Consider the following 121,896-nt stretch of genomic DNA (forward strand, 5'->3'; position numbering starts at 1 on the left):
CAGGTTATCCTATAGATCAAAGCACAGATTAGCGTGGAAGAGGTCAACTCTAACACAACACACTGCACCTCAAATGATGAGTAAATCCCAACAGAAACTGTCCGAATGTTCAGTGACTGTTTAAAAACCATAGCAACCCCACCACCCTTGCTAGAAGGCCTTGGAGTACTAATAAAATAACAGTTCGGCGGACAGAGTTCCTCGAAAACTGTTGAGTAACCAGGACTAACCCAGGTCTCCGTCAGGAATAAAATATCCAAGTCATGTCTGATAGAAAAGTAATTTAAAAATTAAAGTTTTGTTGCACACGGACCTAGCATTAACGAGGGCCATATTCAGAGGAGACTGAGGTAACGAGGTCAGATCCGGTGAAAGGAATTCCAGTTGGCGGAGATTTAAACAGTTCACTCTTCTCTGACGAATCCGTAATCGTAGAGGAGCAGAGCAATTTGATGAGTGTAGGAAGTCCGGGAAAATAGGCAGATGAAAAACATATCTGTAATCCCATGACCGTCACGTCAAGTGGAGTCCCTCCAAGCTTATAGTACCCAAGGGAAACTCAATCGATTGTATGGAGGAAGCGTTTGTCCGTCTGATTCTCACCCGAACACCAGCACGATTCCCTCTCTTCCTGCGGCGCTTCCTTAGAGGAGGAAAGCAACAAGGTAGCCGGCGAGAGCACTCCAATCCGAGGATTGAAAACGAGAATACAGAGTAGGACAAAATCGCAGATGCGCTCCCATACAGCTTCTGATGTTAAGCAAAGCTTGACGATTGTAGGTCAACACTGAATCTACATGATACCAGTGTGGCACGAGACACAGTAAAAACAGCACAGTTGCCAGACGAACAGACATAACAGATAGAACAAACTGTAATAGACGGGAAAGACAAGAGAGACGGCATGCCGACAGGTACACTGGCGCCATCTTGGGTCAAAGGTCAATAAGTACTTTCAGTGAAAGTCTCTACGATGCCTGCGTTTGCAGAAAACATCACGGATTAAAAAGATGTGATATTTTCAACCCACACTTCAAGAATACAAGGACATCTACACGGAGGCAGAAAATAAAAGCTCACGTACCTCCATCCATATGTCCCACTTCTGACACCATTAAACTGTTAAGATTTTGCTGATACCAGCCTCAGAATTAAATTCTTGGACCCACGCTACTGTTACCTTCTCAGTACCGAGCTTTAGGAAGAAATCACACAGACACAGAATTCAGTGAAAGATTCAGAGTATATATGCAGAAAAGAAGAAGAGTTAAGATCATTGCTTGACTTAACTAGGAACAGAGAGCTTATTGTGTCGGGACAGGGACTTGTGTACTCAGATAAGATGTACACATTATCAGAGAGAGAGAGAGAGAGGAAAAGAGGAAACAGGACAGGTGTAAGTGATGGAGATAATGACGAATGAATTAAGGATAATTAAAGAAAAACAAACTCAAAACTATGTGTCCAATTTCAGATTTATTTCACCTTATTATAAAATTTATGTGTTCATGTAACATTTTATGCTTTCCCATAATGACGTGGGCTTCATCTATCATACCTACATATTTTATTCAGACAGTAGACAGGGGAGCCGGGAGTCGAAGGGGGGGCTGTTACGGGGGAAGGGACACAGTTTTTTGACCACGCTCAGCAATTGTAGTGTAGTCCCTACTTTATTCAATACAATTATTTTCAGTAAAGAAACTAAGTCTTTGTAATATGCATCTACTGCGATTCCTCCACGGAAGTAAAGGGTCACAACAATATCTCAGGTAACATGAAGACATAACAACATAAATCTGTCAGAAGGGCCCCACATAACCTAGGTTCGCCTCTAGGCACATCTGATCCCAATTACACTTACACACCTGTATGTAGAGACTTTCTATCGCCTGCTCTTTGCGAAGTATATGCTCAATTCCATTGTGTCTTTGACGTTAAAAAACAGTTGTATTTGCTGCCTGTTTTTCTACTAGTTCTGACATTGACTTTGTTTATTGATCGCTTGACCTGTGCCTGTTTAATGTTTTTGCCGCTGCCTTGCATTTTGGATTTGTTGCAAGCTTTTATTAAAGCCTTACCTGCATTTGCATCAGTCTCAACTATCATTAGCTGACATCATGTTTGTCAGAAGTGAATTAAATGATTAACCTAATATCTGTGACACTCTTGCAAGCAACCGTTCTAGATGGTTCACATGTAAATGTATAAAAAAAAAAATTGAAAATTAGAAAAAATGTATTACCCATAACTCCTTATGCATCAGCAGAGGGTTGTTTTGTTTGTTTGTTTGTTTTTTACAGGAAATTGTGCTTCCTGTAAAAGAAGTAATGAGCTATACACTGGAGACACCAAGAGATGACTGGCCAGTGGTTTCCCGTGCACATACATAACATCAGAATGAAGAATTTTTTCTTTACAGTGGCAAGACACTTCAACAGTGCTGGATATAACTTTAACGACATCTGCATGTGCATCACCAGATGTTGTCATGGGGCAACTAATTAAGAACATTTAAGGAGAAAGAGCTCATCTACAACCTCGGACTTTACAGTGGTGCTTGACAGTGTGTGAACCATGTAGGTTTTCACCCAAGTCCTTAAAGTAGATAAAGAGAGCCAAATTAAACAAATGAGACAAAAATATAATAGTTGGCCATTTATTGAGCAAAATGATCCAATATTACATATCTGTGAGTAGCAAAAGTATGTGAAACTTTGTTTTTAGTATCTGGTGTGACCCTTGTGCTGCAATAACTGCAACTAAATGTTTCTGTTAACTGTTGATCAGTCCTGTACATCGGCTTGGAGGAATTTTTGTTCATCCCATGATACACTTCTACAAGCATGTGTTAAGATAAGACTTCGATAGATCCCTGTTCTTTAAATACAATCGGGTGCTCACTCACCTGTCCTCCCATTTATTAAAAACACCTGACTCTAATTTCACCTTCAAATTAAACTGCTAATCCTAGAGGTTCACATACTTTTGCCAATCACAAATATATAATATTGAATAATTTCTCTTACTAATAAATGACAGAGTAATATTTTTTTTCTCAATTATTTGACTGAGTTCTCTTTGTCCACTTTTATACTTTTGTGTGAAAATCTGATGATATTTTAGGCCATATTTGTACAGAAATATAGAACATTCATAAAGGTTCACAAACTTTCAAGCACCATTGTAGATCCCACGAAATGAAGGGCATGTTTTGAAAACAGTTATTACATCATTGTCATGTAATGGTTTTAGAGACGGATGTAAGCGCAGTTAAGAGCTTTATTGAAGAGGAGAGGCAGACAAATCCAAATTGAAAGGCAAAATAAGTGGTCTTAAACAGGCAAAGGTAGGCAGTCGGCAAACAGGTTATACTAGACAAAAACAAGAATCAGAAACACGTAAACAGGATCAAAAACCATGGAACTAGAAACCAGGATGAACGGCTTAGTATGGGTCTGGCAATAAACACACAGAAACACACAATAATTCATGTCTGGAGAGGAGCCCACCTCATAGTTGGTGGTGAACGGCCTCACAAGTTCATCCGTCAAGCTGGCCCTCCCCAAAAAATGTTCTAAATTAAATATGAACTCTGCCTTTCCATAGATCACCCTCATTGATGCAGATGAACTTCCCAGGCTGAAGTTGCATGTGGCAGTCAGGAGCTTTGCCCACTGGTGAGCCAGATTGACCAACCCGGATAACAAGAATTCTACCCACTGTCTCTCCTTGGGCTTGGGGTTCACCAGGCTCTCAAAATAGAACTGGCACTGGAGAAAAAAATCCCTTCCAGGGCTTTCAAAGCCCTCAAAGGGATCCAGAACATCCAGGTGGGTCCAATGGGAACTCATACTGAATCAAACACCAGCATAAAGATCCCAGTATGATTCTCCCTTCGCTCTCCTGCTGCATCCATGTTGTAGGCGAAGTACAGTTAAGAGCTTTATTGCAGAGAGAGAGGCAGACAAATCCAGATCGAAAGGTAAAATATGTGGTCATAAACAGGCAAAGGTCAGCCGGTCAGCAAACAAGGTATGCTAGACAAAACAAGAATCAGAAACACACGGATGTAAACAGGATCAAAAACCATTCATCTGCTCGCTCCAGTGCTCAGCACAAGGCGAAATCCATGACAATCATCAAGCATGTTGAATATCCACTGGTTTCACTTCAGCCACTTCAGAAGCACTCTGCTTACACATCTGGTGAAGGACATTGTCCAAAACATTATTTCATTGGAAACTTTGTCAATTAATATAATTTATAACCAATTCTGTTTACACTTGACATAGTATTTCCAATATCACTTAGCTAATGCAAGGTCCTCAAAGGTTAATTTATGGTTCATTTTTTTTTTTTTTTTTTGCATTGCATTGCTGCCACATGATTGGCTGATTAGATAACTGTATGAATGTGAAAGTGTACAGGTGTACTTTGTAACAAAGTAGATGGTGAGTCTCAGTAGGACATGGACCATGAAGAACTTTGAATAAAGGGGCATTTTAATTTTGAGGGCTATAGGCATTGACATGTTTTCTGGTACCAAAAGATGGCGCTGCTAGCATAGAGTATGTGACATAAAGTTCTTAATTATTGCATGTTCTGATGCAGTACTGAGTCAAGAGACTGTTATGCATTATTTTATACAGGCCTAAGCTATATTTCACACTCTGATCACTTACACATTTGAACGTCACTAATTTATTTAGAGAGAGAGAGATTGATTACAACTAGGTCTGTCATTTTAGCTGTTATTTATCTATTATCTATTATATATATCAGCACGAATGCCACCAAAATAGACAATTTCCTAAAATAGGGCCTACAGTAATATTGTTTGTAATAATTACCAGTATGCTGAATAACGGCATAAATGATGAAGAAATGCCAGTGTAGAGTGTTAGATGCTCGGGATTACAATTATATTTAATTGCATTTTTGGTACAGTGTTACACATAAACATAATAAATGTCAACTCATTAATTAAAGATTTTTAGACTCGAGAAATTACATGGCTATTACAACTTGCAGTCTAAAACCATCAATTAATAAATCATGCTTAACCCTTTCATGCATAGTGTCCACACTTACGGTCAGTCAATTTAAGGCTCTTTTTTAAGTTTTAGGAAAATATAAGATGTAAATGAACTCCAGATGACTTGAGTGCATTACTGTAAATTAACATAAACTTCTGTTTATTTGTCGCTCTCAATGTTTATTAACATTCTACATTAAAATAAGATGAATTTAAAAATAAATTAAAGTCAAAATGTTTTGTGCCAGACTCCACTGATCACCTTAGATTAAAACAAACAAACAAACAAACAAACAAACAAACAAACAAATAGGTTTGTTTTAAATTGTTTTGTTTTTTTGTTGTTGTTGTTGTTGCATCATTCAGCAGTCCTAAACTGTGTAAATTTTGTATACTCAGAAACGATATTTTCTAAAAATGTTGTCTTCAACCTGAGTGTAATTTTTTTTCAACATTCCTATATCATACAGAATTCATACAAGGGGAAACTATGTGAAAATATAAAACAATCTGGATATATCTCTCATGCTTAAATTCTCATTTTTATTCTCATGGCGCTGAGGAACTGAGGTGTGACGCGTGCACAAGTGTGTTATGAAGGTGCCTGAAGGACTGTTAGTAATTAAACAGAGCTATACACCTGATAAATTTGGTAACTAAGCTATAATTTTGTGTGTGTTGTGTGTGTGTGTGTGTGTGTGTGTGTTTAATAATAATAATAATAATAATAATAATAATAATAATAATAATAATAATAAAATAAGGACTCTACTTTCTATTAATTAATATTAATTAACAAACTCCAGTTAGTCCAGAATGCAGCTGCTAGAGTCCTAACTAGAACCAGAAGGTACAACCATATCACCCCGATCTTATCAACACTGCATTGGCTCCCAGTTAAATCTCGCACTGATTATAAAATACTATTACTAACCTATAAAGCATTAAATGGTCTCGCGCCACAGTATCTAAGCGACCTTTTGGTTTTCTATGATCCGCCACGCCTACTTAGATCAAAAGATGCAGGCTATTTGACGGTACCTCGAATAGTGAAGGCTACAGCAGGGGGAAGAGCTTTCTCTTATAGAACCCCACAGTTATGGAACAGTCTTCTAATTAGTGTTTGGCACTCAGACACAGTCTCAGTGTTTAAGTCTAGGCTTAAAACGTATTTGTTTACTCAAGCCTACCATGACTGGACTTTCTATTACGCTAAGCATAGTCCTAACAATCTTTTCTCTCCCTCTCTCCAATATTTTAGGATTAAAACCAGGGGTTGCTATTGAAACCACAGGCCATATTCTTGAAAGGTCTGGTATGACTTATGCGCCCTTTCAGGCTGACATTAATGCGGGGTTTTACAGTATGTATATTTATACCGATATCATAGAATACCAGACCGTGGGTCATTTCTATGTACCGCTGTTAAGATGTGTACATATACAGGGGTAGAATCACAAGATTGTTAGTGTTAGATACGACACCCCACATTACGTATCGGTTAATAAATCGTCCGTCAGTAAGATAACCATACAGGTGAAAGACGATCAAAATCGAGACGTGCGCTTCAGTTACGGGAAGGTGTGTGCCAAGCTGCATTTTAGGACTGTGAAACAATTTGTTTAAAAGAAAAAGGAAAAAAAAGGTCATATTTCAACAATCACCACACAGACCCTCTGCGTTCTGTCCAATATTACCAGAATCAAGCGGGGAATGGACTCCCTGGCTATGCAGGGGTGGTGTTATATATGGATCTGGGTTCGGGGGTATGTTTAGAGGTCTCTTTAGAATGGCTATTCCATTGCTAAAGCTAATACTAAGCGATGTTGTTAGCAATAAATTATCACATACGCTTAATAATAACAACACTCAAGACGGGTCCGGACTAGTGGTGATGGCTTGCAGAAGAGCATCTAGACCGCCAGGGGTTCGGAGGAGTGGCCAAACGATGAAGAAAAGAAAACATAACACCAAGAAATCGTCAGTTGTAAAACACAAACGCAAGAAGACACCAACCAGCTCTACAGCAAAAAGACCAAAGACCTGCGTTAAAACAATATTTTAGACCATGTCTTTACTACACAATATGTCAGAAGAATGCTTAAAAACCGAACTGGATCTATTCACAGTACCGTTGACTCAAACCGTTATTGAAAAAATGCATATATAGAAGTACCACCGTTGTCAGCAATATCAGAAACATCACCTCTGGAGTTTTTTATAGCGGGCACTGGAGAGGATTATGTGGACCTAAACAACACCCTGTTATTTTTTATGTCTCAAAATCACTAATGCAGACGGCACAGACATTGCAGACAGAGCCCCCGTGGATCTTATTAACTATGCCGGATCTACAATATTTTCACAAGTGGACGTGTCACTTGGAGACCGTCTCATATCACGAAGTTCCAACACATATCCTTATCGATGCATAATAGAGTGTCTCACCAATTATGGTAAAGACGCTCTTGAAACGCTGTTCTCAGCGGGGCTCTTTTACAAAGACACTGCCGGTCACATGAACGTATCGGACCCCGCTGGTGGTAATAGAGACCAAACGAGCTGCATTTACCAACGCCAGCAATGTTGTTGAACTACTAGCACCCATTCACAGCGACATATTCTTTCAAGAAAAACTAATGCTTAACGGCGTGGACATTAAAATTCGCATGACGAGGGCAAAAGATGAATTCTGTTTGATGAGGAGCGACGCTGCGGCCTATAAACTAAACATCGTGTCAGCTTCACTGTTTGTGAAAAAAGTGTCTGTATCACCAGGTGTGAGATTGGGGCAAGCACAAGCATTGCTCTCGACGCCAGCCAAATACCCCATCGACAGAGTATGCGTGAAAAACTACTCAATTCCTGTAGGCTCACGTGTTTGTAATCAAGAAAACTTGTTCTTAGGAACTCTACCAAAATCCGTTGTTCTGGCTATGGTTGATAATGATGCGTTTACAGGCTCGTATAATAAAAATCCGTACACCTTTAAAAACTATGACCTAGAATTTTTGGCAGTTTATCTGGACGGCCAACAGCACCCCGCTAAACCTCTGCAGCCTGAATATGGAAGTGGCTCTGCGGTGCATGAATTTTACCAGTTAGCGCTGGCTTCTGGAAAACATCTTAAAAATCAACCTCTAGCTATTGATAGGGAGGATTTTCTGCATGGGTATACCCTTCATGCGTTTAATCTCACGCTGGACGAAGATTGCAGTCAACACGTGTTGCTTATCAAATCTGGGAACATTAGGCTAGAAGCACGTTTTAGACAACCTCTACCCCAAACGATCAACTTAATTGTTTATGCCATATTTGACAGCATCATCGAAGTGTTAAATCACAGACAGATCCTGGTTGATTACTATTAATAGGCAAAATGGACACCGTCCAGCTTACGGCTATAATGGATAAGATCTCGTGTAATACCCATTTTCTCGGCGTACTCCCGTGTGACTACCTACCAAAAGCCCCCTTAAGAAAATTACCATCAATTGTGATAATCAACACGCATCCTTCAGGACTCCCGGGTGAACACTGGCTAGCCATCTACATAAACAAGGTCGGCGTGGGTTTTTTTTTTTGACAGCTTTGGTAATAAACCAGATGACAGTCGTTTTCCACAGAATATCAAAAACTTTCTAAACCGCAATTCTAGAGTGATTCAACATTCAGCAGTACAGGTCCAAGATTCTTCATCAGAGACCTGCGGGCAGCATTGTGTGTTTTTTCTCTATCGCATGGTAAAGGGGCATGCTTATGATCGTGTGTTGAAGATGTATACCGGCGATTTTATTAAAAATGACAAGATGGTGTCAGCATTTATGAAAAAACTAAAACTAAAAAAGGTCTTTATAATGAAAATGTTTTCAGATGTATTCGTTGTGTTCAGACAGGTGAAATGTTTATGTCTAACACTAGATTTGTTCAGTAAAAACAAAGAACAGAGATTTCTTCTTCTTCTTTTGACTCTATTATTATTATTATTATTATTATTATTATTATTATTATTATTATACATACACCACATACAGCAATACAGATAATAACAAGATCATAAACAATAGAAAACTCATGGATTAAAAAAGACTGGGTGATTTGAATACAGGGCCATCTGAATAATTTGTGCTGATGTTGTGCTTGGAAGTATTTTCTGTTTTTTTACGCTTCTTAGACGAGTTGGTTATAGGGAAGTCGATTTGGTTTTGAAAGAGTTAATTGCGTGTCTGACATAATGGTTTGGCACCGTTGAGTATGGTATGTTTAAAGTAGCAAAAGCCTCCAGAAATTCGAGCCAGCCGACAGGTCTTCGGGCATCAGAAATCTTTTGCGGAGCCGTGATGCCTTTAACTAAATCGAGCATATGTGAGCCAGGAATAGTTCTACCGTTAAACACAAACTCTCTTGAATCGTCCCAAGATGTGACATCTTTCATTTTAGACATTTTATCTAAAATGTAGCGAGCGTTTTTTTACACTCCTCTGCGGAACATTCTTCAAAATATCCGCTGCTACGTTATCTAAACCGTCGTGGTTGTTTACGCCGGGCGGCATAGACGGCTTTTCTTTTTCAGGATGCTCAGTCTGCACAGGTGTCAATGTTAATGTGCTGTTTTCACGGTCCCCTTGTTTAGCGACTGTTAAAAAGCGCTGTAAATCGTTTGTGTACAGCTTCGCTTTTTCATAACTGTCCAAGTCAGAGTGGTGCAAGATATTTCTTAAAGCTATGTCCAAATCATTCTCCACGATTTGCTGAATAGATTCGCGTGCTGTCCCGGTCTTTAGTTTGTCCAACTGGTGCTGCGGGACTAAAAACATTTTCTCTGCGTACTCCATTCCCTCTGTTACCTAGAAGCAATCAGGCTGGAGATGAAAGGAATAGCCACGCTTAAGAGCAGTAGAAGAAAGCCCCCCTGTTGATTTATTACACGTCTCTTTCTTTTAACACCGGCAATCTTATCCGCTACAAATTTGATTACGCTTTTCCTTTTTCTGAGCTTCTGGTATTGTTGAGATGTGAGAGGTATATTACCATAGAGAACATTAAGAGCTACTTCACACAATGTCGCAATGAGCTCGTCTGTGGCAGTTTGTAAAATAATCCGTCTTTCTTTGGGTGATGGTTTTAATAATATTTTTAAAAGCGGCAGGTTTCTACAAAGTCTGGCAGACATTTCGCTATCTTCTTTTCTGGAGATATACCACAGGGTGTGGCGCAAGTAAATCTGTTCTGAGCCGATAGTGTTCAGGTGTTTGTGTTTTATAATCAATCAGCAGATACCCGAAAGGCTTGCTGGTTGCGTCTTGATAACATTCCATAAAAAAATGTTGTGTTGCCGGGATACATTTGTCTTCCTAGAACACTGACTTGATTAGCATCTCGGGGATTTTTAAACAACATTAGATAATTTGTGTTTAAGCTGATGGTCCTACTGGCTTTCCATTGGCAAAATAAATTCTGTACAATATAAATAGCGCTAAGATTTCTATGATGTACATATTGGGTAAAGACCTTCTCCACCTCGCTGCTCCCGCTGGCCTTTTTCATCAGATCATCGAGGATTAACAAATTAACCGTGTTGGCCGGAAACAGAGCATCATCATTCAGAGTCTGTGGTAATCCTTCAACAAATTTTATTTTGTACATTTTCAACAAGTCATCATACAATGGTTGCCAATAATCATAAATATACACAATATTTTCAATTTTTTTAGAAATCAAATGTACAGCATTTTGCAACAACATTTTTACAAAATATGACTTCCGAGTTTGAAGGTCCGCTTATCACACATGAAAAGGGTGATGTAATCTGAAATCAAACCCCTCTGTGTCTCACACACCCCTATGTCCAAAAAGATTGTCAGAAGCCATATGGGATCGTTGTGAAATCTGGGAGCAGTACGCATTTGTTGTACACAACCTTAAACTTTTTAACAACTGACCTGTTGTGTAGTGTGAATTGTTTTTTATTACGTACAATGGTATCTGTGTATGCCAGTATATGACGACTATTATCCTCCCCCACGACGTAGTGATCGACAAGTCCAATCAGGGTGTCTAATCTAATGGCTTTTGAATTTACTGCGTTGACCGTGACACCTTTGGATTTCATGCATACCTTACCCTTCGCAGTGCAGTAGCCATATGTTTTTGGTCCGCCTGAACAAAATTCTACAATATGATCACCAGGTCCAACCTCGTCAGTTAAATTACAGAGATAGGGGCCCAACGGAGGTTCCCAGTCGCCCTCTCTAGATGTAAAGATCAGACTGCCTGTGTCACTGTACAACAGCCTGTCACCCAATTTGTCCATTAATTCGTAAAGTTCTAGACGGGCATGAGCTGTTGTGAAAGCCCCAAGAAAGACGTTGATGTCGCGAGTCTGCCCCCCTTTCCCATCCGCATAACACCACTGAATTAGAGCCACGCTGTCTGAAACGAAGGAAAGGTGTTTAACATCATACCCGTCACCCAATATGAGCTGTGTAAATTGTTCCGGGTCCGAAATTAACTCTGCACACGGCAAGTTTTCACGCATGGAGAAACGACCCCAAAGTGAGCTCAGCAGAAGTTTGTTAATAGAACGCCATGCTGGGTTGCGACTTATCTTACCGGCGTCCATCTTAAGCCCCTCTTTCTCAAAGTAGTCTGAGATGTAGGATTCCTTGTCTGCGTCTGTCATAAGTGTGCGGGGAAACCGCTGGCCTCTTGTTTATATTGTAAAAATGTTTTAACATAATCACAAAACAAAGTTTCTGACCGTTGTGGAAAATGCCACACCTCGTCCACGTTCGTTACAATATAACCCTTTTCCACACCTTTCAACAGCTCTATGCTGACCCAACACCCTGAAATAGCTCTTTCCTCATCAGTATGGCCACACGGGTCTGTCTGATTCTGATGTTCGGCGCATGTACGACAAAGTGGAAACATAAGCTTACCACCAGTCCTATAGGGAAGGACGGGGTGAAGCAGTTTTCGTGGTGGCAGTACTGTAGCCTTGACAAACCCATAATAATTTTCAAGAGGTTCAAAATCCTTGAAAATTATTTGTGGATGTCCTATGGGGTAACATTTTTTGGCCTGGCAAAAGGGGTACAAACTTGTAAAGTTGACATATCGTATTTTTTCACTATTGTCGGCTTTGTGATACAATTTGTACGCGTTAGTACGACCATCAAATAGCGCGTTGCGCGGTTTCAATCGTTCAGGATGTGTGTAAGTGGACATAAACGCCATTACAGTGACATCGTTCTGTTTAGCGTTATTCCAATCACATTCCCACATCACCTCAACATCGAGACACCTTTTCCAAAATTTCGAGCTTATCATCAAACTGTCTTCTGAGCAAACCGTAGGGCACTTTTGATAACGGATGTAAATGGTTTGGGTTATAACGACATTCATGCCCGTGAAACATGCATCCGTTGAATTCGAAACCGTATTTGACACCATCCTTTTCATAATAACCATCGAGATGATATTTTCCAATCACCATCTCTCCATGATTTAAAGTGTGCTGAATGTTCACGCCGCGTGTTGTTTTGACATATTCAAGCCATTCAATGGAAACGGCCGAGTATGTCTTGTTCTGATTTGTGTATGCATTGTTATGGGTCAGAGCTAGTGTGTCTTTAGGTAGATAGTGGGTTTTATACACGGCCATGCAGCACGCTGCTAAAGTGGTGTATCTGAATGGGTCGAGTTTGGTACATTGTATGAATTCGTCACGGTACTTCATGCATGCCTCACGGAGCAAAACGACATCGTTCTTGCAGTACATGGCGAGCTCTTTTTTTAAAATCAAAAACCTTACCTGACACTGTAACATACCACTCATCAAACAGAGCCCTCTCTTTGTCAGACATTGTCTCATGGCCGCAGAAATGCTTATCAGGGTATGGGCCTACGTAGTCTTCATTTTCTGTTCTATTGAACAGATGTGGAAAATGGCCTTTCTCAGCACAGGTTAGATTTAACGCGGCAGATGTCATGGACAGACGCACAGGGATGAAAGAGTAGCTATCGATGAAACGTTGTTTGAATGTCTTATCATACATTAAAATGATCCGACAGCCTTGCATAGTAATTTGGTGTGTTAGCCCTGCTTTTGCAAAATATTCCAATAGTATAAAATTGTCAAACCCTGAAGCGTTGTGTGCAACCCATGTGTAATTCTGATAATGAGGCTTTCTAAACTTTTTAACAAGTTGATCTATACAGTCTGTACCAGCGGCTGTGAACTCTTCCCCTTTAAATGTAATGGCGCATACGACATTTGCTACGTGTTTACCATCCGTGTGTTGTGTCTCAAAATCATAATAAATGTATTTGTCGCTAGGTGGTTCCATTTTTATCGGTTGTATGAAACATTGGTCACTCCGTCATTAACCAATTCAGCTTTGCAATGGATACAGTGTTCTGTAGGGCACACGTGTTTTTTTTGGTGCGGCTCCGTTGACGTGATATCGCCTATTACATTTCTGACAGTATTTAGTGACATCACACTGAGCGTACTGTTGTCCTGTTTGCATTTGTTTATGCGCGTTGTAACAGTAGGCTGATCTGCAGTACTGCAAACACCCGTGACATTGCCTCGTTTTGCCAACGTATTTATGACAATCGGGTGCATTACATACATCGCAAACGTATTTACACATATGGTGTCTACGGCTAGTAAAACCATGATAGCAGTATTCGCACACGTATGGTGTACCAATTAATGCTTTTAGGTTCTTTATCAAGAAATAACGTTCGTTGTGTAGAAACTAGAACACGGTCTTATTATGAGGCTCGTCATTGTTCGTAAAGTGTTCCAACAGACCAGAACATGTTCTATGGAACACCACTATTTTAACATGTAACAACCGTTCAAACCGTGTGATGTCATTAAACTCTATCTTTTGTTGTACCGAATACCCTGCAGTTTTCTGTAGAGACGCGGCTAACGACTCAAGTTCACTACATGGCGTATGCGGTTGTAGAAAATGGGACAGACAGATCGCAAAACACAGATTGTTAGATATGTTGTTGGGACAGAACAGATTCATTCTGTTTCTGGCAATCACCTCGTTATGATCTAAATCACGTATCTTTCGCTACAGACACGTTCAGATCTAGACATTAATCAGCCCGTACGTCAGAATTACTTTGCATAATGTTCTCTAGCTGTTGTGTGAATATGTGCAAATCGTAATCATTATCAGGTGACAAGACAGCGTTAACATCAGAGGGTAGACTAGGGCCTCTCAAGGTAATGTTGATTAAACCCCCATCGCCGGCCAGCAGACTGGAAAACGACACTATTTCAGACATGATATCATGCAGAAATATAGTGTACGCAGCCAGGTCTGGAGCAGTTATCACACACATTTATACAACGCCGTATCTCCAAACTATTAAATCTGAGTCTCGGTACCACCGTATAACCACCGACATCTCCACCCTCTCTTACAATAGACTCAATAGCGGCTAAGGATAACCCAAAATTTGGCTCCGTAGGATTAAACGATTGACTGTCTGACCCCCACCCCACCTGCTGTGAATTTGAATCGCTGTTTAACAACGAATTAGGCAGTGGTTCTGTTTGAACCTCAGCCACTGATCTAACACTGTTTAATTAGTCCAACAAAGTATCAGTGGTAGACTGCTGTCTATTCAGATCCTCCATTGTCCGAATTAAACCCTGTAACGTCTCTGTATTGCCACGCTGTTCAAAAGTACACACACCATCGTCGCATCTTCTAGATTTAATTGCAGCTCCCAGATTACTCGAGTTTTCACCACACCGCTTTGACATTTTAACAGATTTTTTTTTAATTGAAACAAAAACTAGTAAAAAAATAAAAAATATCACACACAGTAAACCAGATACGAACCAGCAAATAAACACACACACACACACACACACAGAGGGGTATAAAATACTTATTGTACAACTCACCCGAGTTTCTGTACAAACTGTTTTAACAATTCCGTCGTCAGGTGTTGATTGTGATCAACGTGTCGAATCTCCCCAGCAAGAAGCTTCTGGGTTGCTATGATTTGTTTGTGTGTGATATGGTTTTGTAATGTTTCCACAACACTTTGATTATAAAGACGCTGATTCTTCTCTATAATGTCCAGACGCTCGGTGACGCTAGCAAAAGTCTTTTCAAATCCAGCAATACGATCCTCGATGGCCTTGAACCCGGTTCGTATCACCTCTGCCGAGTCTCTGTTATTGTCTAGAACAACAGTAGCCTCGCGACCAAATGCTTCTTGGTTTGAAGGCAGATCGTCTCCAGGAACCGGGGTAAATACACAGGCGTCTCACGAATCAAACAGCTCCTGATTCCAGTTCAAACAAGAGTCTATAGCGCTCGGTTCATTCACAGCTGACTCTGTTGGAAAAAAAAAACACAAAACATTGCTTAGGATACCTTCACTAATTAGGATGATGGAACACTCTTTTTTTAAAAAAATGTAAAAAATACATGCTACATACCGTCTGTCGATCGTGAGAGAGATCTTGATCGTTTACGTTTAGACGTCGCGACACCCGCGCTGTGGACCTGAGCGACTGTTTTACGCTCGGCCTTTCCAGAGCTCGTTGGTATACCGCGTTCAGTAGAAACCGCAGCACTATTTTTGAACTCGGGTGCAGCGATCTTGTTTACAAGATCTGACAAGCCTTGAACAGTAAACAAACGAACACAATACATAAGAGAACATCTTGAACCGCTTTTAAACATAACAGCTAAATATCTCATTATTACAGATCTTACCCAACACGGGGTTTTCCAACCTGACTCGCGGGACTTCTGTGTTCGCCCCTTTGTGTAAAATAAAGTAAAATCATTAAACACATACACAATACATAGGATCGAATACTTATAAAGAATAACAACGTACGTACCGCTTGCCTTGCTCAGAAAATGTATTTCGTCTACGATGTCCGGGATAGACACGATGTCAGCATCACCTGTAACGTTAGATATCTGTTTTATCCACCACAATAAACCCATAAATTCGTTTATAAATAAAAACATTCTTAACAATGTGTAATAATAATAATAATAATAAAATAAAACAAAACACTTACTGTTACGATAGACGGCCATCTCCTCTTTGAAGTATTCTCCAAAATAAAATATAAAGCTTTAGCGGTGAGTTAAAACGAGAATCGACGATTCGCCTAAAATTACACAGCGCTCTGATACACAGCCGAGATCTTAGAGACTTCTGCGTAACTGACTCTACTTTTAAACATAACGCATACCTATTGTAGGGCGTGTCGTAAAGCCATTAACACCCCCACAGACACTCATTATCATGAACAATCTGTAGGATCACACCACGACCCCCCAGTCATAAAAAACTCTTGGTCAGGAAGAAACAAAGGGCCATAAATTAAGCACTCCTAGAGAAGGCCTGACAAGGACGAGGCCATAAATTATCCCTCTAGTTCTACCGCCGTGATTGACATTTTGACAAAACGTAGTGGCTACGATGAAAACACGTGTATGGGTGTGTTGAGAGAGAGAGAGAGAGAGAGAGAGAGAGAGATGTCTGAAAACACGTGTGTGTGGGCGGGGTTTAGCGAGAGTGAGGTGTTTCAGTTTAACTTCATTACTGCTTAACACAGCGACTGGAAGACATCTCTGGAAAAAAAACTTCTCTAAGTTTAAACATCTTTTAACCAGCACTTTAACATTTTTACCTCGTAGGGATCTTTGTTTAGAAGTCATGTAATATGCGCTATTCTTTTTAAACAGCTCTTTTAATAATTTTTTCATCCTAAAGGTTTGTGTTTAGAATGTATGTAATACAAACGATTCTTTTAAACAGATTCTTTAAAAAAAAAAAAAAAAAAAAAGAAGAAAAGAAAAAGAAAAAAAGACGCTTTAACTCCTAAACTTTTTATTCAAAGGTAAACCGGGATCCCTAAAAACATAATCAACAATTGTTTTCATTTATTTCACAAAACAAATATTCTACTCATATACGTACACATTCAAACATCATGCTTTTCTAACAGTGTGTTTACACAAACGAAATACCCCCACACAGTAACACAAACACATCCCCATATTAAAAACATTATTTCTTTTCAGACGTATTTCACCCCACCAAAAACCAAACTCATTAACATAAACACCTTTTGTTGGGAGGGGGGCTATCCCCCCCCACACACCTCTCCACAACACCCCCAGACACAAAGGAGCCAGATTGACCAGCTGATACACTCGATAGGGTTACCCCTCTCACCACCCCTACAGACCTGCCAGTCAGGGAAGCACAGAGGGTCATACATTATCAAACACACTACTTTGATTGACAGTTTGACAGAAAGTGTATAATATAACTACTTATGCGGGGAAAAAACTGATTAATCAAGTTACTGCTGTGTAATTTCAAATAAATATATCCAGATGTAATTGTTCACTAAGATTTATTTTTATTTCATTTTTTATTGGAATACGAAATCTCTTGCATACGAAACTGCACGTACGAAACCAAACCCTACGGAGCTAAGCACGCGCATGCGCAGATATTGTCCCTAAACCACGTTGGATTTCATTGTATAGGCCATATCTTGATCTGGTATGTTTGTGTTATATATGAATGGATTGTTAAATAGATTATTCTCTAGGCATTTCCATGACGTGTAAAAATGTTTATTTTATATACCTGAATAAAAGATTCTGAAGTCGCAATCCCTTCGTTGCTAACATGTGGTCGAAATCGCGTTTAATAGAACGTGTAGTGAGGAGCTGAGAGAAAACTACATCTTTCCCCCTGGAGTTGATTCTCTCACAGCCTCATCTGAGTGGAGCAGCAGAGCTGGACACTAACTCAAGGCAAGTCATGTGTTTTCTCCTTATCTTTACACACAGTTATAAATCTGTTACGTAGTTTAATTCAATTAAATCGTTAAACAGCACTTCAGCTATACGGTTTAAAGAGGAGACAGCTAACTAGCGCTTAGCCCTAAGATGAAATCTACCGAAAATTATTTAAGCTGTGATGTAGAGAGTAGAAACTTCTTTTGAGTAAAATCTAACATGTTAAAGTTAAAGGCTCAAGGTTTACTTCTTCCTGTGGACCTTTTTGTTTTTATTTTTACACCCATTCCCCCACAAAAATGTTAGCTTTCTAGCTAACATGCTACTGAACAGATTAGTTTAGTTTAGCACAGCATGAATTTTAGCTAACATGAGCTTAAAATTGACCTTTCGTCTTTAAATCACAGAAGTAGGAAAAATCTAGTATTGTGAAGTTTGAATGAGTGAAAATATGATCTAGGAATCGGCTATATACCCCAATAAAACTCTTATAAAAAAATAAAAGGTTAATATAGTTAACTAATCATTATAACGATACACACAGGGCTTTGGAGTCAGGAAGTAAGCGCAGGAGCGCTGTCTTTATTAATAAACAAAAAACCAAACACAGGGAACGCGGTCTATACGGAATTAGATAGGAGTAAACATGAGACTAAAGTCGAGGCAAGAAACAGGACATGGAAATGAGACTGCTAACATGATAAACATACATGCTACACCGTTAACAGTGATCTCTATTACAGTGCCATCTACATTACAAACAATAATACTGCACGAAGTGCGCAGCCACACGTGGGGTTTAAATAGCCAACATAATTAAACTAAACCATGGACACCTGGGGCAAATCAAAGACATCCTCACACGTAACCCAATGCTCAAGCAGGAAGAGCACGAACCAAAACAAAGTCACGTGTCCACTTAGAAACCGCGCCGCAGTGCCATCTGCCGGCCGTGTCGTAACAATAATGGCGTTTTTGTTCTATACTCTTTATATTGGGTTTATCGAAATTGTTTATTTACACTGTCAGAGGTGTTCAGCCAGGAATTCTTCATTCTCAAAATGCCACTGTGGTTTAATAAACTGGACATTGGCCTCTTGCTGGTCTTTGGCAGGTAAATTATTGATTGTGATATGCCTGGATCAATGCTGTTGTTCTGTGCTTTTTATGTGAAATCAGTGCACACTTCCAGTGTTGAAGTATGCCAACCATCTATTATCATAAATGTTACAACTGATTTTTAAAATAATTGATGATTATATGCTTCATCTTCATCATCAGTTTTTAAATAGGAAAAGTTGGACAAATGTATAATTGTCCAAGTACTGTAACACTAGTATATGCAAAAAGTTGTAAAACCAACTGGTATGTATTAATTGTGTAAGAGTGTGCCTTTTCTGTCATCTCTAGTGTCACCATCATTGCAGCTCCATTTCTGACACCAGTCAAGCATAAATATTGCTCTTCCATAGAAGTTACATGTGTGTTTGATGGTAGTGGGGTAAGTCTTCATTACACAACCTAGCTAATTTAAGGAAAAACCGACATTTAGTGTCTTAGTGAGGTTTTGGGCACCACAGGCCACCAGAACAGTTTCAGTGGCCCTTGGCATAGATTCTCCAATCCTCTGAAGTGAAGAGATGAAAACCAAAAGATCTGTGTAGAGAGTGATAGAACGACACTGGTCTACTAAGATGTGGACAAAAAAGTAATACGGCCAGATGAGCCATCCCTCTCCATATTCTCAAGTGGTTGAGGTCATCTGTGGCATACACCAAGAGAAAAGGAGAGGCATGAATGCTGCACCCCAATAACAGGGGTCTACTGGCTCTGGGGAGTTGGCATGTTTGGGTCATCTTGTCCCCTTAGAGGAAGAAGCTACCGCAAATCAATAAAAAGTTGCTCTGAGTGATCACCTTTATCCTACAATGAAACATTTCTCTCCTGATGGGAGTGGTCCCTTCCAGGATGACAATGCCCCTATTGCCCTCACTGAATGGTTTGATGAGTTCACAGTCACAAGATCCCAACCCAGTTGAACACCTATGGGAGATTTTGGACTGCTGTGTTAGACAGTGCGCTCCGTCTACATCATCACAATCAAAACACTTGGAAGAACGGTGTTCATCCCTCCAGTTGAGTTCAGAGACTTGGAGAATCAATGTCAAGGAGCACTGAAGCTGTTCTAGCAGCATGTGGTGGCCCAACACCTTACTGAGACACTTTAAGCTGGTTTTTCCTTTGTAGCCTGTCTATGTGAAAATAGGATTAAATCATATACTATAGTATGCTCCATGAAGTAGTTGCAGTTGGAAATGTAATGTAACTGAAAGAGAGAGAGGCATTTTGATTTTGATTATATGATTGATTTTTTTATTCAGTTTTCAAAAATGCTTCTTTGTACTCAGAGAGGTTCTTTTTTGTCTGTTGACATTATTTCAGGGTAATTGATGCTTCTTAAATTTGAAAATGGCACCGAGGTATGACTCATGCTGGAGGAGAAAAGTCAAGAGCCAGCAAAGTATTTGCAGAAGATACAGAAGAAAGGTGAAAAGATTTCAGACGTCTTTGTTGTTATATGGACAGCTGTTATTATGTTCTTCTCCCAGCCAAATTTCAGCAGCTGCATTGCTTCTGACAGCATTGATAAATACTTTTATATAACTAAGAAATTTTTTTTGTTTGAAATGACAGTTTACTAAGAATATACTTGCCAATTTATTGAGTACACGTGAATAAAAATAATGCAGTATAATTTTGTAGACTGTAATTTGTGGTGCTGTTGAACTGTACTGAGTTATATTGAGGTCCTCCTAATATTTTGCACATCCAGTTGAAATATGCATTGTGGTTGAAGTATGATAACTGTATTATTTATCTCAATTTATAGGTAGACACACAAGGAGTGGAGAATGCAGGTAACAACTATTCAAAAATGTAAAACATCTAACTGCATAGAGTAATGAAGCGTGATCAATTTTCTACACAAAGAATTTTGGTTCCATAGTAATTGGGAAAATGAATATGGTATACTGTAAATTATTCCCTCAGACTACTTCCAATGTCAGCACTGACTATTTTGGTATAAACAAAGAATTGGCTGGAGAGGGCTTGGACAGCAGCACACTTATCTGACAGCTGAAATGTGTAGGAAGGTGCTATGTCCCTTTATCCATCCAGGTGTGTCTGCACAGTTGGCTGACATGCTTACTGGGCTACCATAATGTCATTTGCACTGTATTCATATAACTGTATAATAAATATTCAGATGTTTCAAAGATAGCATCTGGTCTATTCATATAGTGGCAATGTAAGAAATACCATGTTATAGAGCTTTAAATTGTGATCAGTAGTAGTGTTAATAGTGTTAACAAAAGACTACTTACTGATGTGAGACTTGCACTTGTACTTGAATTGGTTTACAAAGCTTTAAATGGCAGCTCAGGTAACTCCGACACCTTGATGTCTAGTAATTGGTAATGTGTTTAGACTTACATGGAATGTGACTTACTATGGAAAATAACCACAAGGAGACTAGTGAGCCACAAACTTACCAATGCTGCTTTTCAACATTTTGTGTACATAACTGACAACAAATCTATAAAACGTATTACAACATTTTTCTTCTTTTGGTTTCTAGAATCAAAGTGGAGGCCAGATGACTATTGCACTGAAGGAATACCTTGTCTTCCTGAATATACTACATTTACACCAGTTATGAGTCAGTTCTGAGATTTTGGCAGGTTTGCTTTGATACAGCTAAAATACTGTCTTCCTTGTCTAAATGGCTGCATTACAAGAAAGTGATCATTTTCTGAAACTGAAAGACACTTGGAGCTGAGTGATATTAATGATAGACTCTAACTGATTATCATCCTCGTTACTAATAAGCTGTTTTCCCAATGTCTATGTCCTATTTAAGAGCAAATAATATTGTTAGATTATTGATGTTGAAATATCCAGTGAAAAATATTTAGATTTGCTTTTGTCTGCATTATGTAACCCCAATTTTCACCATGTAAATATCAAAACATATTTAAAATGTCTTGGGAGTTTGTTTTTGTCATGGACAAGCATATAAAATACATTACAATGAGGACCATGTATTTGAGTTTCTTTATGATTTTATTTATTTATTTTTTTTAAAGAAACCATTAAGTTTGGATGAGAAAGTGTTGGAGTCTTTATTTGTGCTGTCTGAGCTCACCATGATATGCACAAATTAGACTGGGATGAGAATAGATTGAGATCATAGAGAGAGCTCTCTGGTTTCTCTGCCTGAGATCAAAAAGACGCACCAAACTTGAGACAATCTGAGAATTATTTGAGAGCTTGATGAGATCTATTTTGAAACTTAAAAGGAGGCTACTTTGAGATTTTGTGATGCTTTTTCTCCAGGAGAAAAAATTGAGAAACAGGAGAAATAAGCCATAATCTCGTTTTGGTTTCACACAGACCTCATTGTTGTCTAGGAGAAATACATGAGATGTTTTTGAGAGCTCTTTTCTAATTTTCTTTTCCTCTGTCTTTGGCTGATGTGAGTCGAAAAATGGATGATGTGATTGTATATTTGGTTGATGTGATTGGATATTTGGCTGATGTGATTGTATATTTGGCTGATGTGATTACATATTTGACTGATATGATTGGATAAATGGCTGATGTGATTGGATATTCAGCGCATGTGGCCGACATACACAGCGCAATGGCAATGCTCACACATTTTTTGTTAGGGATTAACATTATAAACTGGACATATCCCTTGATCTGCACAGAGGGATTATTATTATGTTTTTGCCAACTGGATATTTGTCCTCGAGGACAATCCTCTTTCATTTTCATGTAAACTAATCCCACACTGCTGATTTTACTTTCTTTATCAGTGGAGGATGGAGACCATCAGATGGTGATATCAGCCTCACCTCTCTCTAAAATTTACTCCACTGTGTGTGTGTGTGTGTGTGTGTGTGTGTGTGGAGCAAGTTGATCAGGTGAGATTCTCCGTCCGGTTACTTTTTTTCAATGCAGTAGATAAGTAAATGTACACTGTATTATAGCCGTCAATTTTCATACCGCGATCATCACCAGTATACAGCTGTAACCCTACAGATCCAATCTAAAGAGGAAGTTTGATCAGTAAAAACCAAACAAGCTAGGTGTGACAGTGTCCTTATTCTCTCTCACGTGTGTCCCTCAGTGCAGAGAGGGCTGTGTCATATGGTGATACATATCATAGGACCAGAAAATAGAATAATGAATCATGTCTATTGACAGATATTTTCCTATATCCTCTATATCGCCAATGTCACATGTTGTATTCATATTGTTCCCATGGTGACAGTGTTATGTTTTTTCTTGTTCTCAATTGTGAAGTTCTGTTCAATGTCACTTTCAAATAAAAGGAGAAAAGAAAAAGTGCCGTTCACTGGTGTTTAGTTCACAAAACGATAAAAAAGCATTCATGAATACATGCAGTTATTTTGTAGAGATCATTTTCATCAGTTTTAGAGAAAAGGTAATAAATGGAGATATAAGGTTTTGTCCATATGGCCCAGATCTCAGTGCAGATGTAACGTGTTAGTGTAAAAAGTGAAACAATCTTCTGTAACAGTACCAGAGGTTTGTTTAAAGATGATTAGAGTAACTATTAACAAGCATTAATCCAAACAGTGCAGTTCAGTGTTACATTAGAATAACAAACCATGCAGTAATACATTTATAAATAAAAATACTCACTCAGCTTTTCTGGAGGCTTTGACCACTGGCAGCAGCTTCAGAAGACATTCCTCTGATGGGTCATATTTCATCAAATCAAACTCATCCAGGTCCTGATCTGAGTTCAGTAACACAAACACCAGAGCTGACCACTGAGCAGGAGAGAGTCTGGTTCCACTGAGACGACTGCTACCTCCTCTGTTCAGGTAAGTCTGTACTTCCTGCACTAGAGAATGATCATTCAGTTCATTCAGACAGTGGAACAGATTGATGGATTTCTCTGGAGATGGATTCTCCCTGATCTTCTCCTTGATGCACTCCACTGTTTCCTGTTTGATGTGAGAGCTGCTTCCTGTCTGTCTCATTAAGCCTCGTAAGAGAGTCTGATTATGAGAGTCATATTACGTATGATCTCTTACCTTGATGTTTCTTTCTTTTGTGCCTCATTGTTTTCACCTTTGTTTTGGCCCTTCATTTTCTTCCGGGCTGTGGCTGAGAATTATTCAGTTTTACAACCTCTTCCAAATTATATATAGGCTATGCAATTATCAGACACAGATATTACCTGTCACTCTCACTGTCATCCTGTCTTGCCCTCTTTGCAAAAAAAAAAAGCTGTGATTTTTCCACTGGCTTTCATACCTTTGTAAGATAAGATCATATCAATATTAAAAAGTAGCATGAAAATTTTATTTTAACTAATAGTCTAATTTTCTACTATATACAATTAAATAAAATTAGCAGCTAGCTAACAACTTGTTTTGTTCTGGTTTCACCTCGCTCCAGTCTAAACTAAATGATTTTATAGGTAAGCTGAATACAGTCATATAAATAAACTGAAAATACTGCGGATTATTAAGGCTAAATCTTACTAACCACTCTTGCTAAATGTCGTAAGCACACTTATGTTTTCATTTCAGAGGTGTTCCGAGTAAATGATTTGTTATACACTGATTCAGACAGTGACATCTCGTGAGCTCAGTGTTGGACAGATCAATTGTTTTAACCAAAATGAATTGGTTCAAAGGAGTCATTCGGTTGCGACTCAGCCATATGAATTATCAACGTTGATTCAATATTATTTAGCTCTGAATATTCAACCTCAACCAACATGATGATTCTGATGGAATTTCAACATTGAATCAATGTCACCATGCTATCTGGGAGGTTTCTATGCAAGGCATCAGAAATGCAAATGCAAAGGGAATTTGAATTTTGGCAGGCTCCTTAGACGACCCAGTGCAAGTGAAATAGCAAACGGGGGTAATTGTTATTGCTATTTCAATATGGCAGGATCATAACTCATAAGACATGGGAAATGCAATTGCAAATGGACTTTGTGTTTCCATATGAAATTTGGTAGACACTGTACGCTCGTGTAAACGGTAATACACAATTTGCATTTTCATTTGAGTTGTCACAATTTATGCGTCCACAAATAGGTAATGCAACTGCAAATACAGTTTGAAATTCCTTTTAAAAATTGAAAAGTGGATAGCGGAAGTGGAAAGAAGCATATTTCTGTCCATTAGAAAAAAGAAGGCAGGAGAGAACGCCAATTAAAGCCTTTTGATTCATAACCAAGTAATCACAGATCCAGCTTTGATTGGCCAGAAAATAGTCTCTTTCTATAATAAATTATATTCCTTAGCCTTTTCTATGGATGACACTGACTCCTCCTTTAACCATATCACAGATTGTATTCCCTGTATAGATGACGAGTTCACAGGGTTGTGAGATTCTCTTAATGAAAATTCAAATAGTTCAATCTCCTTACCAGGAGGTACATCACCCTGATTTATCATCAGATGTGGGGTTAAACAGGGCCGCCATATTTCTCCATTTCTCTTTGTAATGGATACAGAAATGCTTTCTATTTTTATTACAAATTCAAACATAGTTCCATTAAAGGTACTTGGGCAACCAGTAATCACCAGCCAGTTAGCAGATGATACAACCATCTCTATGAAGCAGCTAACGGAAGTTCCCAAGATATTACATACAATTCACATTTTCTCCAAAGCCTCCGTTCTAAAGTTAAATTTGAATTAGTGTGAGCTAATGCCAGTTCAGCAAAATCGCTTAACAGAGATCTAGAACATGTAGAATATCTATCCTGCATATTCAAAGTAGAGCTATTAATAAAGATAAATCAGGTTGATTTTGATTATATCTGGATCAGGAAAATTCATTACATTAAGAGAGCAGAGATGACCAAAGAATTTAAAGGTGGAGGCCTACAAGCCATCGGTTTTAATTGTATAAATGGGACCTTGAAAATTAAATGGTTAAAACCTTTCCTAAACAACATCAACTTCTGGTTCCATATTCCCAGAGAAATATTTAAGAAATTGGGAGGATCAAATTTTTACTTAGATATGATTTCAATATTCAATGTTTCCTGTGGGTGCACAGTAGTGGACTTAGTGGTTAGCACGTTCGCCTCACACCGCCAGGGTCGGGGTTCGATTCCCGTGGCTTTGTGTGTGTGGAGTTTGCATGTTCTCCCCGTACTGTGAGGGTTTCCTCCGGGTACTCCGGTTCTCCGGTTCTCCGGGTACTCTGGTTTCCTCCCCCAGTCCAAGGACATGCATGGTAGGCTGATTGGCATGTCTAAAGTGTCCGTAGTGTATGAATGGGTGTGTGAGTGTGTATGTGAGTGTGCCCTGCGATGGATTGGCACCGTGTCCAGGGTGTACCCCGCCTTGTGCCCCATGCTCCCTGGGATAGGCTCCAGGTTCCCCCGCGACCCTGAAAAGGAGTAAGCGGTTGAAGATGGATGGGTGGATGGATGTTTCCTGTTTAAATTATCCCACTTTCACCAGCAGGTCATGTTATATTGGAAACAGTTGCACCTCCAGGATTATTTTCTATGCTGTAATTACAAAACTAAAAGATCGGAGACGCCCACTTTGAAGATAAAACCTTTCGTAGCATGTGAAAATGCGCCGTTATAATTTTACTGTTTAATGTATTACTGCAGAATCACATAAAATCCACCATTAAATATTGTTTATTTACACACACACACACACACACACACACCACGGCCCTTCCTGATCTGCAGAATAAACCAGATAAACCAGTTAGACGGTGTCAGTAAAACTAGGCAGCTCCATTTTGTGTTGATGGGAAAATAAACCATTTCAGGAGTAAAAACACAGTGAGTATCTAAATCTAAAGCTATAATATATAAACACACTGAATGTACACCAGATGCAGAAGAGTTTTGTGGGTTTGTACTGAAGTTTGAATGTACACAGGTTGTTTATGACTTGATACCGTGACTATTTCCTGTAAGTGAACTCTGTGCTGATACAGGGTTTGATTTGACACACCGATGTTGGAGTGAAGTAAACGTGTGTCCTGCTGTAATCTGGAGAAGGAGACATGACCTCCAACATGAGTGTGTCTGGAGACCAGGACTTAAAGAAAGACGAGAGGTGAGTTACTTTTCCATTCACCAGCAATAAATACACACCGTCTCATGGGAACAGATCTGTATCTCTAAACACTCACTAGTTCACAGAGGAACTAAACTTTGGTTTAAGGTGTTTAATAGCAGTGAATATATCACTGATCTGATCTAAGAACAGTTTAGAGAAATCATTCACTGAGAGAAGAGTAAAAAGGACTGTGTAATGTGGAGGAGAAGAGCAGTGTAGCTTTGAGTCAGTGAACTCTACAGGCTTTAAGACCCAGCTGAGTCAGTTATCTGTGATTGGGACTCCTGACATCAGTGTAATTCCTGAGGTATGAGGCGTGTCTCCTGTTTGAATAAGTGTGCAGACTGTAGCTGAATTAAAAAGATGGAATTATTGGTGTTTAATGATGAACACATTGTGTAACAGTGCTGAGACAGCAGAGTATTAATTATTGCTGATATTTCTGTTCTAATTACAGAATGATGGAGGGAAAGAGATCAGACTCACCAGAACCCAGCTGTGTGTCCATGAAGAGTGACCGGTCAATGGAACTTCCACTTGATTTCAGAGACAGAGCCAGTTCTCCTGATGTGAGGTCAGTACAGTGAGGTGTTGTACAGCAGTGTTCCACCTGATCAAACTCACTGGTCTCATTATGAAGCCCTTCATGAGCTTTATCAGGTGTTGAAGCAGTAAAACACTAAAGTGTGCAGTGCTGCAGCTCTCGGACTGGCAGTGAGGAAAACTGCTTTAAGAGTTCCGTTCAGCCTGCAGTCCCTGAGCTGGAGGGTCTGTGGTGCTACACAACAACATTTACACCTGGGACATTAATGACTAGATCACCATTTTATTCATAAATATATTAGTGTCAGTGAGGAAACCCTGAAATCAGTGTATTGTGTTAAGAGGATAGTGTTAAATATCTGTCTCTGTATGTATTAGTGTGTTGTGCAGCTATGAATACATATAGTCTATATTACATCATGTGTTTTATTTGTTCACAGACCACAAAAGAAGAAATCAAACATCAGCAGAAATCAGCTGGACTCCATATTCAAGGTGTGTGTGTCTTTTTAATGTGTGTAACTTGTGTGTGAGTAGGTTGCAGGTTTTTTATTTAAGATAATGACCGTTCACAGGCTTATCGATGTGCAGCAGCATTATGGGTAATCAGACAGAATTTCAGTTGTAACTGTGGTAATAGAAAGAGACCTTTCTTCTTTTCATAAAATAAAAGCATCTCTCAGTGTGTAACATTATAATATTTAGATGTGTTCTGGTGTGTTTCTAACCAGGAGCTGGAACACAAAGTCATCACTCTGATAAAGAATGAGCTGAAGAGGTTTAGGAAGCTCCTGAGTCCAGATTACCCAGCATGCACTGAGAGGGAGGAGGGGGATGAGGAGGATCTGCACAATGTCAGAGAGGGAGCGCTGAAGATCACACTGCACGTCCTGAAGAACATGAACCACACAGATCTCGCTAACACACTGCACAACAGTAAGAGCTCTGAGTCATGGCTTTATTCCATCAGGTTCACTTTAGAGAGAGGAAATAGTTTTAGATATGAACACCTTTAGTTTGAAGTTTGAGTTTAGTATCATGTACATCTGGTGCTTTTCTGTTCTGTTCGTGGTCCAGTTTGTGATTACTCTGTAAAGTGGTCCTGTTCCTTCAATAATATTTAGTCCATGAATCAGGAATGAACAGCAGCATTTGAAAGAATTTTACATTTTATATTGTGCTCAGTGATTTTACATTAAAACATGTTATTACTTTGTTTATTAGAGTCTGTGGCCTCTGTGTATCAGCCAAAGCTGAAATCCAGCCTGAGAGAGAAGTTTAAAAGAATTAATGAAGGAATATCACAGCATGGAAGCTCAGCACTTCTGAATGAGATCTATACAGATCTCTACATCACAGAGGGTTGGAGTGGACACGTCAATAATGAACATGAGGTGAGACAGATTGAGACAGCGTCCAGGAGACCAGCAACACAGGAGACACCCATCAAATGTAACGAGCTCTTTAAAGACAAGTCCATCAGAAGAGTGCTGACTAAAGGAGTTGCTGGAATTGGAAAAACAGTCTCTGTGCAGAAGTTCATTCTGGACTGGGCTGAAGGAAAAGCAAATCAGGACGTCACCTTCATGTTTCCACTTCCCTTTCGAGAGCTGAATCTGATGAAGCAGAGAAATCTCAGTCTGATGGAGCTGCTTCATCACTTTTTCCCAGAAATGAGAAAACTAGAATTATTAGACTCCTACACAGTGGTGTTGATCTTTGATGGTTTAGATGAGTGTCGACTTCCTCTAAATTTCCAGAAGAATGAGAGATTGTGTGATGTTACAGAGTCAGCCTCGGTGGATGTGCTGCTAACAAACCTCATCAAAGGGAATCTGCTTCCCTCTGCTCTCCTCTGGATAACCTCTCGACCAGGAGCAGCCAATCAGATCCCTCCTGAGTGTGTAGACCAGGTAACAGAGGTACGAGGCTTCAGTGATCCTCAGAAAGAGGAGTACTTCAGGAAGAGGATCAGTGATCAGAGCCTGGCCAATAAAATCATCACACGCATGAAGTCTTCAAGAAGCCTCTACATCATGTGCCACATCCCAGTCTTCTGCTGGATCTCAGCCACTGTTCTAGAGAGAATGTTGGGTGGAGCAGAGAGTGGAGAGGTCCCCAAGACTCTGACTCAAATGTTCACACACTTCCTGATCTTTCAGATCAAACACAAGGACCAAAAGTACCATCAGAAATGTGACCCTGATCCTCAGCAGACCAGAGAGAGTATCCTGGCACTGGGGAAACTGGCTTTCCAACAGCTGGAGAAAGGAAACCTGATCTTCTATGAGGAAGACCTGAGAGAGTGTGGCATTGATGTTGGAGAAGTTGCAGTGTACTCAGGAGTGTGTACCCAAATCTTCAGAGAGGAGTTTGGGCTTCACTTGGGGAAGGTGTTCAGCTTTGTACATCTGAGTGTTCAGGAGTTTCTGGCTGCTTTATACGCATTTCTCTCCTTCATCACAAGAAATGTAACAGAACAAAAAACCACTGATCTGTCTGATCTTTCCAGAAAGTCAGACATGTCTGATTTCCTCAGGAGTGCAGTGGACAAGGCCTTACAGAGTGAGAATGGACAGCTGGACCTGTTCCTCCGCTTCCTTCTGGGTCTCTCACTGGAGTCCAATCAGGCTCTCTTACGAGGCTTAATGCCCCAGACAGGAAGCAGCTCTCACAGCAAACAGGAAACAGTCGAGTACATCAAGGAGAAGATCAGGGAGAATCCATCTCCAGAGAAATCCATCAATCTGTTCCACTGTCTGAATGAACTGAATGATCATTCTCTAGTGCAGGAAGTACAGACTTACCTGAACAGAGAAGAGAACTTTTGTCTCAGGGGAACCAGACTCTCTCCTGCTCAGTGGTCAGCTCTGGTGTTTGTGTTACTGAACTCAGATCAGGAGCTGGATGAGTTTGATTTGAGGAAATATGACCGATCAGAGGAATGTTTTCTGAAGCTGCTGCCAGTGGTCAAAGCCTCCAGAAAAGCTGAGTGAGTATTTTTATTTATAAATGTATTACTGCATGGTTTGTTATTTTAATGTAACACTGAACTGCACTGTTTGGATTAATGCTTGTTAATAGTTACTCTAATCATCTTTAAACAAACCTCTGGTACTGTTACAGAAGATTGTTTCACTTTTTACACTAACACGTTACGTCTGCACTGAGATCTGGACCATATGGACAAAACCTTATATCACCATTTATTACCTTTTCTCTAAAACTGATGAAAATGATCTCTACAAAATAACTGCATGTATTCATGACTGCTTTTTGATCATTTTGTGAACTAATCACCATGGGAACAATATGAATACAACATGTGACATTGTGTGTGTGTGTGTGTGTGTGTGAGAGAGAGAGAGAGAGAGAGAGAGAGAGAAAGTTAAAGGTACAGGAGCAGTCTGGCTGTGCAGCTACAGTACATATTAAATTATTTTAGACATATTAAAGCTCACACATCTGATGTTATTTTTATTTATGCTATGCTAACAGAAAGAATAAGTTAATATTACCTGTCTTACATTTTATTGTCTGTTTCTGTTCTGTTTCACCAACGAAATAGTTCCAAACAAAGCCACAGCACGTCCTGCTCCTTTTTGTTCAAACGGGAGATTTCTTATTTATTTTATTTATTTTTTAGTTGGAGACCTTTTAACACGTACTTTCATTAAAAAAATGGTGTCAAGTTTCAATTATAATAAAGCATTTGTTCAAACAAAAAACCATCTCTTTTCAGTCCTTTAAGGACCATTGCAACTGATAATAATTTATTATTATTATTATTATTATTATTATTATTATTATTATTATTATTATCAGTTGTAATGATCCAAAGGAATGAAAACAGAAGGGTTTTTTGTTGAACAAATGCTTTATTATAATAAAGCATTAGTTAATAATAATAATAATAATAATAATAATATTAATAATAATAATAATAGTACTGATGTGGTGTCCTGTCCTCTGATTTCTGTGTGTAAGAGAAACACACTCACATTTCTGTTACATGGTAAATTTTAGCTGGATTATGGCTGTGTTTGTGTGTTTGAGGTCAGAGTTCTGATATTTCATCATTTCTCTTCCAGGCTGTGGAGGTGTAATCTGACAGAGGAAAGCTGTAGAGTTCTGTCCTCAGTTCTGAGCTCAAACTCCTCCAGACTGAGAGAACTGGACCTGAGTCACAATAACCTGCAGGATTCAGGAGTGAAGCTGCTCTCTGCTGGACTGGAGAATTCACACTGTACACTGGAGATACAGAGGTACACACACACATACACACACACACACACCAACAACAGTAATAATAATAGTAAAGGTAATAATAGTCATAATAGTCATAATAATAATAATAATAATAATAATAATAATAATAATTACCAAATGTTAATATTTGAGTGAGTGATTTTCTCTTTGTGTTTTTATTGTTTGATGAACATTAATTACACAGACAGCAGCAGGTTTATTAGACTGCTGTCACTTTAAGACCTAATGCACAGACCTAATATACTGTATTGTATATTATTGTACATGTATATTGTACATGTATATGTATATATTGTACAGTGTAATACTGTATATTACCCCCAACTGTTTACATTCACTTCCATCAAAGCATAATAAGCCTCTAAAGAGAACTCAGTTCAGTACTCGCATGATGAGGCGGCTGTCTGTGAGCGCGTTTTAGGTGTGGCCGGGAGACATCGATTAATTTCTTATCTTAATTTTATGCTGACATCCCACCGTGCAAAAACATATGCAGAAATATATGAATATATATAAAAAATAAATATATATGCAACTCACTATAATTTTCATAACCGACTAGTTGGCGGATTAATTTTCATTTGGTTAGTAAAAAACTAATGCTTTCCATTTGAGACTATTTTACCTTTCTAAAATTCATACACTAGACCAGTGGATCTCAACCGTTTGTGAGCTTTGGACCCCTAGCATATTTCAAACAATCCACTAGGACCCCCTCACTCCACAACAATTATAGGCTATTATATTTAACAATCATTTCCATATATGTTATTTTATTTTATTCATATTTAACATTAATAATAAATTTAATTTAATTTAAATGAAGAATATATATTCTGGTGTGTGTCTGTGTGTATTGGGTTGTTTTCAGTCTTATATATTTGGACAAACAGTTGTGTAAAATTTTAGTTTTTATTTGTAACACTCAGTTTGTGGATTTTATTTTAAATAAATGAGAAAATGGCACTGAAAGTTTGCCCCCATACGATTAATCGGGAATAAATTAATAAATAAATAAAATTATAATCGGCCAACTAATCGATTGTGAAAATAATCGTTAGTTGCAGCCCTAGTTTTAAACTGCGAGTGGTTTCAGTTTAATATGTTGTAGGCTCATTTATTGAGTCTGTTTACATTGAGCCTGTAACAGGATATAATAATATTGGGCTTGTTTTTGAAGCTGCAGTTGCTTATTTGTCTCGTGAGACTTGGCAACACTGAAGTATTCGTTTGTTGTGTATTAGCTCCAATACTCGACAGCGGAGGTGGAGGTGGATACGGTTTTCTTGAAGTAGAGGAGAGTTGCTCTCTCTCATAGCTAGCAGAAAATAAGTGCAGTTTACCACACTGACCATAGCAAAACAAACAAACAGCTGAATCAAGTTAGCTAGCTACCTATTGAGCTACTGAAATGTCTGACCTGTTTAACAGGAAAAAAGCATCTCTGTCTTCAATCCCTTCAGATCTCTGAGTTTTCGCCACCTCTCAAAAGCCATGCCCATATTTATTCTCGTTTTAGCACGGGCTCTGTCGCTTTCCCTTTTTGACTGCAGGCTCTCCACAGTTCCAGGTTTCTTGGCTTTGACAACAGTTGGTTCCCCAGATGTCAGCGTGACCATGCCAAAACTCATTTCAAGGAGGTGACATCACTGGCCACCTCCCCACCTCACGGAGAGAGAGAGGTCGACTGTAAAGCCCGCTTAACGAGAAAAGTGATAGATTAGTTAGCACAAAGAGAGACCAATCAGAATGCATGCTGTGTCTCTCTTACCACATCTGCCACTTGCTTTCTCGGTTTACTGTCGTGGAAATTTAGACAAACACCAGTAGACTCGTCCTCTCAGATGAAGTAGTTTTATTACAGAGAGATGAATACAGGAAGAAGAATGAGCGCACTCGTCCAGTGTTGATGCTATTTCCCCAAGCTCCAGCTCAGTCCAGAACTCCTCCATAAGTGCCTGATGAATGTGAAAGTAGAGGACAGTGAGGTGTTGGTGGAGAAACACTGGGTTGAGGGTCAGAATAAAGAGCAGATAAAGCAGCTATGCACATACATAAAGAGCTAGCTCTTGTGCTGAGTGGCCACGCCCATTTAACTCTGATCCAACACCTCATCAACCTTTTCTCTCAACATCCTGTAAATGTTCCATAACATTACATTTTAATTTGCACATTAAAGAGTTCTTGTGTAAATGCTCCTACACACTGTTTATGAAGAAATTAATTCGTATCCAGTGTGATAAATGAGGCCCAGTGTTTTATATGAGTAAAACATTAAAGTGTGTATGTTATATGGTGTGGATTAGCATTGTTTCTGCTGTTGAGCTTTGTTTTTCTACGTGTGTGTGTGTGTGTGTGTGTGTGTGTGTGTGTGTGTGTGTGTTATGTGATTTGTATGTGTGTGTGTGTTAGATTAAGCTCCAAAGAACAATGAACTCCAACAGTTTTAGTGTCTCTGTGAAACTCAGCTTTGTGTTAATGCTGAAATATCTACATCACTTCTCACATCAGAACAAAGTACATTTATTTCTACAGCGTGTAGATCAGTGTACATTACACACACATTTACTTTAATAACATGCCAATACTAGTTTATTGTTTATACACAGGCTGTTCATTTTATATTTTTATCCTGACATTAGAACCTTGTATTCAGGTAAACACTTTATTTCCCACCTGATGGAAACACCTCATTTCACAATCAGATAAATAAATCTAACACTTCATCATTTCTCTTCCAGGCTGCGGAGGTGTAATCTGACAGAGGAAAGCTGTAGAGTTCTGTCCTCAGTTCTCAGCTCAAACTCCTCCAGACTGAGAGAACTGAACCTGAGTTACAATAACCTGCAGGATTCAGGAGTGAAGCTGCTCTCTGCTGGACTGGAGAATCCACACTGTACACTGGAGACACTGAGGTACACACACACACACACACACACACACACACACACACACACACACACACACACCCACCCCAACAACAGTTATAATAATAATAATAATAATAATAATAATAATAATAATAACTTTATTCATATAGCACATTTCATACATAAAATGCAGCTCAAAGTGCTTCACAATGGAAAATAAAATAAAATGATGAATATAATATTAAAGGAAACCTATTTTAAGCCTTTTTACAAGATGTAATATAAGTCTCAGGTGTCCCCAGAATGTGTCTGTGAAGTTTCAGCCCAAAATACCCCACAGATCTTATACCCTGCTGTAAATGCCCCTTTTTGGGTGGAAGCAAAAACAGGCTGTTTTGGTGTGTGTCTCTTTAAATGCAAATGAGCTGCTGCGCCCTGCCCCCTTTCCGGAAGAGAACAGCTCCTGCTTCCGATACTACATTAGCTGTGGAATCTGCTAACAACCTTATTCACAAAGCAGCCTGGTGTAAAATGATTCAGTGAAAACCTACACAGTTTTCAAAAAGACAATCACCTTACTGTATTGTGCATAATAAAGGTGTGATTTCGGGTTAAAAATAAAAATGAAGACATAACTCTGGCTCATTCGGAAAATCGATTTGCAAACATTCCCAAAATATAAAGTGCGATATTTCCATCTTCTGGATATGAAGCTGGATCACGAACAGTGGGAACTGATCCATGCTTGAGAATCAAGTTTTTATCAAATCCTGCTTTGTATTGACCCTCGTTCACAAAGCAGTCAGGTGTGAAATGACTTCAGGTATTTTTGGGGCACATTTCCTTCAAAAATAAAACTTCACTGCGTCTTCAGTGTCTCTGATGCCGGGAGTACATGAAGACTCATGTTCATTCTTAGCATGGAGAACATGGCCGATTGCGTGCAGTTCACTCAGGGGAGGAGCTATGCTAATAGGGCAGAGTCCCTGGGCGGGGCTTGTTCCAACGTGATGTCACGTTAGGGCGAAAACAAAAAAGGCTCATTTTGAGACTCTGTTTATGATTTATCGAGACTATAAAAAAGGAGTGGATGGATTTTTACCATCATAGGGTGGTTGTGTACACATTCTGCCGACACACATTTATGTTCAAACACCATTTAAAAGAGAGAGAGGTCGACTGTAAAGCCTGCCTAACGAGAAAAGTGATAGGTTAGTTAGCACAAAGAGAGACCAATCAACACCCATTTAACTCTGATCCAACACCTCATCAACCTTTTCTCTCAACATCCTGTAAATGTTCCATAACATTACATTTTAATTTGCACATTAAAGAGTTCTTGTGTAAATGCTCCTACACACTGTTTATGAAGAAATTAATTCGTATCCAGTGTGATAAATGAGGCCCAGTGTTTTATATGAGTAAAACATTAAAGTGTGTATTTTATATGGTGTGGATTAGCATTGTTTCTGCTGTTGCGCTTTGTTTTTCTGTGTGTGTGTGTGTGTGTGTGTGTGTGTGTGTGTGTGTGTGTGTGTGTTATGTGATTTGTATGTGTGTGAAAGTTAGATTAAGCTCCAAAGAACAATGAACTCCAACAGTTTTAGCGTCTCTGTGAAACTCAGCTTTGTGTTAATGCTGAAATATCTACATCACTTCTCACATCAGAACAAAGTACATTTATTTCTACAGCATGTAGATCAGTGTACATTACACACACATTTACTTTAATAACATGCCAATACTAGTTTATTGTTCATACACAGGCTGTTCATTTTATATTTTTATCCTGACATTAGAACCTTGTATTCAGGTAAACACTTTATTTCCCACCTGATGGAAACCCCTCATTTCACAATCAGATAAATAAATCTAACACTTCATCATTTCTCTTCCAGTCTGTGTTGGTGTAATCTGACAGAGGAAAGCTGTAGAGTTCTGTCCTCAGTTCTCAGCTCAAACTCCTCCAGACTGAGAGAACTGAACCTGAGTAACAATAAACTGCAGGATTCAGGAGTGAAGCTGCTCTCTGCTGGACTGGAGAATCCACACTGTACACTGGAGATACTGAGGTACACACACACACACACACAAACACACATACACTCACACACACATAGCAGAGTTTTAATTAACACAGCTGCATCCAGTTTCCATCTGTGGTGATTGTCATTGTTGTGTGTGTGAGATGGAGAGTAAATGTTCTGTATGTAAAGATTTTGTGTAGTTGATGTTTTCAGAGCTAAAACTGAGTGTGTTAAGTGTTAGAAGGTTTTTGTTTTGCAGCATGTATAACTGCAGTATTACAGATGATGGTTGTGCTGCTCTGGCTTCAGCTCTGAGGTCAAACTCATCACACCTGAGAGAACTGGATCTGAACTGTAATAATCCAGGAGAATCAGGAGTGAAGCGGCTCTCTGATCTACTGAAAGATCCACACTGTAAACTGGAGACATTATAGTGAGTTACTGACTTACTGTCTCTTTACTCTACTCTACTGTATCATACTGAATAATGTGTGTGTGTGTGTGTGTGTGTGTGTGTGTGTGTGTGTGTGTGTGTGTGTGTGTGTCTCTGTGTGTGTGTGTGTGTGTGTGTGTGTGTGTGTGTTGGTGTTTATGCTGATGATGTGTGTTTACACTGATGCTCTTCTGTCTTTCAGCATTAAGGATAATAAACTCACCAGGACAGGCGTATGACAGGAGTCTCACCTCAAACCTCTTCTCCAGGATAAAGCAGTTTTGGTGAAGCGTTAGAACCCGTCCCACATTTTCAGCAGTTTGGGAGCTGAATCATTAACTTAAAGGGACAGAGCAGATACAAAGTCAAGAACAGGCAGAAGGTCGTACACATGAGAAATTAACACACGTAAAGAAATATCTGCTGTAACACCAAAAGTATTTGACCTCCATTTATACCAGTTCCTGAAGGTACTTGGAGACTTTGGTCATTCACTGTAGGACCAATTGCCCTGACTCAGTAGCAGTACTACCCCCTGGCACTTTAGCGTATTGTAAGAATCATTTTCATGGTTGCTGTAAGATTCAGGATGACTGGCGCTCCACTGGGTTTGAGATTGTGGACTACATTGGTGAAGTGGGAACACTGTATAAGATCAGACCACATGGAGAAGATGGACCCATTAAAACTGTCCATTGCTCAGAACTTAAGTCTGTTCTTACCTGGCAACAATATGCCAGGTGAATCAATGGTCTACTGGCCCTTTCCAGCCCCAGGAGTGAGTAGAGCCAGAAGGACCTAGAATTGGAGATTATTCACAAGTGGCCATAGTCCACACGAGAACGGGTGTAAGGAACTCTGAGGGTCAAGTCCAAGTTGATTCTAGTTCTCAGCCCTCAGTGCTTCAGTCTAGTCCAACATGGGTACAAAATGATTACTCTTTTATGAGTATAGGTTCATCTTTAGCGTCTCAACCCCAGGTGACCACACGAGAACAAGAGTTGAATTTAGAAACTTCTCTAGATCTTCATATAGCTCAGTCCCTTGATCAGTCAGGAATGGGTTTAGTTTCTAGGACATCTTTTAGGCGTTCTACTCATGGGACTCTCAGTGTTCACCGGGATGGTGACCATTAAAGGTAGGGGTGAATTTGGAAAAGTTGGTTGAAGGCGCTTTTGCTCATGCCCACTAGAGGGTGCACTGATTCTTTATACACATCACTTCCTGTCTATAGAACCATGTCCAGTGGTTGAATCCTTTGCTACACTGTGATTGTTGGTTGCTGGAAGAACAAGTTCTGTTGACGGCAAATGTGTGTTATAAATGTGCCAATGCCATTTATACCTAAACTGGACAGGCTATTATTTTGGGGGCTTGGTAGCGTGTGGTCATAATATGTCTGCATCGCATTGATTGTGTGTAGGTGTGAAGATGAAAAAAAAACAATACAATCAAACCCATATGTGCTTGTTGAATATCCAATTATACATTTAGTCCCCCTTTGCTGTTATAATAACCTCCACTCTTCTAGGTAATCTTTCCACTTTATTTTGGAGCATGGCCTTTGGGATGGCATGGCCTCCTGAAGACGAGATTAAAGGGGGAAACCCCTCAAAACAAACAACAACTGAAAGAAGCTGTGGTAAAAGGCTGGAAAAGCACCACAAAAGAAGTGTGTAACAATTTGGTGATGTCAGTGGATCAGCGCTTGATTATTTAGTGCAAGGAAGGGATATGCAACCAAATAGTGTTATTTACTTTGATTTCCTTGAAGACTATCGGTTCCAATATTTTTGCTCATCTCAAAATGTTCCAAGTTGTTTAACACATCTTGATGTATATATCATGAAAATAAAGCTTCAATTTTGATCTATTGTCTCATTCATCTTTTGAACTCAAACCCAAATGTCTTCAGTGTATAGCAAAAACAAAAGAATTCCAATACTTTTGAAGAGGACTGCATGTATGGCAAGGTTGACTGAAGACAGGTGGGGCTGATGGCCACTGATTATGATTAAGACAGTGCTCTCTGCCTCCCTCTAGTGATGCAACAAGTCAGTTGTCTACTTACACCACAATCCATTACAAAACTACAGATTCTCATTCCTATTTGGTGTTCAAATCTTCACAAGGAAATGTGCAATGACTTTTTACAACTATGGATTCACCACAAGAACATCAGAGATCTCCCAACATGCTTCACGGGCTACAGACATGGAAGCCATGAACTACACTTCCCAGAACACACACACACACTGCCTCTTTCTCAATCACCGGACTTCTGATCAGGCGCACCCAGAGGCGTATCTACAGGGCAGGCAAGGTAGGCAATTACCTGGGGCCCCACATACTGAGAGGGCCCCTTAGTGTTGATCATTTAAATTAGAAATCAGAAATTTTCATCTTAAAATAATGTGCAGCAACATCTCAGCAACCCCCTTAAATGGGGCCTCTTTGCGGGGTGCTGTCACATTTGAGGACTCGTTTATGCTCCGCCACCCCTTCACACTCGAGTTGCATGAGCTTAATTCCTGAAAATGAATCTAAAAAATGAACTTGTTAAGATTTTGCTGATACTGGAATCAGAATTAAATTCTTGGACCCATACTACTGTTACCTTCTCAGTACCGAGTTTGGGAAGAAGTCACACAGACACAGAGTTCAGTGAAAGCTTCTTAGTTTGATGCTGAAATTATCAGAATATATATATATATATAGAAAGGCGGAAGAGCTAGATCATTGCTTGATTTAATTATGAACAGAGAGATTATTGTGTCAGATCAGGGACAGGGACTTCTGTGTACTCAAAAGGTGAACCCAATTGCTGGAGGGATTCTCTAGGGAGGCGCCTTAGGAAGGAGATTCTTGTTGGTATGATTCATTCTTTTCAAGATCCCTGAACTTTGTGGATGATATGGGATGTGGAAGTGCCAATCAATCTTCAGATATTTGCAATGTTTCTGTGTTACCTTAGAAACAAAGGGTCATCCATTATCGCTATCAATAACCTGAGGTGCAGGTCCATAGTGCAGGATTATTTCTTTGGCTAGAATTTTAACAACAGTGTTGGCATTTTCATTTGAGTATGGGAAAGCTTCTACCCATTTGGAGAATTTGTCCGCAGTAACTAAAAGGTATTTGAGACCTCTGGCAGTTGGCATGTGTGTGAAGTCAATTTGCAATGCCTAAAAGGGGCCACTAGGTGGTGGCAATGCATCATGTTTGGCGTTTTTTCTTGTACATTTGCTCTAGCACAGGTCAGACGATGGTATAGCCAAGATCCCCACTCTTCATGCAGCATGAGAAACAACATGAAAACGACGCAGAATAATTTTGCTTACAATAAATGGGCTGAGTAGTCTTCAGATTTGCAGTATATAGGGGTAACTGTATATGATCCTCTTTGTTAGAATACTGAGCCCACAATGTTTTATGGACTGAGGCAAGTGCATCAAGCAGCAGACGCTCGGCGCAGTCAGGCTCATGCTCATCATCAGCAACATGACAAACAGAAGAGAGACAGAGGTTAGATGGAGTGAGCAGTGTAAACTGTCCGTATTGTGAGTAAACATGTCAGTTTAAACATTAAATCCTGATCTAGTAAGTTGAAAGGAGATGAAGGGATGACAACAAATCTGTGAAAAAAACTAAATGTCAGGGTCGTCAGGGGAAGTAACATGTAGTAACATGTAGACAGTGCGGTACACTGTCACTTACTGTGAATATTGTCCTGTTTTAGTAGTATTGTACTGTCCTGTGTTGTTAGCACACGTCTGCAGGTGCACTTTGTGTAGAATGTGTAGCTCATATTTAGATCTGTGTCGTCTCATGTGGTTAGTGTCTTGTTTTATGTAGCACCGTGGTCCTGGAGGAACATTGTTTCATTTCACTGTGTACTGTACCAGCTGTATATGGTGGAAACGACAATAAAACCACTTGAACTTGAACTAGGGAGTGTATTTTTGGACCCCCATCTATTCCCACAGAGTTAATGCTAGAGAATACAATGAAAATCAGGACAGGTTAACTGAGCGTATCTGGTGTGATGTTTAAGTGAGTCAACAAAATGACCAGGTTTATCAGTCAAAGGCAGAGCATCACAAATGACTTTTATTTCCATAACGCTAGGCGGTTTCAGGGTATAACATTTACCAACGTGTATGAAGCCAAGCTCGCATGTTTGGCTCTGTTCCAGGGCTTGCGGTGGCGCCCTCGAACTTTTCTACTTCAGATTCAGACGGATGAGTATGATATGGCAGTGGAGTGCTTGGGGAATCGGGGGAGGGACAGCTACATGCTAAATTTTCATGGTAAATTTTTGTGAGGTCTTTTGAAGTGCCCTTTTCTTGGGAGGATATTCTACGTTTGATTGAGGTTTAATATCTTCCCATGCACTTAATGCCCACTTCATGTATTCATAATCCCATCCAGGGTCCCCCAAAGTGTCTCGAATGCATAATGCCACCGTTAATAAATGAGTTTCATTGAAAGTACTTTCAGTGAAAGTCTCTACGATGCCTGCATTTGCAAAAAAAAACATCATGGATTAAAACGATGTGATATTTTCAACCCACACTTCAAGAATACAAGGACATCTACATGGAGGCAGAAAATAAAAGATCACTTACCTCCATCCATATGTCCCACTTCTGACACCACTGGTTTCACTTCAGCCTCAGAAGCACTCTGCTTACACATCTGGTAATGGACATTTGTCCAAAACATTATTTCACTGGAAACTTTGTCAATTAATATAATTTATAACCAATTCTGTTCATACTCGACATAGTATTTCCTATATCACTTAGTTAATGCAAGTTTTCTCAAAGGTTAATTGATTAAAAAAATGAATGAAATAAAATATTATGGGACACAAATGCTCATATACACTCACCGTCCACTATTTTAGGAGCCCCTGTACACCTGGACATTCATGCAGTTATCATGTGGTAGCAGAACAATGAAAAAGAAATCATGTAGATATGAAATTCGAAAACATTTTTATCTGTTTTTTTTTCCCAGGTCGTCATCTGTCCAGTTTGGGTGAGTCTGTGCCCATGAGACTCAGGAGACTGTATTTCAAAAATAATATTGTAGAATCCAAATAACCTTTATGGATCTTTATTGGAAAGGGTTTAAACAATATTTTTGCTTGTTCAATGAACCATAAACAATTAATGCACCTGTGGAACATTCCTTAAGACCCTAACAGTTTACAGGCGGTAGACAATTAAGGTCATGGTTACAATAACTTAGGACACTAAAGAGACCTTTCTACTGACACCAGAAGAAAGATGTCTAGGGTTCCTTCTCACCTGAGTGAACATACCATTGACCTGCTGCAGGGAGACATGAGGCCTGCAGATGTGTCCAGAACAATAAACTGTAATGATTGTAATGTAAGACACCTAAGATCGTGCTACAGGGAGACAGGAAGGACAGCTGATCATCTCTGCAGTGGAAAATTACATGTAACCATGTCTAACTTGCATGTACATGTAATTTGCAAAAAAAAAAAAGTGAGTAGCGGTACATCTCACAACAAGAAATGACAAATCTGGTGCAGTCCATGAGAATGAGATGCACTGAAGTACTTAAAGCAGCTGGTGGCCACCAGATACTGACTGTTACTTTTGATATTGCCCCCCACCCCTTGCTTTTTTCTAGGACTCGTTATTCCATTTCTGTTCATCTGTGAAACTTGCTCAGTTGAAATTTGTTGTAAATAAAAACATTTGAATGTGAGAGGATGTTTCTTTTATTGCTGAGTATATGAATTTCCATATCCTTCCTGACAACTAAAACCAATCTGGCAATTTTCATGAGGTTTTTTTTTTTTTTTTGTCTTTTGCACCATTCTGTGTAAACTATAGACTGTTGTGTGTGAAAATCCCAGGAGATCAGCAGTTTCTGAAATACTCAAACCAGCCTGGTTCATGGAACTTACATCCAAGTCACAGAGATTTTTTTTTTTCTTCATTCTGTTGTGTGATACCTTTGGCTTTCATACAAACCTTGCCCTTGGTAGTGCGGTAGACGTATGTTTTTGGCCCACCTGAACAAAATCTGATAATGTGATCACCATCCCCAACCTCATCAGTTAAATTGCCGAGATAGGGCCCCAACGGAGGTTCCCAGTCGCCCTCTCTAGATGTAAAGATCACGCTGTCTGTGTCACTGTACAACAACCTATCGCCCAATTTGTCCATCAACTCATACAGCTCTAGACGTGCATGAGCTGTTGTAAAAGCCCCAAGAAAGATGTTGATGTCACGAGTCTGACCCCCTTTCCCATCCACATAACACCACTGAATTAGTGCTACGCTGTCTGACACGAAGGAAAAGTGTTTAATGTCATAACCGTCGCTGAATATATGTTGTGTAAACTGTTCTGGGTCCGAAATTAGTTCTGTACATGGCAAGTTTTCACGCATGGAAAAACGACCCCAAAGTGAGTTCAGCAGAAGTTTGTTAATAGAACGCTGTGCTGGGTTATGACTTATCTTATCAACATCCATCTTAATTCCCTCTTTCCCAAAGTAATCTGAGATGTAGGATTCCTTGTCTGCATCCGTTACAACATGTGTGGGCAACCAGCTGGCCTCTTGTTTGTATTGTAAAAATGTTTTAACATAGTCACAAAACAAAGTTTCTAACCGTTGTGTAAAATGCCACACCTCATCCACTTTATGTTTACAACATAACCCTTTTACACACCTTTCAACAGCTCGATGCTGACCCAACAGCCTGAAATCGCTCTTTCCTCATCAGTATGGCCACACGGGTCTGTCTGATTCTGATGTTCTGCGCATGTACGACAGAGTGGAAACATAAGCTTACCACCAGTCCTATAGGGAAGGACGGGGTGAAGCAGTTTTCGTGGTGGCAGCACTGTAGCTTTGACAAACCCATAATAATTTTCAAGAGGTTCAAAATCCTTGAAAATTATTTGTGGATGTCCTATGGGGTAACATTTTTTGGCCTGGCAAAAGGGATACAAACTTGTAAAGTCGACCTATCCTATTTTTTCACAAATGTCGGTATTAGAAAATATATTGCAAATATCTATGAAGTGTACTCAATATGTAACCTACATTTAGAATTACTACTTAAAACATAATCGAGTAATCTGTATGGGTTGGAAAGCATAATCTAAATCAATAGAACAATGTTTGATCGGGTTGTGTTCTAAGTGTGGATTGAGTTGGAGGAATTCTGTGTTAGTCTGTACCTCTCTGCAACTAAAACTATAAAACGCTTTCTAACACGTGATATTCTAAGTGTGTACATTAAGTGTTTTGTGTTTGTTTAAAGCAGCTTCACTTTGTGGCAATAAAAAAGCAATTAGACACATTCCAGAACTGGGTTTCTAAACAAAGCCTCCTAAGCTTGTAAATCAGGGACAAAAGAAAAGATAAGGGTCAAGGGAAAAGTACCAAGATGAGGCTATAGGATGAAATACGTGACATGGTAAACAAACCCAGGTCTGGTAAAACTTTTAAAGAATATACAACTGACTACACATATGCCACAAATATAAGGTATCGTATGGATGTGAATAATTAGTTAAGGCAATGGTGATTGGTCTGGTCTATAAAGAAAAGTTGAATGCCACACCTAGGGATAATTTAACTACGTCAGGGAGGTATATAAAGACATGCTTGTATATATACAATTCAGACTCTCTGCAGACAGTCACACTTTGTTGGTTTTCAATAACGTTTATTCACTTTTGACATCTACTAAACTCTCTGTCTCTGAAGTTTTTGACTTAGGCTAAAAAGGTTGATTTTATTCACAACATCGGCTTTGTGATACAATTTGTATGCGTTAGTACGACCACCAAATAGAGCGTTGCGCGGTCTCAATCTTTCAGGATGTGTGTAAGTGGACATAAAGGCCATTACAGCGACATCGGTCTGTTTAAGGTTATTCCAATCACACTCCCACATTACCTCAACATCCAGACCATATGCTTTTTCCAATATTTTGACTTTGTCATCAAATTGTCTTCTGAGCAAGCCATAGGGCACTTTTGATAACGGATGTAAATGGTTGGGGTTATAATGATAATCATGCCCGTGAAACATACAACCATTGCATTCGAAAGCGTATTTTGACATCATCCTTTTCATAATAACCATTGAGATGGTATTTTCCAACCACCATCTCACCGTGGTTTAATGGGTGCTGAATGTTTATGCCACATGTTGTTTTGACATATTCAAGCCATTCAGTGGAAACGGTTGAATATGTCTTGTTGTGATTTTGTGTTATGTTTGTGTTATTGTGTTATTGTGTTATAGGTCAGAGCTAGGGAGTCTTTTGGTAGGAAGCGGGTTTTATACATGGCCATGCAGCACGCTGTTAAAGTGGTGTATCTGAATGGGTTGAGTTTGGTACACTGTATGAATTCGTGATGGTACTTCATTGATTTCTCACGGAGCAAAACGACGTCGTTCTTGCCATACATGGTGAGTTCTTTTTTAAAATCAAACACCTTACCTGATACCATAACATACCACTCATCAAACAGAGCCCTCTCTTTTTAAGACATTGTCTCATAGCCATAGAAATGCTTGTCAGGGTATGGTCCTACGTAGTCTTCATTTTCTATTCTATTGAACATGTGTGGAAAATGACCTTTCTCAGCACAGGTTAGATTTAACGCAGCGGACGTCATGGCCAGACGCATAGGGATGAATGAGTAGCTATCGATGAAACGTTGGTTGGATGTCTTGTCATACATTAAAATGATCTGACAGCCTTGCACAGTAATTTGAAGTATTAGGCCTGCTTTTGTGAAATATTCCAAAAGTATAAAGTTGTCAAACCCAGAAGCATTGTGTGCAACCCATGTGAAATTCTAATAACGTGGCTATCTAAACTTTTTAACAAGTCGATCTATACAGTCTGTACCAGTGGCTGTGAACTATTCCCCATTAAATGTAATGGTGCATATGAAATTTACAACGTGTTTACCGTCTATGTGCTGTGTCTCAAAATCATAATAAATGTATTTGTCGCTAGGTGGTTCCATTTCTATCGGTTGTATGAAACATTTGTGTACTCCGTCATTAACCAATTCAGCTTTACAATGGATACAGTGTTCTGCAATACAGTGTTCTTACATTTCTGACAGTATTTAGTGACATCACACTGAGCGTACTGTTGTTATATCTGCATTTGTTTATGCACTTAATAACAGTAGGCTGATCTGCAGTACCGCAAACACTCGTGACATTGCCTCATTTTGCCAGCGTATTTATGACAATCAGGTGCATTACAAACATTGCAAACGTATTTACACCTGTGGTCTCTACAGCTAGTAAAACCTTGGTGACAGTAGTCGCACACATATGGGGTACAATGAACGCTTTTAGGTTCTTAATCATGAAATAATGTTCGTTGTGTAGATACAAGAACACGGTATTATTATGAGGCTCATCATTGGTCGTAAAGCGTTCCGACCGACCAGTGCATGTTTTATGGAACACCACTATTTTAATGTGTAACAACCGTTCAAACCATGTGATGTCATTAAACCCTATCTTTTGCTGAATACCCCGCAGTGTTCTGCAGAGACTTGGCTATCGGTTCTAGATCAGTACACAACGTTTGTGGATGTATAAAATGGGCCAGACAGATTGCAAAACACAGATTCTTAGATATATTGTCGGGGCAACACAGATTCATTCTGTTTCTGGCAATTACTTCGTTATGGGCTAGATCACATATCTTTCGATAAGCACCACCGTGTTTACCACGAGCTATAGACACATTTAGATCCAGACAGTCATCAGCCCGCATGTTAGAATTGCTTTGAATAATGTTCTCAATCTGGTTTGTGAACACGTACACGTTGTAATCGTTGTCAGGTGACAAGACAGCGTTAACGTCAGAGAGTAGACTAGGGCCTCTCAAGGTAATGTTGATTAAACCCCCATCACCGGTCAGCAGTCTGGAAAACGACACTATTTCAGACATGATATCATGCGGAAATATAGTGTACTCAGCCAGGTCTGGAGCGGTTATCACACACATGTTTATACAACGCCGTATCTCCAAACTATTAAATCTGATTCTCGGTACCACCGTATAACCACCAACATCTCCACCCTCTCTTACAATAGATTCAATAGACGATTTGGATAACCCAAAATTTTGCTCTGAAGGATTAAACGATTGATACGATTTGTTGTCTGACCCCCACCCCACCTGTTGTGAATTTGAATCATGGTCTAACGACGAAGTTGGAATTGATTCTGCTTGATTGTCAGCCATTGATCTAGCCATGTTTAATAATTCCAACAATGTATCAGTGGTAGACTCAGATCTATTCTGATCCTCCATTGTCCGAATTAAATACTGTAATGTCTCTGTGTCACCGGGCTGTTCAAAGGAACAAAAACCGTCGTAGTCGCATTTTCTAGATTTAATTACTGCTCCCTGATTACAAACTGTTTCACCACAACTCTTTGACATTGTTAAAAGATTTTTTTTATTTATTTAAACAAAACTAGTAAAAAAAAAAATCACACACAGTAAATGTAATAAGTTAAATAGTCAAATGTTTTTTTTTTAAAAAAAAATAGTTAAAAGAGTGTTTATTTTTCGCTGTTGTTCCATTTTAATGTGTTAATACATTGATGATTCAAGTGAGTATAACGCTGATCAGTCATCTATTAGGATGGTCTGAATCCTGCACTCTGGGATCAATTGCTTTAGTCTCCGCCCACATACCTGGAGGAAAAGCGGTAATTTTACACTCGAGTAAAGCTCTCGTGGAAGTAACACCGACCGTCATGCTTGTGATTTATTTCTCCTCTATATAGGTATGTTGTGCATGTTTTACCCACCTGTTTTATCTGTGTTAACTTGCTGACATTTTGAGACGTACTTATATTTTGTTTCTGATAGTTTTTGAGTAGAGATAAATAAGATTTGTCCTCTGTGTGTGTGTGCGCGCGCGTCCTCGCCTTGTACGGAAAACCAGAAAGGTGCTAGCTTGTGTTTAGTCGTAATTTGGACATGAAAGTCGTATTTTTATGTGTACTTTTATTTAAATAATGTTTAATGCACTTTAGGTTCACTGTTTGTTTGTGTGTATTGTTGTAGTTTTGACAATTGATTCGAGTAAAGCTCTCGTGGAAGTAACACCGACCGTCATGTTTGTGACTTATTTCTCCTCTATATAGATAGGGGGACAACATAAACAGATAGGAATCAGTAATTACTACAAGTAAACACACAGATGTATAAAAACCGTATTGTACAACTCACCCGAGTTTGGTGTTTTTAACTAATTGTACAATCTGCTGTAACAACTCCGTCGTCAGATATTGGTCATGGCCAACGCGGGGAATCTCCCCAGCAAGGAGCCTCTGAGTAGCTATAATATGTTTATGCATGATGGGGTGTTGTTGTGAAGTATCCGTTACAGATTGATTATAAAAACGCTGTTTCTTCTCAAGGCTGTCCAGACGCTCTCTGAATACAGCAAAACTCTTCAATCCCCGCAATATGCCCCTCGATGGTCTTGAACCCGGAACGTATCAGTTATAAGGCTAGATAAGGCTCTGTTGTTGTCTATAATAGCCGGCGACTCGCGACCGTAAGCTTCTTGATTTGAAGGTAGGGCCTCAGAGTCGTCCTCTCCCGCAGTCAGACATTCGCTGGCACGCGTTTCTCAGGAGCCGGGGAAAATGCACAATCATCCCACGATTCTAACAATTCACGATCCCAGCTCAAAATGGAGTCTATAGCGTGCGGTTCAGCGGCAGCACGTTCACTCTCAACTGACTCTGGAAAAAGAAAAACATGAATTAGGAAATCAGTATGAATTAGGATGATAAAACACTTTCCTTTTTTTTTTTTTCTTTTTTTTTTAAAAACACATGCTATATAGCGTCTGTCGACCCTGGGGAAGATCTTGATGGCTTAGGCGTTGTAGATGTCATTAAACCTCTGTCTCTCAAATATTTGTCAGTCGGAGCATGGACCTGAGCGACCGTAACTGTTTTACGCTTGTTCTTTCTAGGCTTTGTTGACACAAGCTGTTCAGTAGAACCCACAGCACGATTTTTGAACACGGGTGTGTCGATCTTGTTTACAAGATTTGATAATCCATGAGCAGTAAACAAACAAACACAAAGAAACATAAAACCACATTTAAATATAACCGTCAAATATCTAATTATTACAACACTTACTGAGCACGGGGTTATCCGACCTGACTCGCGGAGCTGCACCGCCTGAGTTCAATCCTTTGTGTAAAATAAAAAGTATAGGCTAATCATTCTACACATACACAGCACATCATACATAGGCACAAATACTTATAAAATACGATGTCCGGAATAGACACAATGTCAGCATCACCTGTAGCGTTAGATATCTGTTTAACCATTACAGCAGACCCATAAATTTGTTTATAAATAAACATTCTTAATAATGCATAATAATAAAAATAATACACTTACTGTTACGATACACAGCCATCTTCTCTTTGAAGTATTGCTCAAAATAAAAACAAAACTTTAGCGATGAGCTAAAATGAGAACCCACCAGTTCATCTAAATTACACAGCGCAAGCACTGGTACACAGCCGACATCTTAGAAACTTCTGCGTAACTGACTCCGCTTTTAAACACAGTGCTTACCTATTTGTGGGGATTTCGTAAAGCCATTAACACCCCAAGACGCTAACTCATTATCATAAACAAACTGATAGGAGTACACCATGACCCCTGGTCATAAAATAAGTGTCTCCCCCACAAAACTCTTGGTCAGGAAAAACACAGTCATAAATTAGATGCACATACAAAACAGAATTGTAGAGTCATAAATTAGATGCACATAGCCTACAGAAACTGTCTGCAGGTGAAACACATGTATGGGCGTAGGTTTAGAGAGTGAGAGAGAGGTGTGTCTGAAACACGTGTGTATGGGCGGGGTTTAGAGAGAGAGGTGATTTGGTTTTAATATCATTACTGCGTTACCCCAGCGCATGGAAGACATCTCGCGAAAAGTTATCTTCTAGTTTAAACGATACGGCGATTCTTTTAGCCAACACTTTGACATTTTTACCTCATAAGGATCTTTGTTTAGAAGTCATGTAATATGCGCGATTCTTTTTAAACAGCTCTTTTAATAACTTTTACCTCCTAAAGGTTTATGTTTGAAAGACACGTAATACACACGATTCTTTTAAACAGATTCTTTAAAAAAAGCTTTTTATTTAAAGGCAAACCGGGTCCCCTGAAAACGTAATCAACATTTGTTTTCATTTATTTTTCAAACAAATTTTCTACTCATATATGTACACGTTCAAACATCATGCTTTTTCTAACACTGTGTTTACACAAATGAAATACCCCCACACAGCAACACAAACACATACCCAATATTAACCATTTACAGGCTTTTTCAGTTGTATTTTGCCCCCCCAAAACCAGACTCCTTAACATAAATACCTTTGTTGCGGACTCCCCCTCCCCGCCCCCTCCACACACCTCCGCCACAGCCCAGACACACAGGGGCCAGATTGACCCACTGATGCCGTCGATACCCCCACCACTGGTCATAAATTAGGTTACCTACCAAAATGGCAGTCATGGAAGCACAAAGGGCCACAAATCAGCACAGACTACTTTGATTGACAATTTGACAGAAAGTGTATGATATAACAACTTCCACTGAAGTTGACAGCTGGAGAAGGCAACTTGCAATATACAGTGGTCATATTGACTAGAATGCGATCGTGTAGAAAGGACCATTGGCTAGCCAGCACAAGGTCTCCTATGTAGGTAGTCACCATAGTCTGAAAGTAGGTTTACTTCCCAGACTCAGGTCTCCATCAGCCTCCTGCTGAGGTGTTGGAAATGTGGAAAGGAACACCCACCAGCCTAGTGCAAACAGACTTCCTGTCTGTGGAACAATGGCAGCGCTTGAATTGTTTGCCTCAATTTGGTTGTTAGTCACTGGATGAACAACTTCATCAACTTGGTGCATCAACTTCAGGCAGAGAATGCTAAACTTAGATGAATGGTAACAGGGTTTTTCCTCAAGATCCTACCTTGAGTTTCCTAGAACACTCTGGGGTGCAGCAGCCTTGTGCACAGTCTTGTAGTATTAATATTAAGAGTTTTCTGTTGATTCTAATACTGTCTCTGTCAAGCCTGCTGATGAGTTAGCTGAGGTTAAAGAAAGCCTCCATAAGAAGCAAGCTCATTTAGAGCTTGGAGTTTCCTGTCCCCCAAACTATAATAGGATCACCTGTGCCCCCAAGTGTTGAGACTTGTAGCTCATGGTACCATTTCCAGCCAGACAAAGACGAATATGTTTACATATTCGAATATAATGAGTCTTTATTTTATTAATCACATATACATTACAGCACAGTGACATTATTTTCTTCGCATAACCCAGCATGTCAGGAAGCTGGGGTCAGAGCATAGGGTCAGCCATGATGCAGTGCCCCTGGAGCAGAGAGGGTTAAGGGTCTGGAGCAGTGCTGGGGCTTGAACCCACGACCTTCCGATCAGTAACCCAGAGCCTTAACCACCAAGATATGATGTTATAACGATTTAATTTGGCTTGTGAAATCGACAGAAAAAAAGAGACAAAATACAGACAGGGGAATAGGTGTTATTCTGCAGGTTTATAGGTAAAAATTCCCACAGCTGAATATCAAAACTTTAGCTAGCACGTTAGCAGAGGTCTAAAACCGAGCCCTGGGCCACAACACAAAACTCAATAGCAGATAAAAATCTAAAATCATTTTAAAAGATAAAATAATCAAACATACTTACAGGTTCTGATTCAGAAGCACAAGATTGCCAGAGCAAAGTGGGAATCGCCCCACTTTTCAGGAGTAGCCTTGGTGTGTAGCCTGCTGTGTAATCGCCCAGGTTCAGGAAGCTGTCCTCAGTAAAATGGGCCATGCACAAGCAAACGTTTAGGTTTTACTGCTCAGGAACAGAGTAATAAATAATCAGTAACCACCGATTCCTAATTTAGTCCAAATACTTTATATTTGTTTGAATGCAAACCAAAGTTTTTCCTATATTTTTACATTTGGACTTTTTGTAGCAGAAAACAATACACTGTATGTCATTTGTTATTTATCTTTATATTCTTGTTGAAACATGTCAGTAACATGGACGTAGGAGCCATTATACATTGGGGGACATGTCCCCCACATTTCAAAATCTAGGTTTTGTCCCCCACTTTTTCCTCATATCAAGTTTTTTTTTGCATTGCCTGCATTCTTTGAGGATTTCTGAGTTGGAGTCTCCAAATTAAACAATTCCACAGCTTTTAGAAACACAGTTCAATAAATAAAATGAACTTTCTCTATAATAAGCACAGGGTTCAGACTCCAGTAGCTAGGGGTCACTGAACTGTTTGCCTCTTGCCAAGCTTGAGGAGAGCAAAGTGTCTGTCACTAAAAGGCAACAAACAAAACCTGGTATGGATTTTCAGAGAGATATTTCCCTCTTCAAATATTGAAGAATTCTCATCTCTGTGTGAACATTTTGACTAACCATACCATTAAATCATTTATGCACACGTAGCAATGGCACATACACACAATTTTGGTGTGCTAGCTAACTTGCAAATGTATGCATTTTTGACAGTTTCATAGCTAAATAATTATTTTGACAATAAAATTGTCGATCAAAACCAGCAAAAAATTTCATGGGCTGAAATAGCTACGATATTCAAATTCCTACCTCAAATACAAATTGGTAAATCTTACATCTATACGTTTGTGTGCTCGAGCGTCCGAATGCTGTGTCGTAACCGCCCTCACCTCAGGATGCAAGGTGTTTTTCCACTGAGGGTCATGGAATATCTCACTCTCAATTTCTATATACACTTTTGGGTCGTTTTAAAGATCCATTTTTTTCTTATGTTAAAAGAACCAACAGATAATATGACCTCCTTCAATTTGGAAACATTATAGAATCTCGTTATGAAAATTCAAATAGTTCAATCTCCTTACCAGGAGGTACCTCACCCCGATTTATCATCACACGTGGGGTTAAACAAGGCCCTATTTCTCCAATTCCCTTTGTAATGAAAGAAATTATTTACAGAAATGCTTTCTATTTTTATTACAAATTCAAACATAGCTCCGTTAAAGGTACTTGGGCAACCAGTAATCACCAGCCAGTTAGCAGATGATACAACCATCTCTATGAAGCAGCTAACGGAAGTTCCCAAGATATTACATACAATTCACATTTTCTCCAAAGCCTCCGTTCTAAAGCTAAATTTGAATAAGTGTGAGCTAATGCCGGTTCAGCAAAGACGCTTAACAGAGGCTTACAGCATCCCCATAAAATCCACAGTTAAATACTCAGGCAAGTAAATATCCAAAGATTCAATTGAAAGTGAAAATATGAATGTGTGGAAAGTAGTAGATGAATAAAGTAAACATTGCTCATGGTTATTAAGAGATATTAGCTTATTGGGTTGAGTATTTTATCTATCCTGCATACTCAAAGTAGAGCTATTAATAAAGATAAATCAGGTTGATTTTGATTATATCTGGATCAGGAAAATTCATTACATTAACAGAGCAGAGATGACCAAAGAATTTAAAGATGGAGGCCTACAAGCCATCGGTTTTAATTGTATAAATGGGACCTTGAAAATTAATTGGTTAAAACCTTTCCTCAACAACAACAACTTCTGGTTCCATATTCCCAGAGAAATATTTAAGAAATTGGGAGGGATCAGATTTTTACTTAGATATGATTTCACTATTCAATGTTTACTGATTAAATTATCGCAGCTTCACCAGCAGGTCATGTTATATTGGAAACAGTTGCACCTCTGGGATTATTTTCAATGCTGTAATTACAAAACTAAAAGATCGGAGACTCCCACTTTGAAGATAAAACCTTTCATAGCATGTGAAAATATGCTGTTATATTTTTACTGTTTAATGTTTTACTGCAGAATCACATAAAATCCACCATTAAATATTGTTCATTTTTACACACACACACACACACACACACACACACACACACACACACACACACCAAGGCCCTTCCTGCTCTGCAGAATAAACCAGATAAACCAGTTAGACGGTGTCAGTAAAACTAGACAGCTCCATTTTGTGTCGAGGGGAAAATAAACCATTTCAGGAGTAAAAACACAGGGAGTATCTAAATCTAAAGCTATAATATATAAACACACTGAATGTACACCAGATGCAGAAGAGTTTTGTGGGTTTGTACTGAAGTTTGAATGTACACAGGTTGTTTTATGACTTGATACCGTGACTATTTCCTGTAAGTGAACTCTGTGCTGATACAGGGTTTGATTTAACACACCGATGTTGGAGTGAAGTAAACGTGTGTCCTGCTGTAATCTGGAGGAGACATGACCTCCAACATGAGTGTGTCTGGAGACCAGGACTTAAAGAAAGATGAGAGGTGAGTTACTTTTCCATTCACCAGCAATAAATACACACCGTCTCATGGGAACAGATCTGTATCTCTAAACACTCACTAGTTTACAGAGGAACTAAACTTTGGTTTAAGGTGTTTAATAGCAGTGAATATATCACTGATCTGATCTAAGAACAGTTTAGAGAAATCATTCACTGAGAGAAGAGTGAAAAGGACTGTGTAATGTGGAGGAGAAGAGCAGCGTAGCTTTGAGTCAGTGAACTCTACAGGTTTTAAGACCCAGCTGAGTCAGTTATCTGTGACTGGGACTCCTGACATCAGTGTAATTCCTGAGGTATGAGGCGTGTCTCCTGTTTGAATAAGTGTGCAGACTGTAGCTGAATTAAAAAGATGGAATTATTGGTGTTTAATGATGAACACATTGTGTAACAGTGCTGAGACAGCAGAGTACAGTCAAACCTTGGATTGCGAGCATAATTCCTTCCGGAAGCGTGCTCGTAATCCAAAGCACTCGTATATCAAAGCGAATTTCCCCATAAGAAATAATGGAAACTCAGATGATTCGTTCCAAAACCCAAAAATATTCATATACATAGTAATGATTAACACAAAATACCATTTTATATTTTTATTATTTAAATTTAATAGAAAGTAATCGAATTTATTAATTATTGTGTAGGACGACATTCACGGTTACTAATGGAATCACTGCTGTCTGTTGGCTCGCCGGAATCTTTTTCTTTTTGTACGACATTAACAAGGAACCTATCCAGTGACACTCGCTTTTGCCTCCTTTTAAGGATTCCTCCTTCGCGGAAATGTGACATTGCATTGCCGTTAAACAGATTCATCGCTCGCACTGCTACAGTCTTACTCGGGTGGTGCTTTTCTACAAAATTTTGCGCTGTTTCCAACATTTTACACACCTCCCTAATCTCATTTGAAGTGAGGGATTTCTCCGTCTTTTTCTCCTCCCTGATCAATGGGCTGGAGTAATGGAGTGGTGTTGGGAGGAAGGAACTTGACCTTAATGAACTCAAATTCCTCCAGTATGTCATCCTCAAGGTCTGGAGGATGAGCAGGGGCATTATCCATAACCAGCAAGACTTTGAGTGGAAAAAGGAAAAAGTTCTAAAAGGTATTTCTTCACTGCATGACCGAAGACCTCGTTGATCCACTCAACGAACAAGATACGAGTGACCCAAGCCTTGCTGTTGGAACTCCACATAACGTTTAACTGGCTCTTCTGCACCCTTGCATTTCTTGAAGGCTTGTGGATTCTTGGAATGATACACGAGCAGGGGCTTGACTTTGAAAGCGCCACTTGCATTAGCACAAAACAAGAGGGTGAGACGGTCTTTCATGGGCTTCTGACCAGGAATTGCATTCTCTTCTGCTGTAATGTAGGTCCTCTTTGGCATCTTTTTTCAAAAAAGCCCCGTGTCATTGCAGTTAAAAACTTGTTGCAGCAGGTAACACTTGTAAACCATGAGCTTCTGGAAATCGGCAACGAAAAGAAAAAAAGAAAAGCAGCGTATACGTACCACTCGTATTGCAAGACCTCGCTCGTATATCATGTTAAAATTTATTACAACTTTTTGCTCATCTTGCGGAACACTCGCAAACCAAGTTACTCGCAATCCAAGGTTTGACTGTATTAATTATTGCTGATATTTCTGTTCTAATTACAGAATGATGGAGGGAAAGAGATCAGACTCACCAGAATCCAGCTGTGTGTCCATGAAGAGTGACCGGTCAATGGAGCACCCACTTAAGTTCAGAGACGGAGCCAGTTCTCCTGATGTGAGGTCAGTACAGTGAGGTGTTTTACAGCAGTGTTCCACCTGATCAAACTCACTGGTCTCATTATGAAGCCCTTCATGAGCTTTATCAGGTGTTGAAGCAGTAAAACACTAAAGTGTGCAGTGCTGCAGCTCTCGGACTGGCAGTGTGGAAAACTGCTTTAAGAGTTCAGTTCAGCCTGCAGTCCCTGAGCTGGAGGGTCTGTGGTGCTACACAACAACATTTACACCTGGGACATTACTGACTAGATCACTATTTTATTCATAAACATGTTAGTGTCAGTGAGGAAACCCTGAAATCAGTGTATTGTGTTAAGATGATAGTGTTAAATATCTGTCTCTGTATGTATTAGTGTGTTGTGCAGCTATGAATACATATAGTCTATATTACATCATGTGTTTTATTTGTTCACAGACCACAAAAGATGAAATCAAACATCAGCAGGAATCAGCTGGACTCCATATTCAAGGTGTGTGTGTCTTTTTAATGTGTGTAACTTGTATGTGAGTAGGTTGCAGGTTTTTTATTTAAGATAATGACAGTTCACATGTTTATCGATGTGCAGCAGCATTATGGGTAATCAGACAGAATTTCAGTTGTAATAAAAAGAGACCTTTCTTCTTTTCATAAAATAAAAGCATCTCTCAGTGTGTAACATTATAATATTGAGATGTGTTCCTGTGTGTTTCTAACCAGGAGCTGGAACACAAAGTCATCACTCTGATAAAGAATGAGCTGAAGAGGTTTAGGAAGCTCCTGAGTCCAGATTACCCAGCATGCACTGAGAGAGAGGTGGAGGATGAGGAGAATCTGCACAGTGTCAGAGAGGGAGCGCTGAAGATCACACTGCACGTCCTGAAGAACATGAACCACACAGATCTCGCTAACACACTGCACAACAGTATGAGCTCTGAGTCATGGCTTTATTCCATCAGGTTCACTTTAGAGAGAGGAAATAGTTTTAGATATTAACACTTTTAGTTTGAAGTTTGAGTTTAGTTTCATGTACATCTGGTGCTTTTCTGTTCTGTTCGTGGTCCAGTTGGTGATTACTCTGTAAAGTGTTCCTGTTCCTTCAATAATATTTAGTCCATGAATCAGGAATGAACAGCAGCATTTGAAAGAATTTTACATTTTATATTGTGCTCAGTGATTTTGCATTAAAACATGTTATTACTTTGTTTATTAGAGTCTGTGGCCTCTGTGTATCAGACAGAGCTGAAATCCAGCCTGAGAGAGAAGTTTAAAAGAATTAATGAAGGAATCTCACAGCATGGAAGCTCAGCACTTCTGAATGAGATCTATACAGATCTCTGCATCACAGAGGGTTGGAGTGGAGACGTCAATAATGAACATGAGGTGAGACAGATTGAGACAGCGTCCAGGACACCAGCAACACAGGAGACACCCATCAAATGTAACGAGCTCTTTAAAGACAAGTCCATCAGAAGAGTGCTGACTAAAGGAGTTGCTGGAATTGGAAAAACAGTCTCTGTGCAGAAGTTCATTCTGGACTGGGCTGAAGGAAAAGCAAATCAGGACGTCACCTTCATGTTTCCACTTCCCTTTAGAGAGCTGAATCTGATGAAGCAGAGAAATCTCAGTCTGATGGAGCTTCTTCATCACTTTTTCCCAGAAATGAGAAAACTAGAATTACTAGACTCCTACACAGTGGTGTTGATCTTTGATGGTCTGGATGAGTGTCGACTTCCTCTAAATTTCCAGAAGAATGAGAGATTGTGTGATGTGACAGAATCAGCCTCGGTGGATGTGCTGCTGACAAACCTCATCAAGGGGAATCTGCTTCCCTCTGCTCTCCTCTGGATAACCTCTCGACCAGGAGCAGCCAATCAGATCCCTCCTGAGTGTGTAGACCAGGTAACAGAGGTACGAGGCTTCAGTGATCCTCAGAAAGAGGAGTACTTCAGGAAGAGGATCAGTGATCAGAGCCTGGCCAATAAAATCATCACACGCATGAAGTCTTCAAGAAGCCTCTACATCATGTGCCACATCCCAGTCTTCTGCTGGATCTCAGCCACTGTTCTAGAGAGAATGTTGAGTGGAGAGGTCCCCAAGACTCTGACTCAAATGTTCACACACTTCCTGATCTTTCAGATCAAACACAAGGACCAAAAGTACCATCATAAATGTGACCCTGATCCTCAGCAGACCAGAGAGAGTATCCTGGCACTGGGGAAACTGGCTTTCCAACAGCTGGAGAAAGGAAACCTGATCTTCTATGAGGAAGACCTGAGAGAGTGTGGCATTGATGTTGGAGAAGTTGCAGTGTACTCAGGAGTGTGTACCCAAATCTTCAGAGAGGAGTTTGGGCTTCACCTGGGGAAGGTGTTCAGCTTTGTACATCTGAGTGTTCAGGAGTTTCTGGCTGCTTTATACACATTTCTCCGCTTTATTTTTAGAAAGACAAATGTGTTAGTGGAGCAACGCACTGGCCGTTTCCATTTCTTCAGCAAGTCAACCATGTCTGATTTCCTCAGGAGTGCAGTGGACAAGGCCTTACAGAGTGAGAATGGACACCTGGACCTATTCCTCCGCTTCCTTATGGGTCTCTCACTGGAGTCCAATCAGACTCTCTTACGAGGCTTAATGCCACAGACAGGAAGCAGCTCTCACAGCAAACAGGAAACAGTCGAGTACATCAAGGAGAAGATCAGGGAGAATCCATCTCCCGAGAAATCCATCAATCTGTTCCACTGTCTGAATGAACTGAATGATCATTCTCTAGTGCAGGAAGTACAGACTTACCTGAACAGAGGAGGTGACAGTCGTCTCAGGGGAACCAGACTCTCTCCTGCTCAGTGGTCAGCTCTGGTGTTTGTGTTACTGAACTCAGATCAGGAGCTGGATGTGTTTAATTTGAGTAAATATGACCAATCAGAGGAATGTTTTCTGAAGCTGCTGCCAGTGGTCAAAGCCTCCAGAAAAGCTGTGTGAGTATTTTTATTTATAAATGTATTTCTGCATGGTTTGTTATTTTAATGAAACACTGAACTGCACTGTTTGGATTAATGCTTGTTAATAGTTACTCTAATCATCTTTAAACAAACCTCTGGTACTGTTACAGAAGATTGTTTCACTTTTTACACTAACACGTTACGTCTGCACTGAGATCTGGGCCATATGGACAAAACCTTATATCCCCATTTATTACCTTTTCTCTAAAACTGATGAAAATGATCTCTACAAAATAACTGCATGTATTCATGACTGCTTTTTGATCATTTTGTGACCTAAACACCAGTGAAAGGCACTTTTTCTTTTCTCCTTTTACTTGAAAGAGACATTGAACAGAACTTCACAATTGAGAACAAGAAAAACATAACACTGTCACCAGAGGAACAACATGAATACAACATGTGACATTGTGTATGGGTGTGTGTGTGTGTGTGTGTGTGTGTGTGTGTGTGTGTGTGTGAGAGAGAGAGAGAGAGAGTTAAAGGTACAGGAGCAGTCTGGCTGTGCAGCTACAGTACATATTAATTTATTTTAGACATTTTAAAGCTCACACATCTGATGTTATTTTTATTTATGCTATGCTAACAGAAAGAATAAGTTAATATTACCTGTCTTACATTTTATTGTCTGTTTCTGTTCTGTTTCACCAACGAAATATTTCCAAACAAAGCCACAGCACGCCCTGCTCCTTTTTGTTCAAACGGGAGATTTCTTATTTATTTTATTTATTGTTTAGTTGGAGACCTTTTAACACGTACTTTCATTTAAAAAATGGTTTCAAGTTTCAATTATAATAAAGCATTTGTTCAAACAAGAAACCCTCTGTTTTCAGTCCTTTAAGGACCATTGTTACTGATAATAATTTATTATTGTTGATATTATTATTATTATTATTATTATTATTACTATTATCAGTAATAATTATCCTTAAAGGAATGAAAACAGAAGGGTTTTTTGTTTGAACAAATGTTCATAATAATAATAATAATAATAATAATAATAATAAGAACAAGAATAAATAAATAAGTAAATAAATAAATAAAAATAATAGTACTGATGTGGTGTCCTGTCCTCTGATTTCTGTGTGCAAGAGAAACACACTCACATCTGTTACATGCTTAACTTTAGCTGGATTATGGCTGTGTTTGTGTGTTTAATAATAATAATTTAAATAAATGAAAAAATAGCACTAAATGTTCACCCCCATACGATTAATCGGATGAATTTAACATTCATAATAAATAAAAGCTTAACTTAATTTAATTTTAAAATTAAAATTTTATTTAATTAAAAGAATAATATATATTTTGGTGTGTGTCTGTGTGTATTGGGTTCTGTTCAGTTTTACATATTTGGACAAACAGTAGTGTAAAGTTTTAGTTTTAAGTTTATATCAAACTGGCGATTTTATTTTAAAAAATTTTAAATTAAAAAGTGGCACTGAAAGTTCGCCCCCATACGATTAATCGAAAAACAAACAAATAAATGAATAAATAAACAAACAAATTAATTAATAATAAAATAATAAAAAATAAATAAACAAATAAATAAATAATCGGCCAACTAGTCGATTGTGAAAATAATCGTTAGTTGCAGCCCTAGTTTTAAACTGCGAGTGGTTTCAGTTTAATATGTTGTAGGCTCATTTATTGAGTCTGTTTACATTGAACCTGTAACAGGATATAATAATATTGGGCCTGTTTTTGAAGCTGCAGTTGCTTATTTTCTCATGAGACTTGGCAACACTGAGGTATCCGTGTGTTGTATATTAGCTCCAATACTCGACAGTGGAGGTGGAGGTGGATACGGTTTTCTTGAAGAAGAGGAGAGTTGCTCTCTCTCATAGCTAGTAGAAAATAAGTGCAGTTTACCACAGTGACCATAGCAAAACAAACAAACAGCTGAATCAAGTTAGCTAGCTACCTATTGAGCTACTGAAATGTCTGACCTGTTTAACAGGAAAAAAGCATCTCAGTCTTCAATCCCTCCAGATCTCTGAGTTTTCGCCACCTCTCAAAAGCCACGCCCATATTTATTCTCGTTTTAGCACGGGCTCTGTCGCTTTCCCTTTTTGACTGCAGGCTCTCCACAGTTCCAGGTTTCTTGGCTTTGACAACAGTTGGTTCCCCAGATGTCAATGTAACCATGCCAAAACTCATTTCAAGGAGGTGACTTCAGCGGCTACCTCCCACCTCCCCACCTCACGGAGAGATAGAGGTCGACTGTAAAGCCCGCCTAATGAGAAAAGTGATAGATTAGTTAGCACAAAGAGAGACCAATCAGAATGCGCGCTGTGTCACTCTTACCACATCTGCCACTTGCTTTCTCGGTTTACTGTCGTGGAAATTTAGACAAACACCAGTAGACTCGTCCTTTCAGATGAAGTAGTTTTATTACAGAGAGATGAATACAGGAAGAATGAGCACGCTCGTCCAGTGTTGATGCTATTTCCCCAAGCTCCAGCTCAGTCCAGAACTCCTCCATAAGTGCCTGATGAATGTGAAAGTAGAGGACAGTGAGGTGTTGGTGGAGAAACACTGGGTCGAGGGTCAGAATAAAGAGCAGATAAAGCAGCTATGCACATACATAAAGAGCTAGCTCTTGTGCTGAGTGGCCACGCCCATTTAACTCTGATCCAACACCTCATCAACCTTTTCTCTCAACATCCTGTAAATGTTCCATAACATTATATTTTAATTTGCACATTAAAGAGTTCTTGTGTAAATGCTCCTACACACTGTTTATGAAGAAATTAATTCGTATCCAGTGTGATAAATGAGGCCCAGTGTTTTATATGAGTAAAACATTCAAGTGTGTATTTTATATGGTGTGGATTAGCATTGTTTCTGCTGTTGAGCTTTGTTTTTCTGTGTGTGTGTGTGTGTGTGTGTGTGTGTGTGTGAAAGTTAGATTAAGCTCCAAAGAACAATGACCTCCAACAGTTTTAGCGTCTCTGTGAAACTCAGCTTTGTGTTAATGCTGAAATATCTACATCACTTCTCACATCAGAACAAAGTACATTTATTTCTACAGCGTGTAGATCAGTGTACATTACACACACATTTACTTTAATAACATGCCAATACTAGTTTATTGTTTATACACAGGCTGTTCATTTTATATTTTTATCCTGACATTAGAAACTTGTATTCAGGTAAACACTTTATTTCCCACCTGATGGAAACACCTCATTTCACAATCAGATAAATAAATCTAACACTTCATCATTTCTCTTCCAGGCTGTGTGAGTGTAATCTGACAGAGGAAAGCTGTAGAGTTCTGTCCTCAGTTCTCAGCTCAAACTCCTCCAGACTGAGAGAACTGAACCTGAGTGACAATAACCTGCAGGATTCAGGAGTGAAGCTGCTCTCTGCTGGATTGGAGAATCCACACTGTACACTGGAGACACTGAGGTACACACACACACACACACACACACACCCCAACAACAGTAATAATAATAATAATAATAATAATAACTTTATTTATATAGCACATTTCATACATAAAATGCAGCTCAAAGTGCTTCACAATGGAAAATCAAATAAAATGATGAATATAATATTAAAGGAGACCTATTTTAAGCCTTTTTACAAGATGTAATATGAGTCTCAGCTGTCCCCAGAATGTGTCTGTGAAGTTTCAGCCAAAAATACCTCACAGATCTTATACCCTGCTATAAATGCCCCTTTTTGGGTGGAGGAAAAAACAGGCTGTTTTGGTGTGTGTCTCTTTAAATGCAAATGAGCTGCTGCGCCCCGCCCCCTTTCCGGAAGATACCAGCTCCTGCTTCCGATACTACATTAGCTGTGGAATCTGCTAACAACCTTATTCTCAAAGCAGCCTGGTGTAAAATGATTCACAGAAAACCTACACAGTTTTCAAAAAGACGATCACCTTACTGTATTGTACGGAGACCCCTAGTGTCAGGTAAGACAAAAAAACAGCCGTGTGTAATCCGTGCCCTCGGTTTTGTAAATAGTACCCTCGGTTTTGCAATTTGTGCTCAGTTTTTCAATCCGTACCCTCGGTTTTGCAATCCGTACCTTCGGTTTTGTAAACCACGCGCACCGGGTTAAAGTTGGGTTTATATCGGACATTCGCTGTACATTTGAGTTTCCCTCTTCTATTTCTCAAGAAATTAACACACAAAAAGGACATAATGTGTATTGTCTTAATAATGTGTATTGAGTGGGCATAGAACCAATACAACTGAATATTTTTTTTTAATTTTCTCTTGCGGAAATGGAAACAGGCTTTATGAGACGCAGGTCATCAGCGCAGTCAGTAAGGGGCCGTCTAAAAAGTGCATGACTTGGGCAACTGTAAATAAGATTTTTATATGGCACAATGAGTTTATATGTGTAGTATAAAGGTATATCATTAATAACATATATGCTATAAAAAATTCTTTATCCATACTGAATCCTACCACTGCAGTAAGTTAGATATCCTGTGAAGTACACGACTATAAACTTAGTAGAATCTTAAACAGTTGCCCAGGGCATGCACTTTTTAGATGGTCCCTTACTGACTATTACTATAAGGCGCTGATGACCTGCATTTCCCAAAGCCCGCTTCCGCGGACTTTAACGGGAACATTTAAAAAATATATTCAGTTGTATTGGTTCTATGTCCACTCAATACATAATCCATTCATAATCCATTAGTTGGCAGATTATTTTTCTGATTAATCGGATTTGGGGTTGGGGGGGACTTTCAGGTTAGTCAAAGTCTGTGTTCCATTTGAGACGATTTTACATTTCTAAAATTCATACACTAGACCAGTGGTTCTCAACATTTTGTGAGCTTTGGACCCCTAGCATATTTTGAACAATCCACAAGGACCCCCTCACTCCACAACAATTATAGGCTATATATTAAACAGTCATTTCTATATATGTTACTTTATTTTATTCATATTTAACATTAATAATAAATTTAATTTAATTTAAATGAATAAAATATATTCTGGTGTGTATCTGTGTGTATTGGGTTCTTTTCGGTCTTATATATTTGGACAAATATTTTTTATTGGTAACACTCAGTTTGTGGATTTCATTTTAAATAAATGAAAAAAAAATGCCACTGAAAGTTTGCCCTCATACGATTAATCGATTATTAGCAATAAATAAATAAATAATCGTTAGTTGCAGCCCTAGTTTTAAACTGCGAGTGGTTAAAAACAAATAAATGAATAAATAAACAAACAAATTAATTAATAATAAAATAATAAATAAATAAATAATCGGCCAACTAGTCGATTGTGAAAATAATCATTAGTTGCAGCCCTAGTTTTAAACTGTGAGTGGTTTCAGTTTAATATGTTGTAGGCTCATTTATTGAGTCTGTTTACATTGAACCTGTAACAGGATATAATAATATTGGGCTTGTTTTTGAAGCTGCAGTTGCTTATTTGTCTCGTGAGACTTGGCAACACTGAGTTATTCGTGTGTTGTATATTAGCTCCAATACTCGACAGCGGAGGTGGAGGTGGATACGGTTTTCTTGAAGTAGAGGAGAGTTGCTCTCTCTCATAGCTAGCAGAAAATAAGTGCAGTTTACCACACTGACCATAGCAAAACAAACAAACAGCTGAATCAAGTTAGCTAGCTACCTATTGAGCTACTGAAATGTCTGACCTGTTTAACAGGAAAAAAGCATCTCAGTCTTCAATCCCTTCAGATCTCTGAGTTTTCGCCACCTCTCAAAAGCCACGCCCATATTTATTCTCGTTTTAGCACGGGCTCTGTCGCTTTCCCTTTTTGACTGCAGGCTCTCCGCAGTTCCAGGTTTCATATGAGTAAAACATTAAAGTGTGTATTTTATATGGTGTGGATTAGCATTGTTTCTGCTGTTGAGCTTTGTTTTTTTTTTGTGTGTGTGTGTGTTATGTGATTTGTATGTGTGTGAAAGTTAGATTAAGCTCCAAAGAACAATGAACTCCAACAGTTTTAGCGTCTCTGTGAAACTCAGCTTTGTGTTAATGCTGTAATATCTTTGCTTGGATTTTTCTCATTTGTAAGTCGCTTTGGATAAAAGCGTTTGCTAAGTGAATAAATGTAAATGTAAATCTACATCACTTCTCACATCAGAACAAAGTACATTTATTTCTACAGCGTGTAAACAGGAGATTTCTTATTTATTTTATTTATTTTTTAGTTGGAGACCTTTTAACACATAATTTCATTAAAAAATGTTTTCAAGTTTCAATTATAATAAAGCATTTGTTCAAACAAAAAAAAAACACCTATTTTCATTCCTTTAAGGATCATTGTTACTGATAATTTATTATTATTATTATTATTATTATTATTATTACATGGTAAACTTTAGCTGGATTATGGCTGTGTTTGAGGTCAGAGTTCTGATATTTCATCATTTCTCTTCCAGTCTGTGGGGGTGTAATCTGACCGAGGAAAGCTGTAGAGTTCTGTCCTCAGTTCTCAGCTCAAACTCCTCCAGACTGAGAGAACTGAACCTGAGTTACAATAACCTGCAGGATTCAGGAGTGAAGGCGCTCTCTGCTGGACTGGAGAATCCACACTGTACACTGGAGACACTGAGGTACACACACACACACACACACACACACACACCAACAAAAGTTATAATAATAATAATAATAATAATAATAATAACTTTATTTATATAGCACATTTCATACATAAAATGCAGCTCAAAGTGCTTCACAATGGAAAATAAAATAAAATAATAAATATAATATTAAAGGAAACCTATTTTAAGCCTTTTTACAAGATGTAATATAAGTCTCAGGTGTCCCCAGAATGTGTCTGTGAAGTTTCAGCCCAAAATACCCCACAGATCTTATACCCTGCTGTAAATGCCCCTTTTTGGGTGGAAGCAAAAACAGGCTGTTTTGGTGTGTGTCTCTTTAAATGCAAATGAGCTGCTGCGCCCCACCCCCTTTCCGGAAGAGACCAGCTCCTGCTTCCGATACTACATTAGCTGTGGAATCTGCTAACAACCTTATTCACAAAACAGCCTGGTGTGAAATGATTCACACAAAACCTACACAATATTCAAAAAGACAATCACCTTACTGTTTTGTGCATAATAAAGGTGTGTTTTCGGGTTAAAAATAAAAATGACGACATAACTCTGGCACTTTAGCCGCATTAGCCATGGAATCTGCTAACAAGCTCATTCGGAAAATCGATTTGCAAACATTCCAAAAATATAAAGTGTGATATTTCCATCTTCTGGATATGAAGCTGGATCACGAACAGTGGGAACTGATCCATGCTTGAGAATCAAGTTTTTATCAAATCCTGCTTTGTATTGACCCTCGTTCACAAAGCAGTCTGGTGTGAAATGATTTTAGGTATTTTGGAGCACATTTCCTTCAAAAATAAAACTTCACTGCGTCTTCAGTGTCTCTGATGCCGGGAGTACATGACGACTCATGTTCATTCTTAGTGTGGAGAACATGGCAGATTGTGTGCAGCTCAATCAGGGGAGGAGCTATTCTAATAGGGCAGAGTCCCTGGGCGGGGCTTGTTCCAACGTGACGTCACGTTAGGGCGAAAACAAAAAAGGCTCATTTTGAGACTCTGTTTATGATTTATTGGGAATATAAAAAAGGAGTGGGTGGATTTTTACCATCGTAGGGTGGTTGTGTACACATTCTGCCGACACACATTTATGTTCAAATACCATTTAAAAGAGAGAGAGGTCGACTGTAAAGCCTGCCTGACGAGAAAAGTGATAGGTTAGTTAGCACAAAGAGAGACCAATCAACACCAATTTAACTCTGATCCAACACCTCATCAACCTTTTCTCTCAACATCCTGTAAATGTTCCATAACATTATATTTTAATTTGCACATTAAAGAGTTCTTGTGTAAATGCTCCTACGCACTGTTTATGAAGAAATTAATTCGTATCCAGTGTGATAAATGAGGCCCAGTGTTTTATGTGAGTAAAACATTAAAGTGTGTATTTTATATGGTGTGGATTAGCATTGTTTCTGCTGTTGAGCTTTGTTTTTCTGTGTGTGTGTGTGTGTGTGTGTGTGAGAAAGTTAGATTAAGCTCCAAAGAACAATGAACTCCAACAGTTTTAGCGTCTCTGTGAAACTCAGCTTTGTGTTAATGCTGAAATATCTACATCACTTCTCACATCAGAACAAAGTACATTTATTTCTACAGCGTGTAGATCAGTGTACATTACACACACATTTACTTTAATAACATGCCAATACTAGTTTATTGTTTATACACAGGCTGTTCATTTTATATTTTTATCCTGACATTAGAACCTTGTATTCAGGTAAACAATTTATTTCCCACCTGATGGAAACACCTCATTTCACAATCAGATAAATAAATCTAACACTTCATCATTTCTCTTCCAGGCTGTGGGGATGTAATCTGACAGAGGAAAGCTGTAGAGTTCTGTCCTCAGTTCTCAGCTCAAACACCTCCAGACTGAGAGAACTGGACCTGAGTAACAATAAACTGCAGGATTCAGGAGTGAAGCTGCTCTCTGCTGGACTGGAGAATCCACACTGTACACTGGAGACACTGAGGTACACACACACACACACACACACACACACACACACACACACACACACACAGAGAAAACAGAATTTTAATAAACACAGCTACATCCAGTTTCCATCTGTGGTGATTGTCATTGTAGTGATGTGATATATTGTCATTGTTGTGTGTGTGAGATGGAGAGTAAATGTTCTCTATATAAAGATTTTGTGTAGTTGATGTTTTCAGAGCTAAAACTGAGTGTGTTAAGTGTGAGAATGTTTTTGTTTTGCAGCATGTATAACTGCAGTATTACAGATGAAGGTTGTGCTGCTCTGGCTTCAGCTCTGAGGTCAAACTCCTCATCACACCTGAGGAGAGAACTGAATCTGAACGGTAATAATCCAGGAGAATCAGGAGTGAAGCTGCTCTCTGATCTACTGAAGGATCCACACTGTAAACTGGAGACATTATAGTGAGTTACTGACTTACTGTCTCTTTACTCTACTCTACTCTATCATACTGAATAATGTGTGTGCGTGTGTGTGTGTGTGTGTGTGTGTTGGTGTTTATGCTGATGTTGTGTGTTTACACTGATGCTCTTCTGTCTTTCAGCATTAAGGATAATAAACTCACCAGGACCGGCGTATGACAGGAGTCTCACCTCAAACCTCTTCTCCAGGATAAAGCAGTTTTGGTGAAGAGTTAGAACCCGTCCCACATTTACAGCAGTTTGGGAGCTGAATCATTAAAGTTAAAGGGACAGAGCAGATACAAAGTCAAGAACAGGCAGAAGGTCATACACAGGAGAAATCAACACAAATAATGAAATATCTGCTGTAACACCAAAAGTATTTGACCTCCATTTATACCAGTTCCTGAAGGCACTTGGAGACTTTGATCATTCACCGTAGGACCAATTGCACTTACTCAGTAGCAATACTACCCCCTGGCACTTTAGTGTATTGTAAGAATCATTTTCATGGTTGCCGTAAGATTCAGGATGACTGGTGCTCTACTGTGTTTGAGATTGTAGCCTACATTGATGAAGTGGGAACGCTGTATAAGATCAGACCACATGGAGAAGATGGACCCATTAAAACTGTCCATTGCTCAGAACTTAAACCTGTTCTTACCTGGCAAAAATATTCCAGGTAAACCGATGGGTCAGGTCTACTGGCCCTTTCCAGAAGGGCCTAGAATTGGAGATTATTCACAAGTGGCCATAGTCCACACGAGAACGGGTATAAGGAACTCTGAGGGTCAAGTCCACGTTGATTCTAGTTCTCAGCCCTCAGTGCTTTAGTCTAGTCCAACAGGGGTACAAAATGATTACTCTCTTATGAGTACAGATTCATCTTTAGCGTCTCAACCCCAGGTGACCACACGAGAGCAAGAGTTGAATTTAGAAACTTCTCTAGATCTTCCAATAGCTCAGTCACTTGATCAGTCAGGAATGGGTTTAGTTTCTAGGACACCCTTTAGGCATTCTACTCATGGGACTCTCAGTGTTCACCGGGATGGTGACCATTAAAGGTAGGGGTGAATTTGGCAAAGTTGGTTGGAGGTGCTGTTGCGCATGCCCACTAGAGGGTGCACTGATTCTTTATACACATCACTTCCTGTCTTTAGAACCATGTCCAGTACTTGAATCCTTTGCTACACTGTGATTGTTGGTTGCTGGAAGAACAAGTTCTGTTGATGGCAAATGTGTGTTATGAATGTGCCAACGCCATTTATACCTACCTGGACAGGCTATTACTTCGGGGGTTTGGTAGCGTGTGGTCATAATTTGTCTGCATCGCATTAATTGTGTGTGGGTGTGAAGATGAAAAAAAACCCAACAATACCATCAAACCCATATGTGCTTGTTGAATATACCATTATGTATTTAGTCCCCCTTTGCTGTTATAATAACCTCCACTCTTCTAGGTAATCTTTCCACTTTATTTTGGTGCATGGCCTTTGGGATTTGTGCATTTGAGAATGCATTTCACCTCCTGAAGAGGAGATTAAAGGGGGAAACCCCTCACAACTAACAACAACTGAAAGAAGCTGTGGTAAAAGCCTGGAAAAGCATCACAAAAGAAGAGTGCAACAGTTTGGTGATGTCAGTGGATCAGCCCTTGATTATTTATTGCAAGAAAGGGATATGCAACCAAATAGTTTTATATACTTTGATTTCCTTGATGACTACCTGTTCCAATATTTTTTGCTCACCTCAAAATGTTCTAAGTTGTTTAACACATCTAGATGTATATATCAGGAAATTAAAGCTTCAATTTTGATCTATTGTCTCATTCATCTTTTGAACTCAAACCCAAATCTCTTCAGCGTATAGCAAAAACAAAAGAATTCCAATACTTTTGAAGAGGACTGCATGTATGGCAAGGTTGACTGACTGAAGACAGGTGGGGCTGATGGCCACTGATTATGATTAAGACAGTGCTCTCTGCTTCCCTCTAGTGATGCAACAAGTCAGTTGTCTACTTACACCACAATCCATTACAAAACAACAGACTCTCATTCCTATTTGGTGTTCAAATCTTCACAAGGAAATATGCAATGACTTTTACAACTATGGATCCACCACAAGAACATCATAGAGCTCCCAACATGCTTCACAGCCTACAGACATGGAAGCCATGAACTACACTTCCAGAACACACACTGCCTCTTTCTCAATCACCGGAATTCTGATCAGGCACACCCAGAGGTGTATCTACAGGGCAAGCAAGGTAGGCAATTGCTTGGGGCCCCACATACTGAGAGGGTCCCTGAGGGTTGAAAAAATGAACCTGTTAAGATTTTGCTGATACTGGAATCGGAATTAAATTCTTGGACCCATACTACTGTTACCTTCTCAGTACCGAGTTTGGGAAGAAATCACACAGACACAGAGTTCAGTGAAAGCTTCTTAGTTTAATGCTGAAATTATCAGAGTATATATATATACACACAGAAAGGTGGAAGAGTTAGATCATTGCTTGACTTAACTAGTTGAAAAGTTTTTCGCTATTCTTCAGTTTATTGTTGTTATTGTTCAGTTGCAAACATACAGCTGTGTATCACCAGCATAACAGTGGAAGCTAATTCCATGTTTATTAATAATTTGCCCTAGAAGTAGCATATATAAAGTAAAAAGCAGTGGGCCTAAAACAGAACCTTGTGGAACACCAAATTTAACCTCTGTCAGCATTTACATCTACGAACTGATAACGATCGGTCAGGCAAGACCTGAGCCAGGAGAGGACTGTTCCCTTAATACCAACAACATTTTCTAATCTATCAAGGAGAATCGTATGATCTATAGTATCAAAAGCTGCACTAAGGTCGAGTAACACAAGCAGCGAGACACAACCCTGATCAGAGGCCAGTAGTAGGTCATTTACTACTTTAACTAACGCTGTCTCTGTGCTATGATGAGGTCTAAATCCTAACTGATACATTTCATGAATGTTGTTCCTATGCAAGTACGAGCATAGCTGCTGTGTACAACCTTTTCTAAGATCTTAGAGATGAAGGGGAGATTTGATATAGGTCTATAGCTGGACAGTTGACATTTTAATCAGGGGTTTAATAACTGCTAATTTAAGTGATTTAGGTACATAGCCAGTGCTAAGGGAAGAATTGATTATATTTAGAAGCGGTTCAGTTACTCCAGGACAAATCTGTTTAAAGAAACATGTAGGTACAGGATCTAGTATACAAGTTGATGAATTTGCTGAAGAGATTAATGAAGCTAGTTCGGTCTCTCTAAGGGGAGTAAAACATTCTAAACATTGATCTGATATTGCTATATTATCATCTATAGCGTTAGTTATAAAACTGTCTGGTTTTAATTTAATAGCCTGAATTTCACATCTAATATTTTCAATCTTACCAATGAAAAATTTCATGAAATCTCCACTGCTATGTAATGATTGTGATTGTGTGTTTCTTTCTGTAGTGGTTTTATTCCTAGTTAATTTTGCTACTGTGTTGAATAGAAATCTAGAATTGTTTGTTATCTCCTATTAAGGTGGAGAGAGAGACTTTTCTAGCATCACTAAGTGTTACAACCCGCTATCTTGGGGAAGGTTTTTTTTTTGTGCTGTGACATTTTGTGTGCAAGTCCGAACTCCCTCCCAGACTTTCCAGCCTGCCTTGCTCCCACCTCCAGGATGACCTCACTTATTGGCGGCCATTTTCAAAGAGGAAGATGGAGTGAGAAGTGGTGGGATGTTGGAGGTGTTTGGTGATTTGTTGTTTGCCCTTGTGGCTAAATTCTGTATTTTGACTGTTGTTCTAGTTTCGACTTTGACACTCTTCACTTGTGTGTGTGTGTGTCTATATATATATATATATATATATATATAGGGGGGTTCGTCCTCACTGGAGCGCTCATCTGACTTACCTAAGGAAGCGAATGGAGCTTTAATGTTGTTCAATTAAGTGAAATACGACCCTTTTCCTCGGCTGTCGTACACCACACACATTATTTATTATTATTATTATTATTATTATTTGCTGTTTGTTATGGTTCCTCCGCTGTGCAGCCGCTAGCTCTGTTAGCTAAAACGCCGCTTATTTTGTGAGGCAAATGTAAAGAATATCATCAAACTCGCTCTTGCCTTTTACAAGAACGCTGTAATTACTTGAGGAGACGAAAATAACAGAAAATAAATCGCGGTTTAAACCATTTCACCGGCGTTAAAGCGTTTAACTTCCTGAACAAAGCTCCACAAACATACAAGCTTTTCAAAATCCCCTCCGAAATGTCATCCGCGGTTCAATCCCAAAATCACACATCTAGTGCACTATGGAGGGTGCGGAAACCGTTACTGCAGATTTCGTGAAGCGCATGAATATAGGGAAGAAAGATTGATTCGGGATTGAGCCTCGATAAGGTGCAGTGTTGTATAGTATAATGTAGTAGTGGGTCAGTGTGGAGCGCCCCCTGGCGGAACGGAGCATGCGCACTCACTGAGTAACACTGAGGGGAGAATACTGTCACCATACAAGCTAACTGTACTGTATATAATAAATCGGATGAAACATTTAATTAATTGTTAAGTAAATATTTTAACCCATCTCATTTCTTACACATTTTCATTACTGCCTTTTTTGTTCTTAAATGAGTAACAGGGTTGAGTTTTTAAGCACACTATTGAGCAAATACACACGTTAACTAGCTTCCATGCTAATGAGAGGACGTTCTAATAATAATTTTTAAAAAAAATGATGTATTTTGTACTTTCAAAGTAACCTCGTCAGTCACTATTACACTATCAATCATAAATATAGAAAAAAACAAAAACAACACAAGTAAACAACTTTACTTTTCTTCTTCACATGATCTTCAGAAAATTCAGACGACACAACCTCCTGTTATGACGTACGGAACGTTCCAGATATTTCGGAGGTATATTTGAGCATCGCCCTATACGTGATGTAGATGTGGGTTGAATGTTTTATCTGAAACATGCACGGAGGTTGCTGTTAAGGAAACTTCACCCGAGTTACTTGTCCAATGATTGGTCCGTTTACCTGATGTGTGCACCGTTCTCTAATCTCTTAGATGAGATCGGTCCGAAACCACAGCGTTTGATTAGTGACCACCGTGTTCAGACCTGGCCCCGCCCACAAATCATGAGAACTACCGTTAACTTATACTTTTAGCTAAAAAAGTGTGCCGGTCGCCTCGATGATGCTGTGCCGCCTCGGCCAATCAGCCACCGGCTCCCTGCACCACCAAATTACCACCATATTCATGATCCTGCTGTCAACTGAAACATCACGTCAGAGGAAATAAAAAAAACAACCTTACATGCAGTAACTATAAAGTGATGTTATAGTGTTAATTACAGTTGTTGAGTTACGGTTATTTTATATGTCTCAATAATGAGTAATGAGAATTATTAGCCAATCAGATGTGGCCACGTCATTATACCGGAACTAGTTAACTGTGTTGCTGTTTTTTCCATCAGCATTGGGCAAGAGCATAACTCCATTGTTGTAAGCTTGTGCTTAATAAGTAAGTAAAGTTCCTGCAACGGATTCTCTTTGTTGTGTGTTTCTCTTCACGTCTCCACGGACACTTATAAGCCAAGACGAAAGCAAAACAAGTGTGTCAGAAGCTGAGGGAGAAAGAACTTCATAGTCAGATTGTGAGTCACTGGGATATCCTCCGTGTAGTGACTTTATGATTCGATTGACCTTATAATCACTGCGAAACGCGATGTGAAGCAGTATTTAATGACCGACGTGCCACGTTTTTTTTTGCGCTATCTGTAAATCCACGGTGAAGAAAGAAGCACTGGGTCTCCCTTCTCCCAGCGGAGGGGCGACGTGTGCAGTCTGTCACGTTTCACAGCCATTACTACACAGCCCTGCGATTCTGTCTTTTAATTTATTTATTCATTTTCATATGATTCATTTACATGTGATTCATATTCATGTGATTCATTTACTGATTTGCTTCTCTTTAAATCCAGTTTTAGACTGTGATATTACAAAGGTCTTTCCAGATTATTACTTGCCACACTGTATGAGATAACCCCAGTAAAATTGCCTGAATTTTATAATATAATTTGTTCACCAAGTTAGATTTAAATCCTCTAAAAACAGATTCGCAATTGAATAACATTACTCTGTTCCAGTTCACAGCCTTCAAAGCACTGGCATGTTTTGTTTACTCTCACAATCCCCCAAACACACACACACACACCCAAAGTCTCCATAAAACAAATGAGACAGCAGTGTATCCTACAATAACCAAAAGTTGTCCACAATGGGAAAACAACTCGGAGAGTAAGCTGGACTAACCAACAAAATTACATTAATACAGAAGTAGATTTAAGAGGAGTAATAGAACGACAATATCTTCAATGAAAATCCAAATACAGAAGCGCTGGAAGGCCGAGTGCAAAAAATAAAAATAAAATAAGAGCGAAAAAGCTGCCGCTGTGTAGATGATGCAGTTCACCCCGATATCAAGAGTTTAACATAGTCTCCTGCTTCCTCCGCTGAAATAAAGTCCTTCTGAATATGTAATGTGATATCGTTATATGTAATGCGAAGCCGAGCTGGGTGAAGTACTCCATAGCGAGCGCCCTCAATACCACGGAGTTGCCGCCGAACCTCGTTAAATACAGCTCGGGCCCGGGTGGTCTTGGCTGTGTAGTCAGGGAAAATGGAGATGGTCAAATCCCTCACTTTAATCCGCTGAAGCTCTCTCGCACGGCGTAAAATGTCAACACAGTCACTGTGATAGTGGAATCTGCACACAATAGCTCGTGGTCGTTCACTAGGCTTGGGGTTCGGCTGAAGGGTCCGGTGGGACCGGTCCAAAACCAGCTCCTTCTCCAGACCAAACGCCTCTTTTCACAAGGCCGCTACAGCAGCAGTTGTATATGTGTCAGCGCCCTCTGGAACTCCCACTATCCGAATGTTATTGCACCGTGACCTCGACTCCAAATCCTCACATTTATTCTCTAATTGAGTCACGGTCGCAGTGAGAGCCTCGATAGTAGTCTTCATATGAGCTATGTCATCGGTGCAACCGGAGAGAGCGTGGTCCATTTCTCCAACAGTACCTTTCAGTGTTGATATGGTAGCCTCGGTAGCAACTTTATCACTAGCCAGCCGTGTTTTCACGGCCTGCAGGTCAAGCTAGATAGTAGACAGCGCACCCTCGAGATTCTCCTGGAGCTCCTGGAGCTCCTTTTTTAAAATATCGGCAATGTCCTTCCACAGTAAAGCCAGCAGCTCGAGCCTGAGTGCAGTGAAGTCAGAGTCACCGCTCGGCGGTGTGGATTCAGGGGGAGAAGAGGACTCGCTCGTGGCGCGCACACTAGACCTAAGTCGTGTTTGAATGCTACCACAGGTTTTCGTGTTCTTTCCAGCCATTTTAACGTGCCAAAAAATTAAAAGTAAGCGGAAATAAGGAAACGGAGTAGAATAAGACAAAATCTATTGTATGACTGAAAAGCGCAAATTAATTACAATTTTAATCAAAATCAGTAGGAGCCTCTAATTAAATATATTAAACTAAAATAAAAAGGAAATTCCAGAGAAGTTTCAAACTCAATGTAATACAGCTTAGATATGAATGAGCAAGAAGGTGAACTTGGAGTATGAGCCACTCCAGACCTCCACACTGGCTACAGGCTGTGCTGTCACAGCAAAATAAACAGCTCCAACATGACATTTCACCTCTACTCCAAAGATTGGAAGCAACAGAGGCTAGTTTGCTTGCTCTCACACGGCAGCCCCTTGCCAGCACGGTAACACGTGGTTCCCATCCACATGAAGACACTATCACACTTTCAGCTGTCCCTGATAGAACCCACATGACAGACGGTGATGCTGCAGGGCCTTCAGATGCCGAATGGCTTTTTGCAGCTGAACTCGTGGTCATTGATAGACGCGTACAGAGCCCTGCTAGTCCAACTTCCTCCACACCTGGCCCGGATGTGAGACCCAGAAGCCGTGTGTAGGGACCCAGCCATTATAATGGCTCTTTCAACTTGGGTTCAAACGTGCACGCACCTTCAACTACTTCAGCATCCACCAACCACCTCACAGCCCCTCGTGGTAGAGCTGCAGATGGACCTAAAGTTAAACTTAACACATATGATGGTAAAGATGACTGGGAGTCCTTCATCATTCCTTTTGAGCAAAGTGCTGTCATTTACATATAGGGCACAGTGGAGAGAGTGGATAAACTCCATGAATGTCTACGGGGAGCTGCTGTCTCTCTGCTGCATCTCCCAGACGTTGAGCAGCAAGCAGAATATGGTCACGGCGTACATGATGAGCAAAAAGATTGTCTTCTCGCTCGGACGTGAGTCAAACAATCCACGATGTGAGGGCACAGTTTGCTCGAGCACACGTAACGAGCCGGGATGGCGAAAAGCATGTACTGACCAATCAGGAAGCATATTTCTAAAGCGAACCGAACGACCAGCTGGACGACGGAAACCCTCATCAGTCCGTCTTGCTGGATTCACTGCCGGCTGTCGTGTCGCGCTTTTGTACTTTCCGTCGCACCCTAAGGTGTGCTGTCGCTCTGGCTTTCCTCCAACCGTGCTTTCTTGTTAACGGCGTAGCCGAGGTACACCAGAGAGGGCGTGGCCACCAGAACGATCTGGAATAGCCAGAAGCGGATGGGCGGTGAGAACGATCCGGAACACCACGTGGACCGTGAGCCACATTTTCCTCAGAAATGTCGTGTGGTTGTGAATTTCCTCTAAGAGGCGGGTTAAGAAGCTCCAGCTCATGGTGACTCAGACCCGGAGTGACTCGGCCACACTGCACAAAGAGAAAGAAACAAAAACAGACAGAAAGAACACAAACTGTCACATGGGTGATGTTTACCGTTTATGTGGTTTAACTGATATAAAACTAGCAGTGACACACAAATCCTCCTAAATATTATCAAAAATAAACACCACTGAAATAGAAGTCTTTTCATCGTCAGATTTTCACTCAGGTCCTAAACGTAGATAAAGAGAACCCAATTAAATATAAATATTACATTTGGTCAGTTATTTATTGAGGAAAATGATCCAATGTGACATATCTGCCAGCGGCAAAAGTATGTGAACGTCAAGGATTGAAGCTGAAATTCTATGTAGGAAATTCTAAAGGGTTCACAAACTTTCGAGCAGCACTGTATATGGTTACATGATCATGCTATACCAGTTTAGAAGAATTGGGCAGTAGCTGTGGGACAACACCAGCCAGTCGGTGTGTCTATCTCTGTCTCTGTGTGTGTGTCTCTCTCTCTCTCTCTCTCTGTCTCTATCTCTCTCTCTCTCTGTGTCTATCTCTCTCTCTGTCTGTGTGTCTATCTCTCTCGGTCTGTGTGTCTGTCTCTCCCGGTCTGTCTGTCTATCTCTCTGCGTGTCTCTCTCTTCTCACACAGGTCATTGACTGTATTTCTGTCTGTCTCTCACTGTCTGTTCAGATGAACGTATGTAGAACAGAACATTGATTTTAGTAACATAAGCATTTTGTAAGACAACAACAGCAACAACATGAAGGAATCAAAAGTGAATATAGAAGTTGACCAAAGGATCGTGTTAAAGTGAATAAATTAGTTTAGTCTGGGGGAATGAGTGAGGAACGTCTCATGTTGAGTGAGGGGATGAGTGAGGAGTGGCTCGTGTTTAGGGGGGATGAGTGAGGAGTGTTTACATGCTCGAGGATGCTTTATGATAAACTTTATTAGGATGTTCTGCCAAAACAGCGGGATGTTTATAGGCTGAACTATATAGAAACACACACACACACACAGGTGGACCACCATGAAATGTGTGTGTGTGTGTGTGTGTGTGTGTGTGTGTGTGTGTGTGTGTACGTACTGCAGGATTATGTCATTGGCCTTACGCTGCATTGTTGTAGGTAGCTCTTTGACCCAAAGCGCTGAACACCGCTTCAGTTTAGATCCAAAACTCTCAAATAAAATAAAATCACTCTACAATGCGAGTCGCTGCAAACCTAACATCTAATATATAAACCCTTTACACATCATCAGCCTCACCTCAGGCTATCATCCACAGTCCAGGGGACAAGTCGAAAGACTCAATCAGGAGATCGGACGTTACCTGCGATCATACTGTATCCGGGAACAGGAGAAATGGAGCGACTTCCTTCTAACACATCTTCCAGTGTGAGTCCATTACATTATTATTAATTAATCAATCAATTAATTAATTAATTAATTAATTAATTTTAATCATCCACAACCAAGAACTCGCATCACCCCAGCTCCTTTTTACCATGTCCTTGATAATTCATTCTGACTGATTTTAAATAGATTTATTGATTATATTGTATAATACAGAAGAACTACACACACACACACACACACACACACACACACACACACACACACAGAGAGAGAGAGAGACAGACACAAAAAAAACTCCAACCAGCTTACAAAGGCATCTGTCTGAAATATGCAGATAAAATCTCTCGCGCACACGCACGCACGCACTATCTCTGAAACGAATTATTGTCGTTTTTTATTCTAGATATATTGTCGCGTTGTTTAACACTGAAAATGCATGGAATCATTTCTGCTATCTTACACATGAATCTGATTAAATATACATATATTTATTGTGATCTAAATGATTAGAGGTGTGGTTTGGGACACAGTCGTATTTTCTCATTATACACCATTTTGGATGTGACGGAGTGACAGGTTTGCAAAAGAATGACAAAACAAAGTCATTCATGTATTTCTCCACATTCTAATGGAAATAAAAAAACCTCCTCGTCCACTTACTAACAGAAATAATATCATATAACAGATATATATAAAATATACACTTTCGACAGATTTTCTCAGGTTGTATCTACGAGCTATGAGCAATTATTATTTCAATACGTTTGTGTGTGTGTTGCGAAGTTAACTAGGAACAGAGAGCTTAATGTGTCGAGACAGGGACTTCTGTGTACTCAGATAAGATGTACACACTATCAGAGAACTAAAGAGAGAGGGGGGGGGACAGGACAGGTGTAAGTGATGGAGATAATGACGAATTAATTAAGGATAATTAAAGACAAACAAACCCAAAACTATTTGTCCAATTTCAGATTTATTTCACCTTATTATAAAATTTATGTGTTCATGTAACATTTTATGTTTTCCCATAATGACGTGGGCTTCACCTATCATACCTACATATTTTATTCAGACAGAAGACAGGGGAGCCGGGAGTCGAAGGGGGGGCTGTTACGGGGGGAAGGGACACAGCTTTGAGACCATGCTCAGCAATTGTAGTGTAGCCCCTTCTTTATTCATTACAATTATTTTCAGTAAAGAAACTAAGTCTATACATCTACTGCGATTCCTCCACAGAAGTAAAGGGTCACAACAATATCTCCAGGTAACATGAAGACATAACAACATAAATCTGTCAGAAGGGCCCCACATAATTTAGGTTCACCTCTGGGCACATCTGATCCCAATTACACTTACACACACACACACACACACACACACACACACACACACACCTGTATGTAGAGACTTTATTCCGCCTGCTCTTTGCGAAGTATATGCTCAATTCCATTCTGTCTTTGACGTTACCAAACCGTTGTATTTGCTGCCTGTTTTTCACCCAAGTCCTAAAAGTAGATAAAGAGAGCCCAATTAAACAAATGAGACAAAAATATAATACTTGGCCATTTATTTATTGAGCAAAATGATCCAATATTACATATCTGTGAGTAGCAAAACTATGTGAAACTTTGTTTTTAGTATCTGGTGTGACCCTTGTGCAGCAATAATTGCAACTAAATGTTTCTGTTAATTGTTGATCAATCCTGTACATCAGCTTGGAGGAATTTTTGTTCATCCCATGATACACTTCCACAAGCATGTGTTGTGAAATAAGACTTTGATAGATCCCTGTTATACCTTTGTGTGAAAATCTGATCTTTTATGTCAAATTTGTGCAGAAATATAGAACAGTTCAGTTATATATAGAAGGTTCAGAACAGTTCAGAAATATAGAAGGGTTCAGTTTATGTCTCAGTTGTTGAATATTTTTATGCTAATACAAATATTTACACATGTTTGAAATTTGTTGTAAATAAAAACATTTGAATGTGAAAGGATGTTTCTTTTATTCCTGAGTATATGAATTTCTATATCCTTCCTGACAGCTAAAACCAATCTGGCCAATTAGATGTTTTTTTTTTGTTTGTTTTGTTTTGTTTTGTCTTTTGCACCATTCTGTGTAAACTCTAGATTGTTGTTTGTGAAAATCCCTGGAGATCAGCAGTTTCTGAAATACTCAAACCAGCCATGGTTCATATTATTTTTTGCATTGCATTACTGCCACATGATTGGCGGATTAGATAACTGTATGAATGTGCAGGTGTACAGGTTTAACAGTGTTGATGTTGAGTCTCAGTAGGACATGGACCATGAAGAGCTTTGAAAAAAGGGCATTTTAATTTTGAGGGCTATAGGCATTGACATGTTTTCTGGTACCAAAAGATGGCGCTGCTAGCATAGAGTATGTGACATAAAGTTCTTAATTATTGCATGTTCTGATGCAGTACTGAGTCAACAGACTGTTATGCATTATTTTATGTATAATATTACATATTATTACATCTGTATAAAGATCTTGCCCCATCTCATATTGTCTCAGGGGTTTGTCTCATTGGTTGAGCTTTAAAGGGTATGTGACAAACTGGGTGAAATTTAGATTTTTAAACTTTAAATACAGCTGCAAGGTGTAAAATCCAAAATGAGATTGCTTTCTCTTCATAGGAAAATGGTGGTTTAACAAGTGTGAAGCAATTTTGTTGCTCATCTGTGTAGTGAATTACTAATTGTGTGGTGGAGTTAAATATGTCATGATTTAACTCACTGCCTTGCAAGGATGTTGGGAACTTTCAATTTTAAAATTGGAATTTAAACATGTAATGTGATGCAGTGTGCCAGCTTTAGAAGGTGTCACTCAGTGTGACTCTGCCTAGCATACAGCGCATAAACACACACTGCAGCGGATACAAATTATTTGTGTAATACTGTCACGAATTTGAGGCTGCAACAGTTCCAGTTCAGATTATTTTAAGGTCAACAATGCAGACAATACCAAAACGTGAAGCAGGTAAAAGTCAAAAACAGCTGAGGGTCAGGCGATGTGCAGAGTCAACTAGGCAAAGCTAAACACAAGATTTAAAAACAGGCAGAGAATTGAAAACTAGGATATTCAACACAGTACAAAATGCTAGGTAAAGTCAGATGTGCTAGGACAAACTGAGCATTTACTTCACAAACTTTCAGTGAATTAGAGTCTCTTTTATGTGAATGTGAGATAGGAACAGGTGTGTGTGATCAGAAGTCAGGTGATTGGGAGTGTGTTGGATTCTGTGTGTTGCCTTCTCTGGGGTGGCCATGTTTGTAGGTCACGGTGTGTTCTGGGTATTGGAGTTTGTGGATTGCATGGACCTAACAGAATCTCCCCCCCCCCCCCACTCCCAAAATGGCTTACTCTGGGAGCACAATGTTTATGACGCATTGTGTCATGTGCAAGAACCCAATTCTGTTCCTCGGGGCCATATCCTTCCCACTCTACGAGGTACTCCAGTCGACTAATTCTGTGTCTGGAGTTGACTATGGATTTTACCAAATGTATGCAGACTGACCTTCAATGTTGAGTGGGGCAGGAGGACTGGTAGGTGGGACGCTTGTGGCCAATGGTCCTGGAATGACTAGTTTCAATTGAATGACATGAAAAATAGATGCTATGTAGCAGTGTCATGGGAGGTCTACTTTGTTGATTTGTTCAAGCACTTTGTATGGGCCAATGTACCTGTGGTTAATTTTTTGCATGTTTGGGATTATCTGAAATCTTTGGTGGCCAGCCATACTCAATCTCCCAGTTGGTAACAAGGGTTTTCTCCATGATGACGATCAGTGTTTACCTAGTGGGTTTGGGCCATCTGTTTGAATCGTTGATGGGTGTTCTCACAAAACTGTTAACTCCTACAGAACCTGTAATCCACAGTTGGTGTGTCAGTGGGCTTAGCAGTCCAGGGGAACAGAGGAGGTTAGTAGCTGGGTACACACTGAAATCATGTCAATTGGGTGGAGGAATGTTGTAGGAAGTTCTGGGAGGTCTGACCCAGGGCAGGAACTGATTTGCCTGATTTGCCCACTCTACCTGACCGTTGGGCTGTGGGTGATAAACTGGAGGTCAGACTTATTCACCTAGAGGTGAATTGGGGACCCCAATCACTGACAATGTCCTAGGGGATTCTGAAGTACCTGAATATGTGGTTGAATAAAAGTTCTGCCATCTCAAATACAGTAGGTAGACTGCGCAATCTAATAAGACACAGGCATGTAGAGAACCTATCCACAATGACCAGAATTGTAGTGTGCCCTAAGGATTCTGGCAGGTTAGTGATGAAATCGTCAGCGATGTGGGACCAGGGCCGTTTGGGGTGTGGGCAGTGGTAGGAGCTTGCCGACTGGTAAAGTTCTGGGTACCTTAACTTGGACACGGGAGGTGCAGGAGGACATGGATCATTGTACATCAGCTCTGATGTGGGGCCACAGGTATTTAGTTTGCAGAAGGTGATAGGTACGTCTGATACCTGTGTGACCTGTGGCTATGGAAGTGTGTGCCCATGTGATAAGCATTGTTCAGAAGTAAGCTGACACAAACATTCTGTATGGGAGCAAGCAAGGGGAAATTTGTGCAGCAGTAGGCAGGCAATGGCTTGATCAACCTCTCAGTCCACGCACCCACGAAAAAGGATGGTGGGAGGATAGGCTCTTCATTGCCCTCTCGTGGCTTCTCAGTGTACATTTGAGAGCGCATGTCTGCTTTCATATTTCTGGAGACAGGTCAGTAGGATAGGGTGAACTGGAACCTGGCAAAGAAGAGGGACCAGCAAGCTTGGCGGGGATTTAGAAGTTTAGTAGTTCAGAGGTACTCCATGTTTCGTGTTCTATGAAAATGACAAACAGTTGCTCAACTCCCTTCAGCCAGAAGTAATTTGAATGTTACTCAAATAATGCCATGAATAATTTGAAAAGTAATTTCGCCTGAAATGCCCATCCCTAGTAGAAATTGTGTCATGTTTTCCTAAAGTCACCTAAAGTTCTTTTTATATTGTATCAGAAATTGCTCAGTGTGTCAGTTACACAAAAATGGAACTATACCTCAGAAAAAGGCAGAGAATTTTCTATACTTTTATTTATGTGTTTCTAAAAACTTTTTCCTATGCAGAAAACCTAATTCTCTAACTGTGTAGAATGTCTATAACTGACCTATTGTTCCACAATGCAGAAGACATTGACAAAATCACAGACCCATGCATGGAATTTGTAGATTAAGGTAGGATTATTGGAAGACATTTTGAACACATTAAATATTTTGACCAATGTGGATATCTGATATCTGGATATTATATTTGGTGTTTATTTTTTATGAATCACTGAAACACTGCAAAAATCTAGTCTTGCTTCACTGACTTGTCTTGCTTCACACACCCAAGCATGTCTGTATGTTTACACACACACACACACACACACACACACACACACACACACACACACACCACTGCCCCACCCCCTCTGCCAGAACCTTTGTACTGAAGTTTGAATGTACAAAGGTTGTTTTATGACTTGATACCGTGACTATTTCCTGTAAGTGAACTCTGTGCTGATACAGGGTTTGATTTAACACACCGATGTTGGAGTGAAGTAAACGTGTGTCCTGCTGTAATCTGGAGAAGGAGACATGACCTCCAACATGAGTGTGTCTGGAGAACAGGACTTAAAGAAAGAGGAGAGGTGAGTTACTTTTCCATTCACCAGCAATAAATACACACCGTCTAATGGGAACAGATCTGTATCTCTAAACACTCACTAGTTTACAGAGGAACTAAACTTTGGTTTAAGGTGTTTAATAGCAGTGAATATATCACTGATCTGATCTAAGAACAGTTTAGAGAAATCATTCACTGAGAGAAGAGTAAAAAGGACTGTGTAATGTGGAGGAGAAGAGCAGTGTAGCTTTGAGTCAGTGAACTCTACAGGCTTTAAGACCCAGCTGAGTCAGTTATCTGTGATTGGGACTCCTGACATCAGTGTAATTCCTGAGGTATGAGGCGTGTCTCCTGTTTGAATAAGTGTGCAAACTGTAGCTGATTTAAAATGATGGAATTATTGGTGTTTAATGATGAACACATTGTGTAACAGTGCTGAGACAGCAGAGTACAGTCAAACCTTTGATTGCGAGCATAATTCCTTCCGGAAGCGTGCTCGTAATCCAAAGCACTCGTATATCAAAGCGAATTTCCCCATAAGAAATAATGGAAACTCAGATGATTCGTTCCAAAACCCAAAAATATTCATATACATAGTAATGATTAACACAAAATACCATTTTATATTTTTATTATTTAAATTTAATAGAAAGTAATCGAATTTATTAATTATTGTGTAGGACGACATTCACTGTTACTAATGGAATCACTGCTGTCTGTTGGCTTGCCGGAATCTTTTTCTTTTTGTACGACATTAACAAGGAACCTATCCAGTGACACTTGCTTTTGCCTCCTTTTAAGGATTTCACAGAAATGTGACATTGCATTGTCGTTAAACAGATTCATCGCTCGCACTGCTACAGTCTTACTCGGGTGGTGCTTTTCTACAAAATTTTGCACTAAATGTTTCCCACATTTTACACACCTCCCTAATCTCATTTGAAGTGAGGGATTTCTCCGTCTTTTTCTCCTCCCTGATCAATGGGCTGGAGTAATGGAGTGGTGTTGGGAGGAAGGAACTTGACCTTAATGAACTCAAATTCCTCTAGTATGTCGTCCTCAAGGTCTGGAGGATGAGCAGGGGCATTATCCATAACCAGCAAGACTTTGAGTGGAAAAAGGAAAAAGGTCTAAAAGGTATTTCTTCACTGCAGGACCGAAGACCTCGTTGATCCACTCAACGAATAAAATACGAAGCCTTGCTGTTGGAACTCCATATAACGTTTAACTGGCTCTTCTGCACCTTGCATTTCTTGAAGGCTTGTGGATTCTCGGAATGATACACGAGCAGGGGCTTGACTTTGAAATCACCACTTGCATTAGCACAAAACAAGAAGGTGAGATGTCTTTCATAGGCTTGTGACCGGGAATTGCGTTCTCTTCTGCTGTAATGTAGCTCCTCTTTGGCATCTTTTTCCAAAAAAGCCCCGTGTCATAGCAGTTAAAACCTTGTTGCGGCAGGTAACACTCGTAAACCATGAGCTTCTGGAACTCGGCAACGAAAAGAAAAAAAGAAAAGCAGCATATAGGTACTACTTGTATTGCAAGACCTCGCTCGTATATCATGTTAAAATTTATAACAAATTTTTGCTCGTCTTGCAGAACACTCGCAAACCAAGTTACTCGCAATCCAAGGTTTGACTGTATTAATTATTGCTGATATTTCTGTTCTAATTACAGAATGATGGAGGGAAAGAGATCACACTCACCAGAACCCAGCTGTGTGTCCATGAAGAGTGACTGGTCAATGGGTGTTCCACTTAACTTCAGAGACGGAGCCAGTTCTCCTGATGTGAGGTCAGTACAGTGAGGTGTTTTACAGCAGTGTTCCACCTGATCAAACTCACTGGTCTCTTTATGAAGCCCTTCATGATCTTTATCAGGTGTTGAAGCAGTAAAACACTAAAGTGTGCAGTGCTGCAGCTCTCGGACTGGCAGTGAGGAAAACTGCTTTAAGAGTTCAGTTCAGCCTGCAGTCCCTGAGCTGGAGAGTCTGTGGTGCTACACGACAACATTTACACCTGGGACATTAATGACTAGATCACTATTTTATTCATAAACATGTTAGTGTCAGTGAGGAAACCCTGAAATCAGTGTATTGTGTTAAGAGGATAGTGTTAAATATCTGTCTCTGTATGTATTAGTGTGTTGTGCAGCTATGAATACATATAGTCTATATTACATCATGTGTTTTATTTGTTCACAGACCACAAAAGAAGAAATCAAACATCAGCAGAAATCAGCTGGACTCCATATTCAAGGTGTGTGTGTCTTTTTAATGTGTGTGTAACTTGTGTGTGAGTGGGTTGCAGGTTTTTTATTTAAGATAATGACAGTTCACAGGTTTATCGATGTGCAGCAGCATTATGGGTAATCAGACAGAATTTCAGTTGTAACTGTGGTAATAGAAAGAGACCTTTCTTCTTTTCATAAAATAAAAGCATCTCTCAGTGTGTAACATTATAATATTTAGATGTGTTCCCGTGTGTTTCTAACCAGGAGCTGGAACACAAAGTCATCACTCTGATAAAGAATGAGCTGAAGAGGTTTAGGAAGCTCCTGAATCCAGATTACCCAGCATGCACTGAGAGGGAGGAGGAGGATGAGAAGGATCTGCAGAGTGTCAGAGAGGGAGCGCTGAAGATCACACTGCACGTCCTGAAGAACATGAACCACACAGATCTCGCTAACACACTGCACAACAGTAAGAGTTCTGAGTCATGGCTTTATTCCATCAGGTTCACTTTAGAGAGAGGAAATAGTTTTAGATATGAAGACCTTTAATTTGAAGTTTGAGTTTAGTATCATGTACATCTGGTGCTTTTCTGTTCTGTTCGTGGTCCAGTTTGTGATTACTCTGTAAAGTGGTCCTGTTCTTTCAATAATATTTAGTCCATGAATCAGGAATGAACAGCAGCATTTGAAAGAATTTTACATGTTATATTGTGCTCAGTGATTTTGCATTAAAACATGTTATTACTTTGTTTATTAGAGTCTGTGGTCTCTGTGTATCAGCAAAAGTTGAAATCCAGCCTGAGAGAGAAGTTTATAAGAATTAATGAAGGAATCTCACAGCATGGAAGCTCAGCACTTCTGAATGAGATCTATACAGATCTCTACATCACAGAAGGTTGGAGTGGAGACGTCAATAATGAACATGAGGTGAGACAGATTGAGACAGCGTCCAGGAGACCAGCAACACAGGAGACACCCATCAAATGTAATGAACTCTTTAAAGACAAGTCCATCAGAAGAGTGCTGACGAAAGGAGTTGCTGGAATTGGAAAAACAGTCTCTGTGCAGAAGTTCCTTCTGGACTGGGCTGAAGGAAAAGCAAATCAGGACGTCACCTTCATGTTTCCACTTCCCTTTCGAGAGCTGAATCTGATGAAGCAGAGAAATCTCAGTCTGATAGAGCTTCTTCATCACTTTTTCCCAGAAATGAGAAAACTAGAATTACTAGACTCCTACACAGTGGTGTTGATCTTTGATGGTCTGGATGAGTGTCGACTTCCTCTAAATTTCCAGAAGAATGAGAGATTGTGTGATGTGACAGAGTCAGCCTCGGTGGATGTGCTGCTGACAAACCTCATCAAGGGGAATCTGCTTCCCTCTGCTCTCCTCTGGATAACCTCTCGACCAGGAGCAGCCAGTCAGATCCCTCCTGAGTGTGTAGACCAGGTAACAGAGGTACGAGGCTTCAGTGATCCTCAGAAAGAGGAGTACTTCAGGAAGAGGATCAGTGATCAGAGTCTGGCCAATAAAATCATCTCACACATGAAGTCTTCAAGAAGCCTCTACATCATGTGCCACATCCCAGTCTTCTGCTGGATCTCAGCCACTGTTCTAGAGAGAATGTTGGGTGAAGCAGAGAGTGGAGAGGTCCCCAAGACTCTGACTCAAATGTTCACACACTTCCTGATCTTTCAGATCAAACACAAGGACCAAAAGTACCATCAGAAATGTGACCCTGATCCTCAGCAGACCAGAGAAAGTATCCTGGCACTGGGTAAACTGGCTTTCCAACAGCTGGAGAAAGGAAACCTGATCTTCTATGAGGAAGACCTGAGAGAGTGTGGCATTGATGTTGGAGAAGTGGCAGTGTACTCAGGAGTGTGTACCCAAATCTACAGAGAGGAGTTTGGGCTTCACCTGGGGAAGGTGTTCAGCTTTGTACATCTGAGTGTTCAGGAGTTTCTGGCTGCTTTATACACATTTCTCTGCTTTATTTTTAGAAATACAAATGTGTTAGTGGAGCAACGCACTGGGCTTTTCCGTTTCTTCAGCAAGTCAACCATGTCTGATTTCCTCAGGAGTGCAGTGGACAAGGCCTTACAGAGTGAGAATGGACACCTGGACCTGTTCCTCCGCTTCCTTCTGGGTCTCTCACTGGAGTCCAATCAGACTCTCTTACGAGGCTTAATGCCACAGACAGGAAGCAGCTCTCACAGCAAACAGGAAACAGTCAGGTACATCAAGAAGAAGATCAGGGAGAATCCATCTCCAGAGAAATCCATCAATCTGTTCCACTGTCTGAATGAACTGAATGATCATTCTCTAGTGCAGGAAGTACAGACTTACCTGAACAGAGGCGGTGACAGTTGTCTCAGGGAAACCAGACTCTCTCCTGCTCAGTGGTCAGCTCTGGTGTTTGTGTTACTGAACTCAGATCAGGAGCTGGATGAATTTGATTTGAGGAAATATGACCCATCAGAGGAATGTTTTCTGAAGCTGCTGCCAGTGGTCAAAGCCTCCAGAAAAGCTGTGTGAGTATTTTTATTTATAAATGTATTACTGCATGGTTTGTTATTTTAATGTAACACTGAACTACACTGTTTGGATTAATGCTTGTTAATAGTTACTCTAATCATCTTTAAACAAACCTCTGGTACTGTTACAGAAGATTGTTTCACTTTTTACACTAACACGTTACGTCTGCACTGAGATCTGGGCCATATGGACAAAACCTTATATCACCATTTATTACCTTTTCTCTAAAACTGATGAAAATGATCTCTACAAAATAACTGCATGTATTCATGACTGCTTTTTGATCATTTTGTGAACTAAACACCAGTGAAACGCACTTTTTCTTTTCTCCTTTTTCTTGAAAGAGACATAGAACAGAACTTCACAAATAATAAGAAGAAAAACATAACACTGTCACCATGTGACATTGTGTGTGTGTGTGAGTGAGTTAAAGGTACAGGAGCAGTCTGGCTGTGCAGTTACAGTACATATTAATTTATTGTAAACATTTTAAAGCTCACACATCTGATGTTATTTTTATTTATGCTATGCTAACAGAAAGAATAAGTTAATATTACCTGTCTTACATTTTCTTGTCTGTTTCTGTTCTGTTTCACCAACGAAATATTTCCAAACAAAGCCACAGCACGTCCTGCTCCTTTTTGTTCAAACGCGAGATTTCTTATTTATTTTTTAGTTGGAGACCTTTTAACACGTACTTTCATTAAAAAATGGTTTCAAGTTTCAATTATAATAAAGCATTTGTTCAAACAAAAAACCATCTGTTTTCAGTCCTTTAAGGACCGTTGTAACTGATAATAATTTATTATTATTATTATTATTATTATTATTATTATTATTATATTATTATTATTATTATCAGTTACAATGATCCTTAAATGAATGAAAACAGAAGGGTTTTTTGTTTGATCAAATGCTTTATTGTAATAAAGCATTTGTTTATAATAATTGTAGTAATCATAATAATAATAATAATAAATAATAATAATAGTACTTGTCACGTATCGTGACGGAGCGGAGATAGGACGGACGCAAGTGCAGTATGAACAGTTGTTTATTTTAAAAGAGAGACCGGCAGACAAATCCAAAACGTGTTCCAAAAACGTAATCCAAAACAGGCGAAGGTCAGGCGATCGGCAAACAGGCATACACAGGGTTAAACATTAATCAATGTCGTGGTCACGGAAAACCGGGTCAATAAACAAAATGTGAAACATGAACTATGATGAGGAACTGAGAGCGGATAACCCAGCATGAACTAACTCTAAACATGGAACGTGACTATGACTACTATACGAACTAATCTAACTCTACGATAATCTTCCGCCTTGTGTGCTGGGAGGCGCGCGGTAATTATGTGGACATGATCAGCGTCTAAACTGCTAGCAGCTGAGGGCAATACAGACACACGTGAAATCCCAGCCAATGACAGAACAGGGAGGAGACATGACAGAAACATAAACAAAACACACGTGTCCAGATGTCACTACTGTCAACAATGGAAAAGCAGGTGCTCGCGCATTCGCGCTTAGAGCATGCTGCTTCAAGGGGGACTCATGACAGAACCCCCCCCCTCCAAGGGCACTCCTCCCGGAGTGCCATGAGTCATCCCATTTCATTGGCGGCCCCGGCTCCCTGGGCTGAATGTCCCAAGCAGAGCCAGGAAACCGCACGGTGTTCTTGGCGGCGCAGGGAAGCAGAGCGACGTGCCTGGCTGAACAGGGAGGCAGAGTAATGACCACAGCCGGGCAGACAGGCTGAGCGACGTCCTCGGCAGAGCATGAAGGCGGAGCGACATCCTCGGCGGAGCAGTACTGCAGAACGACATCCCTGGCTGAACAGGGAGGCAGAGTAACGACCACAGCCGGGCAGACAGGCTGAGCAAAGTCCTCGGCAGAGCATGAAAGCGGAGCGACGACCACAGCCAGGCAGGCAGGCTGAGCGAAGTCCTCAGCGGAGCATGAAGGCAGAGCGACGTCCTCGGCGAAGCAGGAAAGCGGAGCGAAGTTCCCTGTAAGGCCAGGGAGAGGAGCGGGGGTCCCCTCGAAGCAGGAGGGGGGAACGATGTTCGCCATGGAGCAGGAAGGCTGAGCGACGACCTCAGCCGAGCATGAAAGCGGAGCGACATTCACAGCAGGGCAGGCGGGCTGAGCGAAGTCCTCGTCGGAGCAGGAAAGCAGAGCGATGTCCTCAGCTGAACAGGGAAACAGAGCGACGTCCTCGTCGGAGCATGAAAGCGGAGCGACGTCCCCGGCTGAACAGGTAGACAGAGCGACAACCACAGCCGGGCAGACAGGCTGAGCGAAGTCCTCGGCAGAGCATGAAGGCAGAGCGATGACCACAGCCGGGCAGGCAGGCTGAGCAACGACCACAGCCGGGCAGACAGGCTGGGCGAGGTCCTCGTCGGAGCATGAAAGCGGAGCGACGACCACAGCCGGGCAGGCAGGCTGAGCAACGACCACAGCCGGGCAGACAGGCTGGGCGAAGTCCTCGTCGGAGCATGAAAGCGGAGCGACGACCACAGCCGGGCAGGCAGGCTGAGCGAAGTCCTCGGCGGAGCATGTAAGCGGAGCGACGTCCACAGCCGGGCAGGCAGGCTGAGCAACGACCACAGCCGGGCAGACAGGCTAGGCGAAGTCCTCGTCGGAGCATGAAAGCGGAGCGACGACCACAGCCGGGCAGGCAGGCTGAGCAACGACCTCGGCGCAGCATGAAGGCAGAGCGACGTCCTCGGCGGAGCAGGAAAGCAGAGCGACGTCCTCGGCTGAACAGGGAAACAGAGCGCTGTACTCAGCAGAGCAGGGAAGCAGGGCGACATCCTCGTCGGAGCATGAAAGCAGAGCGACGTCCCCGGCTGAACTGGAGGGCAGAGCGACGTCCTCGGCTGAGCAGGAAGGCAGAGCGATGTCCTCGGCTGAGCAGGAAGGCAGAGTGACGTACTCGGCGGAGCCTGCAAGCTGAACTTGGCTGGTCATGTCAGCAGACTGGGATGTGAGCAGAGCTTGGTTGTCCGTGTCAGCAGACTCGGGCGTGAGCAGAACTTGGCTGTGCGTGTCAGCAGACTCGGGCTTTGGCAGAACTTGGGTGGTCGTGTCGGTAGTCTTGGGCGTGGGATGAACTTGGGCGACCGGGTCGGTAGATTGGGCGTGGACTGAACCTGGGCGACTGGGTCGGTAGACTTGGGCGTGGGCTGAACTTGGGCGACTGGGTCGGTAGACTCAGGCTTGAGCAGAACGTGGTCTGCCGTGTCGTTAGACTTGGGCGTGAGCAGAACTTGGTCGGCCGTATCAGTAGACTCAGGCATGAGCAGAACTTGGTCGGCCATATCAGTAGACTCAGGCATGAGCAGAACTTGGTCGGCCATATCAGTAAACTTGGGTGTGAGCAGAACCTGGTCGGCCAAGTCAGTAGACTTGGGTGTGAGCAGAACTTGGTCGTCCGTATCAGTAGACTCAGGTGTGACATCAGGAACTTGAGACTTGACCTGGACTTCAGAGACTGGAGACTGGACTTGGACCTCAGGGACTTGAGACTTGACTTGGACCTCAGGGACTTGAGACTTGACTTGGATTTCAGAGACTTGAGACTTGACTTGGATTTCAGAGACTTGAGACTTGACTTGGACTTCAGAGACTGGAGATTTGACTTGGACTTCAGAGACTAGAGATTTGACTTGGACTTGGACCTCAGGGACTTGAGACTTGACTTGGATTTCAGTGACTTGGGACTTGACTTGGACTTCAGAGAGTGGAGACTGGACTTGGACCTCAGGGTTGAGCTCTGGTGCTGGAGCCTCCCTGTTGACCTCTAGCTGGAGCTCGGCAGGTGAGCCCACCTCGTGGGTCTCAGGTTCGAGCTTTGAGGTCGCCAGGTTAACCTCCGGCTGGGGCTCTGATGCTGGGGCTGCCCTGTTGACCTCTAGCTGGAGCTCCGCAGGTGAACCCACCTCGTGGGTCTCAGGTTCGAGCTCAGAGGTTACCAGGTTAACCTCCAGCTGGGGCTCTGCATGAGTTTGCCTGTAGTAGTGGGTAAACGGCAGGGCAGGTTTGCCTGCCAGACTTAAACCCCCCCCCCCCCGCCCCGAAAAGTTGTTCTAGCTCGACCCTCGCCTCCGGACTCCCGAACTGCATCATGAACTCCCCCACAAACTGTTCGACACTATCCAGGTTCCTACAGTGCTTATCCCATTGGAGCTGCACCCACTGACGGGCCGGTCCAAAGAACCGGGACCACATGAATCGGAGCCATTGCTTCTCCTCTGGCTTAGGGTCTAACAGGCTGGAGAAATAGAATTGACAGTCTACCAGAAAATTTTCTGGGGCACCGAAAAATCCGTCAAATGGATCAGGAAGCTCCATAAATGTCCATTGTGGGAACTGGACTGAGTCCATAGCGGGGACGGTTGGCGTCGACTTCCGGGTTCTGCGTTTTCTCCGTTCTCCTGCTGCATCCATGTTTAGGCGGAAGATTCTGTCACGTATCGTGACGGAGCGGAGATAGGACGGATGCAAGTGCAGTATGAACAGTTGTTTATTTTAAAAGAGAGACAGGCAGACAAATCCAAAACGTGATCCAAAAACGTAATCCAAAACAGGCGAAGGTCAGGTGATCGGCAAACAGGCATACACAGGGTTAAACATGAATCAAGGTCGTGGTCACGGAAAACCGGGTCAATAAACAAAATGTGAAACATGAACTACGACGAGGAACTGAGAGCGGATAACCCAGCGTGAACTAACTCTAAACATGGAACGTGACTATGACTACTAAATGAACTAATCTAACTCTACTATAATCTTCCATCTTGTGTGCTGGGAGGTGCACGGTATGTATGTAGACATGATCAGCGTCTAAACTGCTAGCAGCTGAGGGCAATACAGACACACGTGAAATCCCAGCCAATGACAGAACAGGGAGGAGACATGACAGAAACATAAACAAAACACACGTGTCCAGATGTCACTACTGTCAACAATGGAAAAGCAGGTGCTCGCGCATTCGCGCTTAGAGCACGCTGCTTCAAGGGGGAATCATGATAGTACTGATGTGGTGTCCTGTCCTCTGATTTCTGTGTGTAAGAGAAACACACTCACATTTCTGTTACATGGTAAACTTTAGCTGGATTATGGCTGTGTTTGTGTGTTTGAGATCAGAGTTCTGATATTTCATCATTTCTCTTCCAGTCTGAGTATGTGTAATCTGACAGAGGAAAGCTGTAGAGTTCTGTCCTCAGTTCTCAGCTCAAACTCCTCCAGACTGAGAGAACTGGACCTGAGTGACAATAACCTGCAGGATTCAGGAGTGAAGCTGCTCTCTGCTGGACTGGAGAATACACACTGTACACTGGAGACACTGAGGTACACACACACACACACACCAACAACAGTAATAGTAATAGTCATAATAATAATAATAATAATAATAATAATAATAATAATAGGGCTGATGTGGTGTCCTGTCCTCTGATTTCTGTGTGTGAGAGAAACACACTCACATTTCTGTTACATGGTAAACTTTCGCTGGATTATGGCTGTGTTTGTTTGTTTGAGGTCAGAGATCTGATATTTCATCATTTCTCTTCCAGGCTGTGGGAATGTAATCTGACAGAGGAAAGCTGTAGAGTTCTGTCCTCAGTTCTCAGCTCAAACTCCTCCCGACTGAGAGAACTGAACCTGAGTGACAATAAACTGCAGGATTCAGGAGTGAAGCTGCTCTCTGCTGGACTGGAGAATCCACACTGTACACTGGAGACACTGAGGTATACACACACACACACACACACACATACACACACACACACACACACACACACACCCAACAACAGTAATAATAATAATAATAACTTTATTTATATAGCACATTTCATACATAAAATGCAGCTCAAAGTGCCTCACAATGGAAAATAAAATAAAATGATAAATATAATATTAAAGGAGTCCTATTTAAAGCCTTTTTACAAGATGTAATATAAGTCTCAGGTGTCCCCAGAATGTGTCTGTGAAGTTTCAGCCCAAAATACCCCACAGATCTTATACCCTGCTGTAAATGCCCCTTTATGGGTGGAAGCAAAAACAGGCTATTTTGGTGTGTGTCTCTTTAAATGCAAATGAGCTTCTGCGCCCCACCCTGTTTCCAGAAGAGACCAGCTCCTGCTTCTGATACTACTTTAGCTATGGAATCTGCTAACAACCTTATTCACAAAACAGCCTGGTGTAAAATGATTCACAGAAAACCTACACAGTTTTCAAAAAGACAATCACCTTACTGTATTGTGCATAATAAAGGTGTGTTTTCGGGGTTAAAAATAAAAATGACGACATAACTCTGGCACTTTAGCCGCATTAGCCATGGAATCTGCTAACAAGCTCATTCGGAAAAACAATTTGCAAACATTCCCAAAATATAAAGTGCGATATTTCCGTCTTCTGGATATGAAGCTGGATCACGAACAGTGGGTACTGATCCATGCTTGAGAATCAAGTTTTTATCAAATCCTGCTTTGTATTGACCCTTGTTCACAAAGCAGTCTGGTGTGAAATGATTTTAGGTATTTTTTGGGGCACATTTCCTTCAAAAATAAAACTTCACTGCGTCTTCAGTGTCTCTGATGCCGGGAGTACATGAAGACTCTCGTGTTCATTCTTACAGCCAACAACAGAACACTTACAAAGCTTACGAAGCTGAGACATTCTTCTCATCACTGTAGCCGCTCCAGCGTGGAGAACATGACTGATTGTGTGCAGCTGACTCAGGGGAGGAGCTATGCTAATAGGTCAGAGTCCCTGGGTGACGTCACATTAGGGCGAAAACAAAAACGGCTCATTTTGAAACTCTGTTTATGATTTATTGGGAATATAAAAAAAGGAGTGGGTGGATTTTTACCATCGTAGGGTGGTTGTGTACACATTCTGCCGACACACATTTATGTTCAAACAACATTTAAAAGTGAATTTTGCATAATAGGTCCCCTTTAAAACAAAAATATTGCAACACAACATTAAACATAAAAATACAATATTAAAACCTAAAAACTCCTGAAGAAATAATTAAGTAATCAAACAGAAAATATTTTTTTAATTAGATCATTATGAAATTTAAAGAAAAATCATTTTTAAGCCCAAAATGAAGAGGCCTAATTGAAAGCCAAGGTAAATAAATGTGTTGAAGCTGCTTTTTAAATATATTTAGTAGTGTTGGGTCCGAGTCCACCTTTGTCGAATCTGAATCGAGACTAAGTCCTTAACCAATCAAGTCTGAGTCCAAAAGGGGCCGAGTTAGACTTAAGTCCTAGTCTTTAATGGCCAAGTCTGAGTCGATTCTGGCCGAGTCCAGAAAGTAATTACATTGAAAAAAGATTTGAAATTGCAGTTATAAACTCAACATTGAGCTGTTAAATTAGTATTTTAACCTTCACAAACCAATGGCAACATAACTGTAACAAAAAACACCACTATTACATCTTGCCATTGCAATTTAATATTTTTATTTCATGTCATCAGCACCTCAACTAGTTTCCTATCAAAAAATGGTTTCAATAAAAAAAATGGATATAGAGGTATTTGTAGAACTTTTATTAGATTACAAGTGTATGAAAATACAAATGAAGCTGTTTTGTTATTGTGTCACACAATATTGTGTCCTCCAGTTCGAGTGACATTTCAGTGATTTGATGCTTCTCCCCCACAGTTATATAGTCTGAGAGAGAGAGAGAGCGAGAGAGAGAGAGAGTACAGAGTAGAGTTACATTTAGCAGCATGTCATAACAACAAGCTTCATGCTTTATTATTGCTTGTAATCTGTCTATGAATCACAACAAACTCATTTCTGAACACAGCTCTGTTCTTGTAACTTTTTTTATTTTAATTTCTAAAATAATAATAATAATAAAAAAAAAAAAACATCAGCAGGGTTTATGAGATTTACTACATTAAGAAGTACTTTTCACATTTTACATGAAATTCAAGATTGGAATTACCAAATGTTAATATTTAGGGGTGGGCGATATGACTACACGATACGTTTCACGATAACGATATGTTTTCTTAGGTAGGTCTATCAGTAGTATTCAAGTGAGAAATACTACAGAAATTGAATAAAGCAATTAAATGTAAAATAAAATTAATTTCACTGTGTGACATATACAGTGATTCTTATTAGATTTACTGAAGTTATTCAGTCAAATGAGTGAGTGAGTGATTTTCTCTGTGTGTTTTGTTGTTTGATGAACATTAATGACCCAGACAGCAGCAGGTTTATTACACTGCTGTCACTTTAAGACCTAATGCACAGACCTAATATACTGTATTGACACACCTCCGATTTTTCCCCAACTGTTTACATTCACTTAAATCATAACCGACTGTGTTTGGATGAATACTTGGCCAGGCCTGCGTTTTGACATGATGTGTGTGTATTTATTTCACCATCCAAGCATAATAAGCCTCTAAAGAGAACTCAGTTCAGTACTTGCATGATGAGGCGGCTGTCTGTGCGCACGTCTGAGGTGCGGCCGGGAGACATCGATTAATTTCTTATCTTAATTTTATGCTGACATCCCACCGTGCAAAAACTCATTTCAGGGAGGTAGCTCCACCACCCCTGCAGTCCCATCTCACCTATATATATATATATATATATATATATATATAATATATATATATACACTGACATACATTCACTCATTTTTAAGTATAGGTTTTCAGTCTAAATGCTAAATGTGACATTAAAATAATGTATATATGTATGTATATGTACTATTATATTCTATTCAACTCATTTAGCCATATTTTTATTCTATTACAACTTTAAGCAAGTCTACAGGGGGTTTGTCCTCATCATATATGATGTCAACAGATTAGTTGATCAGGAAATCAGGAAATGTTTTGTCACTCTCTCGCTCTTGTTACTCACTCTCTAAGTTTCAGTACAAATTTACTTGAGTGTGTGACAAGTCCGAATTGTCTTCATAATTTGACTCGAGTACCCCATCTCCAATATAATTCACCCTCCCACAATTACTGCAGGTTATAACACAAAAACAAGCATAACATACTCATATACACTAATAGTAGTTACGGTTCTAATGTAATCTCCTTTTCCATCTTTCCAGTCATTATTCTGCTGACAGGTGATCAGAGATGTGTCTGTCGTCCCTATAAACTTTGTTGCCATTTATGATTTTTTATTAAATAAATTCTCTTTTTGTGTTTTAAATAGAGTTGCAACAACTAATCGATAAAATCGATAATAATCGATTATGAAAATCATTGTCAAGGAATCTCATTATCGATTAGTTGGTCTGTGCGTGGTACATTTACTCATCATGTTACTTCTGTTCTGAAAACACGCTTCGGAGAGTAAAAACTAAAGTTGTGTCCCAAATGACGTACTATACTCTTGTACTATACTATACTATACTATACTATACTATACTATACATATACTATGTACTGTGTACTCTACTGTCGAGTGCAGTGTTTCCCTGGACCCCTAGTGGTCAGTGGTGTAATTGCAGGGGATCGGTAGGAAAATTTAAAAATGTTTAAATAATATTATATCATTTTTTGTTCAATGAATCAAAATATATTCAAACGAGATGTTTTTAAAATTAATCAATTTGGTTATTCGTGTGCATTCACAAATATCACGTTAGCTGAGCTGACAGAGTTCATTGATAGATTTATTTTAAATTTATTTACAAATGAAATGATAATTTGCAAAAACCTGTGAGTGGTAGACAAGTTCAAGTGTCAGTGATGGATAAAATAAACAAAAGATCATTCAGAGAGCCAAATTAAATTTCACACCAACAATAATATCTAATTGAACCTGGTATTTGTATCAATCCCTGAGGAATGACAGGTTCTACCAATCAACCAGGGATTGCTAGGACTGTAGAATTCAGAGCTATACATACTATATATATAGTGCATCTGGAAAGTATTCACAGTGCTTCACTTTTTCCACATTTTGTTATGTTACAGCCTTATTCCAAAATGCATTAAATTCATTATTTTCCTCAAAATTCTACAAACAGTACCACATTATGAGAACATGAAAGAAGTTTGTTTGAAATCTTTGCAAATTTATTACAAATAAAAAACAAAAAAAAAACACATTTACATAAGGACAGTGAGGACAGTGAGGTGTTGGTGGAGAAACACTGGGTTGAGGGTCAGAATAAATAGCAGATAAAGCAGCTATGCACATACATAAAGAGCTAGCTCTTGTTCTGAGTGGCCACGCCCATTTAACTCTGATCCAACACCTCATCAACCTTTTCTCTCAACATCCTGTAAATGTTCCATAACATTACATTTTAATTTGCACATTAAAGAGTTCTTGTGTAAATGCTCCTACACACTGTTTATGAAGAAATTAATTCGTATCCAGTGTGATAAATGAGGTCCAGTGTTTTATATGAGTAAAACATTAAAGTGTGTATTTTATATGGTGTGGATTACCATTGTTTCTGCTGTTGAGCTTTGTTTTTCTGTGTGTGTGTGTGCGTGTGTGTGCGTGTGTGTGTTAGATTAAGCTCCAAAGAACAATGAACTCCAACAGTTTTAGCGTCTCTGTGAAACTCAGCCTTGTGTTAATGCTGAAATATCTACATCACTTCTCATATCAGAACAAAGTACATTTATTTCTACAGCGTGTAGATCAGTGTACATTACACACACATTTACTTTAATAACATGCCAATACTAGTTTATTGTTTATACACACGCAGTTCTTTTTATATTTTTATCCTGATATCAGAACCTTGTATTCAGGTAAACACTTTATTTCCCACCTGATGGAAACACCTCATTTCACATCAGATAAATAAATCTAACACTTCAACATTTCTCTTCCAGGCTGTGGGGGTGTAATCTGACAGAGGAAAGCTGTAGAATTCTGTCCTCAGTTCTCAGCTCAAACTCCTCCAGACTGAGAGAACTGAACCTGAGTTACAATAAACTGCAGGATTCAGGAGTGAAGCTGCTCTCTGCTGGACTGGAGAATCCACACTGTACACTGGAGATACTGTGGTACTCTCTCTCTCTCTCTCTCTCTCTCTCTCTCTCTCTCTCTCAAACATACACACACACACACACACACACACACACACACACACACACACACACACAGAGCAGAGTTTTAATAAACACAACTACATCCAGTTTCCATCTGTGGTGAGTGTAATTGTAGTGATGTGATATATTGTCATTGTTGTGTGTGTGAGATGAGAGTAAATGTTCTGTATATAAAGATTTTGTGTAGTTGATGTTTTCAGAGCTAAAACTGAGTGTGTTAACTGTGAGAAGGTTTTCTTTCTTGCAGGATGCAGTACTGCAGTATTACAGATGAAGGTTGTGCTGCTCTGGCTTCAGCTCTGAGGTCAAACTCCTCATCACACCTGAGAGAACTGAATCTGTACTGTAATAATCCAGGGGAATCAGGAGTGAAGCTGCTCTCTGATCTACTGAAGGATCCACACTGTAAACTGGAGACAATATAGTGAGTTACTGACTTACTGTCCCTTTACTCTACTCTACAGTATCATACTGAATAGTGTGTGTGTGTGTGTGTGTGTGTGTGTTGGTGTTTATGCTGATTTTTGTGTGTTTACACTGATGCTCTTCTGTCTTTCAGCATTAAGGATAATAAACTCACCAGAGACAGGAGTCTCACCTCAAACCTCTTCTCCAGGATAAAGCAGTTTTGGTGATGCGTTAGAACCCGTCCCACATTTCCAGCAGTTTGGGAGCTGAATCATTAAACTTAAAGGGACAGAGCAGAAACAAAGTCAAGAACAGGCAGAATGTCATACACAGGAGAAATCAACACGTAACGAAATATCTGCTGTACAAAGCAATGGCAACGATCTGCCCCGGGGATGGAGACTGACGATGCTCAAGTACACGTCTGGAAATGTACAGACTGATCCCAAAGCACGAGGCAGGAGCAGGCATGTTAATGGTAAATGGTCTGTACTTATATAGCGCTTTTTTAACCGTAGTGGTTCCAAAGCGCTTTACACTGTTTCACATTCATGAGGCTTGTGCCAAAGAGTAGATGTGAAAATACAGTGGAAAATTTCCCTTGCAACCTGCCAACCTTTGCTGTGTCATGAACACAGTGTCTTGGTCAACCCAGGAGATGATTCAGAAAACTGCCTATGGAACAGTGAGTGTTCAGCATGCATGGAGGCACTGGTTCTATACACAGTGTTACATGAAATAACAACAGAAATAACACAAATCAATACCCTCATGCACATCTCTCTAATGGCCTGATTAGGTCCACGTCAATTCTTTCAACTGCAACCTTGAATAAAGGTAATGGGCACAATGGTGCTATTGGGGTGGTCAGTGGATTTGCAGCTGAAATTAGTAGCCTGGTAACAATTGCTTCCACAACTCCTTTTTCATGCACCAGTCGACTTAACACTACCCATATGAGTTGATGTTTGGCCAAAAAGCTAAGCTACCAGTGGATAGTTTGCTTGATGGCAGTGAAGAAGGGGAAGGAGATGGTGCCCATTCAGATTGGGTGGCCCAACACCAAAAGTATTTGACCTCCATTTATACCAGTTCCCGAAGGCACTTGGAGACTGTGGTCATTCACTGTAGGACCAATTGCCCTGACTCTGTAGCAATACTACCCCCTGGCACTTTAGTGTATTGTAAGAATCATTTTCATGGTTGCCATAAGATTCAGGATGTCTGGCACTCCACTATGTTTGAGATTGTGACCTATATTGATGAAGGGGGAACGCTGTATAAGATCAGACTACATGGAGAAGATGGCCCCATTAAAACTGTCCATTGCTAAGAACTTAAGTCTGTTCTTACCTGGCAAAAATATGCCAGGTAAACCAATGGGTCAGGTCTACTGGCCCTTTCCAGCCCCAGGAGTGAGTTGAGCCAGAAGGACCTAGAATTGGAGATTATTCACAAGTGGCCATAGTCCACACGAGAACGGGTGTAAGGAACTCTGAGGGTCAAGTCCACATTGATTCTAGTTCTCAGCCCTCAGTGCTTCAGTCTAGTCCAACAGGGGTACAAAATCATTACTCTCTTATGAGTATAGGTTCATCTTTAGCATCTCAACCCCAAGTGACCACACGAGAGCAAGAGTTGAATTTAGAAACTTCTCTAGATCTTCATATAGCTCAGTCACTTGATCAGTCAGGAATGGATTTAGTTTCTAGGACATCATTTAGGCGTTCTACTCATGGGACTCTCAGTGTTCACCGAGATGGTGACCATTAAAGGTAGGGGTGAGTTTGGCAAAGTTGTTTGGAGGTGCTTTTGCGCATGCCCACTAGAGGGTGCACTGATTCTTTATACACATCACTTTCTGTCTATAGAACCATGTCCAGTGCTTGAATCCTTTGTTACTCTGTGATTGTTGGTTGCTGGAAGAACAAGTTCTGTTGATGGCAAATGTGTGTTACAAATGTGCCAATGCCATTTATACCTACCTGGACAGGCTATTATTTCGGGGGCTTGGTAGCGTGTTCATAATTTGTCTGCACCGCATGAGTGTGTATGGGTGTGAAGATGAAAAAAATACCAACAATACCATCACACCCATATGTACTTGTTGAATATCACATTATAGATTTAGTCCCCCTTTGCTGTTATAATAATCTCCACTCTTCTAGGTAGTATTTCCACTTTATTTCGGAGCATGGCCTTTGGGATTTGTGCATTTGAGTATGCATTTCACCTCCTGAAGAGGAGACTGAAGGGGGAAACCCCTCCCAACAAAAAACAACTGAAAGAAGCTGTGGTAAAAGCCTGGAAGAGCATCACAACAGTGCAACTATTTGGTGATGTCAGTGGATCGGCGTTTGATTATTTATTGCAAGGAAGGGCTATGCAACCAAATAGTCTTATTTACTTTGATTTCCTTGAAGACTTTCTGTTCCAATATTTTTGCTCACCTCAAAATGTTCTAAGTTGTTTAACACATCTAGATGTATATATAAGGAAATTAAAGCTTCAATTTTGATCTATTGTCTCATATTCATCTTTAGAACTCAAACCCAAATGTCTTCAGTGTATAGCAAAAATAAAAGAATTCCAATACTTTTGAAGAGGACTGCATGTATGGCAAGGTTGATTGAAGACAGGTGGGGCTGATGGCCACTGATTATGATTAAGACAGTGCTCTCTGCCTCCCTCTAGTGATGCAACAACTTAGTTGCCCACTTACACCACAATCCATTACAAAACAGCAGACGCTCATTCCTATTTGGTGTTCAAATCTTCACAAGGAAATGTGCAATGACTTTTTACAGCTATGGATTCACCACAAGAACATCACAGATCTCCCAACATGCTTCACGGCCTACAGACATGGCCACCATGGACTACACTTCCCAGAACACACACACTCACACACACACACACACACACACACACACACACACACACACACACACACTGCCTCTTTCTCAATCACCAGACTTCTGATCAGGCACACCCAGAGGCGTATCTACAGGGCAGGCAAGGTAGGCAATTGCCTGGGGCCCCACATACTGAGAGGGCCCCTGAGGGTTGATCATTTAAATTATCAGAAATTTTCATCTTAAAAATGTGCAGCAACATCTCAGCAACCCCCTTAAATGGGGCCTCTTTGCGGAGGGCTGTCACATTTGAGGACTCGTTTATGCTCCGCCACCCCTTCACACTCGAGTTGCATGAGCTTAATTCCTGAAAATGAATCTGAAAAATGAACCTGTTGAGGTTTTGCTGATACTGGCATCAGAATTAAATTCTTGGACCCATACTACTGTTACCTTCTCAGTACCAAGTTTAGGAAGAAGTCACACAGACACAGAGTTCAGTAAAAGCATCTTAGTTTAATGCTGAAATTATCAGAATATATATATATATATATATATATATATATATATATATATATATATATATACACACACATATACACACACACACACACACACACACACACACACACACATACATACACACACACAGAAAGGTGGAAGAGCTAGATCATTGCTTGATTTAACTAGGAACAGAGAGCTTATTGTGTCAGATCAGGGACAGGGCCTTCTGTGTACTCAAAAGCTGAACCCAATTGCTGGAGGGATTCTCTAGGGAGGCGGTTCTTGATGGTATGATTCTTTCTTTCCATGATCCCTGAACTTTGTGGATGATATGGGATGTTAAAGTGCCAATCAATCTTCAGATATTTGCAAAGTTTCTGTGTTACCTTAGAAACAAAGGATGTTCTATTATTGCCATCAATAACCTGAGGAATACCATAGTGCAGGATTACTTCTTTGGCTAGAATTTTAACAACGGTGTTGGCATTTTCTTTTGAGTATGGGAAAGCGTCTACCCATTTGGAGAATTTGTCCACAGTAGCTAAAAGGTATTTGAGACCTCTGACAGTTGGCATGTGTGTGAAGTCAGTTTGCAATGCCTGAAAGGGTCCACTAGGTGGTGGCAATGCATCATGTTTGGCGTTTTTTCCTTGTACATTTGCTCTAGCACAGGTCAGACAATGGTATAGCCTAGATCACCACTCTTCGTGCAGCATGAGAAACGGAAGGACGGAAGATCAGAGAGCAAGGCAGCCAGCAGGGCTGCATATTAAACCATCGGTGGGTGATGGAAACAACCTGGAGAGTCCTGTGTTTGTACAAAAAAAAAAGAGTTAGAATGAGAAAATGTGAAATGTGTGAACAAATAGGCTGGGCGAGCCCTCTCTGGGCGGCCCACTTTGCCAATTCATCAGTGAGTGAATTGCCATGAGCCTTAACTGTGTTAGAGGAGTCAGGACCTTTAACCTTAACAACAACAAGCCTGTCAGGTAAGAGCGAGGCTTCTAAGAGATCAGAAACGTGCAATATAGGTTTGCCATCAGTGGCATGCAAACCATGAGCATGCCATGTCTTTCCAAAATCATTTGTGTCGCCTAAAGTATATACAGATTTTGCTTACAATAAATGGGCCGAGTAGTCTTCAGATTTGTAGTATATGAGGGTAACTGTATATGACCCTCTTTGTTAGAATACTGAGCCCACAATGTTTTAGGGACTGAGGCAAGTGCATCAAGCAGCAGACGCTCGGCGCAGTCAGGCTCATGCTCATCGTCAGCATCATGACAAGCAGAAGAGAAACAGAGGTTAGATGGAGTGAGCAGTGTAAACTGTCCATATTGTGAGTGAACATGTCAGTTTAAACATTAAATCCTGACCTAGTAAGTTGAAAGGAGATGAAGGGATGACAACAAATCTGTGAAAACACTAAATGTCAGGGTCATCATGGGAAGTAACATGTAACATGTAGACATGGATAAAATGGATGGATAAAATAAACAAAAGATAATTCAGAGAGTCAAATTAAATGTCACACCAACAATAAAATGTAATTGAACCTGATATTTGTATCAATCCCTGAGTAATGACAGGTTCTACCAGTCAACCCGGGATTGCTAGGACTGTAGAATTCAGTGCGTTTTGTGCACCCATAAAATTAATGCATAAATACTGTGTGTGTGTGTGTGTGTGTGTGTGTGTGTGTGTGTGTGTTTATATATAATATATATATGTTTCTATATTATATATATATATATATATATATATATATATATATATATAACATTTCTCCAGACGACCCTTGACCCAGTCCCCTCAAAGTTTTTCCCCCTAAACACCTCATCCCCCAAAAACACCCCCAAATACTTAAAACCATCTCTAGACCACACTAAATGGTCTGGGAGGCTTGGAGCGCTATCTAACATAGCATAATATCAACATCCCTCTGGCTACCAACACGTATCGCCACATCATCTGCATATACTGATAGTTTAAAAACACTCACATTTCGGAATTGTTATGCCTTGCAGTTCAATTCTCAATTTTGATAAAAGAGGTTCAATTGCCAGGGAATATAACATGCCTGACAGTGGGCATCCTTGTCTTATTCCCCTATGAACTTTAAAAGGAGCGCACAAGTCACCATTAATCTTCAGTATGCTTTCATTGTCACGATACAGAACTCTTATTTTATCAATAAAATCCGAATTAAAACCAAAAGCAGTCAAGACGTTCCATAGGTAGGTATGCTCAACCCTGTCGAAAGCCTTTTCCTGATCAATTAAAACCAAACCGAAATCCAAATTAAAAATCTTTCCGACTTCTACGACATCCCTAATGAAAGAAATGTTGTCGTGAATAACTCTCTCTGGCACACAGTAGGTCTGGTCCGGACGGATCACCTCTTCCATGACTTTACTAATTTGGTTTGCCAAAACCTTAGAGAGCAGTCGATATTCCACACAGAGAACTGAAACAGGTCTCCATGATTTTATGTCGTTTAGAGCTCCTTTCTTAGGCAGCAGAGTCAAGACTGCTCTGCGACAACTGAGCGGCAGCCGCCCCATGACTAAATTGTCACCTAGGACCTTCAGTAGGTCTGCACCTATTTCCGGCTAAAAAGACTTATAAAAGTCAGCCGGTAGACCATCGATCCCTGGTGCCTTGCCACTCTCCATACCCTGGAGGGCTCTTAGCAATTCCTCTAGGGTCAATGCCCCTCTGAGGTCTGCATGTGCTTCTTTTGACACCTGGGGGAGATCCATCAAAAAGACGTTATCATGGGCCTGCTCATCGGAGATTTCACACTTGTACAATTCCTTGTAGAAACTGACTGCTCTCTTACGAATTTCTCTGTGGTCAGATAAAAGTGTCCCATTGTCAGAAAACAGGCCATGTATCATCCTTTTTTGACCATTCTTTTTTTCCAAATTAAAAAAGAATTTTGAAGGTGCAGCCACATCCTGAAACCGTGACCTGACCAGAGCTCCTTGTGCGGTAATGTCTAGCAATTTAGTCAATAAACTCTTTTTTATTCTTAAATTTTCCATGCATACTTGCCTTCCTGTGTTTTTCATTAACCCTTGAAGCTCCATTATTTCCTTCTCCAAGGATTTCATGCGGTGAGTTGTGTCTCTCGTGACATTGGAGGTATACCGTTGACAACTGTTTAATTTGTGCTTTGGCAAAATCCCACCACTGTTGCACCAATTTAAAAGAAACCTTTGTGGTCCTAAAATCACTCCAAAAATATTTAAACACATCTCAAAAATGAATGTCATGCAATAAACTGGTGTTAAAATGCCAATACGCACTCTTATGCTTGACTTTAATTATATACACAGTAGAGAGAACCATACAATGGTCTGAAAAACCTACTGGTATAATTACACAACTTCTAAAAGCACTTAACTGGTGTTTAAAACCATAAAATTTATCCAATCTGGCCATAGAGAGCATATTATTATAGGACTGCACCCAGGTATACTGTTTTTGCATGTTTTGAAAATGTCTCCAAATGTCCACAAAATCAAAGGAATTTATTGATTCAACTAGCCTTCTACGTGATGACATGTGGGGCTCTACATGATTCCTGTTTATACCCAGCTCCATACAATTAAAATCCCCCCCCTAGAATTAAAAAATCTTAAAAAAGCCACTCGAGGGTCCGTTTTAAGCACAGGTTCGAGTGATATGTATACTGCAGACAATATTCTCTAATATGCACTTCACCAATTTCCCACCAGAGAGTAATATTTTCATATCTACCTTTTTCCCTTTTCCAGGTTTCCCAAAAAGACTTAAAGGTTTCACAAAAGTTTTTATCTTGCAGTAACTTTACATTAAAATGCCAATAAGAACTTTTATGCTTTCTGGATGTCAAGGTGCAATCCACAGTGATAAGTTTATGATCAGAATATGGAGTAGGGATAATAGCTGTATTTACTATTCGATGTCTCAAATTATCCGATAAATACATTCTATCTAGCCGTGCTGCTGAAATCCTCCCCTCATTCACCTTTACCCAGGTATATAGTTTTACTGAAGGATTTTGTTTCTCTCCATATGTCTGATAGTTTAAAAGTTTTAGTGACATTAAAACTGCAGATGATTGTATATGCGGTTCTTCCCCATTTCTATCAAGAGACGAAATCTGTGTACAATTCCAATCTCCCCCAAAATCAGAGAATCACCATTCTGTTGTTGTCTGAAAAACACTTTTAATTTATTAAAGATATTTGTCCTATCATCCCCTGAGAGAGAGATAGTTTGTATATATTGTAACCTTATTTTTGACAGGTATAGGTCAAAGGTCAAAAAGATACACATTCTAACTCTCTATATCTAGATCAAAGGTCATGATCATAAAAATATTTATAGTTATGTTAAATCTGGATCACATACATTCGTGACACAAACGTTACCATACCTGGTACGGCCATGTGTATTCCAGACACCCACACACGTTGCACATATGTTCTTTCTTTTCACATAGAATATGAAACTCTCTGTGGTAGGTCATAAAATATATATATAGTTATGTTAAATCTGGATCACATCCATTCGTGACAGAAACGTTACCATACATGGTACGACCATATGTTTTCCACCCACACAAGTTGCACACACATGTTCTTTCTAACACTCTGAGGTAGGTCATAAAAATATATATAGTTATGTTAAATCTGGATCACATCCATTCATGACACAAACGTTACCATACATGGTACGGCCATGTGTATTCCACAGCCAAACAAAAATATGACACACACACACACGCGCATGCACAAACACACACGTGCACGTACGGACAAACGCATGCATACGAACCTGTTTATAAAAGTCGAGCATCCCTCTAGGTTTTATAATACTCTGTACTTAGAACAACGTGTGCGAGCTTACAACATGGCTGATGTTTGTCCTAACGTGCCGAAAAAAGCTCACCCTTTTTTGGGAAGAATAGAAAAAATGTTAGAACATGAAAAGATTCAATATTGGGTAATGTCAAACGGATGTACAGCCGGGTTTTTTTTCGATGCAGAAAAAGGAACCGTTTTGCTTTTCAAGTTCTCGGTCCCGGGACACACGATCTTTTCCTTTCACGTAGAATATGAAGCACTCTGAGTCAGGCCTAGGTCAAAGGTCAACACCGTAAAACCCCGTTCTGATGCATTCCCGCGCACACACCACACACACTAGCATGCATACGAACCTGTTTATAAAAGTCGAGCACTTCGAAAGTTTTAACATCGGCAAAGGTTCGACCGAATTTCCAGAGTCTATTCTTCACTACTTCCGGAATCAAACACTTCGAAAGTTTGAACATCGGCAAAGTTCAACAGAATTTCCAGAGTCTATCTTTCACTACTTCCAGACACCATGGAATTCTCGGCAGGTAAAAATATGTATTTTAATCAATTAATAGTTAAATATAAAATGAAATACAATGTTTATGTAATTATCCAACTGGCAATGATATTGATATAAACTTAGAACTAATCTTCCTGAGTACAAAAATCATCATCCTTATCTGGTCATTATGTAATCTGGTACGATACTTTATCTAAAATTTAAATTTTCATTACATTTATATTACAGTGCAAGACCGAGTTAAGCTCATCTGATTCTAGTGTATAGGTAATTAAAATTTGTCTCTTAGATCTATGTAGTGATCTAAAATGGGAATGTTAAGTTATTAAAAGTATGTTTTACTGTTTTATAGACAGCTTGGTGATTATTTCTGATGATGAGATTCCCGAAACAACCACTCATGACCTTTTGAATCTGAGCTCCACACGTAAGTCATAACATAAAATTATGAATGTTTCATGCTGTAAAAGTCTTTCATACGTGAATATAACATTGTTTGTATCATATTCAGAAGTTGAGGGAAACGTGACTAACAGTGCTTACGACGGAGATATTTCAGGTAAGTTGATGTATATTTTTACCTTCTATTTACCCAGCACAAAAAATAAATAAATAAAAGCTCTTTCACATGTTCTGTGACTTATAGATACGAGTGATGCAATAGAAGACCAAGAGGAAACCATCTCGGAAACCGACATTCAACAAGACATCGAACTACAACAGATCTGTGCATTGTGGCGTGAATTCTTCGAAGCAAAGACTGATTTATTGGAAAACTTTGGACAGATTGATTATACACTTGAATCTGGTCGAGGTACAGATTTTATCCCTTTACTGTACAACACGCTTGAAAATGTGAATAGATGTCTCTCAGTGAACATAAAGTTGATTAGAAAATTGTATGATAGATATGGCTCAGAAACGACTGAAATGCAGTTCGGATATGGAGACTAAAAAAAAAAAAAAAAAAGAGAACGGAAAATTCTCCATTATCGCATGATTTCTTTTATGACGGAAACCAGAGTTTTTCAAATGGTCCGTTATATCATGATTCGTACACACCCCCTGAACCCATGTTTAACTGAAGTGATCAACCGGCTGAACGAAAGTTTAATTCCGTCACACCAAGTCCTTAGTGAGAGACCTAATCAGAGTCCAAATTACGCCATATCAAACACATCGGTGTTGTCTCTGTTGTGAAAAATGTATAGATGCTGCATTTTCTTCTGCATGGTTTCTGATTTGAATATATGGCCTATTTTCCTTCTAATTCCACCGCCCGAGGTGGTCGGACGATTTGGACGACTATTTCAAGGGTATTATCGGTAAAAATTTCACGTTTACTCTGAATTGCATTTTCGAGCATGGTCAGAAAAGAACCTAAATCGATGACACCATTGTCTAATTGAACGCGTGATGAAACATTGATCGTATCACCTCTAATTTCAACGGTGACTACAGCCTTGGCAGAAATTAAATTGTTAGCAATTTCAATCACACTGTTTAAAATCTCTAAAACATAATTATAAAAATCTGCAAAGCTGTCAACATTCGCAATAGAAGAAAAATTCACTCTTCTCCTAATCTCAGTGTTGTTGAATCTTTCCCGATTAATTATTCTAATATTTGGATCTAATCCATCACCCTCTTGCTCTACATGGATATCGGGCGAGTTTTCCATTTGAGAATCTTGGATATCAGGCGAGTGCATGTTTTCAATTTGAGAATCTTGGGTATCGGGCGAATGTGTGTTTTCCATTTGGGAATCTTGGGTATTAGGTGAGTGTATGTTTTCCATTTGGGAATCTTGGGTATTAGGCGAGTGTATGTTTTCCATTGGACGGTTGTGTTCATTATCGTTTTCTGAATTTTGTGCAATATTGTCTGGGTTTTCGATTAAGTTAACAAGACTGTCATTTATCCTCATAAGACTTTGATTAAGTTTGTGTATCATATCATGAGAAGATAACGGTCTAGGTTCCTGAGCGTTTTCTGGAGTTGAGACGATATTCTGAACGGGAGATAATGACATATTTTCATTGATTTGATTCACCACGTCTATTAAACATGGATTTATCTGCATAGATTCTCTTTGTTCGATTAGGTTATTTTGTAGCTCTAGCAGACATTGATTTAATTCGAAAAATATGTCGTGCGACGTCACCGGCGTACTTGATACAGTTTGACTGGAATTTCGGCTGGGGTTTTCATTTTGAGTATTGCTCTGCTCTGACGATCTTAAATTTTCATTCAACTGATTGACTGCATCGATTAGATCAGGGTTTAATTGTACTGATTGTACTTAAATGACCGTGTTCATTTAGGTTATTATGTAACTCTAACAGACATTGATTTAATTCAGAAAATATATCGTTTGGCGTCACCGATGTGTTTGATACGGCGTAATTTGGACTCTGATTAGGTCTCTCACTAACGACTTGGTGTGACGGAATTAAACTTTCGTTCAGCCGGTTGATCACTTCAGTTAAACATGGGTTCAGGGGGTGTGTACGAATCATGATATAACGGACCATTTGAAAAACTCTGGTTTCCGTCATAAAAGAAATCATGCGATAATGGAGAATTTTCCGTTCTCTTTTTTTTTTTTTTTTAGTCTCCATATCCGAACTGCATTTCAGTCGTTTCTGAGCCATATCTATCATACAATTTTCTAATCAACTTTATGTTCACTGAGAGACATCTATTCACATTTTCAAGCGTGTTGTACAGTAAAGGGATAAAATCTGTACCTCGACCAGATTCAAGTGTATAATCAATCTGTCCAAAGTTTTCCAATAAATCAGTCTTTGCTTCGAAGAATTCACACCACAATGCACAGATCTGTTGTAGTTCGATGTCTTGTTGAATGTCGGTTTCCGAGATGATTTCATCTTGGTTTTCTATTGCATCACTCGTATCTATAAGTCACAGAACATGTGAAAGAGCTTTTATTTATTTATTTTTTGTGCTGGGTAAATAGAAGGTAAAAATATACATCAACTCACCTGAAATATCTCCGTCGTAAGCACTGTTAGTCACGTTTCCCTCAACTTCTGAATATGATACAAACAATGTTATATTCACGTATGAAAGACTTTTACAGCATGAAACATTCATAATTTTATGTTATGACTTACGTGTGGAGCTCAGATTCAAAAGGTCATGAGTGGTTGTTTCGGGAATCTCATCATCAGAAATAATCACCAAGCTGTCTATAAAACAGTAAAACATACTTTTAATAACTTAACATTCCCATTTTAGATCACTACATAGATCTAAGAGACAAATTTTAATTACCTATACACTAGAATCAGATGAGCTTAACTCGGTCTTGCACTGTAATATAAATGTAATGAAAATTTAAATTTTAGATAAAGTATCGTACCAGATTACATAATGACCAGATAAGGATGATGATTTTTGTACTCAGGAAGATTAGTTCTAAGTTTATATCAATATCATTGCCAGTTGGATAATTACATAAACATTGTATTTCATTTTATATTTAACTATTAATTGATTAAAATACATATTTTTACCTGCCGAGAATTCCATGGTGTCTGGAAGTAGTGAAAGATAGACTCTGGAAATTCTGTTGAACTTTGCCGATGTTCAAACTTTCGAAGTGTTTGATTCCGGAAGTAGTGAAGAATAGACTCTGGAAATTCGGTCGAACCTTTGCCGATGTTAAAACTTTCGAAGTGCTCGACTTTTATAAACAGGTTCGTATGCATGCTAGTGTGTGTGGTGTGTGCGCGGGAATGCATCAGAACGGGGTTTTACGGTGTTGACCTTTGACCTAGGCCTGACTCAGAGTGCTTCATATTCTACGTGAAAGGAAAAGATCGTGTGTCCCGGGACCGAGAACTTGAAAAGCAAAACGGTTCCTTTTTCTGCATCGAAAAAAAACCCGGCTGTACATCCGTTTGACATTACCCAATATTGAATCTTTTCATGTTCTAACATTTTTTCTATTCTTCCCAAAAAAGGGTGAGCTTTTTTCGGCACGTTAGGACAAACATCAGCCATGTTGTAAGCTCGCACACGTTGTTCTAAGTACAGAGTATTATAAAACCTAGAGGGATGCTCTACTTTTATAAACAGGTTCGTATGCATGCATTTGTCTGTACGTGCACGTGTGTGTTTGTGCGTGCGCGTGTGTGTCATATTTTTGTTTGGATGTGGAATACACATGGCCGTACCGTGTATGGTAACGTTTCTGCCACGAATGGATGTGATCCAGATTTAACATAACTATATATATATTTTTATGACCTACCACAGAGTGTTAGAAAGAACATGTGTGTGCATCTTGTGTGGGTGGAAAACATATGGCCGTACCATGTATGGTAACGTTTCTGTCACGAATGGATGTGATCCAGATTTAACATAACTATATATATATATTTTATGACCTACCACAGAGTGTTAGAAAGACCATGTGTGCAACGTGTGTGGGGTGGAAAACATATGGCCGTACCAGGTATGGTAACGTTTGTGTCATGAATGGATGTGATCCAGATTAAAATAACTATATATATTTTTATGACCTACCACAGAGAGTTTCATATTCTATGTGAAAAGAAAGAACATGTGTGCAATGTGTGTGGGTGTCTGAAATACACATGGCCATACCATGTATGGTAACGTTTGTGTCACGAATGGATGTGATCCCGATTTAACATAACTATATATATATATTATGATCATGACCTTTGATCTAGATATAGAGAGTTAGAATGTGTATCTTTTTGACCTTTGACCTATACCTGTCAAAAATAAGGTTACAATATATACAAAGTATCTCTCTCTCAGGGTGTCTAATCTAATGGCTTTTAAATTTACTGCGTTGAGCGTGACACCTTTGGCTTTCATGCATACCTTACCCTTCGCAGCGTGGTAGCCGTATGTTTCTGGTCCGCCTGAACAAAATTCTACAATATGATCACCAGCTCCAACCTCGTCAGTTAAATTACCGAGATAGGGGTCCAACGGAGGTTCCCAGTCGCCCTCTCTAGATGTAAAGATCACACTGTCTGTGTCACTGTACAACAGCCTGTCACCCAATTTGTCCATTAATTCGTAAAGTTCTAGACGGGCATGAGCTGTTGTGAAAGCCCCAAGAAAGATGTTGATGTCGCGAGTCTGCCCCCCTTTCCCATCCGCATAACACCACTGAATTAGAGCCACGCTGTCTGAAACGAAGGAAAGGTGTTTAACATCATACCCGTCACCCAATATGAGCTGTGTAAATTGTTCCGGGTCCGAAATTAACTCTGCACACGGCAAGTTTTCACGCATGGAGAAACGACCCCAAAGTGAGTTCAGCAGAAGTTTGTTAATAGAACGCCGTGCTGGGTTGCGACTTATCTTACCGGCGTCCATCTTAAGCCCCTCTTTCTCAAAGTAGTCTGAGATGTAGGATTCCTTGTCTGTGTTTGTCATAACGTGTGCGGGGAAACCGCTGGCCTCTTGTTTATATTGTAAAAATGTTTTAACATAATCACAAAACAAAGTTTCTGACCGTTGTGGAAAATGCCACACCTCGTCCACGTTCGTTACAATATAACCCTTTTCCACACCTTTCAACAGCTCTATGCTGACCCAACACCCTGAAATAGCTCTTTCCTCATCAGTATGCCCACACGGGTCTGTCTGATTCTGATGTTCAGCGCATGTACGACAAAGTGGAAACATAAGCTTACCACCAGTCCTATAGGGAAAGACGGGGTGAAGCAGTTTTCGTGGTGGCAGTACTGTAGCCTTGACAAACCCATAATAATTTTCAAGAGGTTCAAAATCCTTGAAAATTATTTGTGGATGTCCTATGGGGTAACATTTTTTGGCCTGGCAAAAGGGGTACAAACTTGTAAAGTTGACATATCGTATTTTTTCACTATTGTCGGCTTTGTGATACAATTTGTACGCGTTAGTACGACCACCAAATAGCGCGTTGCGCGGTTTCAATCGTTCAGGATGTGTGTAAGTGGACATAAACGCCATTACAGTGACATCGTTTTGTTTAGCGTTATTCCAATCACATTCCCACATCACCTCAACATCGAGACACCTTTTCCAAAATTTTGAGCTTATCATCAAACTGTCTTCTGAGCAAACCGTAGGGCACTTTTGATAACGGATGTAAATGGTTTGCGTTATAACGACATTCATGCCCGTGAAACATGCATCCGTTGAATTCGAAACCGTATTTGACACCATCCTTTTCATAATAACCATCGAGATGATATTTTCCAATCACCATCTCTCCATGATTTAAAGTGTGCTGAATGTTCACGCCGCGTGTTGTTTTGACATATTCAAGCCATTCAATGGAAACGGCCGAGTATGTCTTGTTCTGATTTGTGTATGCATTGTTATGGGTCAGAGCTAGGGTGTCTTTAGGTAGATAGTGGGTTTTATACACGGCCATGCAGCACGCTGCTAATGTGGTGTATCTGAATGGGTCGAGTTTGGTACATTGTATGAATTCGTCACGGTACTTCATGCATGCCTCACGGAGCAAAACGACATCGTTCTTGCAGTACATGGCGAGCTCTTTTTTTTAAATCAAAAACCTTACCTGACACTGTAACATACCACTCATCAAACAGAGCCCTCTCTTTGTCAGACACTGTCTCATAGCCGCAGAAATGCTTATCAGGGTATGGGCCTACGTAGTCTTCATTTTCTGTTCTATTGAACAGATGTGGAAAATGACCTTTCTCACCACAGGTTAGATTTAACGCGGCGGATGTCATGGACAGACGCACAGGGATGAAAGAGTAGCTATCGATGAAACGTTGTTTGAATGTCTTATCATACATTAAAATGATCCGACAGCCTTGCATAGTAATTTGGAGTGTTAGCCCTGCTTTTGCAAAATATTCCAATAGTATAAAATTGTCAAACCCTGAAGCGTTGTGTGCAACCCATGTGTAATTCTGATAATGAGGCTTTCTAAACTTTTTAACAAGTTGATCTATACAGTCTGTACCAGCGGCTGTGAACTCTTCCCCTTTAAATGTAATGGCGCATACGACATTTGCTACGTGTTTACCATCCGTTTGTTGTGTCTCAAAATCATAATAAATGTATTTGTCGCTAGGTGGTTCCATTTTTATCGGTTGTATGAAACATTGGTCACTCCGTCATTAACCAATTCAGCTTTACAATGGATACAGTGTTCTGTAGGGCACATATGTTTTTTTTGGTGCGGCTCCGTTGACATGATATCGCCTATTACATTTCTGACAGTATTTAGTGACATCACACTGAGCGTACTGTTGTCCTGTTTGCATTTGTTTATGCGCGTTGTAACAGTAGGCTGATCTGCAGTACTGCAAACACCCGTGACATTGCCTCGTTTTGCCAACGTATTTATGACAATCGGGTGCATTACATACATCGCAAACGTATTTACACATATGGTGTCTACGGCTAGTAAAACCATGATAGCAGTATTCGCACACGTATGGTGTACCAATTAATGCTTTTAGGTTCTTTATCAAGAAATAACGTTCGTTGTGTAGAAACTAGAACACGGTCTTATTATGAGGCTCGTCATTGTTCGTAAAGTGTTCCAACAGACCAGAACATGTTCTATGGAACACCACTATTTTAACATGTAACAACCGTTCAAACCGTGTGATGTCACTAAACTCTATCTTTTGTTGTACCGAATACCCTGCAGTTTTCTGTAGAGACGCGGCTAACGACTCAAGTTCACTACATGGCGTATGCGGTTGTAGAAAATGGGACAGACAGATCGCAAAACACAGATTGTTAGATATGTTGTTGGGACAGAACAGATTCATTCTGTTTCTGGCAATCACCTCGTTATGATCTAAATCACGTATCTTTCGATAAGCACCACCGTGTTTACCGTGAGCTACAGACACTTTCAGATCTAGACATTAATCAGCCCGTACGTCAGAATTACTTTGCATAATGTTCTCTAGCTGTTGTGTGAATATGTGCAAATCGTAATCGTTATCAGGTGACAAGACAGCGTTAACATCAGAGGGTAGACTAGGGCCTCTCAAGGTAATGTTGATTAAACCCCCATCGCCGGCCAGCAGTCTGGAAAACGACACTATTTCAGACATGATATCATGCAGAAATATAGTGTACGCAGCCAGGTCTGGAGCAGTTATCACACATTTATACAACGCCGTATCTCCAAACTATTAAATCTGCGTCTCGGTACCACCGTATAACCACCAACAGACCCACCCTCTCTTACGATAGACTCAATAGCGGCTTCGGATAACCCAAAATTTGGCTCCGAAGGATTAAACGATTGACTGTCTGACCCCCACCCCACCTGCTGTGAATTTGAATCGCTGTCTAACAACGAATTAGGCAGTGGTTCTGTTTGAACCTCAGCCACTGATCTAACACTGTTTAATTAGTCCAACAAAGTATCAGTGGTAGACTGCTGTCTATTCAGATCCTCCATTGTCTGAATTGAACCCTGTAACGTCTCTGTATTGCCACGCTGTTCAAAAGTACACACACCATCGTTGCATCTTCTAGATTTAATTGCAGCTCCCAGATTACTCGAGTTTTCACCACACCGCTTTGACATTTTAACAGATTTTTTTTTTAATTGAAACAAAAACTAGTAAAAAAAAATAAAATAAAATAAAAAAATATCACACACAGTAAACCAGATACAAACCAGCAAATAAACACACACACACACACACACACACACACACACACACACACACACACAGAGGGGTATAAAATACTTATTGTACAACTCACCCGAGTTTCTGTACAAACTGTTTTAACAATTCCGTCGTCAGGTGTTGATTGTGATCAACGTGTCGAATCTCCCCAGCAAGAAGCTTCTGGGTTGCTATGATTTGTTTGTGTGTGATGATATGGTTTTGTAATGTTTCCACAACACTTTGATTATAAAGACGCTGATTCTTCTCTATAATGTCCAGACGCTCGGTGACGCTAGCAAAAGTCTTTTCAAATCCAGCAATACGATCCTCGATGGCCTTGAACCCGGTTCGTATCACCTCTGCCGAGTCTCTGTTATTGTCTAGAACAACAGCAGCCTCGCGACCAAATGCTTCTTGGTTTGAAGGCAGATCGTCTCCAGGAACCGGGGTAAATACACAGGCGTCCCACGAATCAAACAGCTCCTGATTCCAGTTCAAACAAGAGTCTATAGCGCTCGGTTCATTCACAGCTGACTCTGTTGGAAAAAAAAAAACACAAAACATTGCTTAGGATACCTTCACTAATTAGGATGATGAAACACTCTTTTTTAAAAAAAATGTAAAAAATACATGCTACATACCGTCTGTCGATCGTGAGAGAGATCTTGATCGTTTACGTTTAGACGTCGCGACACCCGCGCTGTGGACCTGAGCGACTGTTTTACGCTCGGCCTTTCCAGAGCTCGTTGGTATACCGCGTTCAGTAGAAACCGCAGCACTATTTTTGAACTCGGGTGCAGCGATCTTGTTTACAAGATCTGACAAGCGTTGAACAGTAAACAAACGAACACAATACATAAGAGAACATCTTAAACCGCTTTTAAACATAACAGCTAAATATCTCATTATTACAGATCTTACCCAACACGGGGTTTTCAAACCTGACTCGCGGGACTTCTGTGTTCGCCCCTTTGTGTAAAATAAAGTAAAATCATTAAACACATACACAATACATAGGATCGAATACTTATAAAGAATAACAACGTACGTACCACTTGCCTTGCTCAGAAAATGTATTTCGTCTACGATGTCCGGGATAGACACAATGTCAGCATCACCTGTAACGTTAGATATCTGTTTTATCCACCACAATAAACCCATAAATTCGTTTATAAATAAAAACATTCTTAACAATGTGTAATAATAATAATAATAAAATAAAACAAAACACTTACTGTTACGATAGACGGCCATCTCCTCTTTGAAGTATTCTCCAAAATAAAATATAAAGCTTTAGCGGTGAGTTAAAACGAGAATCGACGATTCGCCTAAAATTACACAGCGCTCTGATACACAGCCGAGATCTTAGAGACTTCTGCGTAACTGACTCTACTTTTAAACATAACGCATACCTATTGTAGGGTGTGTCGTAAAGCCATTAACACCCCCACAGACACTCATTATCATGAACAATCTGTAGGATCACACCACGACCCCCCAGTCATAAAAAACTCTTGGTCAGGAAGAAACAAAGGGCCATAAATTAAGCACTCCTAGAGAAACGCAGGCCTGACAAGGACGAGGCCATAAATTAGCCCTCTAGTTCTACCGCCGTGATTGACATTTTGACAGAACTTACTGGCTACGATGAAAACACGTGTATGGGTGTGTTTAGAGAGAGAGAGAGAGAGAGAGAGAGAGAGAGAGAGAGAGAGAGAGAGAGGTGTCTGAAAACACGTATGTGTGGGCGGGGTTTAGCGAGAGTGAGGTGTTTCAGTTTAACTTCATTACTGCTTAACACAGCGACTGGAAGACATCTCTTGAAAAAAAAAAACTTATCTCCTAGTTTAAACATCTTTTAACCAGCACTTTAACAGTTTTACCTCGTAAGGATCTTTGTTTAGAAGTCATGTAATATGCGCTGTTCTTTTTAAACAGCTCTTTTAATCATTTTTACATCCTAAAGGTTTGTGTTTAGAATGTATGTAATACAAACGATTCTTTTAAACAGATTCTTTAAAAAAAAAAAAAAAGAAAGAAAAAGAAAAAAAAGACGCTTTAACTCCTAAACTTTTTATTCAAAGGTAAACCGGGATCCCTAAAAACATAATCAACAATTGTTTTCATTTATTTCACAAAACAAATATTCTACTCATATACGTACACATTCAAACATCATGCTTTTCTAACAGTGTGTTTACACAAACGAAATACCCCCACACAGTAACACAAACACATCCCCATATTAAAAACATTATTTCTTTTCAGACGTATTTCACCCCACCAAAAACCAAACTCATTAACATAAACACCTTTTGTTGGGAGGGGGGCTATCCCCGCCCCCACACCTCTCCACAACACCCCCAGACACAAAGGAGCCAGATTGACCAGCTGATACACTCGATAGGGTTACCCCCCTCACCACCCCTACAGACCTGCCAGTCAGGGAAGCACAGAGGGTCATAAATTATCAAACACACTACTTTGATTGACAGTTTGACAGAAAGTGTATGATATAACTACTGAACCTTTTTAATTTTTGGCATGTACACATCTGAAAATATTTTCCCCCTACCTTTCTCTGTTCAGTGAAATCTGAACATGTATGCATACGTGTATATTTGTCCCAGAAGGACTACATTTGCCAAGATGGCTTTTAATTATGTGCTTGGGAGAGATCCATAAAATGGGATAAATTCACTCATTAGAGAGATTAAATTCCTAACACCATCTCTCACTTTGTCTCGTTCTCCTGTAGACACACTCACACACTCTTTTATTCTTTGACACCACTTTTGCACATGTTAGGTTAAGGAAGTACCCTTTTAAGCCCTGACAGTACTCGGTGTTGGACAGACTTGGTGTATGCTGTGTACCAGTTGGAGTGTGTTCTACTGAAGTCCATATCTTTTTCCCATCGCCTGAGGCAGGCTGGTGTTAAAAATAGTTTGTGTCTTCATTTTAAGGCTTGACTGATGCTGTTGGAAGTGCTCAGTTGTACCGCACCATTCCTCCACTGTTAATCCACATTGCTGTAGTCAGCGGTGTTGGATGATTTTCTTTTGGCTGCACTTAAACCCAATCGCCCTCTTATTGCAAATCAGTAATATACAAGACAGGAGTATCCTATTATATAGTCTGACCAAACTACTGAACAGAGAAGCACTCAACTAGTGGACTGGAGTTTATTTTCTTATGTATATTATGAACAATTTTCTTCCATTGTGTATATATACTGTAAGAACTGTGAAAATTATATAAAGAGATTGTTGCGTCTGTTTGTGTTTTTAAAATACATATTTTACATGACACTTGTTTTAATAATGTTTAAGTTGAAAGCAGAGGAATATACTGAATCAATCACCTGGATAACGTGTAAAATCCAAAATGAGATTGCTTTCTCTTCATAGGAAAATGGTTGTCTAGCCACTGTGAAGCAATTTTGTTGCTCATCATCTGCGTGGTGAATTATTAATTGTGTGGTGGAGTTAAATATGTCATGATTTAACTCACTGCCTTGCAAGGATGTTGAGAACTTAAATTTTAAAATTGGAAATTAAACGTGTAATGTGATGAAGTGTGCCAGCTTTAGAAGGTGTCACTCAGTGTGACACTGCCTAGCATAAAATAAAAATAATAAAAATTATGTGTAACATTGTCAGGAATTTTGGACTGCAACAGTTCCAGTTGAGCTTATTTCAAGGACAGCAACGCAGACAATACCAAAACGTTAAGCAGGTCAAAGTCAAAAACAGCTGAGGGTAAGGCGATGTGCAGAGTCAACTAGGCAAAGCTAAACACAAGATTTAAAAACAGGCAGAGAATTGAAAACTAGGATATTCAACACAGTACAAAATGCTAGGTAAAGTCAGATGTGCTAGGACAAACTGAGCATTTACTTCACAAACTTTCAGTGAATGAGAGTCTCTTTTATGTGCATGTGAGATGGGAACAGGTGTGTGTGATCAGAAGTCTGGTGATTGGGAGTGTGTTAGTAGTGGTGGATTCTGGGATGCAGTCTCCGGGGTGGCCATATTTGTAGGCCGCAGTGTGTTCTGGGTATTGG

The 121,896-nt window shown here is 39.9% G+C and overlaps 3 protein-coding genes and 1 long non-coding RNA gene across 5 annotated transcripts; 3 read left to right on the top strand and 1 right to left on the bottom strand.

Moving 5' to 3' along the window:
* The first annotated feature begins 20,306 nt into the window (after positions 1-20,306).
* On the top strand, positions 20,307-21,885 carry LOC128616770 (uncharacterized). Its single transcript, XR_008387484.1, has 3 exons — positions 20,307-20,412; positions 20,756-20,783; positions 21,506-21,885. It is a non-coding gene; the product is annotated as an uncharacterized LOC128616770 (long non-coding RNA).
* A 4,662-nt stretch (positions 21,886-26,547) lies between these two features.
* Positions 26,548-102,938, top strand: LOC128616750 (NLR family CARD domain-containing protein 3-like). Of its 2 annotated transcripts, none has more exons than XM_053639543.1 (12): positions 26,548-26,743; positions 54,503-54,621; positions 56,289-56,405; positions 56,815-56,869; positions 57,097-57,301; positions 57,590-59,351; positions 62,616-62,789; positions 65,770-65,943; positions 67,754-67,927; positions 68,176-68,204; positions 100,298-100,445; positions 100,581-102,938. In XM_053639543.1, the coding sequence occupies exons 2-12, from the start codon at positions 54,569-54,571 to the stop codon at positions 100,654-100,656; spliced, it is 2,967 nt and encodes a 988-aa protein (XP_053495518.1). In that variant the 5' UTR covers positions 26,548-26,743; positions 54,503-54,568; the 3' UTR covers positions 100,657-102,938. The 2 variants fall into 2 exon arrangements, with proteins under 2 accessions (XP_053495518.1, XP_053495519.1); XM_053639544.1 differs by lacking the exon at positions 26,548-26,743 and adding an exon at positions 54,277-54,343.
* Positions 28,305-37,412, top strand: LOC128616755 (NACHT, LRR and PYD domains-containing protein 3-like). Its single transcript, XM_053639550.1, has 6 exons — positions 28,305-28,505; positions 28,794-30,561; positions 31,661-31,834; positions 34,580-34,753; positions 36,607-36,780; positions 36,995-37,412. The coding sequence occupies exons 1-6, from the start codon at positions 28,469-28,471 to the stop codon at positions 37,167-37,169; spliced, it is 2,502 nt and encodes an 833-aa protein (XP_053495525.1). The 5' UTR covers positions 28,305-28,468; the 3' UTR covers positions 37,170-37,412.
* A 14,413-nt stretch (positions 102,939-117,351) lies between the features above and the next one.
* Positions 117,352-119,373, bottom strand: LOC128616761 (uncharacterized). The gene is made up of 2 exons (XM_053639556.1): positions 118,508-119,373; positions 117,352-118,366 (listed from the first exon to the last, which is right to left on the bottom strand). Exons 1-2 carry the CDS (start codon positions 119,082-119,084, stop codon positions 117,921-117,923), a joined length of 1,023 nt encoding a protein of 340 aa, XP_053495531.1. The 5' UTR covers positions 119,085-119,373; the 3' UTR covers positions 117,352-117,920.
* Between the last annotated feature and the right edge of the window lie 2,523 nt (positions 119,374-121,896).

This window comes from Ictalurus furcatus, chromosome 13, assembly GCF_023375685.1.
Source record: "Ictalurus furcatus strain D&B chromosome 13, Billie_1.0, whole genome shotgun sequence".
NCBI classification, from domain to species: domain Eukaryota; kingdom Metazoa; phylum Chordata; class Actinopteri; order Siluriformes; family Ictaluridae; genus Ictalurus; species Ictalurus furcatus.

Excerpts from the sequence above, each read along its gene's own strand:
- LOC128616755 (XM_053639550.1), top strand. The coding sequence starts at position 28,469 with ATGAACCACACAGATCTCGCTAACACACTGCACAACA. Across the intron at positions 31,835-34,579 it reads TGTACACTGGAGATACAGAG|GCTGCGGAGGTGTAATCTGA; the intron begins GTACACACACAC and ends TTTCTCTTCCAG. Across the intron at positions 36,781-36,994 it reads TGTACACTGGAGATACTGAG|CATGTATAACTGCAGTATTA; the intron begins GTACACACACAC and ends TTTGTTTTGCAG.
- LOC128616750 (XM_053639543.1), top strand. The coding sequence starts at position 54,569 with ATGACCTCCAACATGAGTGTGTCTGGAGACCAGGACTTAAAGAAAGAT. Across the intron at positions 56,406-56,814 it reads GCCAGTTCTCCTGATGTGAG|ACCACAAAAGATGAAATCAA; the intron begins GTCAGTACAGTG and ends ATTTGTTCACAG. Across the intron at positions 62,790-65,769 it reads TGTACACTGGAGACACTGAG|TCTGTGGGGGTGTAATCTGA; the intron begins GTACACACACAC and ends TTTCTCTTCCAG.
- LOC128616761 (XM_053639556.1), bottom strand. The coding sequence starts at position 119,084 with ATGGCCGTCTATCGTAACAGTAAGTGTTTTGTTTTATTTTATTATTAT. Across the intron at positions 118,367-118,507 it reads GGGTGTCGCGACGTCTAAAC|AGTCAGCTGTGAATGAACCG; the intron begins GTAAACGATCAA and ends TTTTTCCAACAG.